Source organism: Scyliorhinus torazame, chromosome 20 (assembly GCF_047496885.1).
Source record: "Scyliorhinus torazame isolate Kashiwa2021f chromosome 20, sScyTor2.1, whole genome shotgun sequence".
Taxonomy (NCBI): domain Eukaryota; kingdom Metazoa; phylum Chordata; class Chondrichthyes; order Carcharhiniformes; family Scyliorhinidae; genus Scyliorhinus; species Scyliorhinus torazame.
The window spans coordinates 25,940,061-26,067,401 of NC_092726.1; the positions used below are offsets into that span (position 1 = coordinate 25,940,061).

A 127,341-nucleotide genomic window follows, 5' to 3' on the forward strand; every position below is an offset into this window, starting at 1 on the left:
CTCTCTCTGTCTGTCTCGTTCTGTCTCTCTCCCTCTCCGCTGTAACTTTCTCTCTCTGTCACTCTTTCTCTCCTCTCTCTGTTTGCCTCTGTAACTCTCACTCTCTGTCTCTCTCTGTGACTCTCTCTCTCTTTGTCACTCTCTTGCTTTAACTTTCTCTCACTCAGTCTCTCTTTCTGTCTCTCTCTCTCCCAGCCTCTCACTCTCTCTCTGTGTCTCTCTCTCTCTGTCTCTCTCTTTCTCTCTCTCAGTCTCTCTCTCTCTGTCTCTCTCTTTCTCTCTCAGTCTCTCTGTCTCTCTCTCTCTCTCAGTCTCTCTCTGTCTCAGTCTCTCTCTCTCTCTGTCTCTCTGTCTCTCTCTCTGTTTCTCTCTCAGTCTCCCTCTCTCAATCTCTCTCTCTGTCTCTGTTTCTCTCTCTCTCAGTCTCTCTCTCTCTCAATCTCTCTCTCTGTATCTCAGTCTCTCTCTCTCTCTGTCTCTCTCTCTCTCTCAGTCTCTCTCTCTCTGTATCTCCCGCTCTCAGTCTCTCTCTCTCTCAGTCTCTCTCCCTCAATCTCTCTCAGTCTCTCTCTCTCAGTCTCTCTCTCTGTATCTCAGTCTCTCTCCCTCAATCTCTCTCAGTCTCTCTCTCTCTCTCTCTGTCTCTCTCTCTCAGCCTCTCTCTCTGTATCTCAGTCTCTCTCTCTCTGTATCTCCCGCTCTCAGTCTCTCTCTCTCTCTCTCAGTCTCTCTCTCTCAGTCTCTCTCTCTCTCCCTCAATCTCTCTCAGTCTCTCTCTCTCTCTCTCTGTCTCTCTCTCTCAGTCTCTCTCTCTGTATCAGTCTCTCTCTCTCTCTCTCAGTCTCTCTCCCTCAATCTCTCTCAGTCTCTCTCTCTCTCTCTCTCAGTCTCTCTCTCTCAGCCTCTCTCTCTGTATCTCCCGCTCTCAGTCTCTCTCTCTCTCTCTCAGTCTCTCTCCCTCAATCTCTCTCAGTCTCTCTCTCTCTCTCTCTCAGTCTCTCTCTCTCAGCCTCTCTCTCTGTATCTCAGTCTCTCTCTCTCTCTCTGCGGGATATAGTGGGGGGAGACCTGGCACTGAGCTCCCAGCCCTGTTGCAGCCTGAGGCATTGTTTAAATGAGGAGTAGTATGACATCAGCCTGAGTGGTGGGGGGGGAGGTATAGAGAAAGAGAGAGAGAGAGATTATCAGCTGGAGAGGCGGTCTCACTCGAGGTACAAGGGCAGTGAGTGTGTGAGAGAGACAGAGAGAGCGAGAGAGAAGGGGGTTTATTGTCGAAATGACTCCCACTACACTCCCAGCGTCAAGCTTGCCCCAACTAAGGTGCCCTGGTGAAGCAAGGCCCTCGCTGTGAAACTTTTCCACAATCCGCGGCCGGGCTGAATCAACCATGTCTCTATGGCTCCCGACGAGACGAGAGAAGTATGGTGTTGGTGAGTACACTGAACATTCCCATTGCTGCTTTGGGACTGATTTCGGACTTTCTCGAAGTCTCTTTGCGCCAAGTTGCTGTGACTCGGAAACACCACAGAGATCCCTCGCTCGGTCTCTCTCCCTCGCTCGGTCTCTCTCCCTCTCTATCCTCCAGAGTTCAACTGAGAGTTCCGAATAGAGAGAGCGAGAGAGAGAGAGAGAGCCGGCCCCATTCCCTGCTACGCTTCAATCTATCAACGCTCTTCATTCATCTGCCCAGTGTGCTGACTCAGTCCTAATTCATTCGCAGCTCGGTGAGAAGTGACACACGCTCGCCTCCCCCTTCCTACCCCCATCCCCCTCCCCTCGGCCCAGTTTGCATTTACATAGCGCCTGTTTTTTTTTGGGGGGGGAGGGAGGCTTTTGTTCCCCCCTCCCACCCCTTGCCTCTCGACCCGGGTTTCTCGACAGGCAAAATCTGACCCCCCCCCCCACACCTATCACCAGCCCCGCCCTCCCTGCCCCGCCCCTTACCCCCTAATCTGCACCACCCCCCCACCAGCACCACCACCAACCAACAGTCAAAGAAGGAGATTTCAAACAAGCTGACACAAGAGGAGAGAGGGCGGAGGGGTGCATAAGGAGGCGATTCCAGATTGCGAGGGTGGGGGGGGGGTGGGGGGTTCCAAGGCAAGTCGAAGGCATTTCTCGCCAACGGGGGTGCGAGGACAAATCCGGGGGGGGTGGGCAAGAGAGGCTGGAATTACAGTAGCGCAGACTTCGTGGGGCGGGAGGGGAGTGGTGGAGACCAGGGGAGATAGGCAGGGGACGACACCACAGAGAATGAATCGAAAAGGAAGGGGGGGGGGGCGAGTTTTCAAATCGAGGGGCGCGATTCTCCGGAATGGTGACTGAGTGCTCGCGCTGTCGTGAACGCCATCGCGTTTCACGACGGCGCGGAACGGGCCCGGGGGACGACCGACTCTGTCCCCCACAGGGGGCCAGCAGGGCGCTGGAGCGGTTCGCGCCGCTCCAGCCTCCCTTCCCGGCGCCAAACGGGCGCCGCGCCGACCCGCGCATGCGCGGGGGACTTCTTCAGACCTGGGAGCCAGTGTTGGTCCACGAGCTAAGCGGGTGTACGGGGGAATGGGGGAATTCGGAGACCAGCCAGGGGTGCATCGGGATAGTCCCGTCGAGAGGTGACGAGGGCATGGGCGAGGGTTTCAGCAGACCCCTTGTGGACGGTCAACAGACGTGTTAAGCGCCGCCAAAGAAGGCGGGACACATCACGCTACGGAATCGAATTAGCCTGTGACTGTGTTAGATGAAAACCAGTGTGCAATCAGCGTCTGCAGCCCTTTCGATGGGCGCTTCCCAGTGCCAATCTTGGATTTGGGAATATACTGCAGGTTGGCATGTGTGGCATTGGCACGGGCGCCAGATTAAGCTGGGGTTCCACCTGTCAATTGTCCAATTAGCTGTTCAGGTAATAATGTCCTGGCCAACATTCCTCCCTCGACCAACCCCTCTCAAAGGTTTTCTTTCAAGTTCTATCACGGGAGACTAACAATGCCAACATTTATTACCCATCCCCCAGTGAGCTAGCTGAGACGCGATGGGCCGAATGCCCCCCTTCTGAGTGGAAACTGCCTGCTGGTGGGAGTCTGTCTGCTACAGAGTGAGGAGTTCCACTGTGGGGTGCGTGTGTGTGTGTGTCCGTGTGTTTATTTGTGTGAGTGAGGATGTGTGTGCGTGTCTGAGGGCTCGATTCTCCAGCCAAGCTGTGCTGGAAAATCAGCTCGCTGCGGCGTAGCGTGGCCATTGAAAGCTGGGAGGACCGTCTCCCGGGAAGTACCCGGCTCGGAAAGCCCAGTGAGGTTCGACGCAATCTCGCGAGACGTTGCCAGAGGAATCCCGCCCGCAATAGCAAATCTGCATATTCGAGTGAGGCAGTAAAAGTCTCACTCTCAGGTGCAGATTCCCGAGGTACCTCAGGCTTTGGGATTCAATCCCTTCACCTCAGGGGACCTTGGACGAGCGCCGTTTGCTACCGAACCCCACAAATGGGGGCCAGATGGAACATCACTCGTAGTGGGGGGGGGGGGGGGGGGGGGGGGGTGGGGGGGGGGGGGGGGGGGGGGGCGGGGGGGGGTGCTCCAAGGGGATGGGAAGCCCCCAGCTGTATGCCCGTTGGACGGGTGGTGCCCTGGAAGCCTGGCGGTGCCCAAGTGGCACTGTCAGCTGGCAGGGGCACTGCTCCGTGCCAGATTGGCACTGCCAATGTGCCAAGCTGGCATTTTCTGCATGTGATTGGGCCAGGGCTGCCCGTTGGGGGTGGGGGAAGGGGGGGGGGGGTTGCGGGGGAGGGGGGGGGGGGCCTTCCCCTATTGTGTTCGGGCTTTGGGGGGATGTCGGGGATTCTCTTCGGGGCCTTGGAGATCGGACGCCATTTCAAAATTTGAGTGTGAGTGTGAATGAGTATGTTAGTGAGTGTGTGTGTGAGTGCGAGTGTGTGAGATTGTGAGTGAGTGAATGAGAGTGTGTGTGAGAGTGAGTGTGAATGAGAGTGTGCGTGTGTGAGTGAGTGAATGTCTGGGTGCGAGTGTGTGTGAGATTGTGAGTGAATGAATGAGAGTGTGTGAATGAGTGTGTGTGTGTGAGTGTGAGTGTGTGAGAGTGTGTGCGTGAGTGTCAATGAGAGTGTGTGTGTGAGTGTGTGAACGAGAGTGTGTGTGTGTGTGAGTCAGGGAGTGTGTGTGTGAACGAGTCTGTATGTGTGTCCAAGCTGTGTTGACTCACGTTTGGTTGGCTAGGATGGGCGTCTATTATCTGCAATTTTCCTCCATTAGATTTGGGCTGTGGGGATTATCGAGAACAATATGTGTTCTGGAGAATTAACTGTGAGCGGGTTGAGTCTACCGCCCCGGGATGGCTGTGGTCTGCACCTCCCTCTCCTTCCAATCCTCCGAAACCCTCTCACTGTCTCAGCTCGGAGACTTAACCCCCTTCGATTGCACCTACCCTCTGGGAAGGCGGCCTTGACTTGAGTGAGCAAAAGCCTGGCAGAGGAGGCCCGGGGTTGGATTTGTGGTCTCGTGGGAGGAATGAGGGGATACGTTTTTGGCCACAATCATCTCCAGTGACCGTCAGGCCCGAGGGGCTGCAGGCCCACCTCCTTCTGCTCCCCTTTATTACCCTTCCCGCGTGCAGCCGAGCTAAAAGTGCCTTCGATGGCATCCGGCACAAGATGGCGCAGACTGTGACCTTTGACCCTCACGGTGTGATGTCAGGTCATTGACTGGTAGCGTCCAGGAAGGAAGAGGGAATTTTAACAGCCCCCCGGCTAGGTCAAATAACACAATTGGAATTTCTCAATGAACTGACAGAAAAATAGGAAGTCCTCGGAGCGGAATGTAACAGGCCCCTGGAGTGGGATTTGTGTTCATAACACTCAACCCACCCCTCCTCCCCCGCCCCCACCGCCGTAGCCCTCCCTCGCCAGGCAGGCAGAGGCAACGTGGTTTTGGGGGCTGGCACAGCCTTGGACACCTTGGGTATCCTTGCCAATATGCTGTTCGCTCGACCTGGGGCTCGGCGGGTTCCTGCGGCCTGGCCGACAATCCCGTCATCAGGCCAGAAGAATGAAGGCAGAAGGGGCCTCCTAAACTGAGGCCCCTTCTGCCCTCATGAGTGGCTATCAAACAGCCTGCGGTGTTAACTGGAGAGTATCAGGGGAATTATCCCGGGCAGGATTCACTGATCCTGAGGCTGAGTGTTGGCGCCATCGTAAACGCCGCCGCGTTTCTCGACAGCGTCAACATACCCTCAGGAGCAGCGATTCTGACCCCCTACAGGGGGCCAGCACGGCCCTGGAGTGGCCCACGCTGCTCCAGCTGCCGATCGCCGGCGTCAAACGGGCGCCGCGGGATCCGGGCATGCGCAGTCGCTCCCTTCTCCGCGCCGGCCCCGACGCAACATGGCGTCGGGCTACAAATTCCGGCGCGGAACTAAAGAGGCCCCCAGCCTGAGAGGCCGGCCCGCCGACCGGTAGGCCCCGACCGCGGGCCAGGCCACAGAGGCCCCGGGGTCGCCCCCCCCCGCCCGCCCCCCCCCCCCCCGCCCCCCCCCCCCCCCCCCCCCCGCCAACCAGGCCGCCCCCGGATGGATCCACGCCAAGGTCCCACCGGGCAAACGGAAGCAGGTGTGAACGCCGCCTGCGGGACACGGCTTTTTTTGCGGGGCCGCTCGGCCCATCCCGGGCGGAGACTGCGGCGGCGGCAACGGCGCCGATTCTCAGCTCTCCGGAGAATCGGTGGACTGGCGGTCGGGGTAGCGTGCCGCGATTCACACCCGTCCCGGCGATTCTCCAGCCCGGTCCCGTGTGAGAGAATCCCGCCCCCCCGCCCCCCAAGTGTCCCGGTCCATATGCATCCTTCAATCACCTCCACCAAAATCAGATTACTTGGGCATTATCACATCGCTCTTTGTAGGAGCTTGCTGTGCATGACAACAGTGATTACACTTAAAAAGTCATTGAAGGAGCTACATTACTTTGGTGAGGTCAAATTGGTCGCAACTGCTGATAACAGGCCCAAACAACATTTTTGTGTTAAGCTGCTTCGGATAACACGGGCTGCTACTTGATGCAGCCTTAACTAAAGGATGCTCCAGACTCTGAAATGAGTTCAACGTGTTTATTGAACTATTAACACAGTTCTCAAATGAGTTCGACTCTCTGCTAATCTAACTGCAGTAACTCAGTCTAACTGTACCAGCCTGCTCGAAGCCACGTGCTGGGTTGTGATGCTGCTGATCAACCCTGTCTAACTCTCTCGATGTCTGTCTGTGGAAAGAGGCAGGGTGTGAGTGCCTCATCCCTCTTATAGTGTTTATGTCATGCCCCCTTGTGGTGATGCCACCTCTGAGTGTCCTGACTGCCCATTGGTTGTGTCCTATTCTGAGTGTTCATTGGTTGCATGTTTGCATATCATGACAAACATCTGGGGTCAATTCTCCGAGCCCCGCGCCGGGCCGGAGAATCGCCGCAACCGCGCCATGACGCCCCGACGCCAGCGTGCGATTCTCCGAGGTGCGGAGAATCGGCGCCATTTGTGCCGCCGCTGCCGGCGGGAACTCTGCGCGAAGGGTCAGGGGGGGCGGCCTGTGGGGGGGGGAAGGTGGCTCCGTACCCGGGGAGGTCCTCCGATGGGATCTGGCCCGTGATCGGGGCCCACCGATCGGCGGACCGGCCTCTCCCCCCCCCCCCGGGCCTACTTTCCTGAGCGGCCGGCCCCTGAACACTGATGCCATTGATGAGTCGGGGCCGGCGCGCTGAAGAATTCCCTCGCGCATGAGCAGGCTGGCGCGGCCCAACTGCGCATGCGAGGGTTGGCGTGGCGCCCATTTGGCACCGGGGAGGCTGGAGCGGCATGAACCGCTCCAGCGCCGTTCTGGCCCCCTGTGGAGGACAGAATTGGTCGTCCCTGTGCCCGTTTCGCGCCGTCGTGAAACGCGACAGCATTCACAACGGCGTGAACACTTCGTATCCATTTTGGAGAATCGCCCCCCTGGCTCTATGAGCGATAACTAAAAACTACCTGATTTTTTTCCCCCCCTGATTCTAGACAAGGAAGTACCAAGCAGGCAACTGAATACGGTAAAGAAAGAGTTCTTATAGAGTTTACAAAGCGGAAAGGCTGCAGGCTCCATTTCGGGCCTAGTTGTCACTGGCATCTTTGAGAAAGCCTGTTGAGCTGAGGAGAGAGGGAGAGGGAGAATGTCGGGTATGGTTTCTTATAATCCACTCGGCCCCATTGCAAAGTGTATCTGGATGGAGGTCAGGTCAGGCCCTCCTCCTGGGCTCTCGGCCTAGCCCAGCCTGTATGCCGCCCTCAGCCTGCGGTGGTCGGGGATTGGGTGTGGGCGGGAGGCTTTCGGGCCTACAGTCTATGTTGCCAGCTTTAGAAACTCCAGCAGGAGGTGCGGAAGGCAATCGTTCAGCCTGAGGAAGGCAATGCAATCAGGTCAAGAGGGAACCTAGCTAGGAGTCACCCAATCACATTGCTGGAGAATCTTTCTGTGTATTGTGAAAACCTTGCGCTATTTTCTCAGTTACCCAGAGACCAAACTCACACACAGATATCACAGACCGAGAGACTGTTTGGCGTATCTCCGCATTCCTTGCCCAAGATCCTGTCAAAGCCGGTCACACTCCCGGTGTCCTGACCAATTCTCTCAAGCAAACATCGCACAAAACAGTTTTATTGGGTATCGCTGGCTGTGGGAGCTTGCTGTGCAGTGGGGGGGGGGGGAGAGGGCTGGGGAGGGTAGGATTGGCTTTGCAGAGTTGGCAGGGATGCCATAACCTCTTGGTGCGCTGTGGCCATTCCGCAGCGGCTGTGTTAGGCTTTCAGGCCTAGCACGCAAAATGCCTGTGGCTGACCTGCTCAAGCTGTCGTTCACCCTCCAAACCAACCCATTCCCCCTACCCACACATCCACTTGTACATTAGTCCTGGACCAGATTGAGTAAAGTTTGTTCTGAGAGAGAGAGAGAGAGACAGAGAGCAGTTCGCTAGGCCGAAGCCTGTCTCGCCTTGGCAACCACTTTAGTCAGGCCATCTCCAGGCACGATATCAGGTTGCTAGGCGAGCAGCTGGAGAAGACACAGATGGGGAAGAGGGCGAAACACAAGCTGCCGATGACTGAGTTCAGAAAAGGGAATCGTTAAAAAAAAACAGAGCCCAACTGAAGGGCGGGACAATTCGTCGAGAGTTTTCGTATCGAAGACTGGACAGAAAAATCAACCGGAAGTTTCCCTTCTGGCGTCCCCGCCCCTCACAAAACAGGTTGGGTCAATAGTGGGACAAACTGAAAAAATTTCTGACTTGAACAGATCCCTCGCACACGCATGTAAATCCTGCCTTAGCCCCCTTTTCTTGTTCTTGATCTGGGATGGATCAGTGCCAGCCTGGATCTTCGCCCATTGCCCCCTGCCCCACCCAACGCTCGCTGACCTAGATTGGCTCCTACTCCAGCAACACCTCCATTTGAAGATTCCTCCCTTTTTCGACCCCTCCATGGCCTTACCTCTCCCAATCCCAATCCCTCCGTGATCTCTGCACCTCCTCGAATTCGGGCCCATCCACAATTTCCATTGCCCCCTAACATCGGTGGTTGTCCTTTCAACTGTCCTAACCCGACATTCCAGGATTCCCTCCCTACAAACTTCCCATCCCTCTCTCTCGCTCTCTCTCTTCCTCTTTCTCTCTCCCTCTGTCTTTCTCCCTCTCCCTTTCACTTTCTCTCTCTCGCTATCTGCCTCCATCCCTCTATCTTTCTCTCTCACCTCTCTCAGTCCCTCTCTTTTTCTTCCTGTACTCTCTCTCGCTCCTCCCCGCTCACAATCCTCTCTCTCTCATCTCTCTTCCTCTCCTCTCCCTCCGTCCTCTCTCTCTTGTGCCACTCTCTATTTCTCTGTCCTTCGCCCTCTACCTCTTTCTCTCTCTCTCCCTTGCTCTCTCCTCTCTCTCTCTCACTTTGCTCTGCCACTCTCTGTCCCTCTATCTCTCTTGCTCTCTCTAAGTCTCTCTCTCTCTCTCTCTCTGTTTCTTTCTCTCTCTCTGTCTCTCTCTCCGTCTCTCCCTCTCTGTCTCTCTCTCTCTCTGCCTCTTCTTCTCTCTGTGTGTCTGTCTGTCTGTCTCTCGCTCTCTCTCTGTCTCTTTCTCCCTCTGCCTGTCTGTCTTTCTTTGTCTCTCTCTCTGCCTCTTCTTTTTGCTCTGTGTCTGTCTGTCTGTCTCTCTCACTCTCGCTCTCCCTGTGTCTCTTTCTCCCTCTGCCTGTCTGAGTCTCTCTGCTAGCCCTCCTGGCATTGACAGTGTTGACGGTGCTATCTCAGTGCACGTTGCTGTTTTTGAGTGGTCGGAACAAAATGATTGTATTGTTTTCAAATCACAAACTGGGAGGCGCTGGCACTGAGTGTTAAATCTTATTCAGCTACTTGCCAAGGTCAGAATACCAAGGCCCAGATTGCCCACTGAGAGGAGGCCTGCTCTCTCTCTCCCTCTCCCTCCTCTCCCTCCCTCTCTCCCCCTCTCTCTCCCCCTCTCCCTCCTCTCCCTCCCTCTCTCAACCTCTCTCACCCTCTCCCCCTCTCTCACCCTCTCTCTCCCCCTCTCCCTCCTCTCCCTCCCTCTCTCAACCTCTCTACCTCCCCCACTCTCCCCCTCTCTCACCCTCTCTCTCCCCTCTCCCTCCTCTCCCCCCTTTCTCAACCTCTCTACCTCACACCCTCTCCCCTTCTCTCCCCCTCTCCCTCATCTCCCTCCCTCTCTCAACCTGTCTCACCCTCTCTCCCCCTCTCCCTCCCTCTTTCATCCTCTCCCTCTCTCCTTCTCCCACTTCTCCCTTCAATCTCCCTTCCTCACTCCTCCCTATATCTCTCATCCTCACCCTTTCTCTCTCCCTCTCCCTCTAACTATCACTCTACCACCTCAATCTCTCTCTTCTGTCATTCTCTCTCCCCCCCTCTCTTCCCTATATCTCTGTCCCATCACTCTCCTCTCGCTCTATCTCTCCAATCTCTTTGTCCCATCACTCTATCTCCTCTCGCTCTATCTCTCTCTCCTATCACTCTCTCCTCCCTCTCTCTTCTCCCTCCCCCTCTCTCTCTCCTCTATCACTCCCTCCTCTCCCTCCCTCTCTCTCCTATCACATTCTCCTCCCCCTCTCGCTCTTCTCCCCCCCTCCCCCTCCGTCTCTCTCCTATCTCACTCTCTCATCTCTCTCCTCCCTTTCTCCTATCTCACTCTCTCTTCTCTCTCTTTCCTCTCTCTCTCACCCCTCTCTCACTCTCTCCTCTCTCTCTCTCCTCTCTCTCTCTCCTCTCACCTCCCTCTCTCACTCTCTCCTCCACCTTTCTCCCCTCCCTCTCTCTCCTATCTCTCTCTGTCCGATCACTCTCTCCTCTTTCGCTGTCTCTCTCTCTCCCCCCTTTTTCTCTCCCCCTATCTCTCTATCCCTCGCTGTTTTGCTGGCTCAGTCAATGACGCTGCGTTGCTCCCACCAAGGTTAGAGGGAGATGGCAGAATCCTCGATTCTGTCTGGAAACATGGAGGACACAGTGTCTGTATTTACAGAACATACTGGAAAACAGGTCATGTTAATCAGCTCCCAAATCCCTATCACCAGCTGGCAAACAGGAGCTTCCTCCGCACGGAGGCTGAGAATCACAATTCAGTTTGATTCAGTTCTAATCTCGAGGACACGCAGCAGCCAACTTACACACAGAAAGATCCCATAGACAGCAACGGGATAATCACTCAGGGATGCGATTCCACGCTCCCTCAGTACTGACCCTTTGACACTGCAGCATTCCCTCTACTAATCCTCTGACACTGCAGCACTCCCTCAGTACTGACCCTCTGACAGTGCAGCACTCCCTCAGTACTGACCCACTGACAGTGCAGCACTCCCTTTGCACTGACCCACTGACAGTGCAGCACTCCCTCAGTACTGACCCTCTGACAGTGCTGCATTCCCTCAGTACTGACCCTCTGACAGTGCAGCACTCCCTCAGTATTGACCTTCTGACAGTGCAGCACTCCCTCAGTATTGACCCTCTGACAGTGCGGCACTCCCTCAGTACTGACCCTCTGACAGGGCAGCACTCCCTCAGTACTGACCCTCTGACAGTGCGGCACTCCCTGAGTACTGACCCTCTGACAGGGCAGCACTCCCTCAGTACTGACCCTCTGACAGTGCAGCTCTCCCTCAGTACTGACCCTCTGACAGTGCAGCTCTCCCTCAGTACTGACCCTCTGACAGTGCAGCACTCCCTCAGTACTGACCCTCTGACAGTGCAGCCCCCCCTCAGTACTGACCCTCTGACAGTGCAGCACTCCCTCAGTACTGACCCTCTGACAGTGCAGCACTCCCTCAGTATTGACCTGACAGTGCAGCACTCCCTCAGTACTGACCCTCTGACAGTGCGGCACTCCCTCAGAACTGACCCTCTGACAGTGCAGCACTCCCTCAGTACTGACCCTCTGACAGTGCAGCACTCCCTCAGTACTGACCCTCTGACAGTGCAGCACTCCCTCAGTACTGACCCTCTGACAGTGCAGCTCTCCCTCAGTACTGACCCTATGACAGTGCAGCACTCCCTCAGTACTGACCCTCTGACAGTGCAGCACTCCCTCAGTACTGACCCTCTGAAGGTGCCGCACTCCCTCAGTACTGACCCGCTGACTGTGCAGCACTCCCTCAGTACTGACCCTCTGACAGTGCAGCACTCCCTCAGTACTGACTCTCTGACAGTGCAGTACTCCCTCAGTATTGACCTTCTGACAGTGCAGCACTCCCTCAGTACTGACCCTCTGACAGTGCGGCACTCCCTCAGTACTGACGCTCTCACAGTGCAGCACTCCCTCAGTACTGACCCTCTGACAGTGCAGCACTCCCTCAGTACTGACCCTCTGAAGGTGCAGTACTCCCTCAGTACTGACCCGCTGACAGTGCAGCTCTCCCTCAGTACTGACCCTCTGACAGTGCAGCACCCCCTCAGTACTGACCCTCTGACAGTGCAGCACTCCCTCAGTACTGACGCTCTGACAGTGCAGCACCCCCTCAGTACTGACCCTGTGACAGTGCAGCGCTCCCTCAGTACTGACCCTCTGACAGTGCAGCGCTCCCTCAGTACTGACCCTCTGACAGTGCAGCACTTCCTCAGTACTGACCCTCTGACAGTGCAGCACTCCCTCAGTACTGACGCTCTGACAGTGCGGCACACCCTCAGTACTGACCCTCTGACAGTGCAGCACTCCCTCAGTACTGACCCTCTGACAGTGCAGCACTCCCTCAGTACTGACCCTCTGACAGTGCGGCACTCCCTCAGTACTGACCCTCTGACAGTGCAGCACTCCCTCAGTACTGACCCTCTGACAGTGCAGCACTCCCTCAGTACTGACCCTCTGACAGTGCAGCACTCCCTCAGTACTGACGCTCTGACAGTGCGGCACACCCTCAGTACTGACCCTCTGACAGTGCAGCACTCCCTCAGTACTGACCCTCTGACAGTGCAGCACTCCCTCAGTACTGACCCTCTGACAGTGCAGCACTCCCTCAGAAATGACCCTCTGACAGTGCGGCACTCCCTCAGTACTGACAGTTAACCGTTTCTGCTTTATTTTGAAAGGGGTTACATCTTGGCCTCGCCACTGATTTCTGAGGCTCCGGGGCCCCAGACAGCAGGGCCCGATCTCAGGTTGGTGCGTGTCCCGGCCTACGGCTGGGAGCAAAGCCTTTTCTTCGCCCTCTCCATGTGCGCCGATGCCCTGTTTCCCTTTTGTTGGCAGGCCGCAGCCTCATTTTCCCACACTGCTTCACCTCGAAGGCCTTTGTCAGGAATACTGACAGGTTTACTGCTCATTTCTGCCAATGTTTGGCACCAGATTCTCTGGGAACCTGCAGGACAACGAGAAGCAGTTTGCCAGGACCTAACTCTCAGTGCCAAGCAGGGGAGAGGGGATCGCCCTCTGGGCAAACCGAAGCCTAACTAGGCCCCGTCCTCCTCATTCGAATTTAGCTGGGTTATCGTGCCTTGCATAAACAGCATAAACCCACTCCTGAGTCCTTTCTGCTTACAAGGCTCGCTTCTTAGTGCCTCTGAGCGATTGTCGATTAGCAACATTGTTGTTAAACAGATGGAGTCAGTCGAAGCTTTTCGCCTCGCATGCATCTGAACAAACAGAAGAATGGCATATTTCAAAAAGAGAGCAATTATATTACACCACTTGCGAGATGGATTGCTGATTCATTAGCAACGGACTCTAATTGGTCGTGGCATCGCCGTGGAGAATGCGCCAGGAAACTATTGCCATCTCCCCTCCCCCCCCCCCTCCTGCCCCCCCTCCTCCTGCCCCCCCCCTCCTCCTGCCCCCCCCCCCCCCACACACAACCCCCACCAGCCTTTTGTTGGACTCAAAGGGAGTGCGGAATTCCTGGACATGTCCCTTCTGCTTGCAGCGGACACATCCCTGTCTCGAGCCAGCATAAATGAGGCACTTTGTGACCCCGACTGATGATCTTCAATTCTCGTAATTCCCAGCGCACTCGGGGTTGTTCGGCAGATGCTGCCCGAACGATCCGCGTCACGTTGTGCGTTTCGCAAGCACGGGGTATTTGAGCATGGTCAGCACCCTTGCCTCCCGCGATCAAGCCGTTCAATTACTAGGGGGCATAGGTTTAAGGTGAGAGGGGCAAGGTTTAGAGTAGATGTACGAGGCAAGCTTTTTACACAGAGGGTAGTGGGTGCCTGGAATTCGCTACCGGAGGAGGTGGTGGAAGCAGGGACGATAGTGATGTTTAAGGGGCATCTTGACAAATACATGAATAGGATGGGAATGGAGGGATACGGACCCAGGAAGTGTAGAAGATTGTAGTTTAGTCGGGCAGCATGGTCGGCACGGGCTTGGAGGGCCGAAGGGCCTGTTCCTGTGCTACATTTCTTTGTTCTTTAATACGACACACCCAAATCGTCGGGAGTTGCGACACACGCCCAACGCCGCCACGCCGAGACTTTGAAATTAAGGCGTTCGCGTGTATGGCCTGATGCGTGCAGGACGCAAAACTTCGATGGGATGTGTCTTCTGACGCCACTCGTACTAATTTGCTCCACCAAATAAGTTGGAGAGGAAGCATTTGTCTGCTGTGATTTGGGGCCAGTATGGGAGCGAGGGGGTCAATGGCCGCCATCCGTGTTTCAGGGGCGTGCATACGGCATATGCACCCACTGCCAAAGTCAGTCACAAGCAGTCTGTTGTGTCAATGGATTGACAGTAGCTGTTGTTGACATGTCACACTGAGACTGGTATTAAAGGCTCCATTTGTGGCTGGCCTTTATTGTTTGGAGTGCCGTTCCTCTGTAATTTAATGAGTCGCTTATTTTTTTTGTTGTTGTATAATTCAAGCTGGATCCAGGCCAGCATTCCACCCCCTCAGGCTCGAAGCAGAAGAATTTTATGATCACGCTGGCCCGCCTCTTCCAGGCTTCCCCACGTCTACATCAGGCTTTCCCGCCCGAGTGAAGGCTTCTCCGTAGGCCCGAGGCCTTCCACTATCCTGCCCTCTCCGAGTGTGGCGCGGCCTGTGGGATCTCTGGCACGTCGCCCAACGGGGATGCGGGAGACGGGCATTGCTGAGCGGACGCCGTACCATCGCAAATTTACGGACTGCTCTCGGTGCCCAGGGGATGTTTCGACAGGCCTACAGGGAGAAATAGCCGCTCGATTTGACAGCCAGGAAGGCTTCACAGGAACGCCGAGACAGCGGGATTTTAGGAGGGCGGCGAGGGGGTGGGGGCTGATAGACAGGGGAGTACTGTAAATTGGGTTCTTCAGATGTCTCAATGATGAGATTGGGTGGCAGCACGGTGGCGCAGTGGTTAGCACTGCAGCCTCACGGCGCCGAGGTCCCAGGTTCGATCCCGGCTCTGGGTCACTGTCCGTGTGGAGTTTGCACACTCTCCCCGTGTCTGCACGGGACTCACCCCAAAACCCAAAGACGTGCAGGCTAGGTGGGTTGGCCACGCTAAAAATTGCCCCTTAATTGGAAAAAATGATTTGGGTACTCTAAATTTAAAAACAAATTAAGAAAAAAAAAATGATGAGGTTGGGATGTGGATGTGTGGGCATGTTCCGTCAATTGTTCGTCCTCACCTATTTACAAATCCCAGATATTGTCAGGCATGGTGCTGTATCTCCCTGCTAAGCTTCGAGCGTGTACCCCCCGCCCCCCCCCCCCCCCAGAACCTATTACCATGCGACTCTATACATCATACCGTGCGGGGTATGCGGCACAGAGGGATCTGGGCGTCCTTGTGCATGGATCTTTTAGTGGAAGGGGGAACGGAGTATGGACCGTGGAGGAGGATATGGGTCCCGGTGTTCTGGGCAGGTGACTGTTTGTGAAGGTGGGGGGGGGATCGCGGCGGTGTGCACTTTTCTCCGGGCTATGCTTGGCATGAGGTAAGAGGCAGAACTGCACTATGTGCAGAGCAGCAAGGCCTTGTTATCTCGGGGTCAATAGGGAGAGGAGGTGAATGAATGTCGACTCTATATCCAGGAACGTAAACACATTTCCATGTGAATAGTGGCAAGGCTGAGTTCGCTGTTTCTCCCTTTGTTACCAGCTGTGTGGATGAAGTGATTCACCCCTCGCCATTCCAGGGAGCTTGTTTAGATGATTGCTCTGGTTGTCAGGACCAGCGAGCTTGGCGTTGAGCTTAAACAGGGTAGAGTCTGTGTCCACTCACGTTGCCTCTCTCTGTTCATCCCAAAGTACAGATCTTTGCCTGAATGCTCATTGATGTTTGACTATCCCATTCCTCCTTCCCCCCCCCCTTCAACAACCCCCCGGCTGTCTAAACCAACAGCCCCCACCGCCGCCTCCGCCCCACAACCACCATCTTAGTGCAGTTGAACAAGAAAGGTAGGAGTTGGATGCGGCCTACACTGCAGTTGCTTGGCTACTGCACCGGCAAAGGCTTCTGGGCGTCACAGTCCATTGTCTTTGGAAGGCCAGCGGCATCCACGCCCCGTTGAAGAATGTTTTCAAAGATTAACTTGGTAACGCCAGACAGTGATGGGTAACCCAGAAGGCACAATCGACCACACAGCAGCCATAATATTGGCACAGTTTAGAGAGGGATTTACTCTGTATCTAACCCCGTGCTGTACCTGTCCTGGGAGTGTTTGATGGGACAGCGTAGAGGGAGCTTTACTCTGTATCTAACCCCGTGCTGTACCTGTCCTGGGAGTGTGTGATGGGGACAGTGTAGAGGGAGCTTTACTCTGTATCTAACCCCGTGCTGTACCTGTCCTGGGAGTGTTTGATGGGGACAGTGTAGAGGGAGCTTTACTCTGTATCTAACCCCGTGCTGTACCTGTCCTGGGTGTGTTTGATGGGGACAGTGTAGAGGGAGCTTTACTCTGTATCTAACCCCGTGCTGTACCTGTCCTGGGAGTGTTTAATGGAGACAGTATAGAGGGAACTTTACTCTGTATCTAACCCCATGCTGTACCAATCCTGGGAGTGTTTGATGGGGACAGTGTAGAGGGAGCTTTACTCGATATCTAACCCCGTGCTGCACTGGTCTTGGGAGTGTTTGATGGGAAACAGTGTAGAGGGAGCTTTACTCTGTATCTAACCCCGTGCTGTACCTGTCCTGGGAATGTGCTTGATGGGGACAGTGTGGAGGGAGCTTTACTCTGTATCTAACCCCCGTGCTGTACCTGTCCTGGGAGTGTTTGATGGGGACAGTGTAGAGGGAGCTTTACTCTGTATCTAACCCCGTGCTGTACCTGTGCTGGGAGTGTTTGATGGGGACAGTGTAGGGGGAGCTTTACTCTGTATCTAACCCCGTGCTGTACCTGTCCTGGGAGTTTTTGATGGGGACAGTATAGAGGGAGCTTTACTTTGTATCTAACCCCGTGCTGTACCTGTCCTGGGAGTGTTTGATGGGTGTGATGAACGGTTACTGCCTTATCATCATGTAAGGTGATGTCCCCTTTAAGACCGGGCTCGGAACCCTGGGGACTCCGCCTCTGGCTCCGTTCATCTGGGAGCCATACATAAAGGCCTGCCTCATGGTCTGTATAGCAGTCAGCTCTCGTCCATAGCTGTAGCATAGTTATTAGTCTAATAAAGCCTTCTTTACAGTTTAATCTCTAAGCGTCATTATTGAGGGTACCTCAATTTATTAGACTAAACTAGATTCAGGATGGACGCAGGCCTAAAACCAGAGAAGCTCAATCTGGAAGCACGAACGCCGGAGGCAAAGGAAATTTTTTAATACTGGCTGCGGTGCTTCGAGGCCTACCTGGACTCCGCAGAGACTCCCATCCTGGGGCCACGCAAGCTGCGTCTACTCCACGCCCGGGTGAGTCACAGAATCTCCGCCACGCTCGAAAAGGCTACGAATTATGATGCGGCGATTGAGTTGCTCCGCAAGCGGTTTGTCAAACCCGTCCATGAAGTGCACGCCCGGCATCTGCTCTCTACCTGCCGGCAGCGCTCGGGGGAATCGCTCGATGAGTTTGTTGAGAAATTCACCGCGCTTGCCAGGGACTGTAACCATCAGGATGTGACAGGGGAAGTCCATATGAACCTGCACATCAGGGATGCTTTCGTGTCCGGAATCCGCTCGACCTACATCCGGCAGCGGCTGCTCGAAAACGGGGCAAAAGACCTCCAGGAGACGCTAACGCTCGCCTCCTCGCTGGAGGTGGCCCGACATAACTTGGGTACGTACCCCGCGGACTCTGCCAGCCCCCCCCGGACTTCCTCAGACTCACCTGTATTACAGGCCTGCGCCACGCGGCGACCCGCTCACCATGGGGGCACACCTTGCTACTTCTGCGGGCAGGGCCAGCACCCACGCCCACGCTGCCCAGCCCGCTCCGCGATCTGCAGCGACTGCGGGAAGAAAGGGCACTTTGCGAGGGTCTGCCTGGCCAGACCCAGGGGCCAGAAAAACAAAGAACAGCCGGCCCGAAAATCAGGCTCTCAGGCCCGCAGGCCTCGCAATGCTGCTGCGCACCGACCCGACACGTCCTCTTCTGACGCGTCATCAGCCTCGTGCGAATCATGGGAGCGGCCATCTGGTCGGCGGCCATCTTCTCGACCCGACACGTGCGACCGACGGCAGCGGCCATTTTACGAGTCCGACTCGGCTGACGACTCCGACTACCCGCGACTGGGTGCGATCACCCTCGATCAAACTCGGCCAAAACACCTGCAGAACTCCATGATGCAGGTCCAGGTCAACGGGCACGACACTGCATGCCTCTTCGACTCCGGGAGCACGGAGAGCTTTATCCATCCTGAAACGGTAAGGCGCTGCTCCCTACGCACTCATCCCGCATCCCAAACCATAGCCCTCGCATCTGGGTCCCACTCGGTACAAATCACGGGGTACTGTATTGCGGATCTCTCGATCCAGGGTGCCAAATACACCCGTTTCAAATTTTATATCCTCCCTCACCTCTGTGCCCCCCTGCTGCTCGGACTGGATTTCCAGTGCAGCCACCGAAGCCTGACACTGAAGTTCGGCGGACCCTTGCCCCCCCTCACGGTGTGCTGCCTTGCGACACTGAAAGTCGCACCCCCCTCGCTATTCGCTAACCTCACTCCCGACTGTAAGCCCGTCGCCACCAGGAGCCGGCGCTACAGTGCCCAAGATATGGCTTTTATCAAGTCAGAGGTCCAGCGTTTACTGGGAGAGGGGGTCATCGAGGCTAGCAACAGCCCTTGGAGAGCGCAAGTGGTGGTAGTCCGGTCCGGGGAGAAGAAACGGATGGTCTTGGATTATAGCCAGACCATAAACTGATTCACGCAGCTTGATGCGTACCCCCTTCCTCGCATCGCGGAAATGGTAAATCGGATCGCCCAATACCGAGTCTTTTCCACGGTCGACCTCAAATCTGCCTACCACCAGCTCCCCATCCGACCAAAAGACCGCCCCTATACTGCCTTCGAAGCAGCCGGCCGGCTCTTCCACTTCCTCAGGGTCCCCTTTGGTGTCACAAATGGGGTCTCCGTCTTTCAAAGGGCGATGGACCAAATGGTGGACCAGTACGGTTTGCGGGCTACATACCCGTACTTGGACAATGTCACCATCTGCGGCCATGATCAGCAGGACCATGACGCTAACTTCAAAAAGTTCCTCCAGACCGCCCGAGCCCTTAACCTGACCTATAACGAGGGCAAATGCGTTTTCCACACCACCCGGCTGGCCATCCTCGGCTATGTCGTGGAAGACGGGGTCCTAGGTCCCGACCCCGACTGCATGCGCCCCCTTAAGGAACTCCCTCTTCCCCGCAGCCTCAAGGCCCTCAAACGGTGCTTGGGGCTTTTCTCCTATTACGCCCAGTGGGTCCCCAAGTATGCGGACAAAGCCCGCCCACTCCTAAAGACCACCACTTTTCCCCTCTCGGCTGAGGCTCAATTGGCCTTCAACCGCATCAAGGCCGACATCATCAAGGCCGCCATGCACGCGGTGGACGAAACCATCCCTTTCCAGGTAGAGAGTGATGCATCAGACATCGCCCTGGTTGCTACCGTCAATCAAGGAGGCAGACCAGTAGAGTTCTTCTCCTGAACCCTCACCGCCTCCGAGATTCGACACTCTGCAGTCGAAAAGGAGGCACAAGCCATTGTGGAGGCTGTGCGGTGCTGGAGACACTACCTAGCTGGTTGGAGGTTTACCCTCGTCACCGACCAACGGTCGGTCGCCTATATGTTCGATAACACACAACGGGGCAAAATAAAAAACGATAAAATTTTGAGGTGGAGGATCGAACTCTCCACCCACTCGTACGATATCAAGTGTCGTCCAGGGGAGCTCAACGAGCCCCCAGATGCCCTGTCCCGCGGCACATGCGCCAACGCGCAGGAGGACCACGTGCAAGCCATCCACAATGAACTCTGCCACCCGGGGGTTACCCGGCTCGTCCATTTTATCAAGTCCCGCAACCTACCTTACTCAACCAAGGAGGTCAAGGCCATGGTCAGGGCCTGCCAGGTCTGTGCGGAGTGCAAACCGCACTTCTATCGGCCAGACAAGGTTCGGCTTGTGAAGGCCTCGGGCCCCTTTGAGCGACTGAGCGTGGACTTCAAGGGGCCGCTCACGTCCACCAACCGTTATGCCTATTTCCTCACCGTGATCGATGAGTTCTCCCGTTTCCCATTCGCCATTCCCTGCACCGACATGACCTCAGCCACGGTGATTAAGTCACTGAACAGCATCTTCACCCTGTTCGGTTTCCCCGCTTATATCCACAGCGACCGGGGTACATCGTTCATGAGCGATGAACTGCGTCAGTATCTGCTCAGCAAAGGCATCGCCTCGAGCAGAACGACCAGTTATAACCCACAGGGAAACGGGCAGGTGGAGAGGGAGAACGCGACCGTGTGGAAGGCTGTCCTTCTGGCCCTGCGGTCGAGAAATCTCCCAACCACCCGCTGGCAGGAGGTCCTACCCGATGCCCTAAACTCCATTAGGTCACTCCTCTGCACGGCCACAAATGAGACCCCTCATGACCAATTGTTTCTCTTCCCCAGGAAGTTGACCTCCGGGGTCTCGCTTCCACCTTGGCTGATGGCTCCGGGACCTGTTCTTCTCCGGAGGCAAGCGAGGAGCCATAAAACGGACCCCCGAGTTGAAAAGGTCCGACTGCTCCACGCCAACCCCAGTTACGCCTACGTGGAGTACTCCGACGGCAGGCAAGATACGGTTTCCCTCCGGGATCTGGCGCCCGCTGGATCCTCCACCACAGACGCCCCTTCCCGCGCCGCTCCCCTGCAGGACCCATCGCCCCCTACAACACACCCCCTTCCGGCCCTACCACCCGTTGGTGAGCTCCTACCGTGCTCACCCCGCCGGCGCCGGCTCCACTACCCCTGGCCCTGCCTAGTTCCTCTTCCCCGACCCGGACCGAAGCTCCGACTGCTGTGCTCCCGGATGTGCCCTCAACCGGGACGTCCATGCCCGCCGCACCACTGCCCGAATTGAGGAGGTCGAGGAGGACAATCCGGCCACCGAGACGGATGGACCTATGATGGCACTTCACCTCCGACGGACTCCTTTTTAAACAGGGGGTGAATGTGATGAACGGTTACTGCCTTATCATCATGTAAGGTGATGTCCCCTTTAAGACCGGGCTTGGAACCCTGGGGATTCCGCCTCTGGCTCCGCCCATCTGGGAGCCATACATAAAGGCCTGCCTCATGGTCTGTATAGCAGTCAGCTCTCGTCCATAGCAGTAGCATAGTTATTAGTCTAATAAAGCCTTCTTTACAGTTTAATCTCTAAGCGTCATTATTGAGGGTACCTCAATGGGGACAGTGTAGAGGGAGCTTTACTCTGTATCTAACCCTGTGCTGCACTGGTCTTGGGAGTGTTTGATGGGAAACAGTGTAGAGGGAGCTTTACTCTGTATCTAACCCTGTGCTGTACCTGTCCTGGGAGTGTTTGATGGAGACAGTGTAGAGGGAGCTTTACTCTGTATCTAACCCCGTGTTGTCCCTGTCCTGGGAGTGTTTGATGGGGACAGTGTAGAGGGAGCTTTACTCTGTATCTAACCCCGTGCTGTACCTGTCCTGGGAGTGTTTGATGGGGACAGTGTAGAGGGAGCTTTACTCTGTATCTAGCCTCGTGCTGTACCTGTCCTGGGAGTGTTTGATGGGGACAGTGTAGAGAGAGCTTTACTCTGTATCTAACCCCGTGCTGTACCTGTCCTGGGAGTGTTTGATGGGGACAGTGTAGAGGGAGCTTTACTCTGTATCTAACCCCATGCTGTACCTGTCCTGGGAGTGTTTGATGGGGACAATGTAGAGGGAGCTTTACTCTGTATCTAACCCCGTGCTGTACTTGTCCTGGGAGTGTTTGATGGGGACAGTGTAGAGGAAGCTTTACTCTGTATCTAACGCCGTGCTGTCCCTGTCCTGGGAGTGTTTGATGGGGACAGTGTAGAGGGAGCTTAACTCTGTATCTAACCAGGTGCTGTACCTTCCTGGGAGTGTTTGATGGGGACAGTGTAGAGGGAGCTTTACTCTGTATCTAACCCCGTGCTGTACCTGTCCTGGGAGTGTGTGATGGGGACGGTGTAGAGGGAGCTTTACTCTGTATCTAACCCCGTGCTGTGCCTGTCCTGGGAGTGTTTGATGGGGACAGTGTAGAGGGAGCTTTACTCTGTATCTAACCCCGTGCTGTACCTGTCCTGGGAGTGTGTGATGGGGACGGTGTAGAGGGAGCTTTACTCTGTATCTAACCCCGTGCTGTGCCTGTCCTGGGAGTGTTTGATGGGGACAGTGTAGAGGGAGCTTTACTCTGTTTCTAACCCCGTGCTGTACCTGTCCTGGGAGTGTTTGATGGGGACAGTGTAGAGGGAGCTTTACTCTGTATCTAACCCCGTGCTGTACCTGTCCTGGGAGTGTTTGATGGGGACAGTGTAGAGGGAGCTTTACTCTGTATCTCACCCCGTGCTGTACCTGTCCTGGGAGTGTTTGATGGGGACAGTGTAGAGGGAGCTTTACTCTATCTCACCCCGTGCTGTACCTGTCCTGGGAGTGTTTGATGGGGACAGTGTAGAGGGAGCTTTACTCTGTATCTAACCCCGTGCTGTACCTGTCCTGGGAGTGTTTGATGGGGACAGTGTAGAGTGGACTTTACTCTGCATCTTGGCAGTGTACGAAACTGAAAGTCCGTCCGGGTTTAATTGATCTTTAAATGTAGCCTGGGTATTATCTACAATTGACACATTATTACAACAGACGGATAATTTAACGTCTCGACAAGACATTGATCCGGGTGGGGCAGGATCTAAGTGCTTGGGCGAGTGAACTCCTATATTACCGCAGACATTCACAGTTGCTTGTGACTTAACGTACACCGTCATTAGCACAAGCTACCTTACAATGTCAACACTCTTGCCCAGGATGAAGCGGCCCACTGTTGCGTTGGAAAACCACGCCCCAGTGGTTCCCGTTTGGTGGATTCTTGTGACTATGATTATGGAATAGAGCCAGCCATTCAGCCCCTCGAGCCAGTTCCGCCATTTAATAAGATCCAAGCTGCTCTAACACTCAGTAATCCACTTTCCTGCCTTCTCTCCGTAACCCTAATTCCCCTCCTGATTAAAAACCTATCGATCTCGGCCTTGGACATGTTCGAGGACTCGGCCTGCACAGCTTCCTGAGGTAAAGAATTCCAAAGACTCCCCACTCTTCGCGAGAAGAAATTCTCCATCAAATCCGTCTTAAATGAGCTCCCCCTTATTCTGCGACTCCGCCCTCTGGTCCTACACTCCCCCATGAGTGGAAACATCCTCCCAACATTCACCCTGACTGACCCCCTCAGAATCTTATATGTTTCGATCCTATCACCTCCCATTCTTCTGAACTCCAAGGAATACAGACCCAACCTGATTAATCTTTCCTCAAACGGCAGTCCCTCCATCTCCGGGATCATCCCAGTAATCCTCCTCTGTCCTGCCTCCAGTGATAATATATCTTTCCTTAAATAAATGGACCAGAACTGTACAGAGCATTCTAAATGTGGCCTCACTAGTACCTCAGCTGCAGAAACACCTCTTTACTTTTAGACTTCAGCCAACTTGATATAAAAGGCAGCATTCCATTTGCCTCCCTATTCCCTTCTGTACCTGTCCGCTAGCTTTCTGGGATCCATGAACAGTGACCCCCCCCCCCCCCCCCGCCCACCATGTCTCTTTGTGCTACAACTTTCTGCAATCTCTCTCCATTTAGGTAAAAATCCGCCTTCTCCTTGCTTCCTTCCAAAATGTTCCCACAGTGAATTCCATTTGTCAACTTTCTGCCCAATCACTTAACCTGCCACTATCTCCGTGTAAACTATTCATATCCTCCTCACAACCTGCCCCCGCCCCCCCAGCTTTGTATCTCCGCAGATCTGTACACTCTGATCCTTCCTCCGAATCATTCATATGTATTGTGGAGAGCGCTGATCCCTGCGGTACCCATTATCGAATTTGTCCAATGGAGAAGGAGGCCATTTGGCCCATCGAGTCTGCACCGACTCTCCACTGGTTACTGCCCTCCAACCTGAGAAAGACCCCCTTCGGGCCACGATTGAATGTCAAATCCTACCATTACCGCGGCTGATAGTGCTGCACTCCTTCAGCACCGGACTGGAGTCCCAGCCTTGATCTTTGCACTAAAGTCCCTGGGCAAGACTCGAACCAGTGACCTTGTGGTTCAAGGGCGGCAAGCGCGGAGCAAAAACTGACACTGCCAGGAGGGACTGCGACGGTGAGATTACCCTCCGTTTCGTCCCCGTGGGGGCTCCCCCGAAGCCTTGGTGCGTCCCTCAGCAGGTAGGCCCAGGCTTCGGAATGTGCCCATCTACGACACTCAGTCATGGGCATCTCTGTGAGCAGGGAGGCCAGCAGGGTTCGGGTTTGAGCAGCTTCCTGCGGGTCGAAGGGCCTCCAGATGCGATTGGTGCTCAGCTCAGCGTGAGTCGCTGGAGACATCCCATTGAGCGCTGAGGCTGGAGGCCCAGAACTGCCGAACAAGAAAGGAATCACTGCATCTCTTTCTGGACCAGCTCCGTGGCGATTTAATCTTCGATGGGACATTTGGCATCACGGTAGCACAGTGGTTAGCACCGTTGCCTCACAGCTCCAGGGACCCGGGTTCGATTCCCCGCTTGGCTCACTGTCAGTGGGGAGTCTGCACGTTCTCGCTGTGTCCGCGTGGGTTTCCTCCAGGTGCTCCGGTTTCCTCCCACAAGTCCCGAAAGGCGTGCTTGTTAGGTGAATTGGACATTCTGAATTCTCCCTCTGTGTGCCCGAACAGGCGCCGGAGTGTGGCGACGAGGGGATTTTCACAGTAACTTCATTGCAGTGTCAATGTAAGCCTACTTGTGACACTAATGAAGATTGTTAAAATACGCTCAGGGGCCGCCTGGGGAGGAATTGGCCAATTTCAAAGCCCCAGTAGGCCTCAGGGCTGGTCAGCCGCCCAAGGCTTCCGCATCCCCCCCCTCCCTCCCCCACGTCATCAGCGAGAAGCGCTTAAACAGAGATGTGAGAATGGGGCAAGGAGGGGAAGGCACTCAAGGTGCAACCAGGACGGTAGGTGGTGGACCCTGCCACTCATTGGCTCGATTGTGTGTCATATCATCACTCACCCCAAGCTAATTCGCTCAAAGGTAATTGTCTCCTCGGAAAGCGTGGTGTTGGAAGCTCGGAATCGTTACGTTGGGAGGCCATTCGGCCCATCAAGTCCAGGCCAGCTTTTGAAATATTTCAGACACTGGGAAGCCCATCCTGTTAGCCGGGGGAACACTGCGGGGAGGGGGGTGTGGGTAAGTGCGGGTCATAGAATGCATCTCCCCTGACCTTACAGCGATTCAGCTCTGTCGCGGGCCAGGTGAAGCCCATCGATGCTGTCTACGCCCTGCTGTTGGCCAGAGCACGCAGCCAATCCCATCGCGACGACTGTCTTTATTTATACTTTGTGGCTAACTGTCTGTCTTTCCCCTCTCCAGCCATCTACAATTATCACGCTTCCCAAGATTCGGAACTATCTCTGCAAGTGGGAGACACTGTGCACATCCTGGAAATGCATGAAGGTTCACTTTATATTTTTTTCTTTTTCAATGCGTAGACTGAGAAGGAGACATTAGAATAGGTGACCAAACGTTTGGGCAAGAGTGATCATAACATAGCACGAGTTAAGATACAAGTGGCAGGCCAGAGAGTCCTGGACTCATTTGTGTGTGTGGGGTGGGGTGGGGGGGGGGGAGGGGCGGGGGGTTGCTCTTAATTTGTAATCTCTTTGAGCTTTTCATTCCATATCACCTACATTCCGACATCCTGGAATGTATACAATATAGTTTTCTAGATCAGTGCATCACTGAACCAACCAGGCTATTTTAGATGATGTTTCGTGCAATGAGAAAGGGCTAATCAATAACCTTGCAGTAGATCTGGAAAGAGTGACCATAACAGGATGGAATCCTATGCTGAGTTTGAGAGTGCTTTAATTGACCATTAATCTGAATAAAGCAAACTATCTTGGCTTGGGGGAAAGGATGGCCAATTGAGCGATAAGAAAAACCCAAAAAGGGAATGAAAGTAAAATTAGAAAGAGACGTATAAATCAATTGTTGAAGCTTCCACAAGTTTGTAAAGGGAAGGGATTAGCGAGAACAAACGTGGAACTCTGAGAGGGTGATACGGGAGAAATCACGACAGGGAATAAGGAAATAGCAGAGACATTAAACAAGTACTGTGTATCTGTTTTTAACAATAGAAACCAAACAAATTCAGCCTAGCAAATGGGGATTTATAAAAGGGAAATCGAATTTGAGAAGCCTGTTCGGGGTTTTTTGTGGCTGTCGCAATAGGGTGAATAACGGGGAGCCAGTAGAAGTAGTATATTTAGATTTTTGAAAAGCGGTTGATGAGGTGACACACAAGAGGGTTCATGGGATTGATATAAAAAGCAGAATTGTTTTTCGAATAACGAGTGCCTGGGCATTGTTGGTTTTCAGTGGAACCTAGGTCCCTGTACACATATGGCTGACATGTAATGTGCAGGTACAGCGAGTGATTAGAAAGGCAGCACGGTGGTGCAGTGGTTAGCACTGCTGCCTCACGGCGCCGAGGTCCCAGGTTCGATCCCGGCTCTGGGTCACTGTCCCCGTGGAGTTTGCACATTCTCCCCGTGTTTGCGTGGGTTTCGCCCCCCCACAACCCAAAGATGTGCGGGGTAGGTGGATTGGCCACGCTAAATTGCCCGTTAATTGGAAAAAATGAATTGAGTACTCTAAATTTATTAAAGAAAAAGAAAGGGGAATGGTGTGGTTAGCTTTTCGGAGGCAGGGATTGGAGGGTAAGTGTGACAGCAATTTATAGGACCTTATTCGGACCACAAGTTTTAGGAAGAGCCTAAGGAAGGATATTAGCCAAAAGGGAGTGCAACAAAGCAGGTGAGCCTCCAGGAAACAGTGATCATAACAGTGATCCATTGGGTGGAAGCATTTCCCTACGAGGAGGGATGTACTAGATTAGGCCTACATTCCCGGAGTATTGAGAGGTGACCTTACTTAAACATATAAAATACTTAAGGGGCTTGAGACAATAGTTGCTGGGGTCGGCCATTTTGGACTAGTATTCTGGGTGGAGTGTTGTCCCAAGTTTTGGAGTTCTTGCCCCCGGAGGGCTCCATCAATGGATATATGAGAGACAGAGAGTGATATTTTTACTTTGGACTTTAAGGGAATTATGGGGATGTAATGCGGGAAGGTAGAGTTGAGAGGGATTGGCCATGTTTGTACTGAATCACAGAGCAAACTCAAGGGGTCTCCTCCAGCTCCAGTTTCTTACGTTGGACGCCATTTATATTGGGCATTGACACTCCATAACAATCTGTTAACGATCGCATCGGGAATGATAACAAATGAACTCTTGAGGCAGGAATAGGCGTAAGCATGTCAAATCGAACTCAGAGTGTTAAACAATTCTCAAAGTCCACAGCACCACAAATCGAATGCAGGTGGCTAACTACCCGCCAGGCGCCTCTATGAGTCGAACGGGTTTCCTGTTCCTGGTTCAAAGTTCACAAGGCAACAGGGGAACCCTAACACAGCCCTCGAATGGTTAAGGAGCGGGAGGGCGGAGACAGACACGCACAAGGGGTGGGTTCTCCGTCCCGGCCAATGGGGTGTCCCATTGTGGGCACCCCCACACCGTCGTAAAATCCGCGGGCGTGAGTGCGATCCCGCCGACGGAGCATCCCACTGGCGATCTTCAAAATGAAGAATCCTTTCCCTTCAGAAGAAGAATGATCGCAACAGCTTAAAGTCGTCCCATCCTGACTTGGCACAGGACGAGGGAACATTCTGCCGTTTCCCCTCAAAGTAGGCTACCTCCCCTCCCCTCGCTGTCGAGGGGCGCCACAGGCATGAGGTAACGCTCGACCGAGAGCCAGAGCTGAAGCCTGAGGTTTAACCCTTTGAGTGCTGGAAGCCACCGCTACAAAGTTGCGTTCATTTTTTTGAAAATGCTCCTGAAAATGTTCCCCTCCCATGGAAGGCGATTCCACCAGTGCCAGCACAGCCCTGGACGAGACCATTTGGCCCAGCCAACCACTGCCAGCCCTCTATCGATTGCAAAGCAGAATTTTCTTCTGCGCCATAGCTCTAATGTAATTATCGATGATAGTTACGGATCTAACCATTTGATGGAGGGAAAAAAAGGAGTCAAATTGACAGGAATCAGCGAGTGGCGGTCAGGGCGTCCTTCCCAGGTTGGAGGGCAGTAACCAGTGGAGGGTCGGTGCAGCTTCGATGGGCCCAATGGCCTCCTTCTCCATTTTACAAATTAATTGATGAGTGCCACAGGGATCAGCGCTGTGATCGCAGCTCTCCACAATATATATGCATGATTTGGAGGCAGGAACAGAGGGCGGGATTCGCCGCTGCGCCACTTTTATGTCTCGACCCGCCGGCGGGATTCTCCGTTACGCCGGCCGGTCAGTGGGGTTTCCCGTTGTGGGGGCAGCCCCACGCCGTCGGGAAACACCCGGTCGCCCGGCAAAACGGAGAATCCCGCCGGCGAGAGTGTAGTGTGGCCAAATGTGTCCTCGATACAAAGCTGGGCGGGAAGGCCGTTTCTAAGGATGACACCAAGGGTTTATAGGGAGATATTGACAGATTAAGTAAGTGGGCAGATAATTGGCAAATGGAATTCAATGTGGGATTGTTCATTTTGGAAGAAAGCAATGAGAAGGTGGATTTTTATCGAAATGGAGAGAGACAGCAGAAAGTTGGAGCACAATGGGACTTGGGGGGGTCCTTGTTCATGAAACGAGAAAGCTAGCAGAGAGGTACAGAAGGGAACAGGGAAGGGAAATGGAATGCTGCCTTTTATTTCAGGGAGCTGGAAAAGAAAAGTAAAAAGGTGTTTCTGCAGCTGAGGTACTAGTGAGGCCACATTTAGCATACTCTGTACAGTTCTGGTCCTCTTATTTCATAGAATTTACAGTGCAGAAGGAGGCCATTCAGCCCATCGAGTCTGCACCGACCTCGAGAGCACCTTACTGAAGACCACACCTCCACCCTAACCCAGTAACCCCACCTAGCCTTTTTTTTTGGACACAAAGGACAATTTATCATGGCCAATTCACCTAACCTGCACATCTTTGGACTGTGGGAGGAAACCGGAGCACCCGGAGGAGACCCACGCAGACACGGGGAGAACGTGCAGACTCCGCACAGACAGTGATCCAGCGGGGAATCGAACTTGGGACCCTGCCGCTGTGAAGCAACTGTGCTAACCACTGTGCTACCATGCCGCCCTTATTTAAGGAAAGATATATTATCACTGGAGGCAGGACAGAGGAGGATTACTGGGATGATCCCGGGGATGGAGGGACTGACATTTGAGGAAAGATTAAACTGGTTGGGAGTTCCTTGGAGTTCAGAATGGGAGGCGATAGGATTGGAACATATAAGATTCTGAGGGGGTTAGTCAGGGTGAATGTTGGGAGGATGTTTCCACTCATGGGGGAGTGTAGAACCAGAGGGCGGAGTCGCAGAATAGGGGGGAGCTCATTTAAGACGGATTTGAGGGAGAATTTCTTCTCTCCCAGAATGGGGAACCTTTGGAATTCTTTACCTCAGGAAGCTGTACAGGCCGAGTCCTCGAACATGTTCAAGGCCGAGATCGATAGGTTTTTAATCAGGAGGGGAGTTAGGGTTATGGAGAGGAGGCAGGAAAGTGGATTAGTGAGTGTTAGAGCAGCCAGGATCTTATTAAATGGTGGAGCAGGCTCGAGGGGCTGAATGGCCTCCTCCTGTTCCTAAATCTTAAGGAGCTATATTACTGCCCGGGGGAGATTACTGTACTCAAAATGGCGCCTTTTTCTAGTGCACACTTCCAAAGCACCTAATTGGCCGTAAAATACTTTGGGACATCCCAGGGTGCTATAGGAAGGTATTCCTTTCCTGGATAGCAGCCAGGAGTTGCATTAACCCTCGGCAGCTCCAAGTGCGGGGTGGCCGATTGAATCGCGGGCCTAGTTATCCTCTGTTGCCCAACGTCGCACTGAATTGAGAAAATAACGAGGCTATGCCATGCATCAACGAAGATAAGTTGGGGCGGCACTGTGGCGCAGTGGTTAGCACTGCTGCCTCACGCCGCCGAGGACCCGGGTTCAAACCCGGCCCCGGGTCACTGTCCGTGTGGAATTTGCACATTCTCCCCCGTGTCTTGCGTGGGATTCGCCCCCACCCAACCCAAAAAGATGTGCAGGATAGGCGGTTTGGCCACGTTAAATTGTCACTTAATTGGAAAAAAAAAACAATTGGGTACTCTAAATTTATTTTTAAAAATGAAACTAAGATAAGTTACGTCGGGTTAGGAGTCCATCCAGCCCCTCGAATCTGTTCTGCCATCCCGTATGATCGGGGTTGACCTGTGTCGTGGCCCCTTTGGCTCAGCTACAGAGGCCTACCCAATATCCCCTCCACAAGGCCTGAAATAAGAGTTAGACCCCAGGGCGTGATTGAATTTGGAGTTTTTAAGCATTTACAAATGCCAGATTACTGTCTGCATCCACTTAGAGATCGCAGCCTGAGTTTGGGAACCCTGCCAACAATCTCTTGAGCAACAGGCCAGAAACGTTTACCCGGCCCCACCCACGGATTTCAAGTTTGTTTTTCAGTGTAGTTAATGAGTGTGGCGGCGTGGGCAGGGAGCGCTACCAGTCAAATTCAGTCAGCTCCCTGGAGACATTCGGAGATGTCTGTGGCAAACTCGGTCAAGGACTAACAATCCGATTTGAGTTTGGAGTCTCACCACAGCAACTCGGGGAAATTCAATCTAACAAATTAATGTAGAGTAGCACAGTGGTTAGCATGGCTGCTTCACAGTGCCAGGGTCCCAGGTTCGATTCCCGGCTTGGGTCACTGTCTGTGCGGAGTCTGCACGTTCTCCCCGTGTCTGCGTGGGATTCCTCCGGGTGCTCTGGTTTCCTCCCACAAATCCCGAAAGACGTGCTCGTCAGGTGAATTGGACATTCTGAATTCTCCCTCTGTGTACTCGAACAGGCGCCGGAGTGTGGCGACTAGGGGCTTTTCACAGTAACTTCATTGCAGTGTTAATGTGAGCCTACTTGTAACACTAATAAAGATTATCTTACGTTTTACAAACACTGAGAAACAACACTCAAGACAAATAAATTCAAGGCACGTCACGTTGAGCGAACTTGACTGGGTTTAACGATGAAGAGGGTCGATCTGGGTGCTGCAGTTGACATTATATACCTGGACTTCCATGAGGTGTAACACATGAGAAATTAAGTAACACATGAGAAACTAAAGCCCCCAGAATTAAAGGCAGCGTCAATCGCAAGCTGTCCAAGGGACAGAAAACAGAGAGTATCGGGGAACATTTGTTATTCAAGTTTGAATAATCTTTTTTGATATATTATTGACCTGGACCTAGGCGTACAGTTTCCCCTTTCAGAGAGACGGACCGCCTTCAAGACCAGAAGGCAGGATGCCCTCCTCGCCATCAGCGAGCACTGCTGGGTGCCTCTGCTGAGCACAGAGGCAGCCAAACATTCAGGGGAGGTGCAGCCCGATGCTACACATAACTCCCACATCCAGGCCAATGTCTAACCCTCCATGTGTACATATTGACATTAGTTGTCTTTCTCCACAGGTTGGTACCGTGGATACTGTCTTCGGAACAAATCGAAGAAGGTACTGTGACTATTCTTTTCACTCCAAACTCCAGGTTATAAGGCCACTCCGCTCTTGCCTCCGTTATCGTAGCATTGTAACATTCACTGATTGCATTTTGAATGTCCACTAGGTTTCAAGTCCCGCAATTTGATTGGCAGCTTACTCACGGGCTCCAGATTCTTGGAGGGTGAAAATCAGCCCCGCCTTAGCCTCTCCCAACGGGACGAGGCTTCAAGGGTCCTCTGGGCCCACCCACCGAACCATACAATTGCCGCAAGAGTGTTCGGCTACACGTCCTGCCCATATCCGCTTAATTCGTCACCACGCCCCTTTACGACGGACAGACTGCCTTTAAGAGCAGAATTCCCGAACATTTGCTCTGAATGAAGAACTTCAATTGTGCTTCAAATCGCATATGTGTACCTCAGGGGCTAGTTTTAGGGCAGGCGCCAAGCTGATGGGCCAAGTGGCCTCCTTCATCATTCTGGGGTCCCACTTACCCTCCATATGTTAGAGCCAGGCGCTTAACTCACCTTCCTGACACCGTACAATGTTTGGCTATCCCTCTTAGCGTCTTACAGAACCATAAGGAGCCTCTTTGCGATCCATTCCTCCCCTGAGAATTTCATAGAGCATGATATTCCTCACGGGACGGAGAGGGAGCAAGGTCACGAATGCTCGGAGATAGACATGGCTGCCTGCTGAGCAGGAATTGTCCGTAACGATATTGAGGAGACGAGAGATGAGATAAATGAGGGCATTTATTCCCTCCCTTGTATCTGTATTCTGAGCCCACCGAACCAAGTTCAACATGTTACAACAACCAGAGTGACTGAGCGTGGCATCAAGGGGCCCTGGCAAAACTGGAGTCAGTGGGAATCAGAGGGAAAACTTCCGCTGGTTGGAGTCATACCCGGCACAAAGGAAGATGGTTGTGGTGGTTGGAGGGCAATCATCTCAGCTCCAGGACATCACTGCAGGAGTTCCTCAGGATAGTGTCCTCGGCCCAACCATCTTCAGCTGCTTCATCAATGACCTTCCCTCCATCAGAAGGTCAGAGGTGAGGATGTTCGCTGATGCACAATGTTCAGCACCATTCGCGACTCCTCAGATACTGAAGCAGTCCATGTCCCAATGCAGCAAGACCTGGACAATATCCAGGCTCGAGCTGACAAGTGGCAAGTTACATTCACGCCATACAAGTGCCAGGCAATAACCATCTCCTACAAGAGAGGATCTAACCATCAACTCTTGACATTACCATCGCTGAAACCCCCACAATCAACATCCTGGGGGTTCCCGTTGACCTGAAACTGAACTGGACCCAGCCATATAAATACTGTGGCTACCAGAGCAGGTCAGAGGCTGGGAATCCTGCGGAGACTAACTCACCTCTGACTCCCCAAAGCCTGTCCACCATCGACAAGGCACAAGTCAGGAGTGTGATGGAATACCCTCCACTTGCCTGGATGAGTGCGGCTCCCAACGACACTCAAGAAGCTCGACACCATCCAGGACAAAGCAGCCCCGCTTGATCGGCACCACTTCTGCCACCTTAAACATTCGCTCCCTGCAATTACAGCTGGGTATGGCCCATGCGAGTGCAGTCCTGGGGGGGGTAGGGGAGGGTGTCGGGAGAGGTGGTGGGGATGGAAGGGAACAGAAATGTCTTTGATCTCAGAGATAAGGAGGGGGTTCATGTATCCTGTGTGGATTAAAAGTCAATGAATTGGTGTTTCTCTTGCCACCTCACAGGGTATCTTTCCTGCGACGTATATACATTTAAAAGAGGCTAAATTGGAAAGCGGAGGGTGAGTATAAGTATCCTCTGGGATTAACGGGTCACCATTGAGGGCAACGCGATGTCTCTATCCTTACATTCCCTGAGTGGTTTTGCTGGGCTGTTTCAGAGGGTCAGTTAGGAGCAACCACATTTGCTGCGTGGTCTGGAGTCACGTATTTTATAAAAGAATTATAGAGTCCCTACAGTGTAGAAGGAAACCATTCGGCCCATCGCGTCTGCACTGATCCTCCGAAAGAGCTCCCTAACTAGGCCCCATCCCTGCAACCCAACTAGCCTTTGGACACTAAGGGGCGATTTAGCACGGCCAATCCACCTAACCTTCACATCTTTGGACTGTGGGAGGAAACCAGAGCACCCGGAGGAAACCCACACAGATAGGGAGAACGTGCAAACTCCACACACAGACAGTCACCCAAGGCCGGAATTGAACCAGGGTCCCTGGCACTGTGAGGCCCCTGTAGGCCTGACCAGGCAAGGACGGCAGCTTTCTTTCCCTCAAAGGGGCACTAGTGAACCAGTTGGGTTTTTACGACAATCGATTATAGTTGTCACGGTCATCATTACTGGGATTAGCGACAATTCCCGATTTAAGAATTGAATTTCAATTCCAGTGGTTGCCATGGTGAGATTTGAACCTATGTCTGTACCCCCCTCCCCCCACCCTCCCCACTGCCCCAGAGCACTTGTCTGGGCGCTCTGGATTACGTGCCCAGTGATATTACCACCATGTCACCATCGCCCCTTGAATCCCAGTTGCCGCTTTTCCCTCCCATCCCCTGGCAGTCCGCACCTTCCACCCTCAACTCTGAACCCTGTGGTTCCCGCCTTCACACCACCCGCAAATATTTTCGCCACGCTCCCCCAATGTTGAAATCTAAGTCGTTGATGTACACCACGAGCGGCCAGGGACCCAGTCTCGAGCCCCGCGGAAACCCACAGGCCCCAGAAAAGAGAGAAAATACCCCCTCGGTCAAAGAACCCCATCCTTGTTGTGTCTGGAGAATGACATGTGACTGGTCACTCAGTAATAATGGGGGCTTTGACGGGATCACGTGCGTGTTTCAAAGAGTCGGTGAGTGCAATAATATCGTCTCCTTGTCGCTGTGGGCGATGAATCTCAGATGTGTCGTATTATAGGAAGTTGGTGCAATAAGGATTAAAAACCTGGGTTCGAGTGTGTTTAACTGCTGCAGGCATGTTTTACGGAAATCCCAGTTTGAAATATTCTGGGAGCCAGGGGTGCAATTAAAGCATCGTAAAAATGCTTGGGCCAATGGAATAAAGGGGGGACTCCCTGTGGAGTTAATTAGACTTCAGCTTGAAAAGATGATCCCATTGCTGGGTGGAGCTAAGGTATTGGGCATTGCGGAGGAAATGCAGGTTCAGCTGTGTGGTTGGAAAGGTGGAAAATACATCTGAAACAACTGCTGAAGAAATGCAGCCAGAGTTCCTGCATGGGTCTGAGAGGAGTCAGATCTTATCTTTAAAGCAGAGTCAAAAGATCGCTCTTTCTCAAAGAACAGCTCTGTAAAGCAGGTATGTAGTTACAGTGGAATGAGAGCTGAGATGGTTTGTTTAAGTGGGAGCAAAGATAGCAGTTAAGGGTAGTGTATTCACTGTATTAATTAGCATTGTTTCGGAGTAATTGCAAGTTATTTTCTGATGTGATGTTAAAGATTTTTTAATACCGTTAATCATAAAGTTTGTATTAATAAACCATGTTCCTATTGCTTCATGAGATCACTCCTGGGGCGAGGAATCCTTTCTTCACAGTCAAAACATTGGCATTTTTGTCCAGGATCTTAGCCAGTTGGGGGCTGGTCTGGGATTGTAATAAGGCTGTGTCAAGAGCAGATGGGCCCCGCAGAACGCCTTCGCTCCGTATGGGCGGCACGGCAGCACAGTGGTTAGCACTGTTGTTTCACAGCGCCAGGGTCCCAGGTTCGATTCCCGGCTTGGGTCACTGTCTGTGCGGAGTCGGCACGTTCTCCCCGTGTCTGCGTGGGTTTCCTCCGGGCGCTCCGGGTTCCTCCCACAAGCCCTGAAAGACGTGCTTGTTAGATGAATTGGACATTCTGAATTCTCCCTCTGTGACCCGAACAGGCGCCGGAGTGTGGCGACGAGGGGATTTTCACAGTAACTTCATTGCAGTGTTAATGTAAGCCTACTTGTGACAATAAAGATTATTATTATTATATAAGTCATCCAGGCTACCTGGGCACGCTACCATTGGCCGGTGCTGCCAAGGTGACAATGAAAGATTATTTTTGCTCACGAAATATGTACATTTTTTGTGTGTGTTTCCAAGTGAGTGGCTGTTGAATTAGAACAGCCTTATTTTGTTATTTTGCGAACTGTCTAAAAATAAGGGGTGGCCCATAGAACATAGAACATACAGTGCAGAAGGAGGCCATTCGGCCCATCGAGTCTGCACCGACCCACATTAAGCCCTCACTTCCACCCTATCCCCGTAACCCAACAATCCCTCCTAACCTATTTGGTCACTAAGGGCAATTTAGCGTGGCCAATCCACCTAACCTGCACGTCTTTGGACTGTGGGAGGAAACCGGAGCACCCGGAGGAAACCCACGCAGACACGGGGGAGAGCGTGCAGACTCCGCACAGACAGTGACGCAGCGGGGAATCGAACCTGGGACCTTGGAGCTGTCAAGCAACGGTGCTATCCACTTGTGCTGCCCATTAAAGGCGGAAGTGAGGAGATTTTGAGGAGACTCTCCACGCAATCTTCGGAGCTCTCGTCCTCGAATGGCGGATAGGCGCCAAATGCCCGGTTCGAGGGACGGACTCGCAACGGGGGAATCCCCGGTCCGGATTCTTGATAAGCAAAGGGGTGAAAGGTTATCGGGGCCTCCTTGGGTTCCCAATTCGGTTTGCTCAATGTGTCATTTCTGTTTCGTCTGGATCAAATTTCTTTTGAGCGTATCGTAATTCTGGGGGGGGGAGGGGGTTGGGTCACTTATTCGGTTAAAGCAAGCCAAATCTTGTTACTATTCCTCTGGTGAGCGTGTCACCAAATCTGGTTACTATTCCTCTTTGCTGCGCACCGTACCCCCCAGAGGGGCTTCACCCTCCTATGCTGTGTGGTCAGCTCGAGGGACACTGTAGCCATCGACGCAGCACATCCTGCGTGCTCCTCCCATCCTGTTCTCCGAATAGGCAGGACGTCCTCCGCCACAACATCGGCAGCCGCTAACCCGACCTTTCTCTTCCAGCAGGCAGGATGAGACTGTAATTCCCGGTGAAGTGTCACTGGTCCAGGAGCTCAGCACGACCTTGAGAGAGTGGGCCATTATCTGGCACAGGCTGTACCTGGTGAGCATTGAACGCTTAGCAAAGGATCGGGGGGGGGGGGGGGGGGGGAGAGGGGGGGCTTGGGGGAGGGGGGGCTGGGAAGGGGATGAGCAATGTTTTTTTTGTTTTTTACATGGCCTCCAATCATGCTCTTTCCCATAAGGAGAAACATTCTCTCTGTGTATATTCCATCAAACACCTTTCAGGATTGTCAAGTGCTCGATTAGGTCACCCAATTATTTGCCTTTTTTTCACTGACTGGCTGATTAAATCTTTCCTGATAATGTAAGCCCACAGTTCTGGGAGGTCTAATCACTGACCTTCCCTCCCGTAAAAGCTCCTGACTATTTTTCCGCAGAAGAGGGAACTGCTCCCCGCTTGCTTCCCCTCCCAAGCCCCCATCCCCCTCCCCCCCACCCAAGGGTCCTGGCCAATATTTATCCCTCTTCCCCCAATGTCAAAAGAAAATTGAAAAGAAAAAACAGATCATTACCGAGTCGCTGCTTGCGGGATCTTGCTGTGCCCACGCTCGCCTTCCCTGCATTCCAACACTTCGACAGCACTTCACAATTGGCCGCAAAGCGCTTTGGGGTAGCTGGTATACGTGGGGTGGGGTCTAAATAATTTTGGCTGCTGTTGTGGCCAATGCGGCTGACACACAGCAGATCAAAATGGCCGCCGCTCCGCTTCCAGATAGAGCAGGCTGCTTGAGGGCCTTTTTAGTTGAAATTCTACATTGCCCTCACGTGTCCTGCGTGAGGAAGCCCGGTGCTTTAAAAATGTAGACGGCATAGCAGTTGGCACCCGATATCATAATTGTTAGTTAGGAGGTGCCCGACAATGGATTGGGCTCCTTTGGCCTTTGGAGACAGGCTTCTAGTTTCTCCGAGCTTTGCGTGCTCACACGCCTCTCCTCAACATGTTCAAACAGGCCCTGGGCTTTCAGGAAATGTCAGATTCCAATTCTGTAAACCTGAGAACAGGCTGGAGTATTGTTGTCTTATAAGTCACAAAGCTTTTGTCAAATCCTTCATTTCGGGCCTACAAAACAAAACAATCCACGCCCCCGTCGTGTATTTGAACAGGAAGGATTCAGGATTTGATCGCTCCTGATCACCTCCCCCCTCCCCCAAGATGGCGGCAAGTACCTCAGACCTCATCATAGGGAGCAGAAATAGGTGTCTTGAGCCTGCCCCGCTGGTCAATAAGATCATGGTTGATCTGGCCGTGCCCTGAACTCCACCTTCTTCTGTTCCCCTCGATCGCTTGTCGATCAATGATCCGTCTAACTTGGCCTTCAATATATTCAGTGACTTACAGCCCCCAACGCTCTCTGGGGGGAGTGGGGGAGAGAACTCACAGACTAACCACCCTCCACCTCTCCGACTTAAATGGGAGACCCCTCATTTTTAAACTGTGCCCCCACAGGGGGGAACATCCTCTCCACATCCTCCCCTCATCCCCCCTCAGAATCTGATATGTTTGATTGGGGCTCCTGAATTCGAATCCCGGCTTGGGTCACTGTCTGTGCGGAGTCTGCACATTCTCCCCGTGTCTGCGTGGGTTTCCTCCGGGTGCTCCGGTTTCCTCCCACAAGTCCCGAAAGACGTGCTTGTTGGGTGAATTGGACATTCTGAATTCTCCCTCTGTGACCCGAACAGGCGCCGGAATGTGGCGACGAGGGGATTTTCACAGTAACTTCATTGCAGTGTTAATGTAAGCCTACTTGTGACAATAAAGATTATGATTAAGATCCCGTCTCATTCTTGCAAACTCCCAAAGAGTTTTTTTTTTAAATTTAGAGTACCCACTTTTTTTTCCAATTAATGGGCGATTTAGCGTGGCCAATCCACCTACCCTGCACATCTTTGGGTTGTGGGGGTGAGACCCACGCAGACACGGGGAGAATGTGCAAACTCCACACGGACAGTGACCCGGGGCCAGGATCGAACCTGCGATCTCGGCACCGTGAGGCAGCAGTGCTAACCACTGTGCCACGGTGTCGCCCTTCTCCCAAAGAATTATAGGCCCAACCTGCTCAATCTATTCCCGTAAGACGATCTTCGTCCTCGGAATCCCAGGAACTCCATTGCAATTACATCCTTAAGTAAGAAGACCAAATCTGTCCACAATACCCCAGGTATAGACGATCAAAGGCCCTGTACAATTAGGGCAAAGCATCCATACTTTATACCCTGTCCCCTTTGCAATAGGCTCCGACATTCAATTTGCCTTCTGAATCACTTGCTGAATCTGCGTACTAACTTTTCCCGAGGATCAGAAACCCAGGCCTTCGCTTCATCACAGCGGGTAGCCCGCTTGCTCCGGAGTCAGGAGAATTGCGGGTTTGAGTTCAACCCCGGGGTGAAAAGCCAGGCTGACAGGCCCCGGGGGTGCGGGACTGAGGGAAGGCTGCCCTGTCAGGACCTGTTCGGTGGAGGAGATGGAATTCCGCGTCATTTCCGTGGGCTAGGAAAATACCCGGGGAAACTGTTCGGAAATGACGCCAATTTGCGCAGTTGACAAAGCTTGTCTCATGTCCCCTACAGAACAGCAACAAGGCGATGTTCCACCACGTCCAACAGATGACTTACAACCTGATCGAGTGGCGTTCCCAGATCCTATCGGGTACCCTTCCCAAGGATGAGCTGCTGGAGCTGAAGAGGAGAGTCATTGCCAAGATCGACTACGGGAACAGGTGACAACCGACCGATCGCCACCGCAAACACGGAAAACCGGTCCCCAGGTTCCACAGGGCGCCTTCAGCGAAGGAATGGAGAACATTCTCCCGGGGAGTCAGCGCGCGCGTGCATGAGTTCGAAAAGTTCCGATCCGTGGGACGTCTTTAACCCTGCGCTAGCTTTCAAAATTTTCTTCCTCCGGACAAACACAAGAATACCAAATTTCAGAGGGAGCAACTATTTATACTGCAAGGGAGCAGAGTTCCGATTGGTTGGTGAGTGGACTCTTGATTGGTTGAGGTGTTGTTGTGGAGAGTGCAACAGGGGGAACTACCGTTTTCCCCAAGGCTCTTTTTAAGTCAAAAATGGCGCGAAGCCTGGACATGTCCCTTATGCTTGCAGAAGGAGTATGAACATGCCCATAGTTTGTGCATTCTCCAATCGACCAATCAGAATTGACTTGCCAATTGATCTTCTGGCAAAACAAAAAGAAAAAATGCTGGAAAATCTCAACGGAACCGACAGCATCTGTGGAAAGAGAACAGAGCTAACATTTCAAATCTGAATGCCTCCTCACCAGAGCCAACCTCTTGCCAACCTTTTCCCGGGAGTATAGGCCGTTGTTCGCTTTGAAATTTGGGATTCTTAAACCTGGCCGGACAAGTGCAAAGGCGGAAGGCCTCGACCGCATATCCACCGAATGAAAATTGACGTGCGTGATTCTCGTTGCCCTTCCTAATCTGGCCCATCCTTGATTTTTCAGGATCCTCGGACTCGACCTGGTAGTCAGGGACGAGCAGGGCAACATCCTGGATCCTGACCTCACCAGCACCATCACCCTCTTCAAAGCTCACGCAGCTGTGTCCCGAGGAATAGATGAAAGGATACAGGAGGAGAAGGTAGATTTACGCCCCCCCCCCACGGCGGCCATCTTAACACCTCAGAATCGGTTCCTTTATTAGCCCCCCCTTTCGGTCTTTCTAATTGCTTCAAGGATAGGCCGGCATCGAGGGAGTGATTGACGTAGTGAGTTAAAAGGGTTCTCTTGAATTTACAAAGCGCCTTTAGACCCTCAGGAAGTCCCAGCGCAATGAAATACTTTTTGAAGTGTGCTTATGTGGGAAGAGTCATTTCCTGTTCAGCAAGGCCCCATCAAGGAGCCAACGCTCCAGATAATCTGTGTGATCGAGATTGAGAGACGATTATTAGTCAGGCCCACCTACCAATTGCTCCCTCAGTACTGACCCTCTGACAGTGCGGCACTCCCTCAGTACTGACCCTCTGACAGTGCGGCACTCCCTCAGTACTGACCCTCTGACAGTGCGGCACTCCCTCAGTACTAATCCTCTGACAGTGCAGCACTCCCTCAGTACTGACCCTCTGACAGTGCAGCACTCGCTCAGCACTGACCCTCTGACAGTGCAGCGCTCCCTCAGTACTGACCCTCTGACAGTGCGGCACTCCCTCAGTACTGACCCTCTGACAGTGCGGCACTCCCTCAGTACTGACCCTCTGACAGTGCGGCACTCCCTCAGTACTGACCCTCTGACAGTGCGGCACTCCCTCAGTACTGACCCTCTGACAGTGCGGCACTCCCTCAGTACTGACCCTCTGACAGTGCAGCGCTCCCTCAGTACTGACCCTCTGACAGTGCAGCACTCGCTCAGCACTGACCCTCTGACAGTGCAGCGCTCCCTCAGTACTGACCCTCTGACAGTGCGGCACTCCCTCAGTACTGACCCTCTGACAGTGCGGCACTCCCTCAGTACTGACCCTCTGACAGTGCGGCACTCCCTCAGTACTGACCCTCTGACAGTGCAGCACTCCCTCAGTACTGACCCTCTGACAGTGCAGCACTCCGTCAGTACTGACCCTCTGACAGTGCAGCCCTCCCTCTGTACTGACCCTCTGACAGTGCAGCACTCCCTCAGTACTGACCCTCTGACAGTGCAGCACTCCCTCAGCACTGACCCTCTAACAATGCAGCACTCCCTCAGTACTGACCCTCTGACAGTACGGCACTCCCTCAATACTGACCCTCTGACAGTGCAGCACTCCCTCAGTACTGACCCACTGACAGTGCAGCACTCCCTCAATACTGACCCTCTGACAGTGCAGCACTCCCTCAGTACTGACCCTCTGACAGTGCAGCACTCCCTCAGTACTGACCCTCTGACAGTGCAGCACTCCCTCAGTACTGACCCTCTGACAGTTCAGCACTCCCTCAGGACTGGCCCTCTGACAGTGCAGCACTCCCTCAGTACTGACCCTCTGACAGTGCGGCACTCCCTCAGTACTGACCCTCTGACAGTGCAGCGCTCCCTCAGTACTGGCCCTCTGACAGTGCGGCACTCCCTCAGTACCGACCCTCTGACAGTGCAGAACTCCCTCAGTACTGACCCTCTGGCAGTGCAGCACTCCCTCAGTACTGATCCTCTGACAGTGCAGCACTCCCTCAGTACTGACCCTCTGAAGGTGCAGCGCTCCCTCAGTACTGACCCCCTGACAGTGCAGCACTCCCTCAGTACTGACCCTCTGACCGTGTAGCACTCCCTCAGTCCTGACCCTCTGACAGTGCAGCACTCCCTCAGTACTGACCATCTGACAGTGTAGCACTCCCTCAGTCCTGACCCTCTGACAGTGCAGCACTCCCTCAGTACTGACCCTCTGACAGTTCAGCACTCCCTCAGTACTGGCCCTCTGACAGTGCAGCACTCCCTCAGTACTGACCCTCTGACAGTGCAGCACTCCCTCAGTACTGACCCTCTGACAGTGCAGCGCTCCCTCAGTACTGACCCTCTGACAGTGCGGCAGTCCCTCAGTATGGACCCTCTGACAGTACAGAACTCCCTCAGTACTGACCCTCTGACAGTGCAGCACTCCCTCAGTCCTGACCCTCTGACAGTGCAGCACTCCCTCAGTACTGACCCTCTGACAGTGTAGCACTCCCTCAGTCCTGACCCTCTGACAGTGCAGCACTCCCTCAGTACTGACCCTCTGACAGTTCAGCACTCCCTCAGTACTGGCCGTCTGACAGTGCAGCACTCCCTCAGTACTGACCCTCTGACAGTGCAGCACTCCCTCAGTACTGACCCTCTGACAGTGCAGCGCTCCCTCAGTACTGACCCTCTGACAGTGCGGCACTCCCTCAGTACGGACCCTCTGACAGTACAGAACTCCCTCAGTACTGACCCTCTGACAGTGCAGCACTCCCTCAGCACTGACCCTCTGACAGTGCAGCATTCCCTCAGTACTGACCCTCTGACAGTGCAGCACTCCCTCAGTAGTGACCCTCTGACAGTACAGCAATCTCTCAGTACTGACCCTCTGACAGTGCAGTACTCCCTCAGTACTCACCCTCTGACAGTGCAGCCCTCCCTCTGTACTGACCCTCTGACAGTGCAGCACTCCCTCAGTACTGACCCTCTGACAGTGCAGCCCTCCCTCTGTACTGACCCTCTGACAGTGCAGCACTCCCTCAGTACTGACCCTCTGACAGTGCAGCACTCCCTCAGTACTGACCCTCTTAAGGTGCAGCGCTCCCTCAGTACTGACCCTCTGACAGTGCAGCACTCCCTCAGTACTGACGCTCTGACAGTGCAGCACTCCCTCAGTACTGACCCTCTGACAGTGCAGCGCTCCCTCAGTACTGAACCTCTGACAGTGCAGCACTCCCTCAGTACTGACCCTCTGACAGTTCAGCACTCCCTCAGTACTGACCCTCTGACAGTTCAGCACTCCCTCAGTACTGGCCCTCTGACAGTGCAGCACTCCCTCAGTACTGACCCTCTGACAGTGCAGCACTCCCTCAGTACTGACCCTCTGGCAGTGCAGCACTCCCTCAGTACTGACCCTCTGACAGTGCAGCACTCCCTCAGTACTGGCCCTCTGACAGTGCAGCACTCCCTCAGTACTGAACCTCTGACAGTGCAGCACTCCCTCAGTACTGACCCTCTGACAATGCAGCACTCCCTCAGTACTGACCCTCTGACAGTTCAGCACTCCCTCAGGACTGGCCCTCTGACAGTGCAGCACTCCCTCAGTACTGACCCTCTGACAGTGCGGCACTCCCTCAGTACTGACCCTCTGACAGTGCAGCGCTCCCTCAGGACTGGCCCTCTGACAGTGCGGCACTCCCTCAGTACGGACCCTCTGACAGTGCAGCACTCCCTCAGCACTAACCCTCTGACAGTGCAGCACTCCCTCAGTACTGACCCACTGACAGTGCAGCACTCCCTCAGTACTGACCCTCTGACAGTGCAGTACTCCCTCAGTACTGACCCTCTGACACTGCAGCCCTCCCTCAGTACTGGCCCTCTGACAGTGCGGCACACCCTCAGTACTGACCCTGTGAAGGTGCAGCGCTCCCTCAGTACTGACCCCCTGACAGTGCAGCACTCCCTCAGTACTGACCCTCTGACAGTGTAGCACTCCCTCAGTCCTGACCCTCTGACATTGCAGCACTCTCTCAGTACTGACCCTCTGACAGTTCAGCACTCCCTCAGTACTGGCCCACTGACAGTGCAGCACTCCCTCAGTACTGACCCTCTGACAGTGCAGCACTCCCTCAGTTCTGACCCTCTGACAGTGCAGTGCTCCCTCAGTAATGACCCTCTGACAGTGCAGCACTCCCTTAGTACTGACCCTCTGACAGTGCAGTGCTCCCTCAGTAATGACCCTCTGACAGTGCAGCGCTCCCTCAGTACTGACCCTCTGACAGTGCAGAACTCCCTCAGTACTGACCCTCTGACAGTGCAGCACTCCCTCAGCACTGACCCTCTGACAGTGCAGCACTCCCTCAGTACTGACCCTCTGACAGTGCAGTATTCCCTCAGTACTGACCCTCTGAAAGTGCAGCGCTCCCTCAGTACTGACCCTCTGACAGTGCAGAACTCCCTCAGTACTGACCCTCTGACAGTGCAGCACTCCCTCAGCACTGACCCTCTGACAGTGCAGCACTCCCTCAGTACTGACCCTCTGACAGTGCAGTATTCCCTCAGTACTGACCCTCTGAAAGTGCAGCGCTCCCTCTGTACTGACCCTCTGACAGTGCAGCACTCCCTCAGTATTGACCCACTCACAGTGTGGCACTCCCTCAGTACTGACCCTCTGACAGTGCAGCACTCCCTCAGTACTGACCCTCTGACAGTGCAGCGCTCCCTCAGTACTGACCCTCTGACAATGCGGCACTCCCCCAGTACTGACCCTCTGACAGTGCAGCACTCCCTCAGTACTGACCCCCTGACAGTGCAGCACTCCCTCAGTACTGACCCTCTGACAGTGCAGCACTCCCTCAGTACTGGCCCTCTGACAGTGCAGCACTCCCTCAGTACTGGCCCTCTGACAGTGCAGCACTCCCTCAGTACTGACCCTCTGACAGTGCGGCACTCCCTCAGTACTGACCCTCTGACAGTGCAGCGCTCCCTGAGTACTGACCCTCTGACAGTGCGGTACTCCCTCAGTACGGACCTTGTGACAGTGCAGCTCTCCCTCAGTACTGACCCTCTGACAGTGCAGCACTCCCTCACTACAGACCCTCTGACAGTGCAGCACTCCCTCAGTACTGACCCTCTGACAGTGCAGCACTCCCTCAGTACTGGCCCTCTGACAGTGCAGCACTCCCTCAGTACTGGCCCTCTGACAGTGCAGCACTCCCTCAGTACTGACCCTCTGACAGTGCGGCACTCCCTCAGTACTGACCCTCTGACAGTGCAGCGCTCCCTGAGTACTGACCCTCTGACAGTGCGGTACTCCCTCAGTACGGACCCTGTGACAGTGCAGCTCTCCCTCAGTACTGACCCTCTGACAGTGCAGCACTCCCTCACTACAGACCCTCTGACAGTGCAGCACTCCCTCAGCACTAACCCTCTGACAGTGCAGCACTCCCTCAGTACTGACCCTCTGACAGTGCAGCACTCCCTCAGTACTGACCCTCTGACAGTGCAGTACTCCCTCAGTACTGACCCTCTGACAGTGCAGCCCTCACTCTGTACTGACCCTCTGATAGTGCAGCACTCCCTCAGTACTGACCCTCTGACAGTGCAGCACTCCTTCAGTACTGACCCTCTGAAGGTGCAGCGCTCCCTCAGTACTGACCCTCTGACAGTGCAGCACTCCCTCAGTACTGACCCTCTGACAGTGCAGCACTCCCTCAGTACTGACCCTCTGACAGTTCAGCACTCCCTCAGGACTGGCCCTCTGACAGTGCAGCACTCCCTCAGTACTGGCCCTCTGACAGTGCGGCACTCCCTCAGTACTGACCCTCTGACAGTGCAGCACTCCCTCAGTACTGACCCTCTGACAGTTCAGCACTCCCTCAGTACTGGCCCTCTGACAGTGCAGCACTCCCTCAGAACTGACCCTCTGACAGTGCAGCACTCCCTCAGTACTGACCATCTGACAGTGCAGCGCTCCCTCAGTACTGACCCTCTGACAGTGCGGCACTCCCTCAGTACGGACCCTCTGACAGTGCAGAATTCCCTCAGTACTGACCCTCTGACAGTGCAGCACTCCCTCAGCACTGACCCTCTGACAGTGCAGCACTCCCTCAGTACTGACCCTCTGACAGTGCAGCATTCCCTCAGTACTGACCCTCTGACAATGCAGCAGTCCCTCAGTACTGACCCTCTGACAGTGCAGCACTCCCTCAGTACTGACCCTCTGACAGTGCAGCACTCCCTCAGTACTGACCCTCTGACATTACAGCACTCACTCAGTACTGACCCTCTGAAGGTGCAGCGCTCCCTCAGTACTGACCCTCTGACAGTGCAGCACTCCCTCAGTACTGACCCACTGACAGTGCAGCACTCCCTCAGTACTGACCCTCTGACAGTTCAGCACTCCCTCAGGACTGGCCCTCTGACAGTGCAGCACTCCCTCAGTACTGACCCTTTGACAGTGCGGCACTCCCTCAGTACTGACCCTCTGACAGTGCAGCGCTCCCTCAGTACTGGCCCTCTGACAGTGCGGCACTCCCTCAGTACGAATCCTCTGACAGTGCAGCACTCCCTCAGTACTGATCCTCTGACAGTGCAGCACTCCCTCAGTACTGACCCTCTCAAGGTGCAGCGCTCCCTCAGTACTGACCCTCTGACTGTGCAGCACTCCCTCAGTACTGACCCTCTAACAGTGTAGCACTCCCTCAGTCCTGACCCTCTGACAGTGCAGCACTCCCTCAGTACTGGCCCTCTGACAGTGTAGCACTCCCTCAGTCCTAACCCTCTGACAGTGCAGCACTCCCTCAGTACTGACCCTCTGACAGTTCAGCACTCCCTCAGTACTGACCCTCTGACAGTGCAGCTCTCCCTCAGTACTGGCCCTCTGACAGTGCAGCACTCCCTCAGTACTGACCCTCTGACAGTGCAGCACTCCCTCAGTACTGACCCTCTGACAGTGCAGTGCTCCCTCAGTACTGACCCTCTGACAGTGCGGCACTCCCTCAGTACAGACCCTCTGACAGTGCAGAACTCCCTCAGTACTGACCCTCTGACAGTGCAGCACTCCCTCAGTACTGACCCTCTGACAGTGCAGCACTCCCTCAGTACTGACCCTCTGACAGTGCAGCACTCTCTCAGTACTGACCCTCTGACAGTGCAGCACTCCCTCAGTACTGACCCTCTGACAGTGCAGAATTCCCTCAGTACTGACCCTCTGAAAGTGCAGCGCTCCCTCTGTACTGACCCTCTGACAGTGCAGCACTCCCTCAGTATTGACCCTCTCACAGTGTGCCACTCCCTCAGTACTGACCCTCTGACAGTGCAGCACTCCCTCAGTACTGACCCTCTGACAGTGCAGCACTCCCTTAGTACTGACCCTCTGACAGTGCAGCACTCCCTCAGTACTGACCCTCTGACAGTGCAGCACTCCCTCAGCACTGACCCTCTGACAGTGCAGCACTCCCTCAGTACTGACCCTCTGACAGTGCAGTATTCCCTCAGTACTGACCCTCTGAAAGTGCAGCGCTCCCTCTGTACTGACCCTCTGACAGTGCAGCACTCCCTCAGTATTGACCCTCTCACAGTGTGGCACTCCCTCAGTACTGACCCTGTGACAGTGCAGCACTCCCTCAGTACTGACCCTCTGACAGTGCAGCGCCCCCTCAGTACTGACCCTCTGACAGTGCGGCACTCCCTCATTACTGACCCTCTGACAGTGTAGCACTCCCTCAGTACTGACCCCCTGACAGTGCAGCACTCCCTCAGTACTGACCCACTGACAGTGCAGCACTCCCTCAGTACTGGCCCTCTGACAGTGCAGCACTCCCTCAGTACTGGCCCTCTGACAGTGCAGCACTCCCTCAGTACTGACCCTCTGACAGTGCGGCACTCCCTCAGTACTGACCCTCTGACAGTGCAGCGCTCCCTGAGTACTGACCCTCTGACAGTGCGGCACTGCCTCAGTACAGACCCTGTGACAGTGCAGCTGTCCCTCAGTACTGACCCTCTTTCAGTTCAGCACTCCATCACTACAGACCCTCTGACAGTGCAGCACTCCCTCAGTACTGACCCTCTGACAGTGCAGCACTCCCTCAGTACTGACCCTCTGACAGTGCAGCGCTCCCTCAGTACTGGCCCTCTGACAGTGCGGCACTCCCTCAGTACCGACCCTCTGACAGTGCAGAACTCCCTCAGTACTGACCCTCTGGCAGTGCAGCACTCCCTCAGTACTGATCCTCTGACAGTGCAGCACTCCCTCAGTACTGACCCTCTGAAGGTGCAGCGCTCCCTCAGTACTGACCCCCTGACAGTGCAGCACTCCCTCAGTACTGACCCTCTGACCGTGTAGCACTCCCTCAGTCCTGACCCTCTGACAGTGCAGCACTCCCTCAGTACTGACCATCTGACAGTGTAGCACTCCCTCAGTCCTGACCCTCTGACAGTGCAGCACTCCCTCAGTACTGACCCTCTGACAGTTCAGCACTCCCTCAGTACTGGCCCTCTGACAGTGCAGCACTCCCTCAGTACTGACCCTCTGACAGTGCAGCACTCCCTCAGTACTGACCCTCTGACAGTGCAGCGCTCCCTCAGTACTGACCCTCTGACAGTGCGGAAGTCCCTCAGTATGGACCCTCTGACAGTACAGAACTCCCTCAGTACTGACCCTCTGACAGTGCAGCACTCCCTCAGTCCTGACCCTCTGACAGTGCAGCACTCCCTCAGTACTGACCCTCTGACAGTGTAGCACTCCCTCAGTCCTGACCCTCTGACAGTGCAGCACTCCCTCAGTACTGACCCTCTGACAGTTCAGCACTCCCTCAGTACTGGCCGTCTGACAGTGCAGCACTCCCTCAGTACTGACCCTCTGACAGTGCAGCACTCCCTCAGTACTGACCCTCTGACAGTGCAGCGCTCCCTCAGTACTGACCCTCTGACAGTGCGGCACTCCCTCAGTACGGACCCTCTGACAGTACAGAACTCCCTCAGTACTGACCCTCTGACAGTGCAGCACTCCCTCAGCACTGACCCTCTGACAGTGCAGCACTCCCTCAGTACTTACCCTCTGACAGTGCAGCATTCCCTCAGTACTGACCCTCTGACAGTGCAGCACTCCCTCAGTAGTGACCCTCTGACAGTACAGCAATCTCTCAGTACTGACCCTCTGACAGTGCAGTACTCCCTCAGTACTCACCCTCTGACAGTGCAGCCCTCCCTCTGTACTGACCCTCTGACAGTGCAGCACTCCCTCAGTACTGACCCTCTGACAGTGCAGCCCTCCCTCTGTACTGACCCTCTGACAGTGCAGCACTCCCTCAGTACTGACCCTCTGACAGTGCAGCACTCCCTCAGTACTGACCCTCTTAAGGTGCAGCGCTCCCTCAGTACTGACCCTCTGACAGTGCAGCACTCCCTCAGTACTGACGCTCTGACAGTGCAGCACTCCCTCAGTACTGACCCTCTGACAGTGCAGCGCTCCCTCAGTACTGAACCTCTGACAGTGCAGCACTCCCTCAGTACTGACCCTCTGACAGTTCAGCACTCCCTCAGTACTGACCCTCTGACAGTTCAGCACTCCCTCAGTACTGGCCCTCTGACAGTGCAGCACTCCCTCAGTACTGACCCTCTGACAGTGCGGCACTCCCTCAGTACTGACCCTCTGACAGTGCAGCGCTCCCTCAGGACTGGCCCTCTGACAGTGCGGCACTCCCTCAGTACGGACCCTCTGACAGTGCAGCACTCCCTCAGCACTAACCCTCTGACAGTGCAGCACTCCCTCAGTACTGACCCACTGACAGTGCAGCACTCCCTCAGTACTGACCCTCTGACAGTGCAGTACTCCCTCAGTACTGACCCTCTGACACTGCAGCCCTCCCTCAGTACTGGCCCTCTGACAGTGCGGCACACCCTCAGTACTGACCCTGTGAAGGTGCAGCGCTCCCTCAGTACTGACCCCCTGACAGTGCAGCACTCCCTCAGTACTGACCCTCTGACAGTGTAGCACTCCCTCAGTACTGACCCTCTGACAGTGCAGCACTCCCTCAGTTCTGACCCTCTGACAGTGCAGTGCTCCCTCAGTAATGACCCTCTGACAGTGCAGCACTCCCTTAGTACTGACCCTCTGACAGTGCAGTGCTCCCTCAGTAATGACCCTCTGACAGTGCAGCGCTCCCTCAGTACTGACCCTCTGACAGTGCAGAACTCCCTCAGTACTGACCCTCTGACAGTGCAGCACTCCCTCAGCACTGACCCTCTGACAGTGCAGCGCTCCCTCAGTACTGACCCTCTGACAGTGCAGAACTCCCTCAGTACTGACCCTCTGACAGTGCAGCACTCCCTCAGCACTGACCCTCTGACAGTGCAGCACTCCCTCAGTATTGACCCACTCACAGTGTGGCACTCCCTCAGTACTGACCCTCTGACAGTGCAGCACTCCCTCAGTACTGACCCTCTGACAGTGCAGCGCTCCCTCAGTACTGACCCTCTGACAATGCGGCACTCCCTCAGTACTGATCCTCTGACAGTGCAGCACTCCCTCAGTACTGACCCCCTGACAGTGCAGCACTCCCTCAGTACTGACCCTCTGACAGTGCAGCACTCCCTCAGTACTGGCCCTCTGACAGTGCAGCACTCCCTCAGTACTGGCCCTCTGACAGTGCAGCACTCCCTCAGTACTGACCCTCTGACAGTGCGGCACTCCCTCAGTACTGACCCTCTGACAGTGCAGCGCTCCCTGAGTACTGACCCTCTGACAGTGCGGTACTCCCTCAGTACGGACCCTGTGACAGTGCAGCTCTCCCTCAGTACTGACCCTCTGACAGTGCAGCACTCCCTCACTACAGACCCTCTGACAGTGCAGCACTCCCTCAGTACTGACCCTCTGACAGTGCAGCACTCCCTCAGTACTGGCCCTCTGACAGTGCAGCACTCCCTCATTACTGGCCCTCTGACAGTGCAGCACTCCCTCAGTACTGACCCTCTGACAGTGCGGCACTCCCTCAGTACTGACCCTCTGACAGTGCAGCGCTCCCTGAGTACTGACCCTCTGACAGTGCGGTACTCCCTCAGTACGGACCCTGTGACAGTGCAGCTCTCCCTCAGTACTGACCCTCTGACAGTGCAGCACTCCCTCACTACAGACCCTCTGACAGTGCAGCACTCCCTCAGCACTAACCCTCTGACAGTGCAGCACTCCCTCAGTACTGACCCTCTGACAGTGCAGCACTCCCTCAGTACTGACCCTCTGACAGTGCAGTACTCCCTCAGTACTGACCCTCTGACAATGCAGCCCTCCCTCTGTACTGACCCTCTGATAGTGCAGCACTCCCTCAGTACTGACCCTCTGACAGTGCAGCACTCCTTCAGTACTGACCCTCTGAAGGTGCAGCGCTCCCTCAGTACTGACCCTCTGACAGTGCAGCACTCCCTCAGTACTGACCCTCTGACAGTGCAGCACTCCCTCAGTACTGACCCTCTGACAGTTCAGCACTCCCTCAGGACTGGCCCTCTGACAGTGCAGCACTCCCTCAGTACTGGCCCTCTGACAGTGCGGCACTCCCTCAGTACTGACCCTCTGACAGTGCAGCACTCCCTCAGTACTGACCCTCTGACAGTTCAGCACTCCCTCAGTACTGGCCCTCTGACAGTGCAGCACTCCCTCAGAACTGACCCACTGACAGTGCAGCACTCCCTCAGTACTGACCATCTGACAGTGCAGCGCTCCCTCAGTACTGACCCTCTGACAGTGCGGCACTCCCTCAGTACGGACCCTCTGACAGTGCAGAATTCCCTCAGTACTGACCCTCTGACAGTGCAGCACTCCCTCAGCACTGACCCTCTGACAGTGCAGCACTCCCTCCGTACTGACCCTCTGACAGTGCAGCACTCCCTCAGTACTGACCCTCTGACAGTGCAGCTCTCCCTCAGTACTGACCCTCTGACAGTGCAGCATTCCCTCAGTACTGACCCTCTGACAATGCAGCAGTCCCTCAGTACTGACCCTCTGACAGTGCAGCACTCCCTCAGTACTGACCCTCTGACAGTGCAGTACTCCCTCAGTACTGACCCTCTGACAGTGCAGCACTCCCTCAGTACTGACCCTCTGACATTACAGCACTCACTCAGTACTGACCCTCTGAAGGTGCTGCGCTCCCTCAGTACTGACCCTCTGATAGTGCAGCACTCCCTCAGTACTGACCCACTGACAGTGCAGCACTCCCTCAGTACTGACCCTCTGACAGTTCAGCACTCCCTCAGGACTGGCCCTCTGACAGTGCAGCACTCCCTCAGTACTGACCCTCTGACAGTGCGGCACTCCCTCAGTACTGACCCTCTGACAGTGCAGCGCTCCCTCAGTACTGGCCCTCTGACAGTGCGGCACTCCCTCAGTACGAATCCTCTGACAGTGCAGCACTCCCTCAGTACTGATCCTCTGACAGTGCAGCACTCCCTCAGTACTGACCCTCTCAAGGTGCAGCGCTCCCTCAGTACTGACCCTCTGACTGTGCAGCACTCCCTCAGTACTGACCCTCTGACAGTGTAGCACTCCCTCAGTCCTGACCCTCTGACAGTGCAGCACTCCCTCAGTACTGGCCCTCTGACAGTGTAGCACTCCCTCAGTCCTAACCCTCTGACAGTGCAGCACTCCCTCAGTACTGACCCTCTGACAGTTCAGCACTCCCTCAGTACTGACCCTCTGACAGTGCAGCTCTCCCTCAGTACTGGCCCTCTGACAGTGCAGCACTCCCTCAGTACTGATCCTCTGACAGTGCAGCACTCCCTCAGTACTGACCCTCTGACAGTGCAGTGCTCCCTCAGTACTGACCCTCTGACAGTGCGGCACTCCCTCAGTACAGACCCTCTGACAGTGCAGAACTCCCTCAGTACTGACCCTCTGACAGTGCAGCACTCCCTCAGTACTGACCCTCTGACAGTGCAGCACTCCCTCAGTACTGACCCTCTGACAGTGCAGCACTCTCTCAGTACTGACCCTCTGACAGTGCAGCACTCCCTCAGTACTGACCCTCTGACAGTGCAGAATTCCCTCAGTACTGACCCTCTGAAAGTGCAGCGCTCCCTCTGTACTGACCCTCTGACAGTGCAGCACTCCCTCAGTATTGACCCTCTCACAGTGTGCCACTCCCTCAGTACTGACCCTCTGACAGTGCAGCACTCCCTCAGTACTGACCCTCTGACAGTGCAGCACTCCCTTAGTACTGACCCTCTGACAGTGCAGCACTCCCTCAGTACTGACCCTGTGACAGTGCAGCACTCCCTCAGTATTGACCCTCTCACAGTGTGGCACTCCCTCAGTACTGACCCTCTGACAGTGCAGCACTCCCTCAGTACTGACCCTCTGACAGTGCAGCGCCCCCTCAGTACTGACCCTCTGACAGTGCGGCACTCCCTCATTACTGACCCTCTGACAGTGTAGCACTCCCTCAGTACTGACCCCCTGACAGTGCAGCACTCCCTCAGTACTGACCCTCTGACAGTGCAGCACTCCCTCAGTACTGGCCCTCTGACAGTGCAGCACTCCCTCAGTACTGGCCCTCTGACAGTGCAGCACTCCCTCAGTACTGACCCTCTGACAGTGCGGCACTCCCTCAGTACTGACCCTCTGACAGTGCAGCGCTCCCTGAGTACTGACCCTCTGACAGTGCGGCACTCCCTCAGTACAGACCCTGTGACAGTGCAGCTGTCCCTCAGTACTGACCCTCTTTCAGTTCAGCACTCCCTCACTACAGACCCTCTGACAGTGCAGCACTCCCTCAGTACTGACCCTCTGACAGTGCCTCACTCCCTCAGCACTAACCCTCTGACAGTGCAGCCCTCCCTCTGTACTGACCCTCTGACAGTGCAGCACTCCCTCAGTACTGACCCTCTGACAGTGCAGCACTCCCTCAGTACTTACCCTCTGAAGGTGCAGCGCTCCCTCAGTACTGACCCCCTGACAGTGCAGCACTCCCTCAGTACAGACCCTCTGACAGTGCAGCACTCCCTCAGTACAGACCCTGTGACAGTGCAGCTGTCCCTCAGTACTGACCCTCTGACAGTTCAGCACTCCCTCAGTACTGGCCCTCTGACAGTGCAGCACTCCCTCAGTACTGACCCTCTGACAGTGCGGCACTCCCTCAGTACTGACCATCTGACAGTGCAGTGCTCCCTCAGTACTGAGCCTCTGACAGTGCGGCACTCCCTCAGTACGGACCCTCTGACAGTGCAGAACTCCCTCAGTACTGACCCTCTGACAGTGCAGCGCTCCCTCAGCACTGACCCTCTGACAGTGCAGCACTCCCTCAGTACTGACCCTCTGACAGTGCAGCACTCCCTCAGTACTGACCCTCTGACAGTGCGGAACTCCCTCAGTGCTGACCCGCTGACAGTGCAGCACTCCCTCAGTACTGACCCTCTGACAGTGCAGCACTCCCTCAGTACTGACCCACTGACAGTGCAGCACTCCCTCAGTACTGACCCTCTGACAGTGCAGCACGCCCTCAGTACTGACCCTCTGTCAGTGCAGCGCTCCCTCAATACTTACCCTCTACCCACCACCTGATACAGAATGTTGAGATCATTCGACATACAGCCGCTAGGGCTGGGTATAATCCCCACTGAAGTACTCCTGTCTCTCTCACTCTTTCTCCCTCATGTCCAGTCTAGAACTCACAATATGGAGGTGCGGCGCCAGTCGATTTTCAGCGCCACCCACACGTACAGCCTCTACGTCAACCTGAAGAACTTTGTTTGCAACCTTGGGGAGGCTGCGGAACTGCTCATGTCTCTCTACGACCCCGTTCAGTCCGAGTTCATTAGGTACGTTCGCCCTCTCTCTGACTCGGAGGAGAGCTGTGATTACGTCCTCTCTCTCCTTCTCTCCCTCTCTTTCTCTCTCTGTCTCATCCATCTCTGATTTCTGCCCTGATGACAAGAACAAAAGTAACAGGATCTGGGGTGGGTCTCAGTCCTTCCTGCCATTCGCCGCCATTAGACGAAGGTCAAGGGTCAATCGTCTACTTCGCCTCCAGCTTCTCCAAAAGTCTTTCCATCTCTGTGTTGAATATCCTCAATGACCGATCGTCCATAGCTGCCTGCCAGTGCGGTGGAGCGGGGTCAGGAATCCCAAAGATCTCCCCACCCCAAAGTGAAGAAGTCTCTTTCATCCTGTCCAAAATGGCTGCCCCGAACCTCAGTTTCTCCACGACCCCTCACCCCAGGAAGTAGTGGAGTGCAGCCTGGTTGGCTTTCCCTCTGCGGCAGATGCAGCCACCATTTAACTCATCATAATTCCCCCCTCTCACCACCCCCTGGGCCTTCCAGCCCCTCCCTTTGAATCCTGAGGAGAGTAACTCACCTCCTGAGCCCCCCCCCCCCCAAAGCCTGTCCACCATCTACAAGGCACAAGTCAGGAGTGTGATGGAATACTTGCCTGGATGAGCGAAGCTCCACACCATTCCGGGAACGGTTAAAAGCGATGGCGCGCCGACGGCCATTCCATCCAGTTGTCATAACGCCCTCTGCCCGGCACTCTCGCCAGAGCGCCGTTTGTCTCCCAGGTGCCAGGGCTGGTGGTGAACGATTATTGAACCCTTCCCGATCCAGAATGTGGCGCTAAGCATCACCCTATCGGCCTTATCTGACCCGGGCATTTTTGTTTTCCAGTGAGAATTACTTGGTCCGTTGGAGCAAGATTGAAAAACCCAAAGAGCTTGACCGACAAAACAAACTGGAAGCACTTTTCACAGTGAGTGGGCCTAATCTTAACTGGAATAGAACCAGGCTCCATACACCCTCAGTCAATGGGGAGATCTTGGCCTAGCGACGGTTTCCGAGGCCAGGCTTATATACTGGGGTACCCGGGTTAAAATCCCAACAGGGCAACTGACAGGATTGAAATTCAGTGAATAAAATCTGGAATTGTAAAGTTAATCGTATCCATGGTGATCGCCAAGCTGTCATCGATTGACGTAAAAAAACATCTGGTGCACTAATCCCCTTTGGGGTTGGAAATCTGCCTCCCTTATCTGGTCTGGGCCTACTCGTGACACCAGATCCCACAGTGCAATGCGGTTGGCATTTTTTGGCCCCTCTGAGAGTGGCCCTCGCGAGACACTCGGTGCCCCCTGAAGGCAGGATTAACCTGTTCCCGTAGGCCTCATTCTCTTTCCCCTCTCTCTCTCTCTCCTCGAAGGACCTCAGCAGCAGCGATTTGATCCGTCTGAGAATTAGCCTGGTCTGCCAAATTGTCCGGGTGGGCCACATGGAGTTGAAGGAAGGGAAGAAGCATACGTGTGGCTTGCGCCGCCCTTTCGGAGTTGCAGGTAAAGACGCTTGCTGTATGTGTGTGTGTGTGTGTTTAGGAGGGCCTGACACGCAGTCACTCCACCTACACCTCAGAGAGCAGCCAGAGAATGGTACGGTATCCAGGCCGTCCCCAGCCCAGGGGAAGCGCTATCTCTGTCCGCGTCTCTCACTCCCTTTGTGACTCAGTTTCTCTCCCTCACGCTCTCTCAGCTTCTCCATCCCTCCCTCCGTTTCGCTTTGTGTTTCATTCTCTCTCTCTCTCCCCCTTTCTCTGTTTCCCTCCCTCTCTCTTTCTCGCTCTCTCTCTCTCCCTTTCTCCTCCCTCTATTTTTCTCTTTCCGTTTCAAGAACAAAGATAAGTGCAGCACAGGAACAGGCCCTTCGGCCCTCCAAGCCTGCGTTGACCATGCTGCCCCTCTAAACTAAAATCTGCTACACTTCCGGGATCCGTATCCCTCTATTCCCATCTCTACTCTCTCACTCTTTCTCTCTCCCTGTTTCTCTCTCCCTAATTCTTTCTCTCTCTATTTCTCTCCCTCTCTGTTTTCTCTCTCTATTTTTCTATCTCTTTCCCTCTCTCACAATCTCTGGTTTTCTCTCCCCCTCAATTTTTCTCTCTCCCCCTTTCTCCTCTCTCTATTTTTCTCTTTCTGTTTCACTCTCTCTCTCCTTGTTTCTCTCTCTCCCTGTGTCTCTCTCCCTGTTTCTCTCTCTCTTTATTTCTCTCTCTCTTTCTCTCCCTCTATGTTTGTCTATCTCTTTCCCTCTGTCTCTCAATCTGTTTTTTCTCTCTTTTTCTCTCCCTCTCAATTTTTCTCTCTATTTTTCTCTCTCTGTTTCTCTCTCTTCGTCTCTCCCCCTCAGTTTTTCTTTCTATTTTTCTCTTTCTTTCTCTCACCCTCTCTCTCTCCCTCTTACTCTTTCTCTCCCTTTTTCCTCTCTCTATTTTTCTGTTTCATGCTCTCTCTTTCTCTCTCCCTGTTTCTCGTTCCTATTTCTCCCTCTTTCTCTCCCTCTGTTTTCTCTCTATATTTTTTCTATCTCTTTCCCTCTCTCTCAGCCTGTTTTTTCTCTCATTTTCTCTCCCTCACAATTTTTCTCTCTATTTTTTTCTCTCTCCCTCCCTTTTTCTCTCCCTTTCTCCTCTCTCTTTTTTTATCTTTCCGTTTCTCTCTCTCACTCTTTCTCTCTCCCTGTCTCTCTCTCTCTCTTTCTCTCTCTCTTTTTCTCCCTCTCTGTTTTCTCTCTGTTTTCCTATCTCCTTCCCTCTCTTTCAGTCTCTGTTTTTTCTCTCTGTTTCTCTCCCTCTCAATTTTCTCTCTATTTTACTCTTTATTTCTCTCATTTTCCCTCTCTTTTTTATCTCTCTGCCTTTCTCCTCTCTCTACTTTTCCCTTCCTGTTTCACTCTCTCTCACTCTTTCTCTCTCACTCTTTCTCTCTCACTGTTTCTCTCTCTCTCTTTGTCGCTCTCTCTTTCTTTCCCTCTCTTTCTCCCACTCTGTCTCCTCTCTGTTTTTCTATCTCTTTCCCTCTGTCTCTCAATCTCTGATTTTTCTCTCTTTTTCTCTCCCTCTCAATTTTTCTCTCTATTTTTCTCTCTCCGTTTTGCTCTCTCTCTCTTCCTCTACCCCTCTCAGTTTTTCTCTTATTTTTCTCTCTTTCTTTCTCTCACCTTCTGTTTCTCTCTCTTCCTCTGTTTTCTCTCTCTCTCTCTTCCCCGCTCTCCCTCAGTTTTTCTCTCTATTTTTCTTTCTTTTTCTCTCTCTCCCTCTCTGTTTCTCTCTCTCTCTCTTCCCCTCAGTTTTTCTCTCTTTATTTCTCTCTCTGTTTCTCTCTCTTTCTCTTCCTCTCTCTCCCGCTCTCAGTTTTTCTCTCTATTGCTCTCTCTTTCAGTTTGTCTTTGTTTCTTTCTCCATATTTCTCTCTCTGTTTTTCTCTCTATCTCTCTGTTTCTCTCTCCCTGCGTCTCTGTCTCTCTATCTCTCCCTCTCTCTCTTTCACTGTCTCTCTCTCTCTGTATCTCCTCTACAACTCGGGTCGAATAATATGTGGAAATGCGTTGTTTTCTTCGAATCCAGCTCTGATTGGGAATCTGCTCCGAGCATTCCTGGAAGTTCACTTCTATCCATGTGGGCTTTGCAATGATTGACTGTGTGAATAGCACCCACCCAACACCCCTCCCCCGCAAGCCTGGACTCAGTCTGCAGACATGGCCTCCCGGGTGGGGCGGTGTCCAATTGGAAGGCAGTCCAAGATGGTGGAACCATTCCATGACTGAATCAACCACCCTGGGAAAAGGGAACATTCCGGAAAGCAATGTCAGTGTGCCAAAACTGTCACAAACCAAACAGGGATTATTTTTCAACGAGCTGTGTGGAAATTTGCCTGTCATTGGAATCCCGACAGTGCAGAAGGAGGCCATTTGGCCCATCAAGTTTGCCCTGGCCCTTGGAAAGAGCACCGCACCTAGGCCCAATCCCCCACCCTATCCCTCCAACTCACCCAATCTGGATACTAAGGGGCAGTTTATCACGGCCAATCCACCTAACCTGCACATCTTTGGACTGCGGGAGGAAACAGGAGCACCCGGAGGAAACCCGGAGGGAAACACACGCAGACACGAGGGAGAATATGCAAAGTCCGCACAGTCACCCGAGGTCGGGATCGAACCCGGTGCTAACCACTGTGCCAACTCATATTGCACCTATCATTAGATGAGAACTACTGCCCTCTATGGCCAATGAAATACTTGTCAAGTGTCTTGACAAGCACTGTAAGAAACACAGCAGGCCAGCTGTGCAGAGCAAGATTCCGCAAACAGTGACGATCGAATTACTTGCGAAAGCAATGTTGGACGTAGGGTAAATTTTGTCCAGAACACACCTGGAGTGGGAGGCCAACACCCCGCTATTCTTGAGGTGGCACTGTGGGATTTTGTACACCCATCGGGAAGGGGAGATGCTACTCCTTATTGTGCTGCACTCCCTCGGCGTTGCATCGGGAATGCTCAACATTTTTGGCCTCAATCTCCACCCTCCCCCCCCCCCCAACCCATCCTTCTGACTCGTAGGCGAGCATGCTACTGACTGAGCCACGGGCGTTATCCTCTCGGAATGTGCCGCGCGAAACCAGAGACCAGCCTTTGCTCCCATCTCCTCTAATTGCGTCTTGATAACGCCCTCCGGATGCGACAGGGGGCCGGTGCCCTAGTGTGCACTGAAGCTATACCGACTGAGCAGGTGGTCCCGCACACAAATACGTGCACACATACGCGTTTCCAGCAGATGCGCCCGATCGTGTTCAGAGCAGGAGTCGTATCTCACCCCACCTCCACCCAATGCCTAAAAAACTTTCCGCTGACTATTGGCTTGACTAATCTTTTCCTCTCTCTCCACAGTGATGGACATCACCGACATGATCGGAGGCAGGAACGGTGATGACGAGAAACAGCACTTTATTCCTTTCCAACAGTGAGTAACGGCGTCTCGTCACCTCTCCAAGAAAGAGCTCAGCTTCCTGCTGACAATAGGGACATGTTGTCAAAGCTTTTCATCTGGTACTCATCAGGACAAACACAAGAATGGCAAATTTCAAACAGCCGCAACAAATTATGCGACAGCAGAAAAGGGGCTGATCTGTTGTCAAGTCGACTCTCATTGGCCAAGCTGTTACCATAGAGAAAGCCACGGGGGAGGGGGGGGTCTATACGCCCACTAAGCTCCCGGGTAATTCAGAAAAGGCACAAGGCTTGGACATATACCTTTTGGTTGCAGAGAGCAGGTCCAGAGAATGAGAAACACGGTAGCACAAGTGATTAGCACTGTGGCTTCACAGCGCCAGGGTCCCAGGTTCGATTCCCCGCTGGGTCACTGTCTATGCGGAGTCTGCACGTTCGCCCCGTGTCTGCGTGGGTTTCCTCCGGGTGCTCCGGTTTCCTCCCACAGTCCAAAGACGTGCAGGTTAGGAGGATTGGCCATGATCAATTGCCCTTAGTGTCCAAAAAAGGTTAGGAAGGGTTATTGGGTTACGGGGATAGGGTGGAAGTGAGGGCTTAAGTGGGTCGGTGCAGACTCGATGGGCCGAATGGCCTCCTTCTGCACTGTATGTTCTATAAAGCTTTGGCAATAATAGCAATATTCAAGCTCAGGATCTCTTCAATCATTGGCTCCTTTCTCAACCTCCCTGAGGATCTCTTCAATCATTGGCCAATTTCTCAAACCACTGGGTATCTCTTCAATCATTGGTGCATTTCTCAAACCGCTCGGTGGCTCTTCAATCATTGGTCCTGTTCTCAAACCGCTCGGTATCTCTCCAATCATTGGTCCATTTTCACGGGACCAGGGAAATAAGGAACCGGCGGAGTTCTTGGAAGTTGGGAACTCAAGAGGGAATCAAAAGAGAATTGGAGAGGGAAGGAATTGAGCAGCACATTGCAAGGTAGCTTAATTCGAAAGGGGATGGGATAATTGAGTATATTGGCCTCACCCAGTTCCTAATATTTTGAAATCTTGAATCAAGTTGGACATGACCAAAATGTACTTTTGTCATTAATAATCACCAACTCCATTGCGACCCGTCCTGGGCATCACGGTTTAAGAAGGATGTGAAGGCTTTAGGGAGGGCGTAGAAAAGATTCATAAGAACAGTTTCACGGATGAAAAACTTCAGTTACGGGGATAGATTGGCGAGGTTGGGTCTATTCCCCTGAGGAGAGGAAGCTGAGGGGAGATTTGATCGAAATAATGAGGGGGTCTGGACTGAGCGGAGAGTGTGGCATTCTCAAAACCGGGTAACCTGGCAAGGAAAGGGCCCCTGAACCACTTTCCTTGTGCTCCCTCCCTCCCAGGATTGCGATGGAGACCTACATCCGCCAGAGGCAACTGATCATGTCGCCCCTGTTGACGTCGCGGGTGATCGGCGAGAATGAGCCTCTCACATCCGTCTTCAATAAGGTCATCGCAGCCAAGGAGGTCAACCACAAGGGGCAAGGTAACCGCCCAGAGTCTCTGGAGGGGAGGGGCAATGTGCAGGGCACTTCATTGCCCACGTCAACCAGCTTCAGAGGGCGATGGGTAAAGGACTGGGCAGAGGGCGAAGTTCACGCTCGGCGGAATTCCTATCAGACTGATTCGATTCTGGGGGTCAGGTTAGGGTCACACCCATTTAAGGGTCTGGGCGAGAGATATGGGGGGAGGGGGCTGGATATGAGGCAGAACGTTATTTATTCAGCAAGCGGTAATGAGGGGGTATGGGGAGGGGGCAATGGGGCCTGACTGGATTGACCTACAGACCGCTAGTATTGGCTCGAAGGGCTGAATGGCCTCCTTTTGCGCCAGAATGACTCCAGATTGCAAGAGCGAGGCCTCATTCCCTCAATAGTTGGATCCAATCAAGCGGATTCCAGGAATTCTGTTGGGGTTCAATGCTTGACAGAGTGAATGTTGGGGGGACGAAATCGAGACACCACCGATTAAACTGAGTAGTGGGTCAGGCTCAAAGGGGCTGAATGGTCTCGGATCGGGTCGCATAATGTTGGTCACGTTTCCCTCTCGTGCTCACCAGGGCTGTGGGTCTCGATGAAGCTACTACCTGGAGACATGAAGCAAGTCCATAAGGATTTTCCGCACCTCGTCGACAGGTCGACCGCAGTGGCCCGTAAAATGGGATTCCCGGAAATTGTCCTTCCCGGTAAGTCACGGGCCGAGGAATGCCGGTGGATGAGCTGCCGCGTGAGGCGGGGTAAGGGTCACCCGGGCGGACGCTGTGCGGCGATGTGTAATGCTCCCGTCTCTCTCCCGGCAGGGGACATCCGGAATGATATCTACGTCACCCTGATCCAGGGCGAGTTTGACAAGGGCAAGAAAAAGACGCCGAAAAATGTGGAGGTGACCATGGGGGTGTACGATCAGGAAGGCACCCGAATTGAGGTACGACATGGGGGGGGTCAACCTCCCTCCAGTTGGCGCTACCACTGTCCCGGCCATTGCCCCTGCCTCCGACTCTTCCCAGTCAGGTTCCCATCCCTAATCCCGGGGACACAAAGCTCCAGGAATCGGCGCTAGACAGACATTTCCCCCTCGGAGGGATGTAACTCATTCGACAAGCGTTGAATGGTTACCCTGATAAATCCATTACCACCCCGAATTGCTGGCGAGCGGTTCAGGAGGGGCGCTCGCTGTGGAACTAACCGCCGTCTCTTGAGGTGTGTGTTCGAATGCTTTGCCTTGGCCTGATCTGTTCCTGAATCCCTTCAATACCCGGTGGAACCGGGAGCCAGCAATCCACTTCCCGCTATTCCCCCAGCTAATCCCCATTTACAGTTACGGTGTCTCTCCAACACGCACAACACTTCTCGGCACTGAACTGCATCTGCCGCTTGTCTGCCCATGTCCGTTTGAAGTTCAATGCATTTCACCCTCCCAGATCAAGGAGTTATTCCAAACTCGAATCTACATCAGGTGAGCTTTATTCCCAGGCACGATCCCAGTCTAACCCTCTCACTTCCGTTGCTCCAACAGAAGGCAATATTCCCGGGATCGGGCTACCAGGGGATTTCAGAATATAAGTCCGTGGTCTATTATCAAGTAAAGCAGCCGTTTTGGTACGAGACAGTGAAGGTAGGTGGTTATCCTCTCGTCTCTGTTCATAGCATCGCGGATCTCCAATTCTTAGCAGGTTCCAGAACCCGTCTCGGAGATAGCTCATTGTGTACTCGCTCCGTGAGCAGAGTCCAGACGGAATCTCCCTGTGCCCCTCTGAGGGAGTGCTGCACTGTCAGAGGGTCGGTACTGAGGGAGAGCTGCACTGTCAGAGGGTCAGTACTGAGGGAGTGCTGCACTGTCAGAGGGTCAGTACTGAGGGAGTGCCGCACTGTCAGAGGGTCAGTACTGAGGGAGTGCCGCACTGTCAGAGGGTCAGTACTGAGGGAGTGCTGCACTGTCAGAGGGTCAGTACTGAGGGAGTGCTGCACTATCAGAGGGTCAGCACTGAGGGAGTGCTGCACTGTCAGAGGATCAGTACTGAGGGAGCGCTGCACTGTCAGAGGGTCGGTACTGAGGGAGTGCTGCACTGACAGAGGGTCAGTACTGAGGGAGTGCTGCACTGTCAGAGGGTCAGTACTGAGGGAGTGCTGCACTGTCAGAGGGTCAGTACTGAGGGAGTGCCGCACTGTCAGAGGGTCAGTACTGAGGGAGCGCTGCACTGTCAGAGGGTCAGTACTGAGGGAGCGCTGCACTGTCAGAGGGTCAGTACTGAGGGAGTGCTGCACTGTCAGAGGGTCAATACTGAGGGAGTGCGGCACTGTCAGAGGGTCAGTACTGAGGGAGTGCTGCACTGTCAGAGGGTCAGTACTGAGGGAGTGCTGCACTGTCAGAGGGTCAGTACTGCGGGAGTGCTACACTGTCAGAGGGCCAGTACTGAGGGAGCGCTGCACTGTCAGAGGGTCGGTACTGAGGGAGCGCTGCACTGTCAGAGGGTCAGTATTGAGGGAGTGCCGCACTGTCAGAGGGTCAGTACTGAGGGAGCGCTGCACTGTCAGAGGGTCAGTACTGAGGGAGTGCCGCACTGTTATAGAGTCAGAACTGAGGGAGTGCTAGGCCGGGTGAGTGCTTGTGGGCAAGGAGGGATTGCGGTTCATGGTTGACCTGGGTCGGATTGTGAACCTGCTGCCAAGAGCGCCTGTGATGCCCCACACAGTCGATCATCCCTCACCAGATGGGATAGGGATTCTGAGGAGGCAGTGCTGTGTGGATTGGAGGGGGGGTGGGTGTAGTCTCCCAATAGTGTCTTCAGCAGTGTGGGGAGGGGAGTGGGGAGTGACGGAGACCTGGAGGTGGGAGGATTTGCTGCAGTGGAAGGAACTAGACTCGGAACTTCCAACATTGTTTCTGTTTCTGCTTGAAGGTGGCCATCGCAATCGAGGAGGTCCACCGTTGTCACCTCCGCTTTACCTTCCGCCACAGGTCCTCACAGGAGTGTAAGTGATCGAAGCTCTCTGCCCTTAACGCAAATTATTCCGGTTTCAAAGAACAAAGAAAAATTACAGCACAGGAAAAGGCCCTTCGGCCCTCCAGGCCTGCGCCGATCCAGATCCTCTATCTAAAACTGTCGCCTATTTTTGAAAGTTTCCTTAAAGTCAGAATATTCCTCACGATAGACGCTGTCCCTACACCCAAGAGGCAATTGGAGAATTACTCTGAGCGCACCAGAAAGCGAAGGGGCCCATCCAGGCCCTCACGACTGCCTCTGAACCTGATGTATCCAGTCTGCGTTCCTTGACCCTTTCCTTGACGACATTAATGGACCAGATGGGTTTTTTACGACAATGGGCATCATTTGATTTCTAATTCAAATTTCGCCACTTTCACTTGTGGGATTCCTGTCGCCTTGGACGGACGAAGAATCCCGACCTTGGTTCCTATGCCCAGTGTCCCATCCGTCCCCTATTTTTACCCTTTCAAAAACACCATCAATGTCCCCCATTTATACGTGCTCCATATACTTTAATAGACAATTCCCTCTGTGTATCGTAACAATATAAAGAGCATAACAATAACACACGCCCTCAACAGCTTTCTGAGGAAGGTCGTAACCTGAGGTGGCGAGGGGGTGGGGGGAAGGGGGGGGGGGGGGGGGGGCTTACGGGAGAACGTAATTCTCGAAAGGGAAGCCAAATTGAAAAGCTGAACTCGTCAAGGTTTTTTTTTATCGCGCCAAGATTCGGAGGGAAGGGTTTGTTCTGTCGACCTCCTGTGGTGCCTGGACCTATTTTCTGATACGTTACCCTGTTGCCATATGTGCAGCTAAAGATAAGTCGGAGAAGCTCTTCGGGATGGCGTTCGTGAAGCTAATGAAGCAGGACGGCACCACATTACGTGATGGGAAGCACGACTTAATCGTCTTTAAGGTAGGGGAGGTGGGGGAAGGCAGAGTGGGGGGGTGTGGCATATGAGGGACGACTAGAGGCTTCTGGGAATGATGACTAGAGGCTTCTGGGAATGAGACTCACCGTCTGTAGCGGTGAGTACTCGGCCTTGGCCTCTCTCTGGGGGAGGAGAATTCGACAGACTAATCACCCTCAGAGAAGACGCCCCTCCTCACCTCTGTCTTAAATGGCCGACCCCTCCTTTCGATACTGTGCCTCCCTCGTTCTAGATTCCCTGACGAGGAGGCGAAACATCCCCTCAGCCTCCACCCTGTCAAACCCCCTCCCCCTCAGAATCTGATATCTTTCAATACGATCGCCCCTCGTTCTGCTAAACACCCAAATGAGTCCTGGCCCAATCTTCCCAACCCTCTTCCTCATAAGACGAACCCGCCCATCCCAGGAATCGGCCTAACGAGCCTTCCCGGAACTGTCTCCAATGTGTAGATGTCACTCCCTGAGTAAGGGGTCCAAAACAGTAAGCAGTACTCCAGATGTGGTCACACCGAGGCCCTAGCTGTCGTAAGACGTTCCTTCTTTTACGCACCGTCTTCTTTGCAATAAAGGCCAACATTCCATTTCCCTTCCGAATTACTCCCCTTCCTGCATGCTAACCTTTTGAGTTTCATGTACAAGAACCCTCTGCCCCATCTCGTCTGCTGTCTGCCTCCGTTGAAATACTAATCTGCTTTTCTTTCCCATTTATCCCTCCTCTGTTTGCTGTTAGTTAGCCAATCCTTGGTACTAGGCGGCACGGGGTGGCACAGTGGTTAGCACTGCTGCCTCACAGCGCCAGGGGCCTGTGTTGAATTCTGGCCTCGGGTGACCGTCTAAGTGGAATTGGCACGATCTCCCCCGTGTCTGCGTGGGTTTCCTCCCACTGTCCAAAGATGTGCTGGTTAGGTGGATTGGCCAAGATAAATTGCCCTTTACTGTCCAAAGATGTGCAGGTTAGGTTAAGGGGTCATTGGGATAATGCTTGTGCGGAGTGCTCTTTCAGAGGGTCGGTGCAGGCTCGATGGGCCAAATGGCCCCCTTCTGCACTGTGGGGATTCTATGATTTTATCAATATGTTACTCCCCAGTACGGTGAACTCTTCTGCAATATCCCTTTACGTGACAACTTATCGAATTTCTTTTGTAAATCCAAATACACTACATCTACAGGTTTGCCCCTATCCACCCTGCCTATTACACCCTCAAAGAACTCTGAACAAAATTTAAATCTAAATACATGACATCTACAGGTTTGCCTCTATCCACCCTGCTTATTACATCCTCAAAGAACTCTGAACAAAATTTACATCTAAATACATGGCACCTACAGGTTCACCTCTATCCACCCTGCTTATTACACCCTCAAAGAACTCTGAACAAAATTTACATCTAAATACATGGCATCTACAGGTTTGCCTCTATCCACCCTGCTTATTACACCCTCAAAGAACTCTGAACAAAATTTACATCGAAATACATGGCATCTACAGGTTCGCCTCTATCCGCCCTGCTTATTACACCCTCAAAGAACTCTGAACAAAATTTAAATCTAAATACATGGCATCTACAGGTTTGCCTCTATCTACCCTGCTTATTACACTCTCAAAGAACTCTGAACAAAATTTACATCTAAATACATGGCATCTACAGGTTCGCCTCTATCCACCCTGCTTATTACACTCTCAAAGAACTCTGAACAAAATTTACATCGAAATACATGGCATCTACAGGTTTGCCTCTATCCACCCTGCTTATTACACCCTCAAAGAACTCTGAACAAAATTTACATCTAAATACATGGCATCTACAGGTTCGCCTCTATCTACCCTGCTTATTACACTCTCAAAGAACTCTGAACAAAATTTACATCGAAATACATGGCATCTACAGGTTCGCCTCTATCCACCCTACTTATTACACCCTCAGAGAACTCTGAACAAAATTTACATCTAAATACATGGCATCTACAGGTTTGCCTCTATCCACCCTGCTTATTACACCCTCAAAGAACTCTGAACAAAATTTACATCGAAATACATGGCATCTACAGGTTCGCCTCTATCCACCCTGCTTATTACACCCTCAAAGAACTCTGAACAAAATTTAAATCTAAATACATGGCATCTACAGGTTCGCCTCTACCTACCCTGCTCATTACACTCTCAAAGAACTCTGAACAAAATTTACATCTAAATACATGGCATCTACAGGTTCACCTCTATCTACCCTGCTTATTACACCCTCAAAGAACTCTGAACAAAATCTAAATCTAAATACATGGCATCTACAGGTTCGCCTCTATCTACCCTGCTTATTACACCCTCAAAGAACTCTGAACAAAATTTAAATCTAAATACATGGCATCTACAGGTTCGCCTCTATCTACCCTGCTCATTACACTCTCAAAGAACTCTGAACAAAATTTACATCTAAATACATGGCATCTACAGGTTCACCTCTATCTACCCTGCTTATTACACCCTCAAAGAACTCTGAACAAAATTTACATCTAAATACATGGCATCTACAGGTTCGCCTCTATCTACCCTGCTTATTACACCCTCAAAGAACTCTGAACAAAATTTACATCTAAATACATGGCATCTGCAGGTTCACCTCTGTCCACCCTGCTTATTACACCCTCAAAGAACTCTGAACAAAATTTGTTGATCGCGATTTCCCTTTGACCAAACCAGGCTGACTCCTCCTGATTGTGTGATGGTTCTCGAAATGCCCAGCCGCCACCTCTTTTTAATTGTGGATTTACGTATTTTCCCAATGGCGGATATTTGGGGGGCTCTCTCCCTGACATCGGCCGCCCTCCTCTCGATTCGGGCTGTTCCATTGGCCTGGCACTGAAGGGAGCAAGAGTTGCTCCAGCCAACGGGGCCGGTACTGACATGACGGGCTGACTGGCCTCCGTCTGGGCCGGATCCGTCCCACGCTACTAACTTCTGACTTGTTGCCAGGGGGACACCAAGAAAACGGAAGACGCCAAGTGTTACCTCGCGCAGCCTGGTACCAAGGAAGAGCAGGAGCGGAGAGAGAGTCAGAATGGAAAAGGCGTTCAGCACTCTGCCACCTTATCGATCATCAAGGACAGTTTTCAGATCGCAACGCTGGTCTGTTCGACTAAACTGACTCAAAATGGTACGTCCCAAACATAATCAGGCCAAACGCGATTGTGTAGTTGAGTTAAGTTGATAAAAGATGTCCGTTGACCCACTTGAATTTCCACTTTAAAGAGATCCCTCCACTGCTCGAGTGTAATGTAACCCTCGACTGAATATTCTCATATGTGGGCCATGCTCTCCAATGATTGGCTAATCAATTTAGACAGCTTCTTTCTCTAGGCAGAGTCCAGAACATGCTCGATCAGCCCCCCCCCCCCCTCCCTCCACCCTCTGCAAAACTCAAATCAAAACGTCTACCACTCGATACGATATGATTTTGTGGGTTTTTTTGGGCAGCACACGTTGAACAACCCTGAGTGCGCTATTAACTGCAGACGCACAATAGAATACTCTTCACTTGCCTGGATGAGTGCAGCTCCCAACAACGCTCAAGAAGCTCGACACCATCCAGGACAAAGCAGCCCCGCTTGATTGGCACCCCATCCCCAAACACTCACTCCCTCCACCGCCGACGCACAGTGGCAGCCGTGTGTACCATCTACAAGATGCACTGCAGCAACTCACCAAGGCTCCTTAGGCAGCCTTCCAAACCTGCAATCTCTTGCGCTCCGAGGACAAGGGCTGCACCAACATGAGGAATAGCACCGCCCGCACACACCCCTCCGAGGCACTCACCAACCTGATTTGGAAATATATCGGCCGTTCCTTCACTGTCGCTGGGGCAGAATCCTGGAACTGTGGGTGTACCTACACCACACAGACTGCAGCGGCTCAAGAAGGCGGCTCCCCCACCACCTTTTCAAGGGGCCAACAAATGTTGGACCCAGCCCACATCCCAGGAACAAATTGCTTTTTAAAAACTGATTCCAGTTTATGGGATCCTGCTGTGTATACCGCAGTGACTAAACTTCGAAAATACGTCAGCGGATGCGAAGCGCTTTGGGGCAGATAAAGTGGCAGCAGGCGCTATACAAATGCAATTGTGTCTTCCTGATTGTGTGCTTACAGTTGACTTGTTGGGCCTGCTGAACTGGCGATCGAGTCACCAAAGCGTCGAGCAAAACCTCAGGCGGTTAATGGAAGTGGACGGCAGCGAGATTGTAAAGGTGAGCAGCCCACGGACGTTGAGTTCGAATCCCACTGAGGAAAGAAGGGAAATTTAAATTGAATTCATAAATCCGGGACTAAAGTGCCAGTCTTATTAATAATGATCATGAAGTGATGAATTTAGGAATACTGTATTATATGTAGTTGCTGCAGTAAGGGTTAAAAGACTCGGTTTGTGGTGTGTTCGACTGTTGCAGTCACGTTTTTTTTAAATCCTGGTTTGAAAGACAGCTAGGCCTTTTGGGAGCTAGAGGTGCAATTAAAGCATCGTAAAAGTTTGGTCTAGTGGAGTTTTGTTTGAATAAGAGGGTTCCCTGTGGAGTCATTAATTAGAGACAATAAGTGGGATTATCCGATCACCGGCGCTGAAATCATGTTCGGCGATTGCCCGGAGAATCCACTTTTATGCCAGAACCGGGGGGAAGGTGCCGTTTTTCCGATGCTAGGACCCTGCTCAAAATCGGTGTACTCGACCGCATGCCGTCAGGAAGGCCTCAGGACGTGACCTGAGGCCCTTCCCCGATGCTCCGCCCCCGATGGGCTAAGTCCGCGATGGCGTGGGACACGTGTCCTCACAACCTTTAGGGACCTCGCATAGCGCCTGCAGACTGTGCCCAGCACCGCCATAGTCAGGGGGAGGGGGGAGCTGTTCCACTGGCCGGGGGTGGGGGGGGGGGTGGGCTTCGATGGGGGCTGGGGGGATTGGTGGGGGGGGTGCTATGGGGGGGTGGTGCGAGGCTGGTTACAGAGGGCAGTTTTTAAGCAGGCTGGGGTCGCGCGAGTCCGGTGCCATGTTGCACGGGGCACTTAGGGATGGGGAATAAATGCTAGGCCCGGACAGAGACATCCAGAAAAACTCTGATGGCATCAGTCAGACAACAGTTTGGGCAGCGTGAAGGGGTTGAGAATGGCCCCCGCCCTGGTTGCCGTTCATTAACTCCGAGAGTGGCCTTGGGGAACATAGGGGGCATAGCGGCAAGGCCCACCCCCTTGCCCATGGTTGGTCAGCCTGTTGACTCACTGTCAAGGGGCGTACACAAAAGGTACAGGGTGTGGGGGGTGGGGGAAAGGTCAGGGTGCCTGGCAAGGTTAACCCATACGGAATCGAAGACAGAAATCCGTGTAGGAGATTCTCAGGGATGTTAATACCAGTTGTCATGTGCCAGGGCTTAGAAACTCCAAAGTGTGTTATGGAATTCACCTGACCTACAACCTTTGTGTTGAATTTGGCCAGGATGAGCACAAACGTCTGCACTTCAGGCGTGATTCATCGGTCTTCCTCGACACTTCAATCAATACAAGATTTATTCTAAGAATGTAGTTAACATATATATGTATAAACACAGCAAGAATTGTTGTCAATTACAAACATAAATACCCCACACAGCTACAGTACTCTATGTATAACCCATAATGAATTCCCCCTTAACTGTTCCAATTCAATAACACCCAATTAAACCAAAACCCCTATTCAAGGGTGTGGCCCGGCACACTGCATTCTCACTTGAATGGGACTGGTCCTTTTCCTGAAATTCTGACCCAGTTTCAACCAGCAGATCCAAACTTCTTCCGGAAAGCAACTGTGTCTTTAAAGTTACCGAGGTAGGTAGCCACAACCAATGGGCTTTTAAACTGAAACCCTCTCTCACCTTACAGCCCAATGTGCTACAAGTGACATGATCTGAAAGGGACACTCCCATGACACAGTCAAATTGTTTTGTTTCCTATGTGTGTGTGTGTGAAAGAGGCGAAGCATTTCCAAAAGAACTAACGCTTCCCCCAACTCCCTTTCTCTCAGTTCCTACAGGATACTCTCGACGCACTCTTTAACATAATGATGGAAACCTCAGACAGGGACACTTACGACTTTTTGGTATTCGATGCCCTGGTAAGATCTATCAGTTGAGCTCCCGACCTGTACCCCCGCTGGGCACACACTTAAAACGAAAGAACGCTCGCTCGCCGGGAGAGCTTGGGACTGTACTCCTGAGAGAGGGAGAGGTGAGGAGGTTTAGACAGCGGCGCGTGAAAACGGCGAAGGGGGTTATGAGGCACGGAACCAGCTTGCAAGCCCCGAATCAGAGCTGCGAGGGGTGATTCTGCAACGGGGCAGCACTGATTGAGCAATGCTGAGTGCGTCACTAGTTGCAGGAGTGCGATGGAATGCCCTCCACGTCTGTCGGGATATGCGAGTGGGGTGGGGGAGTGGTGTGTTGTATGTGTGGGATCTTCCTGTGCACCAATTGGCTGCTGGATTACTTAAATTCCGAAGGTACACCATTGGCTGAGAGTCTCTTTGGTGCGCAATGTGGAAAGCGCGATAGCGTGCTCATCTTTGGCGACCCTTTCGTAGCGGCCATTTCGACCTTGCCCCCTGGGAGGCCACGGGAAGTCCTGGGTGCGGGTAAATACGAAATAAAACCACACCCGCACCGACGGTGTCGCTCGTCCGCTCCGTTTCCAAGGCGCTATATCAATGCGCTGTTTTTTGTTCTTCCCAGAAAATGCCAAACCTCACCGCTTCCCCACTCCCTCTCTCTCTTTTCCAGGTTTTTGTCATCTCCCTGATCGGAGATATCAAATTTCAGCACTTTAATCCTGTTCTGGAAACTTACATCACCAACCATTTCAGCGCCACGCTTGCCTACGTGTGAGTATAGATGTGGGGGTGCACCGAAACTCATCTCTTTCCGGGGAGCCTTCGCTGATCTAGTTCAGTTGAGGATGCATTGCAAGGTTTGATTCGTTGAACAGACACTGAACTGGACCCAGTCATATAAATACTGAGGCTGCCAGAGCAGGTTAGAGGCTGGGAATCCTGCGGAGAGTAACTCACCTCCTGACTCCCCCAAAGCCTGTCCACCATCGACAAGGCACAAGTCAGGAGTGTGATGGAATACTCTCCACTTGCCTGGATGAGTGCAGCTCCAACAACACTCAAGAAGCTCGACACCACCCAGGACAAAGCAGCCCCGCTTGATCGGCACCCCATCCACAAACACTCACTCCCTCCACCACCGACACACAGTGGCAGCCGTGTGTACCATCTACAAGATGCACTGCAGCAACTCACCAAGGTTCCTTAGGCAGCACCTTCCAAACCCACGACCTCTACCATCTAGAAGGACAAGGGCAGCAGATACCTGGGAACCCCACCACCTGGAGGGTCCCCTCCAAGTCACTCACCATCCCGACTTGGAAATATATCGGCCGTTCCTTCACTGTCGCTGGGTCAAAATCCTGGAACTCCCTCCCTAACAGCACAGTGGGTGTACCTACACCGCACGGGACTGCAGCAGCTCACCACCGCCTTCTCAAGGGGCAATTAGGGATGGACAATAAATGCTGGGCCCGGCCAGCATCGTCCACCTCCTGTGAATGATTTAAAAAGTGGTCAACTGAGGTTAGGTTCAGCTTCCCAAATTGCAGCGTGTGGGTGAAATCCCAACCGGAGCTAGGCCCCAGATCCCGGTCAGATGCAGAGGTGGTGGACTATTGGGAATTAGAGATTCCTGCCTACTGCATTGGGCTCGCCGTTAACAATGACTTGCGCCAACGTCCTGTGACGGGTCAGTCAACACGCCCGGGGCGATCCCCAACTGCGTTTCCTCAGCAACAGGCCTTCGAGAGAGGTAGGCCTCTCGACCTTCTAACATGGGAAACTGAGGTAAGGCGCTTTCGAGGAAGCTGCATGCGTCGGACAGGAATACGGCGGGGTCGCGTGGGTTGAAATGGTCACCTGACCCTCCCCCCCCCCCCCCCCTCCCTTTCCCTCCATCCACTTTACAGGAAGCTGGCCAAAGTACTGCACTATTACATCTCGAATGCTGAGCGTGCGGACAAGACGGACCTCCTATTCTCTGCTCTGAAGGCCCTGAAGTACATCTTCCGTTTCATTGTCCAATCGAGGCAACTGTACCTGAGGTAAGGAACCATTCGGAACTGGGAGGCCCACTCACTCCGGCGGGGTGGCCAAGTGTCAGATTCAAAGAACTGTACAGCACAGGAACAGGCCCTTCGGCCCTCCAAGCCTGTGCCGATCATGATGCCCTAAATAAAAATAAAACCTTCTGCCCTTACTCGGTCCGTATCCCTCTATTTCCTCCCTATTCATGTACCCATCCAGATGCCTCTTAAGTGTTGCTAATGTGCCTGCTACCATCACATCCTCTGGCAGCGAGTTCCAGGCACCCACCACTCTCTGTGTGGAAAACCTATCCCGCACATCTCCCTAAAACCTTCCCCCTCTCATCTTGAACCTGTGCCCCCTTGTAATTAGCGCTTCCGCCCTTGGAAAAACCTCTGACTATCCACCCTGTCTATGCCTCTCATCAACCTGTAGACCTCTATTAGGTCTCCTCTCAGCCTCCATCTTTCCAGTGAAAACAATCCTAGTTTAGTCAACATCTCCTCGTAGCCAACACCCTCGAGACCAGGCAACATCCTGGTGAACCTTCTTTGCAATCTCTCCAAAGCTTCCACGTCCTTCTAATAATGTGGTGACCAGAACTGCACGCAATACTCCAAATGCGGCCTAACCAAGATTTTACACAGCTGCAACATGATTTCACATCACCTGTACTCAATGCCCCGGCTGATGGAGGCAAGTATGCCATATTTACATAGAATTTACAGTGCAGAAGGAGGCCATTCATCCCATCGAGTCTGCACCGGCCCTTCGAAAGGGCACCCTACTTAGGCCCACGCCTCCCCGTAACCCAGTAATCCCACTCACCTTTTTGGACACTAAGGGGTAATTTAGCAGGGCCAATCCACCTCACCTGCACGTCTTTGGGCTGTGGGAGGAAACCGGAGCACCCGGAGGAAACCCACGCAGACACGGGGGAGAACGTGCAGACTCCGCACAGACAGTGACCCTCTGACAATCCTCAGTTTAATCAGTTCAAGGATGTTGATTGGTCTCAGATCTGACGGGCTGTCTCGGAATTATGGTGTGTTGGAGTCAAAAGTCAAAATTTCTACTGCCCCTACCCCATTTCGCAGCAGGCCCCCTTCCACAAGGCGCCCGACAGCCCTCCATTGCCTCGCAATCCAGCAGCATCTCGATCCCAAATCCCCTCCCTCCCAATATAGATTCTAATGATTCAGAGGAAGAAACTGTATACTGTGGCCAAATCTACAGATGATACAAAGGTGGGAGAGAAAGTAATTTGTAAAGAGGATATAAATAGTTTACAGGGAGATAGTGGCAGGTTAAGTAAGTGGGCAGATAAGTGACAAATGGAATTCAATGTGGGAGCATATGTGATTGTTCATTTCGGTCGAAAGAAATGAGAAGGCGGATTTATATTCAAATGGAGAGAGATTGCAGAAAGTTGTAGCACAATGGGACTTGGGGGGTGGGTCGCTGTTCATGGAACCCAGAAAGCTAGCGGACAGGTACAGAAGGGAACAGGGAAGGGAAATGGAATGCTGCTTTTTATATCAAGTGGGCTGGAGTATAAAAGTAAAGAGGTGTTTCTGCAGCTGAGGTACTAGTGAGGCCACATTTAGAATACTCTGGTCCCCTTATTTAAGCAAAGATATATTATCACTGGAGACAGGACAGAGGAGGATTACTGGGATGATCCTGGGGGTGGAGGGACTGACATTTGAGGAACGATTAATCAGGTTGGGTCTGTATTCCTTGGAGTTCAGAAGAATGGGAGGCGATAGGATTGAAACATATAAGATTCTGAGGGGGTTAGTCAGAGTCAATGTTGGGAGGATGTTTCCACTCATGGGAGAGTGTAGGACCAAAGGGCGGAGTCGCAGAATACGGGGGAGCTTATTTAAGACGGATTTGAGGAAGAATTTTTTCTCTTCCAGAGTGGGGAATCTTTGGAATTCTTTACCTCAGGAAGCTGTGCAGGCCGAGTCCTCGAGCATGTTCAAGGCCGAGATCGATAGGTTTTTAATCAGGAGGGGAATTAGGGTGACGGAGGGAAGGCAGGAAAGTGGATTGGCGAGCACTAGGTCAGTCAGGATCTTATTAAATGGCGGAGCAGGCTCGAAGGGCTCCCATTCTATTTCCTATGGTCTCCTTGGCCTCCTCTGGCTCTCCCACCAAGACCTCCCTATCTCCTCCCGCCTCCGAGATCTCTGTGCTCATCCAATTCTGGCCTCTTGAGCAGCGACTGTCCCGAAGTTTAACTGATCCACAATTGGTCTTCAACTGCCTGATGCGCCCAAAACGCTGGAACCCCCCCCCCAACACTTCTCCGCCATCTCTCTTTTCCTCATTAAGGCACGGCTTAAAACCTATTTCATCCAGAACCTTTGCTCACCTCCCCTGATATCCGTGCGGCCAAAGACCCCCACGGGATGTTCTGCCGACAATCAAGGGTGCTAGTTGAATGAAGGTGTGGCTGTAGAGAGGGATCAGGAATGAGTACAGACGTTTGCTACTGTAACCCTGGGTGAAGTAAGCTGGCCAGAGTTTAGACTGCGAAGTTCCTCACTATTCCTCACACTGGGTCAATTCGGACATCGATTAATACCAGTTGCTCGTCCCGTTGTCAGTGGGAAAGATTTGCCTCAGGATTCAGCGGAAGGTTGACACGAACATCCCTGTAGCGTTGAACAGAGCGACTGCTCATCACCACTGAACCTCTTGATGTTCTTGTCTTTCGAACCCAGGATCTATGGGACACAGGAGAGCGACACCGAATTCTCAGAATCCATCCGAAAACTATTCCTCTCGTTTAACTCTCTGATGGACAGGCCCTTGGAAGAATCCGTGAAAATTAAGGTTCGTTCTCAGATGGGACGGCTGAACTGCTGGCGTTTATTGAGGGATATCATCGCTATACCCCGTCAACCTTTTATCATTGTTCGGAGTCTGTGTTAATGTATCGACCTGAGAATGGAGGACAGGAACAACACGGGGTTAGATATAGAGTAAAGCTCCCTCTACACTGTCCCCATCACACACTCCCAGGACAGGGAAAGCACGGGGTTAGATACAGAGTAAAGCTCCCACTACACTGTCTCCATCAAACACTCCCAGAACAGGTACAGCACAGGGTTAGATACAGAGTAAAGCTCCCTCTACACTGTCTCCATCAAACACTCCCAGGACAGGTACAGCACGGGGTTAGATACAGAGTAAAGCTCCCTCTACACTGTCCCCATCAAACACTCCCAGGACAGGTACAGCACGGGGTTAGATACAGAGTAAAGTTCCCTCTACACTGTCTTCATCAAACACTCCCAGGACAGGTACAGCACGGGGTTAGATACAGAGTAAAGCTCCCTCTACACTGTCCCCATCAAACACTCCCAGGACAGGGACTGCACGGGATTAGATACAGAGTAAAGCTCCCTCTACACTGTCCCCATCAAACTCTCCCAGGACAGGTACAGCACGGGGTTAGATACACAGTAAAGCTCCCTCTACACTGTCCCCATCAAACACTCCCAGGACAGGTACAGCACAGGGTTAGATACAGAGTAAAGCTCCCTCTACACTGTCCCCATCAAACACTCCCAGGACAGGTACAGCACGGGGTTAGATACAGAGTAAAGCTCCCTCTACACTGTCCCCATCAAACACCCCCAGGACAGGTACAGCACGGGGTTAGATACAGAGTAAAGCTCCCTCTGCACTGTCCCCATCAAACACTCCCAGTACAGGTACAGCACGGGGTTAGATACAGAGTAAAGCTCCCTCTACACTGTCCCCATCAAACACTCCCAGGACAGGTACAGCACGGGGTTAGATACAGAGTAAAGCTCCCTCTACACTGTCCCCATCAAACACCCCCAGGACAGGTACAGCACGGGGTTAGATACAGAGTAAAGCTCCCTCTACACTGTCCCCATCAAACACTCCCAGGACAGGTACAGCACAGGGTTTGATACAGAGTAAATCTCCCTCTGCACTGTCCCTATCAAACACTCCCAGTACAGGTACAGCACGGGGTTAGATACAGAGTAAAGCTCCCTCTACACTGTCTCCAATAAACACTCCCAGGACAGCACGGGGTTAGATACAGAGTAAAGCTCCCTCGACACTGTCCCCATCAAACACTCCCAGGACAGATACAGCACGGGGTTAGATACAGAGTAAAGCTCCCTCTACACTGTCCCCATCAAACACTCCCAGGACAGCACGGGGTTAGATAGAGAGTAAAGCTCCCTCCACACAGTCCCCATCAAACAGGTACAGCACGGGATTAGATACAGAGTAACGCTCCCTCTACACTGACCCCAACAAACACGCCCAGGACAGGTACAGCACGGGGTTAGATACAGAGTAAAGCTCCCTCTACACTGTCCCCATCAAACACTCCCAGGACAGGTACAGCACGGGGTTAGATACAGAGTAAAGCTCCCTCTACACTGTCACCAACAAACACTCCCAGGACAGGTACAGCACGGGGTTAGGTACAGAGTAAAGCTCCCTCTACACTGTCCCCATCAAACACTCCCAGGACAGGTACAGCACGGGGTTAGATACAGAGTAAAGCTCCCTCTACACTGTCCCCATCAAACACTCCCAGGACAGGTACAGCACGGGGTTAGATACTGAGTAAAGCTCCCTCTACACTGTCCCCATCAAACACTCCCAGGACAGGTACAGCACGGGGTTAGATACAGAGTAAAGCTCCCTCTACACTGTCCCCATCAAACACTACCAGGACAGATACAGCTCGGGAGCGAGCGGGAGACTCCCAGAGTGGTGAGGGGATGATGGGAGTTGGAACGACTCCCAAACCCAATCCATTTGCACCAGGGCCGAGTGATGTAATTGCAGCTTCCTGCCACAAGGGGTGTTGTAGCTAAGCGCTCCACCCTTGTGATTTTTAAAAAGTTTATATTTCTTCTCCTCAGGGAGCCGCTCTGAAATACCTGCCGTCGATTGTCAACCACGTGATGTTGGTGTTCGACCCCATCGAACTCAGGTAGCCTTTCTCGCCGTCACTTCCCCTGCGACCTGCGATAACCTTTCACCCTTGTACCGGTCAATCAATTTTGGTTTGGAGCCATTCTGGCCTGGAAACAGGCCATTCAGCCCATCAACTCCATGCTAACACTCCCAACAGTCATCCCCTCTGGTCCTTGAAACATTAGCGAATGGGAACAGTTTATTGACATTTTGACTTCCATTGTTTGCGGTCGGTTGATGTTCTCCTCATTGCTTCCTCCTGCAGTGTCCTATTTACCAAGTTCATCCAGAGTATCCCGGACTATCAATTGGTGCGTCAAAAGCTCAACTGCATGTGTAAGATAGTGGAGAGCGAGCTCTTCAAGCAGCCCGGTGAGTGAAGCCCTGCAGCCCCTGGCGTGACACAGGCACTGCCAAGTGACGCACAGCACAGCCCCGGAGAGAGGCTGAGATCAGCGAGTACAGGAGAGAGGGAGGAGAGGGAGAGAGGGAGGGGAGACAGGGAGTTACAGGGAGAGGGGGGGGTTACAGAGAGAGAGAGAGGAAGGGAGTTACCGAGAGAGGGAGAGGGAGACAGGGCGCGGGATTCTCCCATGCCGGGCCGTATGGGAGAATCGGCGTTCGCGCCATTTTTTCCCGCCGCGCCGGTCCGACGCCGGTATCGATTCTCCGCTCCTCGGAGAATCGGCGCCATTTGCGCCGGCGCGTGCGGCGCCGGGCGCGTGCCGCTGTCCACGGCCGGGCCACCGATTCTCCGGTCTTGATGGGCCGAGCGGCCACGCGGAAACGGCAGAGTCCCGTCGGCGCCATTCACACCTGGTCGTTGCCGGCGGGAACTCTGCACGTAGGGTCAGGGGGCGGCCTGTGTGGGGGGGGGGGGAAAATGCTCCTTCACCGGGGCGGGGGGCTCCGATGGGGTCTGGCCCGCGATCGGGGCCCACCGATCGGCGGGCCGGCCTCGGCCCTATCTTATTACGCGGCCGGCCTCTGGACCCCCGCGCCATGTTGCGTCGGGGCCGGCGCGTTGAAGAAGGCCCCCGCGCATGCGCGGGTCGGCGCCGCCCCCAGTGTGCGCCAGGAAGTGAGGCTGGAGCGGCGTGAACTGCTCCAGTGTCGTGTTGGCCCCTGTGGGGGCCAGAATCGCTGGTGCCTGCGCCCGTTTCACGCCATCGTGAAGCGCGACGGCGTTCACGATGGCGCGGACACTCTGATCCACGACCGGAGAATCGCGCCCAGGGAGTTACAGAGAGAGAGAGGGGGGAGACAGGAAGTTACAGAGAAAGAGGGGGGAGACAGGAAGTTACAGAGGGAGAGGGGGGAGACAGGAAGTTACAGAGAGAGGGGGGAGACAGGAAGTTACAGAGAGGGGGAGACAGGAAGTTACAGAGAGAGGGGGGAGACAGGAAGTTACAGAGAAAGAGGGGGGAGACAGGAAGTTACAGAGAGAGGGGGGAGACAGGAAGTTACAGAGGGGGGGAGACAGGAAGTTACAGAGAGAGGGGGGAGACAGGAAGTTACAGAGAGGGGGGGGGAGACAGGAAGTTACAGAGAGAGGGGGGAGACAGAAAGTTACAGAGAGGAGGGGGAGACGGGAAGTTACAGACAGAGGGAGACAGGGAGTTACAGAGAGAGGGAGACAGGGAGTTACAGAGAGAGGGGGGGAGACAGGGAGTTACAGAGAGGGGGGGGAGACAGGAAGTTACAGAGAGGAGGGGGAGACGGGAAGTTACAGACAGAGGGAGACAGGGAGTTACAGAGAGAGGGAGACAGGGAGTTACAGAGAGAGGGAGACAGGAAGTTACAGACAGAGGGAGACAGGGAGTTACAGAGAGAGGGGGGGAGACAGGGAGTTACAGAGAGGGGGGGAGACAGGAAGTTACAGAGGGGGGGGGGAGACGGGAAGTTACAGACAGAGGGAGACAGGGAGTTACAGAGAGAGCGAGACAGGGAGTTACAGAGAGAGGGAGACAGGGAGTTACAGAGAGGGGGGGAGACAGGAAGTTAGAGGGGGGGGTGGAGAGACAGGGCGTTACAGAGAGGGGGTGAAGACAGGGAGTTACAGACAGAGGGAGTTATAGAGAGAGGGGGGGAGACAGGGAGTTACAGACAGAGAGAGGGTGAGAGAGGGAATTATAGGATGGTGTGTGAGAGAGAGAGAGAGAGAGAGTTGGAGAAAGATAGTTGAGAGAGAGAGAGGGATTACAGGATGGTGTGAGAGAGAGTTGGAGAGAGATAGTTGGAGAGAGGGATTACAGGATGGTGTGTGAGAGAGAGAGATAGTTGGAGAGAGGAGGAGTTACAGGATGGTGTGAGAGAGAGAGTTACAGGATGGTGTGAGAGAGAGAGAGTTGTAGAGAGATAGTTGGAGAGAGGGGGAGTTACAGGATGGTGTGAGAGAGGGAGTGACAGGATAGTGTGAGAGAGAGAGAGTTGTAGAGAGATAGTTGGAGAGAGGGGGAGTTACAGGATGGTGTGAGAGAGGGAGTGACAGGATGGTGTGAGAGAGAGAGTGACAGGATAGTGCGAGAGAGAGAGAGTTGTAGAGAGATAGTTGGAGAGAGGGGGAGTTACAGGATGGTGTGAGAGAGGGAGTGACAGGATGGTGTGAGAGAGGGAGTGACAGGATGGTGTGAGAGAGAGAGTGACAGGATAGTGTGAGAGAGAGTTGTAGAGAGATAGTTGGAGAGAGGGGGAGTTACAGGATGGTGTGAGAGAGGGAGTGACAGGATGGTGTGAGAGAGAGAGTGACAGGATAGTGTGAGAGAGAGGAGAGGGAGTGTGGTACAGGACAGTGAGGAGAGGGAATGGGAATGTGGTTCACAGCTGCTCGGTGATATCTGGCTCCCCCTGGGGAGTCGGATGTTGAACTGCAGCTGCTTCCTGTTGGAGCAGATTTTGAGAATGTTTGTGTCTGGGCCTTTCTCCCACAGAGTGCAGGGACATCCTCCTGCCCCTGATCATCGACCAACTGAGTGGGCAGCTCGACGATAACTCCAACAAACCTGACCATGAAGCTTGTGGCCAATTACTCAGCAGCGTTCTCCAGGTCCTGGACAGGAAAGCCATCGTGAGTAGCACTCTCACCCATCCTATCGGCCCACTGAAGGAGGCCGTTCGGCCCATCACCCGCCCTGACATATCCTTAATTCCAAGGGAGCACGCAATCATTTGGAGCACATTTGGCACAAATTATCGCGGGGAGGAATACGTCTGGTTGGGGTATATGTAGCAGCGAGATTGGCGGGGTGGTGGGGGGGGGGGGGGGGGCTTCTTGTCAACGTGCTGGGTGTAAGGGGACAGCCTGTCAGCACCTTTCTGCCCGATGACTCGTGCCGTTACAGGGACCACGTCAAACTCACGTCCAGCTGATCATGGAGAGGCTGCTGAGGAGGATTAACCGCACGGTGATCGGAATGGACCGGCAGGCCAGTCAGATTGTGAGTACCCCCGCCCCCCCCCCCCTCTCCCCGCCTCACTGTCCCGTCCACACTCCGGTACCAGGCTCTCCCCGAATCTCGTAGCCGCCGGACGGTGGCGCGGTGCGCTCCTCGACGATCAAGAAATCAGAATTCCGTCGCGGGAGAGGCAGTCGGGCCCTGTCGGTCAGTTTGGCGGAAAGTTCAGCGAGCGCCTCCTTCTACAATCCAGCCATCGAATTCTGCGCTCGCTTGCGCCCCCCCCCCCCCCCCCCCCCCCCCCCCCACCCCAACCTCCACCCCTCCACCCACTCTCCAAGAAATGGTGGTCTCTCCACTACAGTCACTTCAGGGGTGTCAGTTGGGTGTATGGCTCTGCGCGACACTTGCTCCCAGATCCCCTTACCAGTCACGCAAGGAGGCCATTCAGCCCATTCGATCCATGGCTGGGAGTTTCCCTTGAGCGTGGAATCTTTGCCAAGCTAGAATGTCCAACTCCCTCCAACCCTCCCCCTCACGGGAATCTTCGGCACTCAGCCTGCGGATCGCTTGGCGGTGGACTCCGTCTCCCGGCAACGGGGTGTCGGAAGGGAAACATGGCTTCTCCACTGGTAGCCCCAGGATACTAACTCCCTCTCTGACTCCCCCTACAGGGTGTTTTCATCGCCTGTATGATAGCCATTCTCAACCAGATGGAGGACAACCATTACACACACTATATCAACACCTTCAAGACGCGGCACGACATTATAGTGAGTAAACCTCTTTTCCGCGTATTCTCCTGTCATGGAGTCTTTTTCAGGATGGCAGTCGGTGACTAGTGGTGTTCTGCAGGGGTCGGTGCTGGGACCACAGCTATTCACAATATACATTAACGATCCGGAAGAAGGAATTGGAGGCATTGTTGCTAAGTTCGCAGATGATAAAAAGATATGTAGAGGGACAGGTAGTATTGAGGAAGCAAGGGGGCTGCAGAAGGACTTGGACAGGCTCGGAGAGTGGGCAAAGAATTGGCAGATGGAATACAATGTGGAAAAGTGTGAGCTTGGGCACTTTGGTGGGAAGAATGGAGGCATAGACTATTCTCTAAATGGGAAACTTCAGAAATCAGAAGCACAAAGGGACTTGGGAGTCCTTGATCAGGATTCTCTTCAGGTTAACGTGCAGGTTCAGTCGGCAGTTAGGAAGGCAAATGCAATGTTAGCATTCATGTCGAGAGGGCTAGAATGCGAGACCAGGGATGTACTTCTGAGGCTGTATAAGGCTCTGGTCAGACCCCATTTGGAGTATTGTGAGCAGTTTTGGGCCCCGTATCTAAGGAAGGATGTGCTGGCCTTGGAAAGGGTCCAGAGGAGGTTCCCAAGAATGATCCCTGGAATGAAGAGTTTGCCATATGAGGAAGACTCTGGGTCTGTACTCGTTGGAGTTTAGAAGGATGAGGGGGGGATCTTATTGAAGGTGACAGGATACTGCGAGGCCTGGATAGAGTGGACATGGAGAGGATGTTTCCACTTGTAGGAAAAACTAGAACCAGAGGACACAGCCTCAGACTGAAGGGACGATCCTTTTAAAACAGAGATGAGGAGTTTCTTCAGCCAGAGGATGGTGAATCTGTGGAACTCTTTGCCGCAGAAGGCTGTGGAGGCCAAATCACTGAGTGTCTTTAAGACAGAGATAGATAGGTTCTTGATTAATAAGGGGATCAGGGGTTATGGGGAGAAGGCAGGAGAATGGGGATGAGAAAAATATCAACCACGAGTGAATGGCAGAGCAGACTCGATGGGCCGAGTGGCCTAATTCTGCTCCTAATTCTTATGGTCTTATATATCTTATGGAACAGGCAAAGGCCACCTGGCCCTTTAAATCCACACCTGTTAACTCTGGCCGCCAATAATGCGATGACCATTTTATTCCAGATTAATCCATTAACTAAAATTCAATCCCCTCATCCGTCATGATGGGACCTGAACTCGCGACTCTCAATGGTTAATCCAGTTTTCTTGATTATTGGACCAATAATATTACCGTCAGGCTACCCTATTTGACCCAATGCATAACGTATCTACGATCTTGCCTCACCTCCAGAGCACCTTGACATAAGTGCGGGTTTGATCCCGTACCAGCCTCCCCGAACAGGCGCCGGAATGTGGCGACTAGGGGCTTTTCACAATAACGTCATTGAAGCCTACTTGTGACAATAAGTTATTATTATTATTACTGTCTGCTCGGCCCTGAGCTTATGAGAAGACACTGGCAGGGTCCTCGTGTAGCGTTTTGAAAATTCCAATGTGCATTTTGCTCATTTGAGGCTGCCACACACACACGCACCTGTACCAGCAGAGGGAGTCTATAGGGAAGCACGTTCTAACTTGAAATGCTCTTGGCTGAATATCGAACTGTTTCTGCCCCGCCTTTGAGCCTCACACTATTCATCAAATGTTCTGGCATCACGACAAGTGCCTGAAGGTTTGAAAACTGACATGACCTCCATGTGCTTCCTTCCCAGGACTTTCTGATGGAGACTTTCATTATGTTCAAGGATCTCATTGGGAAGAATGTATATCCGTCGGATTGGATGGTGATGAATATGGTGCAGAACAGGTAGGGACATTCGCAGGAAGGAAAGAGACCAGAGTGTGATTCCACGATATGGATCCAAAACCTTTGAGGCGGTGTAAAGAGTAGGGATTAATGGGTCCTTTTCAAATTGGCAGGCAGTAACTAATGGGGTGCCACAGGGATCGGTGCTGGGACCCCAGCTATTCACAATATATATTAATGATTTGGATGAGGAAACAAAATGTAACATCTCAAAGTTTGCAGATGATACCAAATTAGGTGAGAGGGTGAATTGTGCCGAGGATGCAGGGATCCTACAGCAAGATCTGGACAGGTTGGGCGAGTGGGCAAACCAATGGCAGATGCAGTATAATTTGGATAAGTGTGAGGTTATTCATTTTGGAAGCAAAAACAGGAAGGCAGATTACTACCTGAAAGGTTGTAAATTGGGAGAGGGGAGTGTGCAACGGGACCTGGGTGCCCTTGTACACCAGTCGCTGAAGGTAAGCATGCAGGTGCAGCAGGCGGGAAAGAAGGCTAATGGTACGTTGGCCTTCATTGCGAGAGGTTTCGAGTATAGAAGCAGGGATGTGTTGCTGCAATTGTACAGGGCCTTGGTGAGGCCACACCTGGAGTATTGTGTGCAGTTTTGGTCTCCTTCTCTGAGGAAGGATGTTCTTGCTCTCGAGGGAGTGCAGCGAAGGTTTACCAGACTGATTCCAGGGATGGCGGGACTGACGTACGAGGAGAGATTGACTAGGTTGGGATTGTTCTCGCTGGAGTTCAGAAGAATGAGGGGGGATCTCATAGAGACGTATAAAATTCTAACAGGACTAGACAGGGTAGATGCAGGGAAGATGTTACCAATGATGGGTGTGCCCAGAACCAGGGGTCACAGCCTGAGGATTCAGGGTAAACCATTTCGGACAGAGATAAGGAGACATTTCTTCACCCAAAGAGTGGTGAGCCTGTGGGATTCATTGCCACAGGAAGTAGTTGATGCTACTTTGAATATATTCAAGAGGCGGCTGGATATAGCACTTGGGAAATGGGGTCAAAGGCTATGGGGAGGAAGCAGGATTAGGCTATTGAGTTGGATGATCAGCCATGATGGTGATGAATGGCGGAGCAGACTCGAAGGGCCAAAAGGCCTCCTCCTGCTCCTATCTTCTATGTAACATGGCCTCAACAGACCATTGTTCTGGGCATATAACTTTGGAATGTATCCCCTCCCCCCACTCCTCAGCACGGCGGGCATTAGAACTGAGTGCCTCTCGCTTCCCCTACCATTTATCCTATTCCTATCCTGACCACCGATGCGGGGTTCAATTCCACTCTGGTGCCTGGTATTGATTCAATATCGAGAAGCCAATTCATCCTGTCCCCGATTCCAAACTCTGTTCCCCTTCATCCCTCATAAACCTTGGCGGCGGGGGTGGGGAGGTCACATTTGGTCCCGAGATGAGCATCCGACCTCAAGCGCTCGTAAAACGAAACACGTCCCCCACTGCAGGGTGTGATTCCACGATTGAGCACTTGACGAGCAATCCTGAGTGCGCTCACAGCTCCACCAACAACCAAGTTAAGACTATCAGGGATGTGGCTTATTTACACCTGCTCGAAGCAACATTCATACTCAGGGACCCGTTCCCTGCAAACAAAAGGTATAGGTCCAAGCCTTGCGCCCTTTTTTGAATTACCCGGATGCTTGGGGAGCCTATAATTCCTAGTTGCTCTCTCCTTGGCAACACCTCAGCCAATCAGAGTCGACTTGCCAACCAATCCCCCCAGTGTATTGCTCTGCTCGTTCTTCCTTTTGTCCTGATCGGTGCGAGGTGAGAAACTTTGACGATACGTTTCAGCCAGATTAAAGAATGAATAGTAAGGTGAATCCAAGTAGGAGATCGCCTTCTTTGTGGTCAGATTTGCTGCCTTTCTCTCTCTCTTTCTCTCTCTGATAGGGTCTTCCTCCGTGCCATCAACCAGTTCGCAGTTGTCCTCAACAAGCTTTTTCTCGACCAAGCAAATTTTGAGTTGCAGGTGAGTGGGAGATTTCTCTCGTGAAGTGAAGGAAAACGTTACAGAATACCTCAGAGAACAAAAGTGGGAAGGGATGGAGAGAACGGGGATGAAATCGATGGGGGGAATCGTTGACTGTCAATCTCTACCACCGTGTTTGGAGGCAGCTAGGGTTGTCACAATGGAGGGTTGACGGCCTGCTGCCTGTGCGTCAACAGAGATGCGGGCACCTCGCTCCCTGATGGGTTGACACTCCAGTGCGGTATTGAGGAACCTTCAAACCTCTGTCCCTCACACGAACGAAGATTCCGGGCCTACCTGCTCCGCGGTGCTCCAAGGCCTTGGGGTCCTTTCTTCGCCAGCAGTCCCAGCCATGGTCATTGGCGCCTTCCAGGGGCTGCCGGCTGATCCGATTGGCCGGAGGCTCCAGAGGGCAGGACCTCCCCCTCCCCAATGACGTCCCCCCTCGGCCCCCATTAGTCTGGCGTCCGCACCGCTTATGGCTTCCGCTCAACAACGGGAAACTATTCCCCCTGACACTTCCGGCCTGCGACCTCTGACCTTTGAACCTCGCAACACCCTGGACGGATGGGCCAATCGTAGTGATTCTTCCCGATCTTAAAGCCACCACTTTAAGGAGAAACGGCGGCGTTGTGGTAATGTCATTGGGCGAGCAATCCAGTGGCCCGGCCTAATGCTCTGGGGACAAGGGTTCAAATCCCACCACGGTAGTTGGTGAAATTTGTGCAGATTGTCGTAACAACACATCTGGTTCACTAATGTCCTTTAGGGAAGGAAGTCTGCCGTCCTTACCCGGTCTGGCCTACATGCGACTCCAATGTGGCTGACTCAACTGCCCCTCCGAAATGGTCGAGCGAGAGACTCCGTTCAAGGGCATCTAGGGCTGGGCAACAAACGCTGGGCCTGATCAGCGACGCCCAGTTCCCTGAATGACAAACGCCAACGTTCTTTGTCAAAATGGTGACGGCCTGTGTGGAGTTTGCACGTTCTCCCCGTGTCTGCTTGGATTTCCTCCGGGTGCTCCCGTTTCCTCCTGCAGTCCAAAGATGTGCAGGTTAGGCCATGATAAAATTGGCCCTTAGTGTCCAAAGGGTTACGGTGATGGGACAGGGTTGTGGGCCTAGTTAGGTTGCTCTTTCAAAGGGTTGGTGCAGACTCGATGGGCCGAATGGCCTCCTTCTGATTCAATGATTAAGGAAAATATCAAGTTCGATTTCTTTCAATCTTTCCTCAGAAGCAAATATCTTGGTATGTGGAAACTTTTCCAAATTTCAATTGGCATTACCCTCCAGACTCGACATTTTCCATGATTGATATATATACCCTTATTCTCGACTTCCTTTCATCATCAAGATTGAAGCTGTATGATCTTTCGGCGTTGATCAAACCTAACCTCGCCGTCTTCGCTTCTCGGACCGGGCCTACTCAATTCCAACCGGCCACACCCAGTCGTGTGTCGTGACCATCCGGCCCGTAGCTTTCCTAAGGTTGGGATCCCATTCCTACCTTGCCTCACGTTTCCCAGACTCTCCAGAACCATTCAGAAAATGGGAACCCACCCCCGCCCGACTGTCCGCCTGACGCTCTCAGTGCCGACGAACTGTCGGGGGTCAGGTAAGGCCTCTTGTTTCCCGCCCCCTCCCCTCAGGCGGGCGTGAAGGAGTGCCTGCCGCCATTTTGAAGAGGAGTCCTCCATGTGTTCGCCGAGCTGCTTCAGCAAAGCTGGAGGCCGTTCAGCCCATCGAGGCCATGCGAACCCTCTGCGGAGCAATCCCGTTCCCCTGCCTCGCACCCTCCCACTCTACCCCCTCAAATACCCATCCAGTTTATTTCTGACATCCGTCATCATCCCCTCTGTCACCGCCCTTGTGGGCAGGGAGACTTATTACAACTCGATGAGTAATAGGAGTTGTTGCTCACATCCCCCCACGCCCCCCCCCCCCCTCCACATCTCTCACCTAAAACCTTAAATCTGTGCCCCCCCCCCCCCCCCCCCCCCCCCCCCCCCCCAGTGCTTGTACCATCAACTAACGGGAATAACCTTACTTTCATAGAAGTCCTACAATGCAGAAGGAGGCCATTCGGCCCAGCCAGTCTGCACCAACCCTTCGAAAGAGCGCCCTAACCTAGGCCCAATCAGTGCTCTATTCCAGCAACTCCACCTAACCTGCACATCTTTGGACTGGGGGAGGAAACCGGAGCACCCGGAGGAAACCCACACAGACACGGGGAGAACGTGCAGACTCCCGCACAGATAGTCACCCGAGGCCGGAATTGAACCTGGGGATTAATGAGAAATAATTTTGTGTATTCTTTCAGCTCTGGAGTAACTACTTCCATTTGGCCATCGCATTCCTGACACAGGACTCTCTGCAGCTTGAGGCATTCTCCACCGAGAAACGCAACAAAGTCATCAGCAAGTAATGCCCTTCACATAACCATTCCAAAACTCATTGATACGTCACCCAACAGTCTGCACCCCAGGGAGGGGCACAAAGGGGCTCAGGACAGTGTACAGGGAGCTTTACTCTGTATCTAACCCCATGCTGTACCTCTCCTGGGAGTGTTTGATGGGGACAGTGTAGAGGGAGCTTTACTCTGTATCTAACCCCGTGCTTCACCTGTCCTGGGAGTGTTTGATGGGGACAGTGTAGAGGGAGCTTTACTCTGTATCTAACCCCGTGCTGTACCTGTCCTGGGAGTGTTTGATGGGGACAGTGTAGAGGGAGCTTTACTCTGTATCTAACCCCGTGCTGTACCTGTCCTGGGAGTGTTTGATGGGGACAGTGTAGAGGGAGCTTTACTCTGTATCTAACCCCGTGCTGTACCTGCCCTGGGAGTGTTTGATGGGGACAGCATAGAGGGAACTTTACTCTGTATCTAACCGCGTGCTGTACCTGTCCTGGGAGTATTTGTTGGGGTCAGTGTAGAGGGAGCATTACTCTGTATCTGACCCCCTGCTGTACCTGTTTGATGGGGACTGTGTGGAGGGAGCTTTACTCTCTATCTAACACCGTGCTGTACCTGTCCTGGGAGTGTTTGTTGGGGACAGTGTAGAGGAAGCTTTAATCTGTATCTAACCCCGTGCTCTACCTGTCCTGGGAGTGTTTGATGGGGACAGCATAGAGGGAACTTTACTCTGTATCTAACCGCGTGCTGTACCTGTCCTGGGAGTGTTTGATGGGGACAGTGTAGAGGGAGCTTTACTCTGTATCTAACCCCGTGCTGTACCTGTCCTGGAGTGTTTGTTGGGGTCAGTGTAGAGGGAGCTTTACTCTGTACCTAACCCCGTGCTGTACCTGTCCTGGGATGGTTTGATGGGGACAGTGTAGAGGGAGCTTTACTCTGTATCTAACCCCGTGCTGTACCTGTCCTGGGAGTGTTTGATGGGGACAGTGTAGAGGGAGCTTTACTCTGTATCTAACCCCGTGCTGTACCTGTCCTGGGAGTGTTTGATGGGGACAGTGTAGAGGGAGCTTTACTCTGTATCTAGCCCCAGTGAGCACAGGCAATGCAAATTATTTTAAATAAAAAATATTTGCTGAAGTTTGATTTCACTATATTGGATTCTCTCCTTTGTTTTGTAGGTATGGCGACATGCGGAAAGAAATAGGTTGAAACTCAGAGACATGTGGTACAATCTTGGTGAGTATTAAGATGAAATGTCAGAGTTGTGTTGGAGTATTTTGTACCCCAGGGTGAGGCCTCATAGAGAATAAACCTCAATTGGATGAAATACGCAGAAAAGACACCATTCAGCCTCACATCTCCCTGCTGTCCCTTCATTCGGTCATTCCCCCATGGACGCCATCTTGAGCCGCTGCAGTCCGTGTGGTGTAGGTACACCCACAGTGCTGTTAGGGAGGGAGTTCCAGGATTTTGCCCCAGCGACAGTGAAGGAACGGCCGATATATTTCCAAGTCGGGATGGTGAGTGACTTGGAGGGGAACCTCCAGGTGGTGGGGTTCCCAGGTATCTGCTGCCCTTGTCCTTCCAGATGGTAGAGGTCGTGGGTTTGGTGCTGTCGAAGGGGCCTTGGCGAGTTGCTGCGGTGCATCTTGTAGATGTGTCAGTGGTGACGGGAGTGAATGTTGAAGGTGGCGGAGTTTACATTTGCCAACAATTAGAATTGCGTCGCCCCGCATTCACCAACTGCAATTGGTTAACGGTGGGAAGCGACTCAGTCCATTTGGGATTCAATAAACGGAATGAGAATCCTCGTCATGGGAGGGAGAGGAACATTGAACTGCTCTGCACGGGGGTGAATGTGAGGGGCCTAGACAGAGAGGATGCCTCGAGTCGATTTACTTCAAGGGAGGACAGTGACGAGGGGCATAGTTTTGAAGGGATCAGCCGAAAGATTGGAGGCATTTGCTGAACAGGACTTCTGTGCTTGTGTTGCAGGCCCACACAAAATCAAGTTCATCCCAGGCATGGTAGGCCCGATCCTGGAGATGACACTGGTACCCGAGCCTGAGCTTCGGAGGGCCACCATTCCCATTTTTTTCGACATGATGCAATGCGAATATAGCGTCAACCGGTCCTTCCACATGGTAAGTGCCCTCGGTCAGGTCGAGAGTGAAGAACTCGCCATGAGGACAATGAGGGAGGACTAGGCCTTCAAGCCTGCTCCTCAATTTGGGGAGATCATGGCTGCTCCTGATTGTGGGCCTCAACTCCACTTTCCTCCCTGTCCCCTCGATTCCCTCATCGATCGAAAATCTAATCTCGGCCTTGAATATATCTGGTGACCCATAGCCTCCACCGCTACCTCTGGAGGAGAAACTGTGGCAGACGAACAACCTTCGGTGGGAGGCCATCATTCTGAAACTATATCCCCCTCATTCTAAATACCCTCAGAAGAGTCAACCAAGGCCCCTGCCCCGACGCCAAACCCAGGTTGCCACCAGGGCTCTACGGCAGGCGGCCTAACCTCCAGCCAACCGCCACAGGCCGCTCCCGAGCCCTCGGGCATTACGAGGAGGAAATTAGCCCCAGGGCCCTGACTCCAGCTCACCGTTTAGTGACCCTCGTTTCTATGGGGACAGGGTCAGGTTCGGCTGCGATGCCCTCTGTAGCCAAATAGCCGGCTGACATTCCTTCCCACTGGAGCTGCGGGGTAGGGGAGGGGGTAATAATGACAAACACCGTCGCTGACTCCAGGAAAAAATAAAAAGAAGATTTGACAATCTGGCACCTCGATAAAGAGCATTGGGTCCCTCCAGTAATGGCCGCTCCAGTATATTGACCAGGGGCGAATTTCTCCTTTCAGTTTGAGAACGAGCTCATTACGAAACTGGACCAAGAGGTGGAAGGAGGAGGTGGAGATGAACAGTACAAAGTCCTGCTGGAAAGAACGTAAGTGTTGGACTTGGACCAGGCTCCAAGCAGCCATCTTGGATAATATGTTCGAATGTCAGTCAGGGGGTCAGTACTGAGGGAGTGCTGCAATGTCAGAGGGTCAGTACTGAGGGAGCGCTGCACTGTCAGAGGGTCAGTACTGAGGGCGCGCTGCACTGTCAGAGGGTCTGTACTGAGGGAGTGCTGCACTGTCAGAGTGTCAGTACTGAGGGAGTGCTGTACTGTCAGAGGGTCAGTACTGAGGGCATGCTGCACTGTCAGAGGGTCAGTACTGAGGAACTGCTGCACTGTCATTGAGTCAGTACTGAGGGAGAGCTACACTGTCAGAGGGTCAGTACTGAGTGAGTGCTGCACTGTCAGAGGGTCAGTACTGAGGGAGTGCTGCACTGTCAGAGGGTCAGTACTGAGGGATGGCTGCACTGTCAGAGGGTCAGTACTGAGGGAGTGCTGCACTGTCAGAGAGAGTCAGTACTGAGGGAGTTCCGCACTGTCAATGGCAACATCCTTCATATGAGGAATTAATCTGTGTCTGGCTGTTTGGCGATTCTGGTGGAAGTTCGATAGGAACTCCCGTCTCGCTCACAGCAGAGTGACACCTCAACGGATCACTGCTGGTCACGGGATCTTGCTGTGCGGAGAAGCACAGCTTCGTTTTCCCCCCCTCAAGGTCTGTCCCGGGCATTTCAAAGCACTTTGTTAAGGTGTGACACCCGCTTCGACATGGGAAGGCACAATATAAATTTGGTTCTTTTTAACATCGGGAGTACCAACCTCGAGGGAAAGGTGGGCGAGGAGGGTCGGGTAGCGGAGCGAGTTGCTGAAGTGATGATTTCTGACTGAGCATTCACCCCGTGCTAACCTTTCTTCAGCCTGTTGGAGCACTGTAGGAAGCACAAATACCTCGCTATCTCTGGGGAGACCTTCGTCCTTTTGGTATCCAGCCTTTTGGAAAACCTCCTCGATTACAGGGCTATCATGCACGATGGAAGCAAGGAAAACAAGATGAGCTGTACAGTCAACGTCCTGGTAAGTTTTGGGGAGACAATGCCGTTCCCCCTTCGCCATTTTAGGCCATCACCTACTGTCCCTCTTCTTTCCACGGGGGCCCTGCTAAGCACAACAGAAAAAGGAGGTCATGATAACCCTTTATAGGTCACTGGTGACACCCTGGCTGGACCAACGGGTCCAGGACGGGGCGCCAAATTTTCAGTCGGATGTCAAGGCCTCTGAGAGGGTGTGGGAGGGGATTGACACACATTGTACCGGGGATGACGGGACTGATGTATGAGGAGAGATTGACTAGGTTAGGATTGTTCTCGCTGGAGTTCAGAAGAATGAGGGGGGATCTCACAGAGACTTGTAAAATTCTAACAGGACTGGACAGGGAAGATGTTACCAATGATGGTTGTGTCCAGAACCAGGGGTCACAGCCTGAGGATTCAGGATAGACCATTTCGGACAGAGATAAGGAGACATTTCTTCACCAAAGAGTGGTGAGCCTGTGGAATTCATTCCCACAGGAAGTAGTTGATGCTGAAACATTGAATATATTCAAGAGGCGGCTGGATATAGCACTTGGGGAGAATGGGATCAAAGGCTATGGGGAGGAAGCAGGATTAGGCGATTGAGTTGGATGATCAGCCATGATGGTGGTGAATGGCGGAGCAGGCTCGAAGGGCCAAAAGGCCTCCTCCTGCTCCTATTTTCTATGTTTCTATGATGGAAACATAGAAATTAGGCCACCAGTCTTAACAGCTGTAGTCTTAACCTCCCAACCACTCACATTCCCACCGCGTTTGAACATAGAATCCCTACAGTGCAGAAGGAGGCCATTCAGCCCATCGAGTCTGCACCGACTCTCCGAAAGAGCACTCTGCCTGGGCCTAATCGTCCGTCCTATCCCTGTGACCCCGCGCTCAGATCATGGCCAATCCCACCTAATATCTTTGGACTGTGGGAGGAAATGTGTCTTGGAATCAAAAGGAATATCACAGTTGATGTCGTCACCTCACCCTGTTAGCACTGCTGCCTCACGGTGCCGAGGACCCGGGTTCGATCCCGGCCCCGCGTCACTGTCCGCGTGGAGTTTGCACATTCTTCCCGTGTCTGCGTGGGTCTCACCCCCACAACCCAAAGATGTGCAGGGCAGATGGATTGGCCATGCTAAATTGGCGCTTAATTAGTCTGAGGTGATGCATTGTGGGGGGACTAACAAGACAAGGGAATACACAATGAACTGTGGGACGTACAGAGGAGCAGAGGGCTTGGGGTACATGTCCATAGATCCCTGAAGGCAGCAGGACAGGTAGATAAGGTGGTTAAGAAGGCAGATGGGATACTTGCCTTTATGAGCCGAGGTACTGACTATAAGAGCGGGGAGGTTATGACGGAGCTGTATAAAACACTGGTTAGGTCACAGCTAGAGTACTGTGTGCAGTTCTCGTTGCCACTCTATAGGAAGGATGTGGTTGCACTAGAAAGGGTGCAGAGGGGATTCACCAGGATGTTGCCTGGGCTGGAGCGTTTCAGCTATGGAGAGAGGCTGGTTAGGCTGGGGTTGTTTTCCTTGGAGCAGAGAAGGCTGAGGGGGGACCTGATCGAGGTGGACAACATTATGAGGGGCACAGATAGGGTGGATAGGGAGAAACTTTTCCCCTTAGTAGAGGGTCAATAACCAGGGGGCACAGATTTAAGGTGAGGGGCAGGAGATTGAGGGGATTCGAGGACAAACCTTTTCACCCAGAGGGTGGTGGGAATCTGGGACTCGCTGCCTGAAAGGGCGGTAGAGGCAGGATCTCTCACAACTATTAAAAAGTGTTTAGATGAGCGCTTTAAACACCGCAGTAGACCACTTCCTCCCAGCAAGCAAACAAGCTCGAGACACGGGAGCAAAGTTGGCGGGGGGTGATAAAGGGCAGCACGGTACCACAGTGGCTAGCACTGTGGCTTCACAACGCCAGGGTCCCAGGTTCGATTCCCCGCTGGGTCACTGTCTGTGCGGAGTCTGCGTGGGTTTCCTCCGGGTGCTCTGGTTTCCTCCCACAATCCAAAGACGTGCAGGTTAGGTGGATTGGCCATGAACAACTGCCCCTTAGTGTCCAAAAAGGTTAGGAGGGGTTGTTGCGTTACGGGGATAGGGTGGAAGTGAGGGCTTAAGTGGGTCGGTGCAGACGCGAATGGCCAAATGGCCTCCTTCTGCACTGTGTGTTCTATGTCTATGTCTAATCCATGACAAAGAGGAAATGGAGGGAAATTTTCACACCCCCCATCCCCACCCCTCCACCCCCCCCCCCCTCCCCCCCTCCCCACCCTCTGTTGGGGAGCCAATGGAAAGAACTGAAACTAAAAGAAATCCTTTCCCTTTCTACCACAGACCTTCTATAAGGAAAAGAAACGGGAGGACATTTACATCAGGTAGGTAAACATCATCGCACTGAACACACCCATTGCACAGGCTCACTTCCCCGATATGGCCTGGTAACCCAGAGGCCCCAGGCCCAGTGCTCTGAGGACATGGGTTCGAATCCCACCACACCAGCTGGTGGAACATAAATTCAATTAATAAAATCTCGAGTTGTCACTAATCTCAGTCATGATGACCATAAAACTATGATCAATTATCGCAAAAACCCATCTGGTTCACTAACGTTCTTAAGGGAAGGAAATATGTCACCCTTACCTGATCTGGCCTACACGTGACTCCAAACCCATGTGTTGTGACTTACTAAGGAAGCATAATAACAGGAAACGATAAATTAGTTAACCAGGCATCGATGGCGGAGAAAATATTAGAATCTATTATTATTAATGTGGTACCCAAGCACTTAGAAAATAACAACATAATTGGGCAGAGCAGGGCAGCCCGGTGGCGCAGTGATTAGCACTGCTGCCTCGTGGCGCCGAGATCCCAGGTTCGATCCCGGATCTGGGTCACTATCCATGTGGAGTTTGCACATTCTCCCCATGTTTGCGTGGGTTTCGCCCACACAACCCAAAGATGTGCAGGGTAGGTCGATGGACCACGCTAAATTGCCCCTTACTTGGAAAAAATGAGTTGGGCACTCTAGATTTATTTTTTAAATAAATAAATAGTTGGGCAGAGTGGACACAAAGTTTATGGAAGGGAAATTGTGTTTGGCTTATCTGTTGGAGGATGGATAAGGGGGAACCAGTAGATGCAGTATATTTAGGAACTTGTTCTTGGCCTAACTGTTGGAGGATGGATAAGGGGGAGCCAGTAGATGCAGTATATTGAAGAAATTGTGCTTGGCCTACCTGTTGGAGGATGGATAAGGGGGAGCCAGTGGATGCAGTATATTGAGGAAATTGTGCTTGGTCTATCTGTTGGAGGATGGATAAGGGGGAACCAGTAGATGCAGGAGGATGGATAAGGGAGAGCCAGTAGATGTAATATATCTAGATTTGCGAAAGGCGTTTGTTAAGATGCCGCAAAAGAGGTGCATAGAATCTCAGAATGGTTACAACGCTGAAGGAGGACATTCGGCCCATTATGCTGGTTCTTCGGTTATGCAGTTCGCCGAGTGCCACTCCCCGCCCTTCACTTCGTGACCCTACACGTTCTTTGTTTTCACATAATTACCCAATTCCCTTTTGAATGTAGGCTGTGAGGAGAACACACAGGGATATAGACAGATTAATTGAGCGGGCAAGAAAATGGCAGCTGGAATATCTGGGGGGGTGAAAATAGCCACATTAAGAGAGCAACAGAATATTTTTAACTGGTGCGAGACTGGGGAGTGTCGATACTTAGAGGACCCTGGTTGTTCTTGTGTCTGAATCGCAGAGAGCGTTAGCGTATTACTGAAATTGAGGAGGGCTTTGGTGAAGCCATGCCTGGATTATGTACCTTTGCAGATTTAATCCCGTTAATTAAGGAAGGATATACTTGCCACAGAGGGAGTGTAATGAAGGTCCCATTGGACCGCTCTCCATCTCCCCTGTCAACCCCCCTTAGCATCTTACACACCTCAATTAGATCTCCTCTTATCCTTCCCAACTCCAGCGAGTGTGAGTCTTAAAACTGCTCAATCTCTCTTCGTAAGTCACGTCTTTCATTCCTACAGTCGATCTTCCTGGAAATGAGGACATTGTCCTTTGAGGAGGCTAGGCCTATGTTACGTGGAGTTTAGAAGAACGAGAGGCGATGGGATTGATAGCTATCCAGGGGTAGAGCTGGGAGGTTATTTCCCCTCCCCCCCCACCCCCCGGGCTGGGGCATCTCGAACCTGGCAACACGGTCTCAAGATTAAGAGTCGGCCATTTTGGAAATGGATGAGGAGAAAACTCCTCACTCGGAGGGTGGTGGATCTTAGGAATTCCCAACCCCAGAAGGGAATTGTTGAGTATATTCAAGATAGGAATCGATAGATTTTTCGATTCTAAAGGATATGGGGAGATGTAAATCAACTATGATAGTAAGCAGTAGCAGGATGGACTCAAAGGAACTGAATGGCCTATTCCACCTCCATTTCACGTTCTTAAATATGTGTTTTAATAATATATATATATATTTTTTTAAATTTAGAGTACCCAATTCATTTTTTCCAATTAAGGGGCAATTTAGCATGGCCAATCCACCTACCCTGCACATCTTTGGGGGGCGAAACCATTGCAAACACGGGGAGAATGTGCAAACTCCACGGACAGTGACCCAGAGCCGGGATCGAACCTGGGACCTCGGCGCCGTGAGACTGCAGTGCTAACCACTGCGACACCGTGCTGCCCCCGTTTTAATACTATTTTAATACTTAAATACCAAGAATGCTTTTGTTTTTAACGTCCTTGACACAAGAGACGCAGCAGAAAGTTAGATAAAGCAGGCATGAATGTCTTTGAGATGATAATATGGGGGCGGTGGGGAGGGTTTGTTGATTGACAGGAACAAGCTCAGCCAGGAGGGGGGAATTCCGGGAAGAAATTCCAACGTTTGAAACGCGAGCCCGACAATCGGAAAGCCCGGGATAGAAGTAGCGTAGGACTCTCTAACTCTCTGCCATTATGGCCGCCAGATACCTCTACAAACTGCGGGATTTACACCGTGATTGTGAAAACTACACTGAGGCCGCCTACACACTACTCCTGCACGCAGAGCTGCTCCAGGTAAGAGGCACGTCTGCTGTGCTTTCTGATGACAGAGTACTGGGCTAATGGTAAGATTCTTGGCAGTGTGGATGAGCAGAGAGATCTCGGCGTCCATGTACATAGATCCCTGAAAGTTGCCACCCAGGTTGAGATGGTTGTTAAGAAGGCATACGGTGTGTTCGCTTTTATTGGTAGAGGGATTGAGTTTCGGAGCCATGAGGTCATGTTGCAGCTGTACAAAACTCTGGTACGGCCGCATTTGGAGTATTGCGTACAGTTCTGGTCGCCGCATTATAGGAAGGATGTGGAAGCTTTGGAAAGGGTGCAGAGGAGATTTACCAGGATGTTGGCTGGTATGGAGGGAAGATCTTATGAGGAAAGGCTGAGGGACTTGAGGCTGTTTTCATTAGAGAGAAGAAGGTTAAGAGGTGACTTAATTGAGGCATACAAGATGATCAGAGGATTGGATAGGGTGGACAGTGAGAGCCTTTTTCCTCGGATGGTGATGTCTAGCACGAGGGGACATAGCTTTAAATTGAGGGGAGATAGATATAGGACAGATGTCAGAGGTAGGTTCTTTACTCAGAGAGTAGTAAGGGCGTGGAATGCCCTGCCTGCAACAGTCGTGGACTCGCCAACACTAAGGGCATTCAAATGGTCATTGGATAGACATATGGACGATAAGGGAATAGTGTAGATGGGCTTTAGAGTGGTTTCACAGGTCGGCGCAACATCGAGGGCCGAAGGGCCTGTACTGCGCTGTAATGTTCTATGAAGCTATAAGGGACTGATAGCCTTAACAAGCCACAGCGCAACGGGCAATTGGGACAGTGTTGGTGCCACATCCTCCAAATAAGTACCCGCCAGCTTCGAGGGGCACCTTTTCCCCTCAGTGGCGATAAGGGGAGCCACGTGGGACTACAGAACCCGAGGGCTGCTGGATAAAGAGATATTCGGTCGAAGCTTTTCCATCTCGCGCTCATTATGGCAGGAGTGCCACATTTTCGAGGGAGACACAATTTATACTGCATGAGAAAAGGTTGCTGGTTGGTGAATTGACTGAGGCGTTGGTGTGGAGAAGGAACCAGGGTTCTATTGGCCCCCACGCTTTTGTTTGATTCAAGAAACATGCACAATGCCTGGACATGTCCCTTTTATTTGCAGAGGATGAATATATGTAAGTTCCAGCGAGTATAAGTGTAAGAGAGGCTGGTTTAGCTTGGTGGGCTAGGCAGCTGATGCAGAGAGTGGCCAGCAGCGTGGGTTCAATTCCCGTACTGGCTGAGGTTATTCATGAGGACCCCGCCTTCTCAATCTTACCCCTCGCCTGAGGTGTGGTGACCCTCAGGTTAAATATCCACCTCTCAGCTCACCCCGCCTCCCCCCTCAAAGGGGAAAGTGACCTATGGTCATCTGGGACTATGGCGACTTTACGTTAAGTGAAGCACTGATAAGCTTAAATTGGTTCGTGTAATTTGCAGCACATTTGGGATTGTTCCGTAAGTGCTGCCCAATCATTGGAATATTTCCGGTTCGACGTTGGGTTTGAAGGGCATTGGCTGGTTGAGTAGGGTCGCTAAGGGACATGTTGTTTGTTATGGTCCACCAGTTGTTGGGATGGTCGCCCTGTGTACCTCGTACCGAAATCATTTCAACGCATGACTCATTTTTGTGCTGGGTAACATGGTAACAATAAGACACGTTAAGAGATTTGGCCCAGAAACAAATAATGTAATTGTTCTTGAACACCCTGTGTTTTCTTCTGTTGCTCCATGTAGTGGTCAGACCAGTCCTGTGCCGCCCATCTCATCCACAGAGAGGATTATCAAGTGCTGACGAACCGGGAACTCAAAGAGAAATTATACCAAGAAATTATCCATTACTGTGACAAGGGCAAGGTTGGTACACAGTCACACACCACACATACACGCACAACCACACACACACGCACAATGACACCTCACACACACACGCACAACCACACACACACACACACACATGCACAATGATACTTCACACACATACGCACAACACACACACGCACAATGACACCTCACACACACACGCACAATCACACACCACAAACACTTGCACAACCACACACACAACCACACACCTCAAACACTCGCACAGCCACACACACACACACACACACAAAACCACACACCTCAAACACTTGCACAACCACACACACACACAACCACACACCTCAAACACTCGCACATCCACACACACACACACACACAAACCCCCGTGCTCCCCAACGCAGGTGTGTGTCCCTCGAGCCCCGCCTCCTGCAATTTCTTTTGGAATAGAATGGTTACACCAGAAGATCGTTCAGCCCATCAGGTCTCTGCCAGCGCTGTGCGAGAGTAATCTCCCTCTTCTCCCATCCCCCACCCCCTACCCCACCTTTCCCTGTAACCTGCTTCAGATAATTCTCCAATTCCCTTTTGAAACCTCGATTGAACCTGCCTCCGCCACGCTCTAAGGAAGCGGGTTCCACATCCTAACCACTCTCGATGTTAAAAGGTTATTCCTCAAGTCTCCATAGCTTCTTTTTCCAATCACCTTAAATCTGTCCCCTCTCATTCACTATCCTTCCAACAGTCTCTCCCTACTTGTACAACCCCCTGGGCTAGTTCACGGTCAATTCCTGCCCCACAGGTGCCGGAGTCGCCACATAAGTGTATTGACCAATAATTCTTTGAAAATCACCCGAATTCTTTGGCCCCTTGGCTGTCCAATAATTACAGTCACTAGGTTTGTAAATGCAAACAGAATTACAGTTTATTTATAACAAGACCTATAATGAAATACGTAGCAGATACAGTTGGTTGACTAAGCTAACTCCCACTTTATCTTTCCCCCCATCCTCGATATACACACACGCTCACACACATACATGAGACAGACACACACCGAGGGTTGGAAAGGGGTAAAAATCAAAATGAAAAGGGAGAAAGAATCTTTGTTTCAGGTGGTGGTTCTAAGCACACTTCTCTTCACAGCAAGTTGGCAGATTAAAATCTTTGTTGCAGTGGTCCTCACTGTAGATTCATTAAGTCAGGTTCGCCATGGTTTGAAAAATATAGCACTCACAACCTATCTGTAGGTGCCTCTTACTTCGTGTCAAACCTTGCTTTCAGTCCCTGGTTTGTCTTCAGGCCCCTGTAATTCCCGGACCTCAACGCCCACAGAACAACAAAGAGAATAAAGAAATGTACAGCACGGGAACAGGCCCTCCGGCCCTCCAAGCCCATGCCGATCATGCTGCCCGACTAAACTACAATCTTCTACACTTCCTGGGTCCGTATCCCTCTATTCCCATCCTATTCATGTATTTGTCAAGATGCTCCTTAAATGTCACTATCGTCCCTGCTTCCACCACCTCCTCCGGTAGCGGGTTCCAGGCACCCACTGCCCTCTGTGTAAAAAAACTTGCCTCATACATCTACTCTAAACCTTGCCCCTCTCACCTTAAACCTATGCCCCCTAGTAATTGACCCCTCTACCCTGGGGAAAAGCCTCTGACTATCCACTCTGTCTATGCCCCTCATAATTTTGTAGACCTCTATCAGGTCGCCCCTCAACCTCCGTCGTTCCAGTGAGAACAAACCGAGTTTATTCAACCGCTCCTCATAGCTAATGCCCTCCATACCAGGCAACATTCTGGTAAATCTCTTATGCACCCTCTCTAAAGCCTCCACATCCTTCTGGTAGTGTGGCGACCAGAATTGAACACTGTACTCCAAGTGTGGCCTAACTAAGGTTCTATACAGCTGCAACATGACTTGCCAATTCTTCTACTCAATGCACAGGATACTGGAGAGAGAGAGAGAGGTAGAGAGAGAGAGAGAGAGGTAGAGAGAGCGAGAGAGAGGCCTCACTGCAGGCTTTCTGGAAAGAGTTTGCAGGATCTTGCTGTGGAGAATTAGCTGGGTCTGTTTACCGTGCTGCCAAAAACAAAACTAAAACCTCCCACTGGGATAAGACCCGATCACTACCTGTTACCAGACAGAGTTCAGCCTTTTGGGCCAATTCATTCAGCACCTTCCAAATCAATCAAACTGAGTCGCAGCCCATCTTTCGCACTTGGTGCCGACCAACTCCAGTTTAAATCCTTCTGGATTCTTCTGTTTGAATTAAAGATGGAGGCTTCCTTAAAGACACATGTCCACTAGCCATCCATAGATCAAGAAAGATGACGGCGAAAATAAAAGAAAGGAGACATAAGGAAACAGGAAGGACCCTTACACTATCAACTCTGTCCCTAACTCCCTTGAACAATTTGACCAAATCTCCTCTCAATCTCCTCTCCTCCAACGAGGACAGTCCCAACCCCTCCAATCTATTCAGTACCTGTAGTTCCTCAACCCTGGGACTGTTCCAGTCCATTACACAAGTCCTCAAAAGTTTGGGGCAACCAGGATTCAATCATTTTCAATTCCATCCCTCCAGAGATATAGGCTAGTGCCTGGTTTGCTCTCCAACCCCCCCCTCCCCCACCCACTCCCTCCCGCTTAACCTAAAACTATAGCCTCTCATTCTAAAGCGGCCAACAAGAGGAAACATCTGCTCTCCGTCTACCCCATCGATCCCCTTCAGCATCTTATATACCTCAATTAGATCTCTCCTTCTAAACAGGTCCAGACCATGAGCTACTCAATCCCTCTTCATAAGTGCGCCATCCCTAGAATCAATCTCACGAACCTTCTCTGAACCGCCTCGAATGCATTTACACACTTCCTCGAGTAAGGGGACCAAAACTGTGCGCAGTCCTTCGGATGCAGAAACGCCAAAGCCCTGAGCAAATGCAATAATATCCGTTACAAAGCGATCCCTCAATTCCTCGATCTCAGCGAGGTGCACACACGCCAATGAATAAGTGACGTCCTGTCATGTCTTAAAAAGACTCAGGTTTGCCTCGTCTTGCTCACAGATGTGGGAAAACGCGATCAAGCTGTGCAAAGAGCTTGCAGGGATGTACGAGAAAGAGATATTCGAGTACGAGGAGCTGAGCCATCTGCTGGTAAGAGGCAGGCGGACACACAACGGTTGGTCAATGTTTCTATGTCTCCCTCTCGTCTCCCACTGCTGACCTTTGTGCATTTCCATCGCAGAAACAGCAGGCCAAGTTCTATGAGAAGATTATGAAGGCGATGAGGCCTTTGCCTGAGTATTTTGCTGTCGGTTATTATGGTCAGGGATTTCCCTCCTTCCTGCGGGTAAGTCATGCTCCTCCATCCACACCGTCCCCATCAAACACTCCCAGGACAGGTACAGCACGGGTTAGATACAGAGTAAAGCTCCCTCTACACTGTCCCAATCAAACACCCCCAGGACAGATACAGCACGGGGTTAGATACAGAGTAACGCTCCCTCTACACTGTCCCCATCAAACACTCCCAGGACAGGTACAGCACGGGGTTAGATACAGAGTAAAGCTCCCTCTACACTGTCCCCATCAAACACTCCCAGGACAGTTACAGCACAGGGTTAGATACAGAGTAAAGCTCCCTCTACACTGTCCCCATCAAACACTCCCAGGACAGGTACAGCACGGGGTTAGATACAGAGTAAAGCTCCCTCTACACTGTCCCCATCAAACACTTCCAGGACAGGTACAGCACGGGGTTAGATACAGAGTAAAGCTCCCTCTACACCGTCCCCATCAAACACTCCCAGGACAGGTACAGCACGGGGATAGATACAGAGTAAAGCTCCCTCTACACTGTGCCCATCAAACACTCCCAGGACAGGTACAGCACGGGGTTAGATACAGAGTAAAGCTCCCTCTACACTGTCCCCATCACACACTCCCAGGACAGGTACAGCACGGGGTTAGATACAGAGTAAAGCTCCCTCTACACTGTCCCCATCAAACACTCCCAGGACAGGAACAGCACGGGGTTAGATACAGAGTAAAGCTCCCTCTACACTGTCCCCATCAAACACTCCCAGGACAGGTACAGCACGGGGTTAGGTACAGAGTAAAGATCCGTCCACACTGTCCCCATCAAACACTCCCAGGACAGGTACAGCACGGGGTTAGATACAGAGTAAAGCTCCCTCTACACTGTCCCCATCAAACTCTCCCAGGACAGGTACAGCACGGGGTTAGATACAGAGTAAAGCTCCCTCTACACTGTCTCCATCAAACACTCCCAGGACAGGTACAGCACGGGGTTAGATACAGAGTAAAGCTCCCTCTACACTGTCCCCATCAAACACTCCCAGGACAGTTACAGCACGGGGTTAGATACAGAGTAAAGCTCCCTCTACACTGTCCCCATCAAACACTCCCAGGACAGGTACAGCACGGGGTTAGATACAGAGTAAAGCTCCCTCTACACTGTACCCATCAAACACTCCCAGACAGGTACAGCACGGGGTTAGATACAGAGTAAAGCTCCCTCTACACTGTCCCCATCAAACACTCTCAGGACAGTTACAGCACGGGGTTAGATACAGAGTAAAGCTCCCTCTACACTGTCCCCATCAAACACTCCCAGGACAGGTACAGCACTGGATTAGATACAGAGTAAAGCTCCCTCTACACTGTCCCCATCAAACACTCCCAGGACAGGTACAGCACGGGGTTAGATACAGAGTAAAGCTCCCTCTACACTGTCCCCATCAAACACTCCCAGGACAGGTACAGCACGGGGTTAGATACAGAGTAAAGCTCCCTCTACACTGTCTCCATCAAACACTCCCAGGACAGGTACAGCACGGGGTTAGATACAGAGTAAAGCTCCCTCTACACTGTCCCCATCAAACACTCCCAGGACAGGTACAGCACGGGGGTTAGATACAGAGTAAAGCTCCCTCTACACTGTCTCCATCAAACACTCCCAGGACAGGTACAGCACGGGGTTAGATACAGAGTAAAGCTCCCTCTACACTGTCCCAATCAAACACTCCCAGGACAGGTACAGCACGGGGTTAGATACAGAGTAAAGCTCCCTTTACACTGTCCCCATCAAACACTCCCAGGACAGGCACAGCACGGGGTTAGATACAGAGTAAAGCTCCCTCTGCACTGTCCCCATCAAACACTCCCAGGACAGGTACAGCACGGGGTTAGATACAGAGTAAAGCTCCCTCTACACAGTCCCCATCAAACACTCCCAGGACAGGTACAGCACGGGGTTAGAAGCTGAATATAATTGTCTCCACCACTGGTCCACATAACCAGACTTCAGTGCAGATTGGAGCTCCCGCCGCACTCGTCCATTTGGATGTATGTAAAACACGGGATGGAATATTATCCGAGTGCTGGTCTGGATCTGGATTGAGCTTTGGAAATATATCATGACGAGACAGGGTTACGTGTCAAGGTGGGGTGTTTAGACTGAGGTGATGATAGTGGACCTCATTCGAGTGTGCCTTCCTCCTCCAGAATAGAATGTTTATTCACCGCGGAAAGGAATACGAACGATACGAGGACTTTCGATTGAAGCTAGCGACCCACTTTCCCAATGCGGAGAAGATGACAAGCACCGCTCCACCGAGTGATGAGCTGAAGACGTCCCCAAAGCAATGTATCCTTTTCCCTGAGACTATTAAGACATCTTGTTTCACTTTCACAGCCAGACTTCTGTTGTCCGTGGATGGGTTGAGGATCGTATGTTGTTCACTCGAGTGTTCAGAAATCGCTGGCTTTTTCCACCGCTGCCCCCATGTCGCATTGATTTTTTTTTTCCAATTAAGAGGCAATTTATCGTGGCCAATCCGCCTACCCTGCACATCTTTGGGTTGTGGGGGTGAGAGCCACGCAGACACGGGGGGGGGGGGGGGGGGGGGGGGAGAATGTGCAAACTCCACGCGGACAGTGATCCAGGACCGGGATCGAACCCGGGCCCTCGGCGCCTTGAGGCAGCAGTGCTAACCACGGCGCCGCTCTGCCAACCCACCCATGCCGCATTCCCTGATGGTCACTGGCAATGCTTGCCACCTGTCCCCACCTCCCCCTCCTTGGGAAGGAGGTCTTGTCCCAGGGGTCTGACGATATCCTCCGCCATGTGCTCCTTTGTCTCTGTTGCTCTTGTTCCTCATCAGTGGCCCACGGAAGCAGGAGGAGGCCATTCGGCCATTCTACCCTGTCCAATCCCGTTAGAATTTTATAAGTTTCTCACTCTTCTAAACGCCGATGAATATAATCCTAACCGACTTAGTCTCTCCTCATATGACAGTCCGGCCATCCCAGGAAGCAGCCTGGTAAACCTTTGCTGCACTCCCTCCATAGCAACATCCTTCCTCAGATAAGGACCCCAAAACTGCGCACACTACTCCAGGTGTGGCCTCACCAATGCCTGATACAATTGCAGTGAATCAACCCTATTCCTATACTCAAATTCTCTCACTGTGATGGCCATCATACCATTTGCCTTCGTTGCCTGCTGTACCTGAGCGCTTACTTTCAGCGACTGATGTACACATTTCACACAAGTTGCCGCCATACAATGGTGAAGGCTGGAAGTGGGGCATCACCGCTGGAAGTGATTGGAACGCAAGAAACTGTCACCTGACATCCAAGGGGCTTGCAATCACCCGCGTGAGCAGTGGGAGCACTCTCCGAGGAGAAGTCACTCGAAGCGCCAGCCTTCTACCTGGCCATGGCTGAAGCTCTTCGCTTGCACCGTTCGAAGGCTTCCTTGCCTGACAGTTTCGCTTCCAGCAATACTGTTCCCCATTGTGCCTGGTTGTTCCTGGCAAGTTGCACTTGCCCTTAGCTGCTGCTCCCTCCCCTCCCTCCCACCCACAGTTGAAATTCAGGCCACTATCTCCCCTCTGCCACTGGAGTGACGGATAAGGGAGCGATTCAGAACGTATATCAGCTGACAAGGAGCGGATTCAGTCGCGAGGTAGGTGTCACACGTTGAACATTGTGAATCCAGTGCTGTTTCCATTCCTTAACCCGAGCGGCCAGATGCTCAGTGTTTCACTGTGAAGCCCGTTCTCAACCTCCCGCTGCACTACAAGGACAAGCCCGTTCCAGAACAGATCTTGAAGTAAGTGAGGCCGCCCCTCGAGAGGCGACTAAACGAAGCTTGCTTCATAATTTCACACAGTGGCCGGGCTGGATTGGAAGTTAGGAAATGGAGGAGGCCACTCAGCCCCTCCCAAGGCTGTACCAATGCTATCATGGCTAATCTGCGACCTAACCCCATGTACCCGCCCTAGCCGCTGAATTTCAGACATTTTGGGGGGAAATGGCGAATAGGGAGGGTGACAGGTGCCATCCTCACTTCCTCCCTCTCTGTTCCTCAAACAGCTTCTACAGAGCAAACGAGGTTCAGCAGTTCCAGTATTCGCGGCCGTTCAGGAAAGGAGAGAAAGATCCCGACAACGAGTTTGCGGTAAGGCGCACATTCGCGGCACGAAGATGCTCATCCGACATTAGGACAAGACCAAGAATGTCAAATTTCAAACTCACAATTATTTATACTACAGGAGGAATGGGGGCTGATTGGTCGGCAAGTGGACTCTGATTGGCCATGGCGTTGCCATGGAGAAAGCAAGGGGGAACTACACGCTCCCAGGTATCCAAAATGGCTCCTAACTTGAACACTCCTGAGTGTGATAAGAGCTACACATTTGAGATAATGTGTCGTAACACGGCTCATTCATACATGCTTAAGTGACATTCATTCATATGTCGAGCCCTATTGGGGTGGCATGGTGGCGCAGTGGTTAGCACTGTTGCCTCATGGCGCAGAGGACCCAGGTTCGATCCTGGCCCCGGGTCACTGCCCGTGTGGAGTTTGCACATTCTCCCCGTGGGTCTCACCCCCACAACCCAAAGATATGCAAGGTAGGTGGATTGGCCACGCTAAATTTCCCCTTAATTGGGAACAAAATGAATTGGGTACTTTAAATTTTAAAAAACTTATGTAGGTCCTCTTGCACCATTTTCGAATTACCCAGGAGCCTATAGTTCCCTGTTGCTTTTTCCATGGTAATGCCTCAACCAACCGGAGCTGTTGTACAGATCGTTGCGACTGCTTGAAATTTTGCTATTCTTCTGTTTGCCCTGATGAGTCCGTGATGAAAAGCTTTGACAACACATTTCAATTTTAGTGAACTTCAGGTCCCGTGCTGCTACCAAGGGTTATTTTGTCCCCAAGGGGTGTCTGTAAAGTTGGAAATGGGGCAAACCCCCCACATTGACCCCCCCCTCACCCCTTGCTGACCATTCTTAACCTTTGACCCTTGACATGAAGTCAGTTCCAATAAACCAAATAATCTCTTAATCTGCTTCAAGTCGACCAATCAGAAAGGTTGACTCTGATTCTCTCTCTCATCTATGACAGGCTGACATTGGGATGATGGGGGGAGGGGGTGTGGGGATGGAGCGTGAACCCCGGGGCGGAGGAGGGGCGGAACCGTCGCCATCTTGTTAGGGTCAGGGGAAGGTGATGAGTAACCCTAAAGATGCCTCTTACCTTCCAGACGATGTGGATTGAAAGAGTGACCTACACAACAGCATACAATTTCCCCGGCATCCTACAATGGTTCGAGGTCAAGGCCACTATGTCCGTAAGCATTGTTTTCATTCCTTTTTTTGGTGAGCTTTTCGTACCAAGAACAAGCCAGGAGCAGAAGACCATCGAACCAAGTCTAAACTCTCAAATCACCCTTGGGTAAATCATTCCTCAACATTCCAAGCCCAGTTTCTGTTGCCCAGCCCTAATTGCCCCTTGAGAAGGCGGTGGTGAGCCACCTTCTTGAGCCGCTGTAGCCCGTGTGGTGTAGGTACACCCACAGTGCTGTTAGGGAGGGAGCTCCAGGATGTTGACCCAGCGACAGTGAAGGAACGGCCGATATATTTCCAAGTCGGGATGGTGAGTGACTTGGAGGGGAACCTCCAGGTGGTGGGGTTCCCAGGTATCTGCTGCCCTTGTCCTTCTAGATGGTAGAGGTCGTGGGTTTGGAATGTTGCCTAAGGAGCCTTGGGGAGTTGCTGCAGTGCATCTTGTAGATGGTACACACGGCTGCCACTGTGCATCGGTGGTGGAGGGAGTGAATGTTTGAGGATGAGGTGCCGATCAAGCGGGGCTGCTTTGTCCTGGATGGTGTCGGGCTTCTTGAGTGTTGTTGGAGCTGCACTCATCCAGGCAAGTGGAGAGTATTCCATCGCACTCCTGACTTGTGCCTTGTAGATGGTGGACAGGCTTTGGGGGAGTCAGGAGGTGAGTTACTCTCCGCAGGATTCCCAGCCTCTGACCTGCTCTGGTAGCCACAGTATTTATATGGCTGGGTCCAGTTTGGCCCAATAGTAACTACCCCCGTCATCAAATTCACCAGGGATTTTCTATGTAAATTCGAGGAGACTTCGCTCGAAGAAATCTGAGTGAGTCACAGGGCTGGCGTAATAAGGCAGCGCTGTTCATGAGAGGCCAATTTTTTGGGAGGGAGGCAGATGGACAATGGCGCGCAGAGTCACGCCCCTGCCCAAAATGTTTACCCCTTTCCGATTTCCTAACACATAGGAGGAGATCAGTCCCCTAGAAAACGCCATCGAAACCATGGAAAGGACGAATGAGAAGATCAGCAACATGGTGCAGCAGTATGCTTGGGACAGGACACTCCCCGCTCACCCTCTTTCCATGCTCCTCTCTGGCATAGTCGACGCAAGCGTGATGGGCGGACTCGCGAATTACGAAAAGGTATGCGGAGCCCACGGGAAATCTGAACAAGGTCAGGGGGTGGGGGGGGGGGGGGGCTGCTGAGCGACAGCCATCAGGTTCACCGGCCAACGTCCCGCTCGCGAAACCCCAATTTAGAATTGACTGGGCAGCAATGTATGAACAATACCGAGTGCGCCAATATCTACAGCAGCAATCAATTTAAGATTGAGCTCGTCACATGACTCATTTACACACGCTCGAAGCCCCGTACGTTCATCCGCAGGGACACATTCTCTGCAAACAAAAGGAATATGTTCAAGCCTATTGATTTCACGCTGCCCCCATGCTGCGCTGAGCTGACCAAATTTGGAAGAAAAACGTTTCTCTCCTCTCTTTTTGCTCTTCCCTTTTTTCAGGCGTTCTTCAATTCGAGGTACTTGCAAGACCATCCCGAAGATCAGGAAAAAATCGAGACCTTAAAACAGCTCATCGCCTTGCAGGTAAGCCTATGATCACCCTGTTTCCCCCCCCCCCCCCGCCAACATGTATCCAGGACTACCAGCCTACCCCTCCAGCCATCTCCTCTTGACCAAGAGCAGTTACTGCCCATCCCTAATTGCCCATGATCCGAGTGGAACGCTGGGTCACCTCTGAGGGCAGTTAAGACTCAACGCCATTGCTGAGGGGTCTGGAGTCACATGTAGGCGAGACCGGTAAGCACAGCAGATTTCCTTCCCCATAGGTACATCAGGGAGCCAGATGAGTTTTTATGGCAATTTGGTAGTATCCTGGCCACGATGAATGGGACGAGTACTTTTATCCTGGATTAATTCATTAAGTTCGGCCCCGGTGAACTTTGAACTCATGACTCGGCACATTAGTCTTTGGATTACACCCGGAATACTGTCGACAGTTTTGGCCCCCTTATCTGAGGAAAGATATACTGGCATTGGAGGCAGTCTAGAGGAGGCCCACTAGGTTTATTCCGGGGAGGAGAAAAAGGCCAATTGAGCGAACCTTGGAAGTACCACCTACAACGCAAATATATCCTTTCTTCGATATGGAGGCCAAAACTGTGCACAGTTCCATTTTATACTGGGAGAGTTTCCGAGGGGGCATTTTAAGAGTCAACCACATTTGATGGGCAATCCCTTCGGGTCTACGTAACTGGTTTGGGGCCTACCCTGCGTGAGTTCGCTAACTAATGGGGAAAACGCACTGGGCCCTGGGAACAGGCAGATTTCCTTCCCAAAATTGCCGTCCGGGAACGCGATGGTTTTTTTAAATTTTACGCCAATCGCTTTTAATCGGATTCGAATTTCACCATCTGCCACGGCGGGATTTGAACCTGCCTCCCCCGGGTCTCTAGATTGCTAAGTCAAGAGACAACGCCGCTACTCCCGCCCCACAGCGTTCCAGATGTGGTCTCACTCAAGCCCCGTAGAAATGTAGCCAAGATACCTTTTATACCTGAGGCTCCCACCGAAGAGGCCGGAATTGTTTCCTCGGCACTGTTTCAAATGAAGAGCGGTGATGGCTGGGGCGATTTCGAAAGAGAATTGGACGGGAGTTCGAGGGGAATAGAGTTGCTCTGGGGCTAGGGAGTGTGCAGACTCAATGGGCCGAATGGCCTCCTTCTGCACTGTAAATTCTATGACTATGACTACAGGGTTGGGGGGGGGGAAGAGGAGAGTAGAATGGGATAAAAGGAACCAGCTGGACTCGATGGGCTGAATGGCCTACATCTTTGGAGGGGCTAATGCCTGCATGGGGGTGGGGAAGGGCCGGCCACACTTGAGATCATAATCTGTGCCCTTTCTTAAATCCCTTTGGAGAATAACGAGCGGAAAGTCAATTGGCGCCCGCTGGTATCATTGCCCTCCCCCACCGCCATGACTTGGTCATCCGTGACCCCTGACCCCAAGGCCCCCTCCTCTTCCTTGCTTCGTTGCTTTGTTCTTGCGCAGCCACGCGCTGAGTGTGGATCTCCTCGTCTTTCCCCACCCTGAACCTTTTCCCAGATTCCGCTGTTGACGGAAGGAATACGGATCCACGGGGAAAAGTCCACGGAGGAGCTGAAACCACTTCACGCCCGGATCGCGTCCTGCTTCAAGGAACTGAAGGAAAAGGTGGAAAAGCTCTACGGCGTGATCACACTGGTGCGTCATTACCGCTTACGCCCTGCCGGGGGGGGGGGGGGTGCGCACGCGCACGCTCTGCGGGGGTGGAGGGGTGCCACCCGAGCTGGGGCAACGAGCTGGGACTGGGATAACGCCTTTTAATGCCTTTCAAGGGGAGTTGGGAAAGGGTAATGCCAACCTGTGCCTGTTCAGAGCTCGCGGAGGCTTGCTCCCCAGAACAGGCCTGCCCGCGGCTGGGCGCCCTCAGTGCCAACCCCCAATCGGCTAACACAACCGTCGAAAGAAACGTTTGCTGTCACGACACCGGATGGCCCTGCTAATTCCCATCTTTGGACCCCGCTGTTTGAAAACTCAATTTATGAGGGTTTATCTACAGCAACCTGAACCCTGAAGACCGGGTTTGATTCCGCCAGCCCAGAATAGTGAAAATCAATTGGTGACAGCCTCCCCAAGCACTCGGTTGACTCGCAAAAGGCCCGAGGCCTGAACATATTCCTTTTGTTTGCAGAGAACGTGTCACTGTGTATTAACGCATGCCCCTTCGAGCTCGTATAAATGAGCCACAGTATGAACGCGATGATTATCTTCAGTTGGAAGTTAGAGGGCAGCACAGCGGCACAGTGGTTAGCACTGCTGCCTCACGGCACCAGGGTCCCAGGTTCAATCCCGGCTCTGGGTCACTGTCCGTGTGGAGTTTGCACATTCTCCCCGTGTTTGCGTGGGTTTCGCCCCCACAACCCAAAGATGTGCAGGCTAGGTGGATTGGCCACGCTAAATTGCCCCTTAATTGGAAAAAATGAAGTTGGAAGTTGGTGAAGCTATTAGCGCCTTCAGGGTTGTTCAATAAGTGCCGCCCAAATGCAAAAACAGGCCGAACAGTTGGCGTTATGTTTTGGGTTTTGCAAGCACTGGTTGGCTGAGTAAATTGGCAATTGTCTGACCATCTCCCCCTCCCCCACCCCTCCCCTCTTCCGCCCAGGCGCCCTCTCTCACTGACAGGAAGCGAAGCAGGTCCGGCTCAATGGTCCTGCCCTACATCATGTCGTCCACCCTCTGGCGGCTCTCCACCATATCCGTGGCCTCGTCGGCAGCATCCAGCTCCTCCACATCATCAGACAGTGCCTCCTCTAGGCCGGCGTCCAATGGGTGAGTAAATTATTCATGAAGTGGTTGGGTGGCGTAGCGGGGAGGCGGGGTGTTGGGACGGGGGCAGTGTGGGAGGCCCTCCTGCAGGCCTGAGTGTTGTACAGGCCTCTGAGTAGGTGGTGGCACCTCTTCAGGCTTGGGGAGGGGGGCATTAAAGCAGGATTTCCACTCAACAGGGCCCATAACTCAGATGGCTGTCTAAAAAAGTGCCTGATTTGATGGAAGTTGTGTCAGGCGGCGCAGGGCTCCTAAGGGTCCTCCAACTGCTATTTCATAAGAGGAGTGAAGGAAGCTGGAAGAGCCAAAATGGCCACCTCCGTCTCCTTTGCCGTCAGTTTACGTTGTTCCTCCGCCTTTGTCCCCCGGAATTTTCAATGAACGGAATTTTTGATCGCCCCGAGGTCACGGGGTTTCTGGTTCAACTCAGTTGGGGAGGTGGGGGGCGGGGCCTGCGCACAAAAATCAAGAAAGATATTCCAGTGCGGCACACTTATGGAGACGCCATCTTTCCCTCAAGTAGACACCGCACCCAGTTCACGAAGGCAATGATCTGTTCTGTATCCATTGCAGTTCCATTTTGGACCCCTTGCTGGAACGCAGGCCTTTGCCCCCCGCTAGGCCCGACGACACTCCAGACAAGGACGAGTTTGATGGCAAAGCGAGCAAGTCAAAGAGGAGGGAGAGGAACCTCAGCAAATCCCAGGTCATCTTTGAGAGGGGGCAGAAGAACAACCTCTCGACCGAAAAGATCTACTTTTCCAAAATCGTACGTACTTTGCGTCCACGTTTGGGTTGCGTTTCTATCCCTCCGGTGCACCCTGATTTTCTTTTTAACCTGATCACGGAGCGCTGGCTAGGTGCCCAGCATCCCGAATTCCCCCTCGAGCAGGCGGCCGTCAGCTGCCTCCTTGAACCGCCGCAGTCAAATACCGTGTCGGCACGTCCACGGGGCCGTCACAGCGTTCCTGCCCCTTTGGTCAATACTCTACCAGCCTTGCAGCTCTGCTGTGAGCGGGTTTCGATACAACAGAGTAGGCTCGATCGGCCATTTTCAGACGGGCGGTTAAGAGTCAGCCACGTCTCTGTGAGGCCTGGAGACGCAAGGAAGGCCAGACCAGGTCAGGGAGGCAGAGTTCCTTCCTTAAAGAGGACATTAGTGAACCAGATGGGTTTCTGCAGTAGTTTCAAGATCATTATTAATCAGATCAATCGTTTTAATTCATTTATTAATCAATTGAATTTAAATTTCAACAGTTGCCTCTGGGATTTATCTCCAAGGACATTCATCCTTCGAGTAACGTAACCACGACACTACCATTCCCCTCATTAAATGGGTGTGTCATAGTCGCTGTCATCTGGAGGACCTGTTAAGTGCTCTCGAGCCACTTTTTGCTGAGAGGTTTACAAGACTGGTAGCACAGTGGTTAGCACCGTTGCTTCACAACGCCAGGGGCCCAGCTTGGGTCACTTTATGTGCCGAATCTGCATGTTCTCCCCCGTGTCTGCGCGGGTTTCCTCTGGGTGCTCCGGTTTCCTCCCACAAGTCCCGAAAGACGTGCTTGCTAGGTGAATTGGACATTCTGAATTCTCCCTCTGTGTACCCGAACAGGCGGCGGAATGTGGCGACGAGGGGATTTTCACAGTAACTTCATTGCACTGTTAATGTAAGCCGACTTGTGAAAATAAAGATTATTATTAGGCTGAAAGCAGGAGTGGACCGGTTTTCTCATGAGGAACGGTTTGGTGAGGGTAGGTTAGTATCGAGTGGAGTTTATAATCTTTATTATTATCATAAGTAAGCTTACATTAACACTGCAATGAAGTTACTGTGAAAATCCCCTCGTCGCCACACTCCGGCGCCTGTTCGGGTACACGGAGGGAGAATTCAGAATGTCCAATTCACCCAACAAGCTCGTCTTTCGGGACTTGTGGGAGAAAACCGGAGCGCCTGGAGGAAACCCACGCAGAGAGGGGGAGAACGTGCAAACTCCACACAGTCCCCCAAGTCTTTTAATCAAATTCATGATGAACAAAGGGGAGGTGGAAGGTAATCGGGAATCGGCAGGAATGTGGGGGTTACAGTTGCAATTAAATCAACACTGATCGAGGGCTGCATGGTGATGCAGTGGTTAGCACTGCTACCTTACGCCGCCGAGGTCCCAGGTTCGATCCCTGCTCTGGTCACTGTCAATGTGGAGTTTGCACATTCTCCCCGTGTCTGCGTGGGTCTCACCCCCACAACCCAAAGATGTGCAGGTTAGGCGGATTGGCCACGCTAAATTGCCCCTTAATTGGAAAAAATTAACTGGGTACTCTAAATTTTTTTTTCAAAATCAACGGCGATCTTATTGAGTGGCGGGGACGGCTCAAGAGGCCGGGAGGCCTATTCCTGCTCCTAATCCGATGTCCGTAGGTGTGTGCGTTCGAGAAAAACAAACAACAGGGCCCCAGGTAGTGACCGGAAGTGTGACTTTGGCCTCCTGCTGAGGATAAGGCTTCAAAGCGAGAGATTTCCGCGCGTTGGGTTGGGGAAAATGGCCGCCACGTGTTCTGTTCATTCCTTCTGATCTTCCAGATTGCCCCTCAAAGACCACAGCGGCCAAAGAGTCTTCAGTTTGGCGACAGCCGTCACTCTCCTTTGCAGACCTGCTCCTCCCAGCTGACATACCTGTCGTTGCCAAGCGCGGCCCCGAGTGCCACACGGACCCTAAGTACGTAAGAGTTGTTCTGCTTGGAGGGCCGTAGGGCCCGTCGCTGTGCTGCATTGCCCTTTGTTCTTTGGGGTTTAGGCCAAGGCTGGTATCATGACCGGTACAGGCTTGGAGGGCCGTAGGGCCCGTTGCTGTGCTGTATTGTTCTTTGTTCTTTATTTACCAATATTTATTTACTGAGGCATTGGAATTCTCCAACCTTTATTTCCCCAACATTCTTAAACTTTATGGTGCTGTTCTCGACCGATACATCACCCCCCCCCCCCCCCCCCCCCCACCCCCCATCTCCCTAAAGGTGCATCTGATCGTCAATTCTTCATGGGTAGACTTTTTTTCCACCATAAGGTCAGAGGTGGCGATGTTCTTAAGGATTGGACAATGTTCAGCGACTCCTCCGATAATGAAGCAGTCCATGTCCCAATGCAGCAAGACCTGGACAATATCCAGGCTCGGGGCTGACAAGTGGCAACTTGCATTCGAGCCACACACGTGTCAGGCAATGACCATCTCCTACAAGAGGGAATCTAACCATCGCCCCTTGACATTCAATAGCATTACCATCGCTGAATCCCCCACAATCCACATCCTGGGGGTTACCATTGACCAGAAACTGAACTGGGCCCAGCCATATAAATACTGTGGCTACCAGAGCAGGTCAGAGGCTGGGAATCTTGACATTCAACGGTAATGGCCTCCTTCAGCTGCTTTGTGTTCGCTCTCTCACGTGGTGTGGGCATCGCTGCGGCCAGGCCAGCATTTGCTGCCCCTCCCTAATTGCCCTTGATCTGAGAGGCTCGCTCGGCCATTTCAGAGGGGCACTTAACCATCAGCCAAATTTGCTGTGGGGCCTCGAGTCACATGTAGGCCCGAATCGGTCAGGACTGCAGATTTCCCTCCCTGAAGAGTCAATAGTAAGCCAGATGGGTTTTTAACGACAATAGATAAGAGTTTCATGGTCAGGCGGCAAGGTGGCACAGTGGTTAGCACTGCTGCCTCACGGCGCCGAGGACCCGGGTTCAATCCCAACCCCAGGTCACTGTCCGTGTGGAGTTTGCACATTCTCCCCATGTCTGCGTGGGCCTCACCCCCCCCCCCCCCCCCGCCCCCCAACAACCCAAAAAGATGTGCAGGGTAGGTGGATTGGCCACGCTAAATTGCCCCTTAATTGGAAAAAAACGAATCGGGTACGCTAAATTTATTTTTAAAAGATAATCGTTCCAGGGTCATCATTACTGGGATTAGTGACAATTCCAGATTTTATTCATTGAATTTAAATTCCGCCATCTTCCCTGGTGGAATTCGAACCTCTGACCCCAGATCATTAGCCTGGACTTTTAGCCCAGAGGATTGCCTCCCCAGCCTGTTACTCTTCCCCTAAATTTCCTGTTTCTTATGTTCTGACCAGCCTGCTACCAATTTCCAAATGTTTGTCCTGGAACCAGTTGGTGAGATTTGACGACGGATACCATTTGTTCCAATTCTGGAATGGGGGAGTGATATCAGGGGCGGGGTTCTCCGTGATAAATTCTCCGATCACACTGGCAGATGGTGGGGCGATCTCGCGACAGTGGGCCCCAGCCCGGTCTGCAGGCCTTGATCGTAACCGGTCTGGAGGCCTCTCGAGTCGCGGTTCACATCGGACGACGGGTTATGATTTTCGTAGGCCGAGGGGCTTGAAGGAATCTCCCTTTTCTCTCCCAGGTTACCCCACACTTCAGAGTAGCCCAGAGGTCACACCGGATTCCGTTGACCTTCCCCCACCAACCCCACCGAAGAACAAACCCTACGAGATTGGGAGCCAGAGAGACGTGTCTGAGGTGAGGCCCTGACTGGCGGGTTTGAGTGGATTAGAGAGTGCCGCTTAAAACAGGCGGAGAGGGAAAGAGAGAGAGAGGAGGCAGCGGGGAGATCACGCTGAAGGAAGTGAGCGAGTCGAATGAATGGGAGAAAAGGGTAGATGGGAGGGAGGGGGCAAAGGGGTCATGAAAAAGGAGAGAGAAATCGGAGACGAGAGGAAATCTGTGCAGGGGGGTAGGGGAAGGAAAGGATAGAGAGTGAGGGAGAGAGAGAGAGAGAGTGAGTGAGGGGGGGGCGAAGAGAGAAAGGGAGGGTGAGAAAGAGTGGCAGAGGGAAACAGAGTGAGGAAGTGAAGGGGAAGAAAGAGAGGGGGGGAGAGAGAAAGAGCGAGTGGGAGTGAAAGAGAGTAGGAGAGGGGAGTGGGCAAGGGGAAATGGGAGGGAGAGAGGGAGGGATGAAGAGTGGGAGAGAGAAAGAGCGAGTGGGAGTGAAAGAAAGAGAGTGGGAGAGGGGTGTGGGCAAGGGGAAAGGGAAGGGAGAGACGGAGGGGGAGAGGGAGGGGAAGAGAGGGGGTAGAGAGAGAAGAGGAGAGAGGTGGAGAGAGAGAGAGTAGGGGAGAGAGAAGGAGAGAGAGGGTGGGAGGAAGAGAGTGGCAGAGAGAGATAGAAGGAAGGAGAGAGAGGGGGAGAGACAGAGCAAGATAAAGTGGGAGACAGGGAAAGAGAGGGAGTGGGAGAGAGAGTGGGAGGCAGAGAAAGAGAGAGTGGGAGAGAGAGAGGGGAGGAGAGATAGAGAGTGGGAGAAAGAGGGAGGGGAGCGAGGAAGAGAGAGATAGATTATGAGAGGGTGGGAGAAACAAAGTGAGAGAAAATGCAAGAGAGAGAAAGAAAGAGAGGGAAGGAGGAAAATAAACAAAGGCATCAGAGAGAGAGAAATACCCCACACAAAGGGGAATGGTGCCAGAGTGGTAATACAGCCAATGAGCAGCCATGATGGTAAATGAATGGCAGAGCAGGCTCGACGGGCTGATTGGCCTCCTCCTGCTCCTGGTGTTCCTCCTGTAAGAGGTGGGAAAGAGGGCGAGCGGGAGAAAGAGGAGGAGGGAGAGAGCAGTGAGGGAAGAGGGGGGAGAGAGAGATGAGAGAACGATGAGGTGCTGGCGAAGGACCCAAGGACAGGGGGGAATAGAGAGAGAGGAGGAATGATGAAATTGAGGGTGGGGGAAGAGAAGAGAGCGGAGAGAGGAGAGTGAGAGCGAACAGCAGACATTCTGGTTCGAATGAAGAGTTGAATCGGCGTGAAGTGCGAGCGAGATCTGTCATTGGCCTGTGTTTCTTTTTTAGGTCGCCCCGCGTCTGCCCGACAAGATCTCACCCCGGCCTCCGACACCTCCACCGAAAGTGAGGAGATCGCAGTCAATTATCTCCGCCGGATATTCCTTCGGAGCTGAATAGCAGCAATAGCGGACCCCCCGCCTCCAACTGGAATCGTTTCCCTCCGGGCACGCGGGAGACTCCTGAGAGCGAACACGGGCCGGGGTGGAGAGGGACGGTAGGGCTGGACGCTAACAGCAGACATGTAGGCCCGACTGCTGCCCTCGCCTGGTGGCGTTCACCGGAGCGCACCTTCCATCTTGTGCACGGCTCTCAATTCCGAGCCCGGCGCACTGGTTCATATCGGGTCCTTTCCCTTCCCGCGGTTGGCGGCCACAGCAAGACCCCGGATTGCACCCCACGCCGGCTGACGCACCACCATACCACCCACCCCCCGCCACCCCCACCCACACACGCACACACACATACAGCCGCCCTCCACCACCACACTCTTGCCTGGCGTTAGACACGCCTGGGCATTGATCGCCAACTTCCAATCGAGACGCCTACCCAAGGCAATGAGAGTTCACCAGAGTGGGGTGGAGGAAGATCATTCGAGGTGTGTGGGGGGGGCGGGGGGGGGGGGGGGAGAGAAAGAGGCAAACAAAACCCGTCAGGCTACCTTGACAGAAGTTCAGCGCCTCCAGCCCTCCAACACTGCGTACTCTCTCTCTCAATTAATAAGGAATGTTTATTGCAATGCACAATTTAAATTGTATATTAAATGGACAAGTAAGAGGGTTAAAATTAACTCATTAATTTAAGATTCTAAACCACTTGAATGTAAGGATGTTAACAGGCGTCAGTTAATTATTGATAATCATATCAAGTTTGTTTCTAACACACCATTGATTGAATTGGGGTTTGGCATTCCACATTTGGTTCTAGAGCTGGAGTCCACACTCTTTGGGAGCATCTACTTTTGTTGTGGTCCACCTTCCTTGTCAAGTGTCACCCCCCTTGGACCCCACTACTCCCTCTCCGACACTGCGACCCTAAAGGAGTACTTAAGATTTGTTTGCCCCTCCCCAGGTCTCCTTAACTCAATCATCAGACTTGGAAGAGAAAACCTACTCTACCTTGAAACCTTAATTGGCCGCACTTGATGCCAACGCTAGCGCCAACCTGGAACTCGGCGCCGGAGGTTGGTAGCAAGATTCGTTTAGAGTTTCGAACCGAGGTACCGATGCTTTCTGAAAGTACAAAACCCCCTTTTTTTTATTTTGTCACTCGCTCCAGCACAAGTACAGGCCCTGTGCTTGTTGGAAAATAAAGGTAGCTCTCTTGGGCCCAGATGCAGGGTGGCACTGAAGCAAGGCGTTGAACCATACTGCCTCAGAGGTGAAAGTTGCATTTTACTCTGACGACAAACAAGGTTGAGGAAGCTGGCTCAGCACCCTCTGAGCTCCATCCCAGCTTTGTGCTCCTGTTGCCAAGGACACGGACTTGAAAACCTCAGCACTGCTCCCACTGGACGAAACAATCAGCACACTAAACCAATCGTAATAAAGTCCAAGTGGTCAATCTCAGTAGTTCACGACTAACCTTTGGGCGAATTCATGCATCCTGTTGGACCAGTGTTGCACAACTTTCTTTTTTGAAGAGCCTCTTTAAATGCCAAATTTCTACCAATCACAACAATTTATACTGCAGTGAAAAGGGTGCTGATTGGCTGGCAAGTCGACTCTGACTGGCTGGGGGGGGTCACCATGGAGAAAGCAATTATAGACAACCCAAGCTCCTGGATAATTCTAAAAAAGCGCAGGGCTTGGACATATTCCTTTTGTTTACAGACCATGTGTATGGATACGCGTCGCTTCAAGCGAGTATAAATAAGCCGTGTTATGCGATCGACTGATTATCTTAATTTGGACGGTAGCGCACTCAGGATTGTTCATCGAGCGCTGCCCCTTTTTTCCGCAGCCTTTCCTCCGGGAGTGTAAATTGTGGTTGTTTGAAGTCTGGCACTCTTGCATTTGTCCTGGGGAGTCATTACGGCCCCAGCAACGTGTTCCCGTTCTGAGCGCCAATCCTGTCAAGCAGCTGTTTTGACAGCATGTCATTAAATAGCGGCCACGTTTGCCCCTGAACTATCGGGGTTAATCCAACATCAGCATGCACACGCGCTGGTCACTGATGGCAAACTGAGCCAAAAGCTCTGGATTCCAACTGCTCTGCCTCACCTGAGAGACAGCAGGGGCAATTTTACTGTCCCCCCCCCCCCCCCCCCCCCCCACCGTCCACCACACATTTAATGCCCTGACTAATCAGAACTGGACCCGTTCACTACTTAACATATTCTTTCTTGCTGCTACAAAGTCTGAAACTGGAGAGGCGGGGGGGGGGGGGAGAATGATAATTTGGCGAGACTGCCTCCCTGACCTGGAGCCTTTAGTGCTGTCTCAGGACTGAGTCCCCAGGCCGAACAAGGCTCCATGGTAATCGCAAAGGCCTGGCAAGGCCCCCTTGAAGAGGACTGGGTTCGATTAGCTTGGTCGGGGGGGGGTAATTTGAATATTACAACGAGGCCCTGAGCCTTCATTTTAACAATCACCCTAATTATTAGCCACAGGCAGGCCCTGCTATCTGAATCTGCCAAATAATTTACAGCAAGGCTTGTGGGCCGAGACGAGCGGGAGAACGGCCTTTCTCCGTGCGCAACAAGTAACCCAGTGCATCTTAGCCCCCATCGGACATCCCCTCTCCCAGCAACAACATTCAGAGACACACTTCCCCCCCCCCCCCCCCCCCCCATGCCCCACCCACAACCACGCACAATCAAAAACAGAGGGCCTCGGCCTTGTAGAGAAGGCTCCACTCCCGTACCCCCCGACAGAATACCACTTCAAAGCACTGTGACTTCTCGTAATGTTTAACATGCACTCCTGCTGTAAAGTTTGTAAATATACTGATTTTTAGAAAGAATAAAATGTCTTTATTGAGACGAGCGCGCACGTACTCTGCGCCGCCATGTCGAAATGAAATTCTAAGCAAGATTCCTTTGTATTCATTATTAAATACGATGTGAACGGTGATTACTTTGCTCGTTTTCTGCTCTTTCTCTCCTTTATTCGATCTCTCCGGGAGGACGGCATCGCCAGGTCAGGGTCAACATTTGTTGTCCATCGCTAATTGCCCTTGAATCGAGTGGCTCCCTATTTTATTTTTTCTTTTCAAATTTAGCGTACCCAATTCGTTTTTTCCACTTAAGGGGCAATTTAGCGTGGCCCCATCCACCTACCCTGCACATCTTTGGGTTGTGGGGGCGAGACCCACGCAGACACGGGGAGAATGTGCAAACTCCACACGGACAGTGACCCGGGGCCGGGATCGAGGCTCCCTATTTTCAAAGAGGGCAGTTGAGGATCAACCACATTGCTGTGGGGTCTCGAGTCACCTGTAGGCCAGGCCGGGTAAGGATGGCAGATTGAAGATCTAGAAGAAGGAACTGAAGGCACTGTTGCTAAGTTTGCAGATGATATGAAGATCTGTAGAGGGACAGATTGAATTGAGGAAGCAAGGGGGCTGCAGAAGGACTTGGACAGGCTAGCAGAGTGGGCAATGGAGTGGCAGATGGAATACAATGTGGAAAAGTGTGAGGTTGTGCACTTTGGAAAAGGAAATGGAGGCATAGACTATTTTCTAAATGGGGAGATGCTTCGGAAATCAGGAGCACAAAGGGACTTTGGAGTCCTTGTTCACGATTCTCTTAAGGTTAACAGGGGCAGCACGGTAGCACAAGTGATTAGCACTGTGGCTTCACAGCGCCAGGGTCCCAGGTTCGATTCCCCGCTGGGTCACTGTCTGTGCGGAGTTTGCACGTTCTCCCCGTGTCCGCGTGGGTTTCCTCCGGGTGCTCCGGTTTCCTCCCACAGTCCAAAGACGTGCAGGTTAGGTGGATTGGCCATGCTAAATTACCCGTAGTGTCCATAAGGGTTGGGAGGGGTTATTGGGTTGCGGGGATAAGGTGGAAGTGAGGGATTAATGTGGGTCGGTGCAGACTCGATGGGCCGAATGGCCTCCTTCTGCACTGTATGTTCTATGTAATCTATGTAATCTATGTAAACAGTTGGCAGTTAGGAAGGCAAATGCAATGTTAGCATTCATGTCGAGAGGGCTAGAATACAAGACCAGGGATGTACTTCTGAGGCTGTATAAGGCTCTGGTCAGACCCCAATTGGAGTACTGTGAGCAGTTTTGGGCCCCGTATCTAAGGAAGGATGTGTTGGCCTTGGAAAGGGTCCAGAGGAGGTTCACAAGAATGATCCCTGGAATGAAGAGCTTGTCGTTTGAGGACTCTGGGTCTGTACTCGGAGTTTAGAAGAATGAGGGGGGGAATCTTATTGAAACTTACAGGATACTGCGAGGCCTGGATAGAGTGGACGTGGAGAGGATGTTTCCACTTCTAGGAAAAACTAGAATAAGAGGGTACAATCTCAGACTGAAGGGACGATCCTTTAAAACGGAGATGAGGAGGAATTTCTTCAGCCAGAGGGTGGTGAATCTGTGGAACTCTTTGTGCGCAGAAGGCTGTGGAGGCCAAATCACTGAGTGTCTTTAAGACAGAGATAGATAGGTTCTTGATTAATAAGGGGATCAGGGGTTATGGGGAGAAGGCAGGAGAATGGGGATGAGAAACATATCAGCCATGATTGAATGGCGGAGCAGACTCGATGGGCCGAGTTTCCTAATTCTGTTCCTATGTCTTATGGTCCAAATATATATTGACCCACGTGGCTATGATGCCAATTATTCCCCACCACACCCACCCCTCCTCTTCCAATCTTAATCAAACCGGTAGTGTTTCGAGAGACGACCGTTTAACAGAAGATTATTTGTATTAAGTTCGCATCTAGCCTCCATGCAAGAAATAGAGCGATTAATCCAACTTCAGGGCAAATTGATGCCAAAAGGTGTTGGACGAGAATACACGCGCGGACTCAAATCGTAAGACAAAACCCCCTCCCACCCACCTCCCACTGCCAAGCTTCCAGTCGAGTTCATCCCATTTAAGGGGAGGGCGGAATTCCAGATCTTGGGGCTCACGGGCAAACAATGGCGGAGCGATTATATTCGGGGGGGAGTAGAGGCGGCATGTGGCGCAGTGGTTAGCGCTGGGACTGAGGACCCGGATTCGAATCCCGGCCCCGGGTCACCGTCCGTGTGGAGTTTGCACATTCTCCCCGTGTCTGCGTGGGTCTCACCCCCACAACCCAAAGAGGTGCAGGGTTGGTGGATTGGCCACGCTAAATTGCCCCCTTAATTGGAGAAAAAAATAATTGGGTACTCTAAACATTTTTTTTTTAATAATCGGGGGAGTGCTCAAGAGGCCTGAATTAGGGCAGCGGAGGGCTCTGGGGTTACGACATCCTGGGCTAGTGTGTGGTCAGTTTCAGCCCCAAAGGTCTTGGAGTCACAACACATGTGAATTGACCAATAATTCTTATCAAAATGCCTGAAGTCTTTGGCCCATTGCTGCCCGATAATTACAGTCACCTGGTTTGTAAGTTTGAACACAATTAGTGTTTATTTATAACAGGAACTATAATGAACGATGCACCGAGTACAACTGGTTAACTATTAACTAATTCCTAACTCCCCATTTTAACTTGCCTCCCCACCCTCGACACACGTACACACACACAAGAGACAGACAAACACGGAGGGGCGGAAAGGGGTAAAAGCCATAAATGAAAGGGAAAAGAGTTTATGTTTCAGATGATGGTTTTTTGCACACCTTTCACAGCACACTTATGGGTTCAGTCTTTGTTTGCAGCCCAGAATGGTCTCTGTAGATTAATTCATCCAGGTTCTCTGTAGTTTTAGAAATGCAGCTCTCACAGGCTTTCTGGAGAGAGAGATAGCACTCACAGGCTTTCTGGAGAGAGAGATAGCACTCACAGGCTTTCTGGGAAAACACAGCACTCACAGGCTTTCTGGAGTGAGGTAGCACTCACAGGCTTTCTGGAGAGAGATAGCACTCAGGCTTTCTGGAGAGAGATAGCACTCACAGGGTTTCTGGAGAGAGAAAGCACTCACAGGCTTTCTGGAGAAACACAGCACTCACAGGCTTTCTGGAGAGAGATAGTACTCACAGGCTTTCTGGAGAAACAAAGCACTCACAGACCTTCTGGAGATACACAGCACTCACAGACTTTCTGGAGAGAGACAGCACTCACAGGCTTTCTGGAGAGAGATAGCACTCACAGGCTTTCTGGGGAAACACAGCACTCACAGCCTTTCTGGAGAGAGATAGCACTCACAGGCTGATGCACAATCAATGACCACTAAAGCGAGGTTGTAGTCTAACTGAAGGCTTTAATAAGCTAGATGTTTCCCCCAGCAGCTCAGGTACAGAAAGAAGCCTGCTGAGGCGGCACGGGCTCTTATACCCCGCCTTGCAAGGTGGAGCTACCATACAGCTTGACCAATAGGAAACACACAATATCTACCAATGGTGTTCCAGCATTACCAGGTACCGTAATACCTCTACACAGACTACCACACAGGCTTTCTGGAGAAACACAGCACTCACAGGCTTTCTGGAGAGAGACAGCACTCACAGGCTTTCTGGAGAGAGTTAGCACTCACAGGCTTTCTGGAGAGAGACAGCACTCACAGGCTTTCTGGAGAGAGATAGCACTCACAGGCTTTCTGGAGAGAGATAGCACTCACAGGCTTTCTGGAGCGATAGATAGCCAGTTCTCCCTCTGCTCTGCCAGAATCAAAACTGAAATTCCTTTGGATGCTGAAAAGCATCCCTTTAGGACAGGATCCAATCCCCACCTGTTACCGGGCAGAGTATGGCCTTATGGGCCAATTCATTGGCCACCAGCCAATCAATCAAACCAAGTCCCACCCCACCTCTCTCACTGATGCTGGCACATCTGAGGTCTCCTGCTCAACCCAGCACAGGCTGGCAAAGTGATCGCTCCTGCATGAATTAAAGGTACAGGCCGCTTGTCTTAAAGGGGCATGTCCATGAATCAAAATAAGGACGGCAGAATAAAAGAAAGGGGAATGAAGGGAATAAACAGGAAGGGCCCTTACACTGGAGGAGGTTATGGAGATACGGAGAGATGAGATCATGGAGGGTGATAATTTGAAAATTGTTGCCAGGCAAGGAGCCAGAGTGAGTCAGTGCGCCCCGGGGGTGGGGGGAGAGGGGGTATAATAGGGGAACGGGATGTGTTGCAATATAAGACATGGATAGTGCTTCTGCAAAGCACCTTGGGACATTTTACTGCACTGAAGGCGGACTGATGCTGTCCGACATGGTTAGGCTCTCGGCCTAGCATCTCATCAAACACCAACAGCGGCCAACAGCGGGATTCTCCGTCAGCGGCATCCTCCACTTCCTCAGCAGCGCACCTACACCCATGGGGTTTCCCGACGGGTGGCCATAATGGGAAAACCGTGCCGGAAACTGGGGCTGGCGGAATGGTGAATCCCGCCCCAGGCCTCTTTCCAAAGAGATATTGAACAGATAGCAAATAAGACCACACTGTGACCCATCGAGTTCAAACACTTCATTTTATTTCCACTCGACGCTTCAGAAAACGTACGGTTCCCAGAAATCATCTGGTCAGGACCGGCCGTCTTAACAACTGCCAGCGGGAGAAAAGGAGAAGCGATTTATTGTTCCAGTCCCTCGGAATGTTGATCGCCATTCCCCGCTAAAGCTTCCTCCTCCTCGGTGTGAACTTTGCCTGGAAAAGACCGGAATCGAACAACTTTGACAAACGGACATTTCAACGGCCCCACTCGCTTCCAACCGCGTGTTTTACCAAGGTTTTGGTGAGAGGTTGGGGAATGGTTGATGCCCGAAAGGTTCCTGTTGATGAGTCACCAAAAATAGTTCATGACTCACAACAAAGATATATCCCGGTGAGGAAGAAGGATTCTGGGAAGGGGATAAGTCAACCGTGGTTAACCAAGGAGGTGAAGGACGGTATTACACTGAAAGAAAAAGCATATAACGTGGCAAAGATCAGTGGTAAACCAGAGGATTGGGAAAGTTTTTTAAAAACCAACAAGGGAGGACCAAAAATTATAATAAAAAGGGAGAAGATAAATTGAGGGAAAACCAGCAATTAATATAAAAACGGACAGCAAGAGCTTTGTAAAATATATAAGGCATAGATATATAGTGCAGCACGGTAGCATAGTGGTTAGCACAGTTGCTTCACAGCTCCAGGGTCCCAGGTTTGATTCTTGACTTGCGTCGGTGCGGAGTCTGCACGTTCTCTCCCGTGTCTGCGTGGGTTTCCTCCGGGTGCTCCGGTTTCCTCCCACAAGTCCAAAGATGTGCAGGTTAGGTGGATTGGCCGTGATCAATTGCCCTTAGGTTAGGTGGGGTTGCTGGTTTACGGGGATAGGGTGGAGGTGTGGGCTTAAGTGGGTTGCTCTTTCCGAGAGCCGGTGCAGACACGATGGGCCAAGTGGCCTCCTTCTGCGCTGTAGATTCTATGATAAAAAGGAAGCGAGGTCAAAGTGAACAGAGGCTCTTAGAGAACGAAACTGGGAAATGATAATGGGGAACCAGGAAATGACAGGGGAGTTAATCAAACACTTTGTGTCAGTCTTCACAGTGGAAGACAGTATTAGCATTCCAAAAATACTAAATAATTAAGAGATAGAGAGGGGGCGGGGAGGAAATAAATACATTAACTCTCACGAGAGAAAAAGTACTAGGGAAACTAGGCTAATGGCCAGTAAGTCCCCTGGATCTGATGGGTTGCATTCCAGGATATTCAAGGAAGTAGCGACA

At 52.5% G+C, this 127,341-nt stretch overlaps 1 protein-coding gene across 1 annotated transcript; it reads left to right on the forward strand.

Annotated features, from left to right (window-relative positions):
- The first annotated feature begins 953 nt into the window (after positions 1 to 953).
- LOC140397001 (dedicator of cytokinesis protein 5-like) lies at positions 954 to 121,606 on the forward strand. The gene is given in 53 exon segments (XM_072486023.1): positions 954 to 1,430; positions 25,498 to 25,581; positions 31,682 to 31,722; positions 33,460 to 33,515; positions 36,745 to 36,841; positions 39,370 to 39,518; positions 40,265 to 40,400; positions 54,592 to 54,749; positions 55,596 to 55,677; positions 56,125 to 56,254; positions 59,637 to 59,709; positions 61,086 to 61,228; positions 61,802 to 61,927; positions 62,042 to 62,166; positions 62,758 to 62,856; positions 64,142 to 64,214; positions 65,041 to 65,144; positions 68,128 to 68,308; positions 69,301 to 69,398; positions 71,198 to 71,287; positions 71,949 to 72,049; positions 73,189 to 73,323; positions 76,039 to 76,150; positions 78,235 to 78,305; positions 78,555 to 78,661; positions 81,220 to 81,356; positions 81,631 to 81,726; positions 82,359 to 82,457; positions 84,212 to 84,306; positions 86,226 to 86,304; positions 88,624 to 88,724; positions 89,892 to 89,917; positions 89,920 to 89,949; positions 90,709 to 90,857; positions 91,577 to 91,662; positions 92,535 to 92,691; positions 95,039 to 95,079; positions 97,695 to 97,785; positions 99,546 to 99,665; positions 102,710 to 102,799; positions 102,891 to 102,995; positions 105,173 to 105,314; positions 106,703 to 106,784; positions 107,048 to 107,132; positions 108,226 to 108,312; positions 109,266 to 109,442; positions 109,820 to 109,903; positions 111,425 to 111,562; positions 112,524 to 112,690; positions 113,261 to 113,456; positions 115,266 to 115,401; positions 117,103 to 117,218; positions 118,542 to 121,606. Coding segments are annotated over 53 exon segments (5,637 nt in total). The 5' UTR covers positions 954 to 1,387; the 3' UTR covers positions 118,653 to 121,606.
- Positions 121,607 to 127,341: the final 5,735 nt, after the last annotated feature.